Source organism: Desmodus rotundus, chromosome 6 (genome assembly GCF_022682495.2).
Source record: "Desmodus rotundus isolate HL8 chromosome 6, HLdesRot8A.1, whole genome shotgun sequence".
Classification (NCBI taxonomy): Eukaryota; Metazoa; Chordata; class Mammalia; order Chiroptera; family Phyllostomidae; genus Desmodus; species Desmodus rotundus.
In genome coordinates, this window is record NC_071392.1 from 12154093 (window position 1) to 12271371 (window position 117279).

The 117279-nt window shown below is 53.2% G+C and overlaps 8 protein-coding genes, 3 long non-coding RNA genes and 1 pseudogene across 16 annotated transcripts; 7 read left to right on the plus strand and 5 right to left on the minus strand.

The window, feature by feature from the left end:
• Positions 1 to 2029: 2029 nt before the first annotated feature.
• On the minus strand, positions 2030 to 4081 carry LOC112306882 (large ribosomal subunit protein uL1 pseudogene; annotated as a pseudogene).
• A 1959-nt stretch (positions 4082 to 6040) lies between these two features.
• On the minus strand, positions 6041 to 9972 carry EVX1 (even-skipped homeobox 1). Of its 2 annotated transcripts, none has more exons than XM_053927133.2 (3): positions 9211 to 9870; positions 7438 to 7682; positions 6041 to 6871 (listed from the first exon to the last, which is right to left on the minus strand). In XM_053927133.2, the coding sequence occupies exons 1-3, from the start codon at positions 9635 to 9637 to the stop codon at positions 6332 to 6334; spliced, it is 1212 nt and encodes a 403-aa protein (XP_053783108.1). In that variant the 5' UTR covers positions 9638 to 9870; the 3' UTR covers positions 6041 to 6331. The 2 variants fall into 2 exon arrangements, with proteins under 2 accessions (XP_053783108.1, XP_071077936.1); XM_071221835.1 differs by having other exon boundaries at positions 6332 to 6871; positions 9266 to 9972.
• A 38972-nt stretch (positions 9973 to 48944) lies between these two features.
• On the plus strand, positions 48945 to 52096 carry HOXA13 (homeobox A13). The gene is made up of 2 exons (XM_024563148.3): positions 48945 to 49879; positions 50590 to 52096. Exons 1-2 carry the CDS (start codon positions 48967 to 48969, stop codon positions 50832 to 50834), a joined length of 1158 nt encoding a protein of 385 aa, XP_024418916.3. The 5' UTR covers positions 48945 to 48966; the 3' UTR covers positions 50835 to 52096.
• A 7621-nt stretch (positions 52097 to 59717) lies between these two features.
• Positions 59718 to 64050, minus strand: LOC123480012 (uncharacterized). Its single transcript, XR_006655866.2, has 5 exons — positions 63915 to 64050; positions 62778 to 63796; positions 62183 to 62377; positions 60156 to 60480; positions 59718 to 60063 (listed from the first exon to the last, which is right to left on the minus strand). It is a non-coding gene; the product is annotated as an uncharacterized lncRNA (long non-coding RNA).
• On the plus strand, positions 63691 to 67500 carry HOXA11 (homeobox A11). 2 transcript variants are annotated; one of them, XM_071221836.1, is made up of 3 exons: positions 63691 to 63843; positions 64014 to 64560; positions 65988 to 67500. In XM_071221836.1, the coding sequence occupies exons 1-3, from the start codon at positions 63703 to 63705 to the stop codon at positions 66218 to 66220; spliced, it is 921 nt and encodes a 306-aa protein (XP_071077937.1). In that variant the 5' UTR covers positions 63691 to 63702; the 3' UTR covers positions 66221 to 67500. The 2 variants fall into 2 exon arrangements, with proteins under 2 accessions (XP_071077937.1, XP_024418905.2); XM_024563137.3 differs by having other exon boundaries at positions 63724 to 64560.
• Positions 67501 to 71737: 4237 nt separating this feature from the next.
• Positions 71738 to 77170, plus strand: HOXA10 (homeobox A10). Its single transcript, XM_053927089.2, has 2 exons — positions 71738 to 75687; positions 76891 to 77170. The coding sequence occupies exons 1-2, from the start codon at positions 74715 to 74717 to the stop codon at positions 77163 to 77165; spliced, it is 1248 nt and encodes a 415-aa protein (XP_053783064.1). The 5' UTR covers positions 71738 to 74714; the 3' UTR covers positions 77166 to 77170.
• LOC139440971 (uncharacterized) lies at positions 77151 to 79778 on the minus strand. Its single transcript, XR_011651305.1, has 2 exons — positions 79321 to 79778; positions 77151 to 78252 (listed from the first exon to the last, which is right to left on the minus strand). It is a non-coding gene; the product is annotated as an uncharacterized lncRNA (long non-coding RNA).
• A 1791-nt stretch (positions 79779 to 81569) lies between these two features.
• On the plus strand, positions 81570 to 86652 carry HOXA9 (homeobox A9). The gene is made up of 2 exons (XM_024563045.4): positions 81570 to 84349; positions 85367 to 86652. Exons 1-2 carry the CDS (start codon positions 83770 to 83772, stop codon positions 85603 to 85605), a joined length of 819 nt encoding a protein of 272 aa, XP_024418813.1. The 5' UTR covers positions 81570 to 83769; the 3' UTR covers positions 85606 to 86652.
• Positions 86653 to 92129: 5477 nt separating this feature from the next.
• HOXA7 (homeobox A7) lies at positions 92130 to 95470 on the plus strand. The gene is made up of 3 exons (XM_024562995.3): positions 92130 to 92229; positions 92418 to 93005; positions 93960 to 95470. The coding sequence occupies exons 2-3, from the start codon at positions 92627 to 92629 to the stop codon at positions 94277 to 94279; spliced, it is 699 nt and encodes a 232-aa protein (XP_024418763.2). The 5' UTR covers positions 92130 to 92229; positions 92418 to 92626; the 3' UTR covers positions 94280 to 95470.
• A 927-nt stretch (positions 95471 to 96397) lies between these two features.
• Positions 96398 to 98998, minus strand: LOC128781201 (uncharacterized). Its single transcript, XR_008427103.1, has 3 exons — positions 98160 to 98998; positions 97614 to 97720; positions 96398 to 96959 (listed from the first exon to the last, which is right to left on the minus strand). It is a non-coding gene; the product is annotated as an uncharacterized lncRNA (long non-coding RNA).
• A 19-nt stretch (positions 98999 to 99017) lies between these two features.
• HOXA6 (homeobox A6) lies at positions 99018 to 107418 on the plus strand. Of its 3 annotated transcripts, none has more exons than XM_045197356.2 (3): positions 99018 to 100781; positions 101750 to 102011; positions 103440 to 105481. In XM_045197356.2, the coding sequence occupies exons 1-3, from the start codon at positions 100695 to 100697 to the stop codon at positions 103697 to 103699; spliced, it is 609 nt and encodes a 202-aa protein (XP_045053291.1). In that variant the 5' UTR covers positions 99018 to 100694; the 3' UTR covers positions 103700 to 105481. The 3 variants fall into 3 exon arrangements, with proteins under 3 accessions (XP_045053291.1, XP_053782607.1, XP_024418765.1); XM_053926632.1 differs by lacking the exon at positions 99018 to 100781 and adding an exon at positions 107288 to 107418 and having other exon boundaries at positions 100794 to 102011; positions 103440 to 103718; XM_024562997.3 differs by lacking the exon at positions 99018 to 100781 and having other exon boundaries at positions 100794 to 102011.
• On the plus strand, positions 105624 to 109254 carry HOXA5 (homeobox A5). Of its 2 annotated transcripts, XR_011651306.1 has the most exons (3): positions 105624 to 106303; positions 107288 to 107599; positions 109186 to 109254. XR_011651306.1 is itself a non-coding variant. In XM_071221646.1 (2 exons), exons 1-2 carry the CDS (start codon positions 105742 to 105744, stop codon positions 107536 to 107538), a joined length of 813 nt encoding a protein of 270 aa, XP_071077747.1. In that variant the 5' UTR covers positions 105624 to 105741; the 3' UTR covers positions 107539 to 107825. The 2 variants fall into 2 exon arrangements, 1 of the variants encoding a protein (XP_071077747.1); XM_071221646.1 differs by lacking the exon at positions 109186 to 109254 and having other exon boundaries at positions 107288 to 107825.
• The last annotated feature ends 8025 nt before the right edge of the window (positions 109255 to 117279 follow it).

Genomic DNA, 117279 nt, shown 5'->3' on the forward strand with positions numbered 1-117279 from the left:
CGTGCAGCGACCCCAGGCACGCTTTCTGCCCCGGGGTGGCGAGGGGGAGAGGCATTAAGAAAATGCGGGCCCTTCCCCGCCATCACCTTAGAAGGCGGCCAAGTTTAAGAGGAGGCTGAGCTTTCGGAGTCCAAAAGCCTCGAAGTGACCCCGTCCGTGTGCGCGGGGAGGCCTTCCAACCTGGGCGGCGGTGGCCCGACAGCGTCCAGCCGGGGTCTGTGCCCCGAACCAACTGCAACGCCCTGGGGTGGCTTGCGCAGGGCGCTGCTCCCCGGGAGATGCGGTGGGGCCACACCCGCAGCTGAGGGCCTGACCAGGGTTTCCCGCCGGACCTGGGGCACTGGAGGTCGAGGCTAGTGGCTGGGGGGCTGGGGGCGTCGGCCGCCACTGCAGCCAGGGCGCAGGCTGGCGCGTCCCGCAGACCCCGCCTCACCTGGGCCGCTGGGACGCCAGAGGCCGGGTCGGAGTGCCCCTTGTCCTGCGGGGGCCGTGCCAGCTCCCTTCCCTCGGGGAGCCAGATTGGAATGGCTGCTTTTGATCCCATTTGTTTCTTAGCCCGGCATTTGTTTTCCATTTTATAAACGCTCCCCTTTAAGTAATTGTCCCTGTTAACAGCGTATACCTTTCAGCAGCCCTCACTGCGCTATAAATAATCTCGATGAAGATGCAAGGATATGACTTTCACAAGATTGGACAATTGATTCAATCTGTGACCCGCAATCGCGAATAATATTGGAAGGCTATTTAAACAGATGAAGGCCTAAATTGTCTTGCTTGTATCTGAATTAATTTCTCATTCATCATCATTATGAAGTGATTGGTCTATTCAAGCTCTTCAGCCTGCTGGAACAGAGCGGGATTTAAATGAGATTGTAACACAATTTAAATGCTTGCTGACTTTAACGAGGCCAATTGAGCAGCTGCAATAAATACAAATATTTTTCTAAACAGCCTTGTTTTAAATAATTACTTAATGCTTTCATGTTATTTTTAAGTAGCAATCTTTCTCTCTCCTGCTCCAGCTCAGAATGTTACATACTTATTTGCTGAGAAGGCGATTTTGGAAACGACTTTGTGTTTCTGTTTGCTTTGTAGATGGTTGGCTTTCCCAACCCACCAGGGTCAACATTTCCAGGTCCCGCACGCTGACACAAATGGTGAGCTGGGCCTTGGTTTCGCCCTAATGCAGCCGAATGTGCCGGGCCCCCACAGAGCCAGGGAGGACCTGAGCGATGGAAGAGATTTGCCATTTGGATCAAGTCGCTTTTCCAGACGCATCCTAGCTGGGTCTGGCAAACGAGTCCATGCAATTGCACTCACAAATGACGCCCAGAAGAGTAGCACCGTTTCTGACTGGTTCTGACGACCTTCATCATCTTGAACAAATCAGAATGTTGGTGTATCCCAAAGGTGCCCCTTAGGAAGTTCAATCTGCCAGCAGTTTGGCTCCCCTACAAGTCGACTGGAGTGGGTGGAGGCCGGCTGAGGATTTCTCCGTTAGGGAACAGGCACGGAAAGAGAACCTGGCCACAACAATTGGCTGAGGGTGGAGCAAATAAAAGAAATCCCAATTTTGTGCCCCAGTCTCCTTTCCCTGCCCACCACTCATTAACCCCCCAACCTTGCTGTCTCGCTCCAGGATGCTGTGCGTGGGGAGGATGCTAAGAAGGGGAAGCTCTTCCCACTTCAAGAATGCCATCCTGTCTGTCTGGCCATCCTCCACAACTGTCCGCTGTGACATCCACGCTCTTGGGCAGACATATGGTGCCTGTGGGGGATGGGGGGTTCCTCAGTTGAGGAATAATGGAAGCAACCAAGCGGGAGAACCCTTGGAAACAAAAGAATCTTTTAAACTTTCAGAGAAAGGTCTGGGGGGGGGGGCTCAGGATTTGCTGTGGGGCTCTGAGCTCACATTTGCTGTGACCGCCTCGGGCCACGCTCCCCAGGGACACCTAGGGTGAAAGGGTACATTCTTTTCGTGTTCATTTTTTGTTTTTATTGGTAGCAGGATAGTTTGTTAAGCTGTGCCCTAGTACAGGCTGTGGGGCTCGCCCACGGTGCTCTTGATGGACAAAGCCCAGACCTTCTGCCAGTTCTTTCTGAGCAGTGACAGCAGGAAATTGACAGCTGAGTGGATGTTGGACACCAGCTCATCCTGTGTCATCTTCAGGTGACCAAGAGCCACTGCCACCAGACACAGCACCTCTTTCTTCACCTTGGGTCACCATGTCCTCATTGTGGGTCCACAAGGAAAGGAAGATGCCAGCCTTATTCGGGCCTGGGCCCAGGATTCATGGCATCTGCTTGATCAGAGACTCTGAAGCCAAAAAGGCATCGTACTTCTTGGCCAGTTTCTTGACCAGTTTTTCTTACTCTTGCTGAGTTTCTTGAGCACCTTGATGTCCATGTGGGGGATGTCCGTGGTCTTGAGCTCATCACAGTGCTGCTGGTCCCCCAGAACACATAGGGAGAACTTGGGGCAGGGATTGGATTTAAGCCTGATGGTACCCTAGATGCATTTGTCCTTCTGAGGGTCACAGTTCCTCAAGCTGATCTGCAGCTCTGCCATTGCCAAAAGCTTCTGGTGCTTGTGCTGGTTTCTGTGCACGACTTTCCACACCGCCTCATCCAGGGGACTTTGCTGCTCATGATTTCTCACACCGCTGGGGGGGAAAAAAAAACAGAAAAGAGGAGAGGGGGAATTCTGAATCACTCTTCCCCCTGCCCAGGATGGGGGCAAAGGGGCTGAATGTCTGGGGGTTGTGGGTGCAGTGTTCTTGGCTGGGAGGACAGAGTCCACATAGTCACTAGAGAAGCCGTGCGTGGGGCAGACCACATTGGAGGATTCAATAGAACTGCAGGCCAGGAAAAAAATGGGGACAAGGATGGAGGAACCAAGTGATTTGCTATGTAACTGGGCAATTTAATGCCAGAGTTAGAGAGCTTCTGGCCAGAATCATTCCGTCTTCGAGGCTCTGCCGAGCTCATCCTCTTTATCCTGTTGTTTAAAATGAGCATTATCCCAAACATATGCAATGCAATCAGTTTGGTCACACTTACAAGAACACGCTTTAATAAGGCAATCAATCACTGGCTAACAAGCGGGCGATGGCCCGCGCTGAGCGCGCACAGGGGCTGCAAGGCAGCAGGTCTTGCGGGACCCGGCGGACCGCGGTGGAGCTCTGGCCTGCGCAAACAGAACCCCGCCCGCCCTGCCCTTCTGGATTGAGGAGCCCAAGGAAAGTGTGAGTCCGACTTCGCGAGGGATTACCGCGAAGGCCGTTGGGCCCCAAAAAGGCTCAGGGCAAAGGAGAGGAAGCCGGAGCCTGAAGCTCAGACCTGCCTGGGCCACTACTAGCTGTGTGAGATCCGGAGCCTCCGTTTTCCCACCTGCAAAATGGGACCGAAATGGGGCAAAAGGCACTCAGGAAGTTGAAAAATTACAACGATAAACCATGTCAGCCCTGTTGCTTAGTCTAGCCTTCTCATTTTACAGATGAAGAGACTGAGGCTGTGAAGGGGCAGTGTCTTATTCGTGGTCTTTCCTCCCCCCCCCCCCACCGCGCTAATGGAGGTTGCAGGTCACTTGTGGCTGCAGGGTGCAGGCGGACAAACCTGTTTTTAGGTGCTCAGGTGGGGGAGGGAGCGTAAGTAGTAGTGTCTAGTGCCAAACCGCAAACCTTGGCAAAAGGGAAATTTCATTATGAAGTAATGAGTAATTCCTCCTGGCAAGATGTATTGTTATATCTTCCACTTCAATTTGGAGGAAGAGAAGCTCAATTACCCAGAAAATACAGTCAATTAAAGGCTGCTGATTGGACACGAGGCCGGATCATCGATCTTGTACTTTCCAATATCGCTGCAGACACCTCATTTTCCCTCCCTATTAACTGAAAATACGCCTGGCATTACGGCAACCCTCAGCCCATTTACCTGTCGCAAGCAATCTTGGCCCGATGCAAAGTAACCGAGAAATTTGCCGGGATTTGGCACAAGGAGCTTCCCAGCTGCAGAGGGAGCTATGCAGGGATGGGGGTGGCAATGTGGCAGGGAGGATGCAGGAAACCTCAGCACAGGTCATGCTTGGGAAGGCAGGCATCTCTGTGTGCAGAAGTGTTTGCTCTGGAGCTCAAAGAAGGATGGAGGCCAATTGAGAAGCCCACACCTGCTGAGGATATACCCACGGATAACCCTTGGAGTCCATGCATTCTGAACTCCCAGCCTGCTGAGGACACCCATCTCTCCCCTTACTCCAGCATGACTTCTGAGGCAGCCACAGTGGCTCTTCTATGGGGATGGAAGATGAGAGTGAGGTGGCTGCTGAGGACTGTCTGTCCCCTAGCCCTGACAAGCCCAGAAATCCACCCTTGTAAATGACTTTCAGTTTGAGAATGATTCAGACAGTTCCATCCCAACCAAGGACTCTTCCTCCCTCATTTCCTGAATCCCAATTTCCAGACCCAGGTTGACCAGCAAACCCGACTCTCTGCAGTGCTCAAGCTCCACCCCCACAGCCTCATTTGTTTCTACTTGGGTTGGAGTAGGATCCATGAAAACTATAGTCCAGAGTCACCTTTCCTTAAAGGGTTGGAGCAAGTGGAGAAGAAAGCATTGTAGGGGTGAGCCCCAAGTGGGGTCAGTGCTCTGCCAGTTTAGCCCTGGAAGGCTCCCAGCATGCAAAGAACTAAGGAAACGTGAACCTCAGGGCAGCATGGAGCCTGCCTTCTCCACCTCTGTGCAATGTGGGTTTGGAGCCCACCCATGCCCAACAAAAATTTGGGAGCCTCCCTTTCTGTGGGTCCATCTTTTGGTTCCTTCCCTGCTGAACTAGCAATTCAAAGAGTCAACCTACTGCCTGCTGCCAAAAATAATAATAATAATAATAAAATGCTAAAGTGAGAATCATGTCCAGCTTTTATTGCAATATGGTCAACAAATTGTAACAGCAAATTCTTTGGGCTTCAAAGGAAAACCAAAGCAACTTCATTACCTACAGGAAGAACCACTCCCTCCCAGCCAGGGTGAAGCTTGCACTGGGGGTTACAGGTTCTCCTATCCCTCAAAACTGGCTGCAAGAATGCGTGTGGGAGTGAGAGTTAGGGAGTGGCTCCCAAACAAACCCTGGTGGAGGGGAAAGACAAGGTCCCCAAAAGGGGCAGACGGCAGCTCTCACAAGTATGTAAAAGTCTGGCTCCAGTGGCAGCTTGGGAGGAAAATGAGAGGAAGAATGATGTAAAATGCCCAGTGCAAAGGGAAGGGCCAGAAAGCTCCTGGCGAAGGCAGAGGCTGGAAATAACCTCTAATTTGCCTCCAGATACTGAGGGAGGGAGATGAGGCCCTGCTCCCTAAGCTCTTCCCTGGGCGCCTTGTTAACAGCGCAGCTCTGGCCTCTGTGGCTGGCTGCTGGCTGCATAGTGATCATTATTATACATTCAACATTCAAACCCTTCTCACACACATCACTTACTAATCAGGGTGTGAGTTAGGCCCAGGGAGAAGAGGCTTGGTAAAAGACAAAATGGGACCTTGTGGTGGAGGGGGGTCGGTTCTGTGGCCTCCCTGCCAAAGTTTTAAAAAAAGTGCGGGTAGGGTGGATGGGGGGGGGGGCGGTTGGAGATGAAGTCGCAAGTTGAGAGATATCAAGAAGCTAGGCGAGAGGAAAGAGATCAGGTGCTGGTAGATGGCAGAACCAGAAGATGTTGTGGAAGTGAGGCTTCAGGTAGGCAAGAGAGCGCCCAGGTTCCATGGGAGGGCCAGGGTTCTCCGTGGTAGTAAATCATCTCTCTCACTGTCTCCCCTAGGTGGCTGGTGCATTGCCATCCACAAGCCCCTTGCCATGCCTTGGAAGAGCTGGCGAAGATTAATCTCCACCCGCTCTGCATACACAGCATTTTGTTTAGAGAGACAGCAATTTCCCTTTCCAGTGCTTCGGCTTGGCCCTGGGGGGCGGGGGTGGGGTATCCGGGGAGGAAGGGGTGTGAAGTGGGGGGCTGAGCGGCTGGATATTGGTTGCTTTTGCTGCTAAGTTTGTTTAGCTTTGGAGCCACGGCTTCAACCCGGGGACGGGGCAGTGGGTCCAGTGAAGAATAGCAAAGGGGGGTCGTCCCAGAGGAAGGTCCCCCAGTCTCTGCCTCCCCATTCCCGATCCTGCTACCCAAACGCGCCAGCCTAGGCTGCTTCCTGGGCATCCACATCCTCCAGGCCTAGTCCCGCTGGTCCTTTGCGGCCCTCTTCTCTCCCCTCGGTGCCCTGGGGGCGGGGAGGGGCTCTGGCTGAGTCTGGGGGGCGGCCCCCACGGGCGTCTTGGAGCCGGCAGCCCGCGGGCGGCCCCTTATCTGGTGAGAGGCACCTCCTCTCTCTGATCCAGCGCGACGGAGGAGGCCTTGCTGAGCACCGAGGGCGCGAAGGTGAGGAAGGAGTCCGAGCGGGAGGTGGAGGCACAGGTGAAGTCCGAGGCGGTGGCGGCGCGGGGCGCCAGCCCGTTGGCCGGGCCGCTGTGGCAGGCGAGGCAGGAGCAGGGGCCGCCCGCAGAGGCTCCAAGTCCGTGCGCGGGGCCAGGGTAGAGAGGCGGGTGGCGGAAGGCGCACAGCAGTTCGGGCCGCGGGTAGGGCTGCGACAGCACGCGGAAGGTGTCGAGCGGGCGCAGCGGGCCGCTGAAGGGCGAGGCGGCGGCCGAGGCGGCGGACGCGGCGCCCAGGCCCACGGGCGAGTAGTAGGGCAGCGGCAGGTGCGACGGGAAGGGGTAGGGCAGGCCGCCCGCGGCCGCCGCGTGGCTCATCATGTACGTGTAGAAGGCGGGGTCGGCCGGGTGCGGCCAGGTCATGGCCAGCCGCTGCCGCTTGTCCTTCATGCGCCGGTTCTGAAACCACACCTGGAGGGAAGAGAGGCACGGGCTGGGGAGCCGAAGTCCTGCCCCACTGCAGGGGTGATGCCCGCAGCGCGCAGCTCGCAACTCCGAGCCTTTGGGCAGGGGCTGATCCCACCACCACCACCTGGAGCGGGAATCCCTCCAGGAGAGGTTCAGAGAGTGACTCCAGTGTCTGTCCTTCTTCCCTTCTGCCCCCGCAGCCAGAACTCCCTGGACTGCCAGAACCACGCGTCAGTGCGCTAGTAGTGGGGGACACAGGTCTGAAGCAGCAGACAGCGCTTCCCCAGAAACACATCCCCTTCCAGCCGCTCTCCCTTGGGACGCTTCCTCGTCACGGGCACAGCCACCCTATCCCTGCTGTTTATTTGGCTAGGGACAGAGTCAACCTTGTGGAGGGTAAATCTGCCACACCTGGCGCCTGCCCCAGGCCTGGGCACCCCCAGCTGCCACGTGGGCAGGGAGACCACAGACCCGGATTCGTGGCTCAGGCCCGGTTTAGGAACTGCGCAGTGCTGTTTACTTCCTCCTGAGTGGGCGCACCCCCTCTCCCTGGTCCCCGGACCACATACCTTGATGGTGGTTTCCGGCAGGTTTAGGGCGGCAGCCAGCTCACATCTCCTCGGCCTGGATACGTAGTTCTCCCTGTAGAATTCCTTCTCCAGCCGTGCAATCTGCTCCCGGGTGAAGGCGGTGCGGTATCGGCGCATCTGGTCGCTGGCACTGCAGGTCAGGGTGCCCTGCGAGCCACCGCCGTTGCTCTTGGGGGCCTCGCTGCCGCTGTTGGGACTGCTGGCCAGCGCCTCGGAGCCTGGCCCTGCACAGGGAGCCCAGAGCACACACGCACACACACCACACAACAGACACACAACACGACAGACACAAAAACGCTGCTGATGGGGTCTGTAGGCCCAGGGTGGAAAGAGACACCCCCTCCCCTCTCAATAGGCTCAATCACTGCTTCTGCTGGGGTGCTGAGGACTTCAAGAACCCAGGAAGGAAGGACAGGGGCTCACCGTTCAGATGAGCACACAGCAGCCATTAGGCCTGGTTTGGCTGCTGTTTGGGAGGCCAGTGAGCCCTGCTGGGCACGGAAGCCCCTCCTGCCCTGGGGCTCAGGTGAAATGCAGTCCCTCTGAGCCTTCTGCCCACTCTTGCCAGGAGTGGGCAAGGCTGTGGGTATTTGACAGGCGAGTGAATTGACATGCACCATTGTGCTGGAGTATTGTGAACTCTGGGTCTTAGTGCACTGAGGGATGCTGGGCACGAACTGCTTTCCTTGGTTTTGTGTGGAGGCATGAGTTGCAGGCATGGCAGAGGAGTGTGTGTATGCGCACCCTATCACCTTAGAACATGTGCGTAGAGTGTGAGTTCTCCGAAGAGCATGCTAGGGTTAGGGAGTCAGGGGCGAGGTGGTAGTTTGTGAATGTGAATGCTTGACAAGGAGTTGGCTGCTAGGGGCAGGGGATGGTTTTTCTTCCATAGTAGGCTCTTCCCACCCACCCCATCAGCTTTGTGGAGGAGTGCCTGCTGGTGGGTTCTCTAGCTTTCCACCCCCTCAGGGAGACTCCCTTCCTGGGCATTAACCACCACCCCACACTAGCCCCTGGTCAGGGAGGGGATCTCCAGCTCAAGCAGTGACAGCCACCCCCCCCTTCCTCCTTTGGGCCGAACCCAAGGAAGGGTGGGGCTCCCGCCCCCTGCAGCTCCTTTTCCTTAGGGTGGAGAAGTGGGACTGGGAAGGACAGGGGAAAAGGGGGAGGGCCAGAGCTTTGCCTTTTCAAATGCAACCGGAGACCAAAGGCAATTAGATCATTGGGACCATTTCCGACCTGGCGCCACCGAGCCCGGGAAGTGACAAGGTAATTTGGACCTCTGACCGACGTGCAAACTGGTCGAAGGGCCTCAGCACCCAGGCGGCCCGGGTCAGCGGCGGTTTTACGGTTTTTTTTATGGACTCCGCGCTTCCGCGCCTGGATGCGCCTTACACCCCGCCAGCCACAAACTGCCGGAACGCGCGTTTGATCTCACCCACGCCCGGGGAAGGTATCTTCCAGACGCAGTTGAAGCAGTACCACAAAACTCTGGGAGGATGGGGTGCACTTTGATTCCCCCTCAAACCCAGGGCTTTCGTCTCCCTCCTCCCCCCAAAGCACAGCTGTCACCCTCAGTCCCGCCAATGCCAGAGCACAGAAGGAGACCCCCACCAGGGCGCAGATAGCAGGGAAGAGTTGCTCCAGTGGGTCCCCCCGGCCACCCTGAGGGAAAGGAGGGTCTTCCTCCCGTCCAAACTGAAGTGGAAGGTGGGCGCGGTGGGAGGCCCGGGAAGGGGGCGCGGTGGCTACCTTTGCTGTGCTGGTACTCGGCGTTCCCCGTGGCGCAGTCCGGGGTGCAGCTCACCTCGATTTCTTCATAGAAATCCGACTCAGTGTCCGAGCTGCTGGGTTGCCCCTGGCCCGAGAGGCTGTCGGCCGAGGCAGCCGGAGGTCCGGGGCCGAGCACGGCTGCCCCGGCAGCGCGCGGCTCCGTGCCCGGCCCCGCAGCGCTTCCCGCTAGTCCGTCGACCGGCTCCTCCTCCAGACCTCCCCCACCGCGCTCCCGGGAAGCTGGAGGACCCGCCCGCGGGCTCAGGCAGCCGCGGGGCACCATCTTCTCGGGAGGCTCCGACAGCGGGCTGCCCGCGGCTTCCGACAAATTGGAGACCCTCTTGCCAACCAGAGTGCCAAGCTGTCCCCCATCTAAAAACATAACCATGTCCTTTCGGCTCTCCATCCCGGGGCTCTCAGGAGCAAGGAGGGGGGAAGCCCCAAGTGAGTTCCTAGCCCCCGGCTCCCTGGGTCCCCAGAGGTCCGATAGATCTTAGCTGCGGGAGGGAGAAAAGGAAGCCAGGCGACTGGATAGGCGCAGAGCGGCCGGAGCGCAATGTCGACGGTGACGGCGGTGGCAGCGGTGGGGAGCTGGGGTCACCTTGTGCTGCGAGCGCTCCTCTGCGCCGCACCGCCTCTGGGAGGAAGCCCCATTGCCCTCTTCTTTCTAAGCTGTCATCCTCCTGCTGCAATCGTCATTACAGTACCGCTGGTGACGCCACTCGGCGAGCTCAAGTGGATAAATAGAAACGTCTGCCACAGCGAAGATGAAAGGAGACCCGCAGCTAATGGCTCGGCAGTGATGCGCCAGGTGTGGGCCTTGCTCGAATGGGGAGGAGAGTGTGAAAACAGAGAGACACACACACTGAGAGAGGGAGACACCCAGGCAGAGGGGATGCAAATGGAATTCCGCAGAAAGAAAACAGAGCTTAACGCGCACAGCGAGTTCCGCAGGGGCCGCGCGGGACTCGGTAATTGAATATGATTTTGATTTTTTTTTTTATTCTTGCTTCGGCTTTGGTTTCTTAACTTGGTGCCTTGAGCTAATACTGGTAAGAGAATCCGTAATTGTATTTTAGGAGTGTGAAGGCCGAGTCACAAGACTCGCTTCTCCCGGCATTATTACAACCGCCTGTCCCTGCCCAGCTAACCTCAAATGGGCTCCAGAGCCTTTTTACAAGCTATCCAAAAACATATTCTCCCCACCCCCCACCCCTAAGTAGTCTGGAGAGCTTGAGCCTGGGGTATCCTTTCCCCCTTTTTTCCTCCCATCTCCTACCCCCAGCTATCTCCCCGTTCATGGGAATCAAAAGAGAACTTTGCTCTTCCCCCCTCCCCCCAGGGCAAGAGATAAATGTCTTAAATTTTTTCTTTAAAGACCCGCCTTGGCTGCTGACTCAAAATGTTCACAGATTTTCTTTTATCTCCCCTCTTCCCTTCTAGGTGGCCTCAAGCTTTGGACAGCCCGGCTGGACCTCCTGGTGTATTTGTAGAAGAAAGTGCCTTCCCGTGGTTTCGGGGGGTCGCCTGCACTTCAGGTATGTATGGCGGGGAGAGGTCCTAGGCCTTTCCTTCTTTTCTTGCCCATCCTCGGAGTGAATGAATTCACCCCCCCAAAACGGGGTTTTTGAGGGAAAAGGTGCCCATTAATATGGCCCCTACAGCAGCAGCGCCAGAGGCCCCTCGCTGAGAGAAGGCACTGTTCTTCCCAGAGATTTGGGGCAGGGGTTCTGAGTGCTTCAGCCACAGCATTGGGGTTCGCAGAGATTCGCCTCACAGGGTTCTCCCTGGGGCCTTCGATCCCAAGAGAGACATCACCAAAAAATGCCCAGAAAAAGCAAGTGACTGGGACTCTCATGAATCTTTGAGGACAGAAGGAGAACCTTGGTGGCAGAGCTGGTGAAGGAGGGGGGACATTTGTTGTACTTGATGTCTTTGAGAGCAGCAGCCCATGGGTTCCCTCTCAGGTCTTCTTCCAGGGAAGACAATCTAGAAGCCATTAGGAAACCCTGAGCAAGCAATCAGGGCCAGGCTGGTAGGCTGGGTCTCTCCCCACTTTGCTGAGGGTGGGAGGCAGGCCCCTTCTCTGCACTGCCACCTACAACTCTCCTTTCTCCACCCCCTGAGACCTGCCAGCTTTAAACCACCAAGGGCTGCCCCTGCACCCCCCTCCTTCTCCAGTGTCCCAAGACAAAGCCCAGTTTCTGAGATTCGAAAGGAAAGTCCTTATATCACTATCTTTTTTTTTCCTATCTCCTACTTTTCTCTCCTTCTCTTCCTTTTTCTTTTTCTCCACTCTTCTCCCTGCCTCAGTCTTCCTATCTGTGGGCTAATGGAGGAGGTGGAGGAAGCAAGGGGTTCAAGGAGACAGTTCTCTTCTCATTCCTGCTTCCGACTTATCTCCCTTATTCAATAAGATTCTCATTAACCTGGGGAAGAGATTCAAATGCTAATGTCCACATAGACATCTCCACTCCAGGGACTCCCAAAGCCACCATCTGCTGAGCATTGCTAGCCCCCAAATCCTGGGGGATATTTAAAAGGTGAGAGGAGTGGTTCCGACCGGAGGGGATCAAATCCCAGAGCCTTTTGCTGCGGTGCAGAGTTTTCTGAGGATTTTGTCACACCCTGCTCTTCCCAGCCAGCAGCCAGAGCCTGGGGGACCATCTGGCTCCTCTCTCTCCTTCCTGTCAAAGTGAAGCCCCCAGCATCTGTGTCAGAGCTGCCTGGGTCGCTCACCCTCGGTTGCGCCCTCCCAAGGCTGGGTCTGGGGCGCGCCCACCCTCTCCTTCCTCGGGAGCCCTCCGCCTTCTCAAAGAGCCCCCCTCCTCCCCGCTGCGCGCACCTCCGTGGGGCCTGGTCCTCCGAGGGACTCCCGGCTCCCCTGCCCCGCCCCCCGTTTTGCATTCAATTGGGAGTGCTCTGCGTTTGATCCTCTTCTCTGGGTTTTCCCTGCTAGATGAAAGCGGGGCAGGATTGAGAGATCGAGAGGTGCCACTGGCGTTTTCTTCCTGGGCCCTCCCCGGGAGGAAGGAGGCTCCAGCTAGGACACAGCCCCTCCAGGGGGTTGGCTGCCTCCTCTGGGCTTCGGATCTGAAGCTCGAGGGGCGACCCCGCCCCAGCCCCAGCCCCACTGCCGCCCCATTCCGCTCCCGACTGCTGCCTGCACCCTTTCAAAGCAGCCTCAATTTCCCCTTTCGTTCGGAGCCTATGACACCCCCGGACACGGGGGGAACATTTTTTAAACCAAATGTCACTTCCAAAAGCATCCTTTCGTCAACATCAGATGAAGAGAGGTCGGATTTTTGACACGAGAAGGAAGAAAACAGGAGGGGACTGGATGAAAACACTTTCTGCCGTTCGGGTTCGGAGGGTATTTTGATAGTGTGGTTATCACTGTGTCCTGAAGGTTCTTCCCGACACGGCTGGAGAAGGAAGAAATACGTAGAGGGAATGTCGTCGGCAGCCGGCAGGTCTGGGCGAGCCCTCCAAGTCCGAGCGGAGGTGATACAGCGGCCTAAGTAGGGCCCGGCCCAGCCCCCACAGCTTCTCACCTCCCTCGGCCTGCTGTCCCCTCCCCGCTGGGTGACAGGCTTAGGTCCCGGCGGCTCCTCTGGGATTGAAATTCTCGGGACTTCAAAAGCTCGCGGCTCCGCTTCCTCCCGGGCTGGGCCGGGCCGGGCCGCGGGAGGCGGGCGGGAAACCCCGGGAGGCGACGCCGAGATAAGGCGTGCCCGATGTGTTAACTGGAATCGGAAGCCGGGTCTGGGCCACCAGAAGCGCTGATCCTGCGGAGCCACTTCGCTTCCCGAGAAAACCCGCCTCGGGAGAGCGGCGCCGAGGGCGGGGAGTGCCTCAGTGGTCTGCGGGGCCCCTCGGGTGCGGCGGTCTGCGGCCTGAGTACCTGCTCCAGCCAGATGCGGGGCCTCCCGGAGGCGATCGAGCGTCCCCGCCGAAAGGAAAGGGCGAGGAGACCCGCAACAGGGACGCAGGGCTCCGAGAGCTGGTTTGCTGCTTCGGTGCCAGCAAAAAATTGATCAGGAAACGATTGGTTTTGCTTTCCACTTTGGTAAAACCTAAGAACAAAGGGAGCTTCCCTTCAAACAATAAGCGTTGCCCGGCTCTTGCGGATCTTGATCTTGGGCCTTTGGTCATCTTTCCAGGCGCGGTGCAGGCGGTTGACCCTCGGAGTTCGGAGCCGCTCGGTCTCTGAGGCAGGGATCTGAGCGGTGAGGGGGCTCCTGTGGGTGGGTCCTGTCTGGTCCCTGGCAGCTGCGAGGCCCATCTGGGAACTCAGAGCTCGGAGGCACTGTGGGATGGACCCTCCAGAGGTCCTGCTGCCCCAGGCAGATCACTCCTAGATTACTTCCCCCATCCCCTTGCCCACCCTGCCGTGGTAGTTGCTGGCTTCCAGAGCCTCTGCTGGGGAACACAGAACAGTTTCTTCTTCAGGCAGGCAGAACCTGCGGCTTCTGGAACTCTGGTTTGGACAAGTGCTCCCTTGTCTCCACGCCTCCTGAAGCAAAGGGCCAGGCTTCTGGGACAGGAAACTGGATGCTTTCCGGACCCAGCTGCCTCCTCCTCCTCAGGTCCTTGGAGCCAGTAGCTATGCAGCTTCTCCAGCCTGAGCTGTGCACAGAGGCCTGGCCAGCCCACATCCTTACATCCACCAGCTGCCCATGCCAGAGCTGGAGGTCCTGGGGCAGGACTGGAGCCCTGAGCGCCTCCCCAAGCTCAAGGCTTGACCCTGCCTCAAGTCAGCAACGTGGAAGGGCCCATGTTCTGTTCAAGGAGCAATTCCCCCAACACCCAAGACCCCAAAGACCCAGGCATCCCCCTTTCCCACCCTGGCAGAGATGATACAGGTTTTTTTCCTTCACTGTTACTCTCCTGAAATTTGCCTTCTTTACGAAGTGCATTCACACCCATTTCTCGTTTAATCTACACAACATTCCTTTAAAAGGCCTTAACAAGTTGAAGTGCCTTTTCTCCTACAATGATAGAGTGACTGGTGGTCTTGACTCAAATGGCCAGGTCCCAGCTGAGTGTCAGATCCTGGACCAACCAGTGCTGCTTCTTAGGCCTTGTCCCTCCTTGGCCTGCAGGGATGTCTCAACACCCAACAGTGGCTTAACCCTCCATAAAGCAACCTCCACACGCCCCAGCCCTCTCTGGGACGTAGGTTGGCCCAGGTGCCTCTCAGAAAGGGTACGCAGCTGCCCTCAGAAGAGAAAGCTCAGGGCCTACACTGCCCCACCTGTGATTTCCCAGGAGGACAAAGAGAAACTCCTTCTGAAAGTCTGGGAAACCTACATGATAACAGCAGTCACTGTTCTAAGCATTTCCCCTGTCCTAGCTCTTTCCATCCTCACAAGAGGCCTGACAAAGATACTAAGAATCATCTCTATTTTGCAGCTGAGTAATCTGAAGCCCAGAGAGGAGGCTCATATACAAGTGACAGAGTCAGACTTAACCCCTATCCCTCTAGCTTCAATCGTAACTATTAGAAAATACCAGGCATTGCACTGTGAGCCTTTCCTTCCCAAAACTCCTCTTGCGGTTTTTGCCAAAGCCCTCCCTCCTCCTCCTCATTCCCAGATGGAGTCATAGAAGTTGGGAGAAGTGTGTGTGGTGGTGTGGTGGGGGGGGGGGGGGGGATGGGGGTGTGGGCAACTAACCTCTGGTCACTTGCTTTGGGCATAAAAGAGAGTAAAGGAAAAAAATGGCCCCCCAAACATTTGGAAACTTCCCAGAGAAGACCCCCAAGCCTTGCCCCCCTTTAAAACAGAGCTCAGAAGCTGGGTGGAGATTGTGCAGGGACCTGCAGGGAGGCAGAAGCCACCTTAGGGATGTGGAGGGGGAGGGACTAACTGCTCTGCCCAAGCAGGTGGGAAGAGTCTTTCAGGCCTGAGTTCCAAAGTATCAGAATTGTCACTGCAGCAGCTGATTCTGGAGACCCTGAGAGACAAAGTCTAGACCCCCTTTGACCATCACTGTCTACTGTGGCCCCAAGCACCTATCTGGGAAGGCGCAAAACTGCCCAGGGTCACCCAGCCAGTTTTAACCTTTCCAGAGTCATGGCCCTTTCACATATCTGGCAAACCTCAATGCACAGAGGCATTGAGGTTAGCCCTCAGTCTCCTGGATTCCCCTAACACTTACAGCCCCCAGAGCCACCAAACCCCAGGCACAGTTGCCTGATCCCTTTGCTAGGGTGTGTGACTTTACCAGGACATTTCTCTTACAAGGGACAGCTGCTTCTCCAGGATTGATTGCCCGAAGTCCCAAAACCTAGGGGACCGGCCAGGACTCTCCACACTGAGTCCAGGACTGAGCACATCCTTCTGGCTCTGCACATGCCTCATCCAAAACCTAGACCCTGGAGGTGCATCTGGGGCAGAGAACGCTGGGTCTTGGGGCTTTTCCTATAAAGCAGGGCTAACCTTCCTTTGGGATAAAGGAGGATCCCAAGGGAACTGGCAGTTGTCATGGAGTCCCCTTACACCAAGAATTCCTTTTCTGCAAGGGAGGAGGGGCAAACGGCCAGTCGGTTTTGTTTTTTATAGATTTCATTTGGGTACAAACCCTTTCCAAGTGCCAGAAGAGCCCGATAGCCCTACCCAATGGAGCGCCCCACACCCGCAGCCTAGTTCTGGAAGGGAGAACCCGCCTACTGCTACACCAGCCAGGGTGGTCCAACCAGGCGACCCGTATCTCGGTGGAGTCGTTACAGGGTGGGATCTCTTTTCCGCGACTTTACTAGCCCTCCCTAAGTGTTCCCTCCCGGGTGCCGGTCTCTCTGTGAGTCTGTTTCTGCGTGTTCACTGACCGTATGTCTGTCTCTCCCGGGTCCTTGTCCAAGGAGGAGGCCAAAGCCCCTTTCTCTTTCCCCACTCGGGGCCAGGAGACGCGGTGGCGCCAGACTGCGAACGGAGGACTCACGACTGAGGGTTAGATGGACCGCCCTCGAGCGGGGCAGTCGAACCGGTCGGGCAGGCTAAGCAGCTCCCTCTGCGAAACGGAAAAACCCTCGTGTGAGGAGTTCAGGGGACTGATTTTGATAGAGCCCCTTTCCTCCCATTGCACTTCGCAGTGGGCCCGGATAGGGTAGAGTTTCTCCCATTGTGCAGGGGAAACCTGGCTCTCAGAGAGGTTAAGGAACTTGCCCCGGGGCACGCAGTTGGGAATTGGCGGAGCTGGGGTTTTAACCCAAATCATCCAGCTTTTCTGGAAGCCACACTCTCTCTCTGACGTGAGCGTTGTGTCCCCAGGGCCGGAGGACAACGTCCCCTAACACCGCAGACAGACGAGCGCGGTGCCCTGGGCACGCTTGAAGGACACGGACAGGGGCCACCCTTCTCCGGTGGTTTTGGTAGACGCGGCAGCCGGTGATTGACCGACGGGCAGGGCTGATGTTGGGCTGTCACCGTAAGTCTCAGGCACAACGGGAAGGGTGGCTGAGGACAGGAAGGGCCAGAGGGCGCCGCGACGTGGAAGGACTGCGCGTTCCTGTCCCCGGGGCTTAAGTGAGTGAGGTGCGCACGCGCCTGCGGCAAAGGGTTTCAGAGGGTGGGGTACCGGCTCTGAGGGGCTCGTTGTAATGGAGGGAGAGCGGGGTGGGGGTTGTCGGTCCAGAGGACGCGGTGTCACCCTCCGGCCCGGACTGGAGTGCGCACACAGACCTGGCTGGGACCTGGAATCTCAGTCCCTTCCTGTCCCACACGGGGCCGAGCCAATTGCAGTGTGTAGCCCACCGAGACCCCTTTTCCGACCTGGGATCCGGCCGACCGCCCCGTCCTAGCCCGTGGCTCTTTCTGCGCCCTCCTCCCCTCCCGCCCCTAGCCGCGGCGGTGACAAAGCGCAGCTCCCGAACTGCTGTCTTGGTGCGCCCCCCACTGCCGACCGCCAGAGGCGGAAATCGTGGCGAGTCCCAGCGTCCTACTTGGCTCCAATCCCGCCACTCCGTCAAAGCGGCAGCCCACCCCAGGCTCCCCGGAGGTGGCCGAACTTTGATCGGTAGAGAGCTTCACCCCGTCTTAACCGCCCACCATCTAAACTGGACCCCAGGGAAGGACGGCAGGCAGATGCCCCACCTCCTTTCCTTAGGCCAGGCTTCTAGGGACGGGTAACTAACCGTGACCAGGAGAAGGGCTGGAGGAAAGGGGTAACTCCTTTGGAAGGGGGCTCGGAATCCCCCCACCCCTAGGCACACACTTGTCGAGGCTGGCTACAATACGGGAGGGTGACATGGGTGGGGGTGCCCTTATATAGATTCCCCTGGCCAGCCAATCTGATCAGTCATTCCTCCAACGCACTTGCTGACCCTATTTGTTGTGGAAGCTCAGGCACTGGGGATCCCCGGGACACCCCTATCCCTGCAGACCTCCAGTGATTCTTTTTCTTGAGCCTTATTTAGTCCTGAGGCCCATTTACAAACAATGTGCTCTTCTCAGATTCTCTTTGACCATGTTTCTTGAAGTGTGGCCCCTGCATCATCTGGCAACTTGTTGGCATTGTAAATTTCAGACTTACTGAAACTCTTGGGGGGGGGGTGGCCAAGCAATCTGTTTTAACAAGCCCTCCGAGTGATTTTGGTGCGCACTCTGGCTTTAGAATCGCTACCCTATGGATTCATTTCATTACCCTGGTTTCTACATTCCCATGGTTCTCCACTGCGCCTGGAATGCCTTTTTTTTTTTTTTAATATACCCTATTTTTTTGGTACCCTGATACAGAATTTGATGCCTCTGCTACCCATGTTTACTCACTCCTGTTGTTTCTCCATGGATCTCTTGGTGCACTAACCTATTACTTATGGTGTCATATCTCATTCAGCTCCTCACTCTTCTTCTCACTCATCCACTAAGGACACGCCTCACTCGCTGGCAGATTAAAAGCTGCTCTGGAATTGAAGCATCTGGAGCAGAATGGAAACCCTACCCTACTCAGAGATTTCTCTCACAAAAGGGCATCCGGGTCCTTGGCGTGTGATGGACTTGCTGTCTCCAGAGTGGAGAAAAGCAGATCCGCCATGTCTGGGTACCCCTCTTCTGCCAGAGAACAGATAGGATGGAAAGAAGGGCCTAGGACAAGGAAATATGAGGCATGGAAACAGGTGTTCTATGGGCTCCCCAAGGACTATGGGCAGGGACACAAAGGGGCTCTGCCAGAGCCTCCCCCTTGCAGATGGTGGTGTAGGCATCTGCTGTGGCTGGTTAAAAGCAAGCCGGTTTAATAGGAACCAACAAGGCCTGAGCCATGTGTCTATACATATAAATACTTTATCACTCAGTCAGATTTTTCTAGTATCAGACATACTCCAGGGTGCTATTTAGTAAGTTAACTTTATAGCTAATGTTATAAATTAGGCAGTGTGGGGGCCAAGGTGCCACCAAGAATACCCACAAATGAAGACAGCTGTTATCTTCTGTGACCTGGGCACTGTTCTAAATGCTTTGCGCCTAGCATATCACTAATCCTCACAGTTCCATTGTGAGGTGGGGTGGAGAGACCAAGTCAAGGAGGGTTGAAAGCTTACTCAAGTTCACACAGCCTGCTAGTGGCAGGGATGAGATCTGAACCCCAGCAGCGTGATGGCCAAGGCCAGGCCCCTACTCACTGGACTCAGCCTGCGGAAGCAAGAGGCCGTGCCCTGTGACCTCACAGGGTAGATTTCGTTCCCAAAGGTGGCTACACTAGTCAGAGCCCTGAGAAGACTGCAACGTCATTGGGCAATTCTACCACCATTGTCAATAGTCGTTAACAGTTGGATGGTCTTTTCTTACTCCGGGAACATTTTCACACTCTCCCATTTGATACCATAATCATGTGTAATAGGAAGAGCTATTAATATAATCCCCATTTCATAGATGAAAAAAACTGAGGCCCAAAGAGGTCACTCGCCCTCCCCCCAAAATCATTCAGCTACTGACGTCAGGCAAAGCAAGGAACACTGTTATTCCTTTGGACGTATTTGTCTTTGTTTTTTATTATTATTCTCACTTGAGACACATATTCATTCATTATCATCTTAATCGTTGACATCTCTCCATTACTTTAGGTTGCAAAGGCTTCTCTATTTAACACATTCTTTGCTTCTCCCAGGTCCCTAAGGAGGTAGAAAAGGCCACAGCTTTTCTTTCCAGTTTCCAGCTGAGCAAGTCAAGCTTCCAAGAGTTCAGGGGACCTGACCAAGGTGGCAGAGCCACAACAAGGATCCACGTCTCAGACTCTTCACAGGCAAGAGTGTGAATTTTGTAGAGAATTCTGCAGACTGAATGAGCTATTCTTAATTGCTACCCCATCCTCAAAGGCCACCAATACTGACAGAGGCACAAAGGAAAGGCAGACAGTTGTGAAATGCTGCCGACAATTTAAAAGTATACATAACATAATGTGCTGTTAATGCAAGTTGTTATTATTATAATGGGCTTAAAGTTGTTTCATAACTTCCATTATTGGCAATATGTCAACTTGGGAATGTTTTTCTAATCATTCTAGAGTCAGCCTTACTGTTCTCGGAAAGAGTTGGAAGAGGAAAGAAAGGTCCCTGATTTAAAAACAGGCATCGAAAGGGCCGAAGGAGCCCGCATCCAGGCTGTAACTCTGCCCCGGTCGCAGGCCCTCAGGAACTGCCCGCGCTTTCATAGGCGGCCACAGTCAGGCCATGATTTTAATCCGAAATACGGCCCATTGACAACGGAAGAGCCCAATTCCCCCAGACAACGGATTAATTTTCCTTTTATCAGAACCTTCCCTCCATCACGGTCTTCATTTTTTCTCAGCCCAGACGATGGATAAAGAAATCCCTGCATCCTCAGGCTCCGAGCTGAGAGCTTGATGTGCCCACTTGCACCTAAGCCTCACCCCTCAGGGAGAAGGACGGGCCTCCCATTTTACTGATGAGGAAACTGAGGCATAAAGAGGTTGAGCAACTGGCCTGAGGTCACGCGGATAGTAGACGGGAGAGCCAGGAGAAAATCCAGGCTTGTGAACATCAAATTTGCCTTCCAAAAACTATGACTCCATTTTCTCTATGGATATAGACTCTGAGGTTTTCTCTCCCCCCCACCTTTGTTACTGTTTTTTATTTATTTTATTTATTTAAATTTTATTTTTTGGTTATCGTTCACATTCAATATTTTTTTGTATTAGTTTCAGGTGTACAGGGTAGTGGTTGGACAATCATAACCTTTACAGAGCGGGCCCCTCAATTTTTCAAGTACTCACCTGGCACCATAGTTATATTATTATTGACTGTATTCCCTCTGCTGTACTTTACATCCCCCTGACTATTTTGTGCTTCTTAATCCTCCCAGCTCCCCAACCCTCCTCCCCTCTGGCAACCAGCAGTCTGTTCTCTGCGTCTATGTGAACTCTGAGGTTTTCTGATCCAGCAGGAGCAGAGCAGTAAGGAGCTGATGGGAAGCGCAGCGAGGCCTGGAGGGAGAGAGCCAGAGCCCAGGGACCGTTGGGAAGGTAGAAGATGATCTGTCACTGCTGTGAGAACAGGATTGGTGGTGGAGGAGTGCTCCCAAGCTTGTCCAGCCAGCATTTCTGGTGCTTCAAAAACGGTTGATGACAAGGTAAGAGCATGCACTTAGAAACCAGACAGACTTGAGCTCGAACCCCAGCTCTGGCACTTACTAGCCTATGGCCTTGAGCAGACCAAAGCTGCAGGATGTCAGACCTAAGGAGCACCTGTCGGGAGCTAATACTAGGCCTGCCATTCAGGGCTATTCTAAAGAGTTCATGAAATGCTAAACAGAAAGGGCCTAGCACAGTGTTCAGCCTGCAGCGAGTCCTCAATAAATGCAAATGCCCTCTTGTGCCCTATCAGTGTCCCTACTTCACCCTTCTGTGTCTGTGATTCTCCTTTCTCAACATTACACTCCTGGTGAGTGAGAACCAGCAGTGAGTCTGAAGTAAAGAAGAATGGTACCAGGGAACCAATAATATGTGTGCACCCCCGCTCTCCCTACCTGGTGGTAACATTTCCCAGATATAAATAAGCATGTAGCAAAATGAGGGTGCGTTCCTGCATCTGTTGGGATTCAGCCAATCTGGAGATGGTAAATGCGTAGCTGAAATAAAGAATTATCTGGCTGGCATCTTTGCAGTGCTATCATAGATGGCATCCATGATCCTGTATCCTCTCTGTAACTTCATTCACTGGGATCTGGGATAGTGAGAAGATAACGGGGATATACCTAGTGTGATCATGAAGTGGCCCCTTTATGGTGGAGTAAAGAAAGGCAGAGGCAGGTGATCCAGAGGTAATAATAAGCTACCGTTACTGCCCTCTTAACTGCAGCGGCAATTTAGCACAATAGTTAAGTGCACAGACTCAAGCTAGACGCTTGGGTTCTCATTTCAGCTCTGCCACTCACTCTACTAGCTGAGTGATGTTGGGCTGCCAGCAGCAATGTAACATGACAACGTCCAGGTTCCTTCTTTAAAGGACAGAAATGTACAGGAGTGAGCAAAGGTTTACAGTTGTTCATGTGGTAAATAATGGAATAATTAATAAATAATAACACATCTTATTAATACAAATAATAAGAACAAACTGTTTGGTGTACTCACAACTGTAAACCTACTGTGCCCACCCCTACATGAGCATCGTGCACAGGGTTTCTCTACTGTTCCTCCGTCCTATCGCCTGGGGCTTGTCTACTGACATCCTGGACTTACATGGGACTGAGGAACAAAGTGGAGGAAGCCTGGGGCTCTGACATCGTGGAGCAGCACACCAGAAGGACCAAAGGCCAACAAGAGAGTGGGAAATTAAGGGGTCATGTTTTCCAAATTAAAAGCAGAGGGCTAGGAAGAGGAGGGAGGAAAAGAGAGAAAAAAATGCTGTAAGAAAATGTATATTTCCCAACTTTTTCTGGGTGGTGATAAAAGGGTGTGTGTGTGTGTGTGTGTGATATTTTCCACTGTCAAATTGTATAGTATCTTCATAGAACTTCAGGGTACACTAAATCTTTTTCCAGGCAGACAGCCGCACCAAAAAAAAAAAACATTGCTAAAACACGACCAGTGACCTAATTATTTTTACAGGTACAATATGCCACCTTTAAAAAATGCAATCACTTTACCTGACAGTGATATCACCTAAGAGAGCTATTGCAGAGGGCTTGTGAAGGGGCAACTGCAAAGTGTTTCTGGAGATAAAAAGTAAGTGAACTAGCTTTTCTCAGGAAAGAGCCAACTCTTCTGTTTCTATTTCTGTTCTCAATTTGCCGAGAGACCTTAAGTGAGCTATTAAACATCTTGGACCTTATTAAAATGGGGTGGTAATTTCATATAGAGTGGGTATTGTTAAGCCTTCTTGATTGCAAATCCAAATTGAGCCTTCCTCACAAAAGTGTAGCTTTTGTAAGCTGTCCGCTCGCTGCTGGGAGGTAAGAGGGAATGTCTGAGGAGCCAATGCCGTTACAGATAGATATGCCATATGCCAGCCTAACAGAAATGCCTCCAACTCTGATTTCCTTGATGGAGAGACACCAGCGTCTCTGGCCTCTTTTACATGCTTTAGTCTTGGGTGGGAAGTGCCTCGAAGTAAAATAAGAAACCGCCGTTTCAGCCGTATGTCTTCTTTCCCACACCAGTTATTATCTCTAACGACTCATTTTCCATCCACCATGGTTCCCTGTACTGGTTTTATGATAGGGAGTCTCCACCACTGCAGGCCCTCTGCTAGTCTAGCCAATTCTTTCTGTCTCCGCAGTGAAAAATGGGGGCAGAACTCAGAATTATGACAGGGCTGGCACTGTGGTGTGGCTGTTACTTTTCTGGTCTCCATCCACCCTATAGTTGGCAAGTCGGAAGGTTTGGGAAAATTCCCCTGATGGCTAGATGTGTGAATTTCCAACGGGATCAGATTCGCACATTCAAGACTTCACAGGAGGAGGATGAGAGACAGGATGGTGAACAGCTGCTCACCTGCTCACCGTTCCAAGCAGTTCCTAAAAGGAAGGCACGTGCCACCCTGTTAGGGCTTCTCCCCAGCCCGGGTCACAGTCCTGTGCTCCATCTTTGGCCACTGGCTGCTTTTATTGAGGTCCCTTGGACAGCCAGGAGAATGGGCCAGTGGTCAGGAAAGCGGGCTCTAGTCTTGCCCCTGCCATTACCTGACTGGGTGACCTTGGACAAGTCATTTTACTCCTCTGGGCCTTTGTCAGGGATTGGAGTACCAATCCCAACTCTGCTGCGCCCTGGCCGACTGTGGCCAGTTCACAGCATCAAGTACCAGAGGAAATAAAGGGGTTTGTTTTTCAGGGTGCCCCCACCACGGCATTCTGTGACTGCAGCAGGGGACAAACCCCAGCGCCCACGGGAGTGCCCTGGGAGTAGCAACGAGAAAGACGGCCTTGGTCACAGTAGAAATGGAGCAGGCTGGGATGGCAGATTCTCAGCTCCAGCTGATAGTGTTGCCAGATATTTCATTTTCAATGTTTTTACATGTTGGCAACTAATCTGAATTGTTATAAAATTCTGTATTGGCCAATGACTCCAGGCCAGAAGTAGCCTACTAGGGCCGGTGGGGTCTTCTGCAGTCTACCGACCCAAGGAAGAGAGGGACTCGCTGGGGACCTGGGGCCCCGGGTGGATGCAGCTGTCCTGGCCAAGGCTTCACAACCTTGCTGCTCCTACCCCAGCCTCAGTTTCCCCAGCACACCTGAGTGCTATTATAGGTCAGCCTGGGCCTACTTTCCTCTACCCACAGGTGGGCCTGCCTGTCGGGGGAGGAGAAAGGAGGCTGTGGCAGGCAGGAACGAACCCTCAGGGTGCTCAAGGGTCGGCTGTGGGTCCCCAGCCTCCTGGGTCCAGCCACACCTGAAACACAACGCCTGAGTCCAGCCACACCTGAGACGCGGGGGGCTGCAAGCTGCAAACAGCACCGCCTGCAGGTGCGGAGTGACGCGGCCGCAGGGGGCGGGTGTGTGTTGTGGGGGGGGGGGGCGGTGTCTGGGAGACCGCACAGCCGCACCTGCTCAGAAACCGCAGGACGCGCGACTTCCTGCCCTCGGGCGAGGCGGGGGCGGCCGGGGGCCTGCGCTGCAGTCAGGGAATTCCCTAAAACGAGTAACACGCCTTCGTTGGGAGGAAATTTGACCCTTGGGGAACCGTGGAAGCCATTCTTGCTTTAGTTTAAAAATGGATTCTCCATCTGCTGAGAAAGCGCTGGGCTCCAGGCGGCGGTGTGCGGCCCCCGTGAGTTGTGGGGAGCCCTGCAGACACCCCGACCCCCAGGAGCCCTCGCTCCTTCCGTCGCGCACACAGCAGGGCTCCCTGACGTCGTGTTCCTTTCGCGAACCGCTCACCTCTCCCCATCCTGCCCTCCATGCTGGCGAAGCTCTGTCAACTTCCAGTAAAGAAGCCTATTTTCTATACAATTCAGATTGTGCGAAAGGACTTTTGAAGACTGACGATGGCATATAAGGACACTGTCACACTCACACTATTGGTGATTCGTAAAAAAAATTAAACCTCTTTGGAGGTAATTTTGACATTTATGAATTTACAATTATTACTCCATACGTCCCCACAATCTTCAAATTTTCCTTATACGATGCATTAAAAATATTTACTACAACTTTACTACATTTACTACAATTTTAGTGATAATGAAAAAGTGGAAATGACTCTCCATTGACATATAAATAAAATGGTTAAATAAATAATGGGTATACACATTGAGAAATACTCCATTTAAAAGGACATCTTTTATCAGGCAAACAGGTTTAAGCTTACATTAAATTTTTTTCAAGCAGGTTATAAAAACAGTATATCTGGTATGATTCCACATTTGTTAAAATGCAGAAAGAAGTTGTAAGTAAATGTCTACGACTCACTCAGATGTGATTAGTGACCTTTTATGTCGTAGATGGAAATTTTTATATAGGAAATACATGTATATTTTATGTACACATTTTTATATAGGAAAATATTCCTATTTTATATGCACACACATCTGGAGGAATATACACTGAAATGTTACATTGTTTACCTTTGAGGTGACGATGAGAGGGGAGTATGGGGAACATTAACGCCACACGATATATTTTTTTCAAAGTTTGCTTTCTTTTTAAATAAGCATGCATTAGTTTTGCATTTCCCACCCACAATAAAAACAATAAGGATTTTAAAAAATCATACCCTTTCCTCATTTCAAGACCACCAGATAGTTATCACTCGTCCCCTTCTCTCTGATCTTTTTATTATTATGTTAATTTGCCCTTCAACCTCTTCTCCCTGAACTGAATCCAAGAAACTTGCATTCTTTTCAACTTACAAATTGCCTGGTTTATATGTGCAAACAACTTTTAAAGCCTTTCAACCAAAAGAACGAAAGCAGTGAGAATATTACTTCCCCTCAATCTATCATATAATTCAAGTGAAAAGATTAGGTATAGTATTTCTTGGCCCTTAAAGGCTTTGCAGTTTTTAATCCATCATTTCTCAAATTCTGTGTAGATGTGGCCTGTTTTGTCCTCTAGCTGCACAAGTTCTCTCTCAATGCAGCAAACCATGAAAGCAGATATTTAAAACATGGTGTTTGTCTGTATTTAATCCAGAAAGGCTTCATGTTGGCTGGAGAAGGGACACTGTGGAAGAGGCTGGGAGGGGACTGTGATTTGGGACATAGGCTGTAATTCTAGGGTTGTTTAAATAAGTCTGAATGTTCTTCCAGAAACATGAGCTCAGTTCGTAGCAGGAGAAATGAGCCTGGCCACACTTTAAAACTGGCAGAAATGAAGGTTTGTCTGGCGTTTTACAATATTCATATAGAAAAATGGCACCAGCAGCAATAAACAGAGAATCCACCCCCACCAAGGCATCTGGTATGGTTTTTATTTACATATGAAACATCATATTTTCTTAGGCAAAATCTCAGAATCTTCCAGGCTCACACACTCACACACATAACTCAAGATTTTTGCTCAGCCCCCTGACATCCCTCTCATCCTTTCACAGGCATTCATAGCATCAGTAAAACGCTGGTGCCCCGGCACAGACTACCTGGGTTGCAACCTGACTCTCCCACATGTTAGCTGACAACCTCAGTCCAATTGTTCAACTCCTCTGTGACTCAAGTTTGTCACTTCAAAAATGGAGATCATAGCACTACTCATTTTCAATATGTTGTGCGGTGTAAATGAGGTGATCTGCATGAAGCTTTCAGAACACTAAGCTTTTTAGAATACTAAGAATATAGCTTAGAATAGAAAGTTTTTTAGAGTACTAAGAATTTAATAAAAGCCACAATTATTATTTAGTCTTTTATACCCCCCCCCCAAAAAAGCTTATTCTTTCCCCATTCTCCCTTCTTAGACACCGGGATCTCCACATTCTCCAGCTTGTTTTGGTTCCATCCTTATTTGATGGGGATTCTAACAGTAGCCCCTCCCTGGGGTTTGCCTTCTCTCTCCCACCCAATATAGCAGACAAATGACTGCATCATAGTCTAAAAAATACCTGAGTGGAAACCTGGATTCTGTTCTCCCTCTTCTGTGATACTTTCTGAGTTTACATATATTTTATATATCATAAAACTCTCCCATTTCAGGTGTACAATTCAATGATTCTTAGTAACTTTACAAATATCACAATAAACCAGTGTTAGAACATTTTTACCCCCAGTTAGATCCCTCATGCCCTTCTATAGTTTAATTTCCCTTTTCACCTCCAGCTTGAGGCAACCACTAATCTACCTCCTGTATCCAAAGGTGTACCTTTCCTGGACACTTCAGGTAGATGGAATCATACAATAGGTGGTCTCTTGTGTCTCACTTCTCTCCCTTAGCACACATTTTTAGGTTCACCCGTGATGTGGCATATGTTAGTAGTTTGATACTTTCTGTTTCATCACTGTAAGTCAGAATGATTTCTGACACCCTATAAGAATATTACATAACAATATTAATAATAAGTAATCAAAGCTAACTATTATTATACCTCTAGACACTGGGTTAAGTGCTTTATTTGCCTCATAGATGGTCTTATGGGCTATCTAGGTGATACTGTAGCCATTGTTGAGTTAAAAAACAACAACAAACTTAATTTTAGAAATGTGAACAGACTTGTCCAAAGGTGGCAAAGCAAGTAGGTGTCAGAATGGGGACTCAAATCTAAGTCTATGTGACTCCAAAGCTAAAGCCAGAGTCATCTGAGTCACCTTGCACTACAAAATTTACAAGGGTCTTTGTGTTCTGGACCCTTCCATCATCACAAAAACAAAGCCCAGGGAAGTATTCATAGTAACCTCACCAAACATGGAGAAAAATGGCCAGAGCTTTATCAGTTGTAGCTCTCCATTCCTACGTAAGGAAGGGTTACTCTACCATTTTCCCCATACCTGAGGCTGCCCCTGTGTGGAGGACGTCTAGGTCCCTTGGGGGAAAGCTGGTGGCATAAAGGACTCAGTTCTGCTGGATTAGGATTTCCGGTCTCTGAAGAGGTTGCCCCTGGCACAGGTTAGACAGCCTAGGAAGGGAGGCTGGACTTTACCCTTCACCCTAACAGGGAATGAAAATGTTAGAGAAGACACCCCTTGGGGTTCCCCCAACATTTTTTAGGTTGGATCATTGTAACAATGAGGATGGACTTCCCAACCTACCACCCAATGGTACATAAGGGGACTGACCCTTCAGCAGGAAGATTCTGCTTGCTCAGGCAGAAACACTCTCCTCTAAAGATTTGGAAAGAAATCTCCAGTTGTTATTTAAGGTGGTAGAACCTCTTCGAGTTTTATGGTGAACCCCAGTCCTCACATTTATTTTTCTTAATAAGGAGGTCTGTTTTATTTTATTTTATGTATTTATTTTCAGAGAGAGGGAAAGGGAGGGAGAAAGAGAGGGAGAGAAACATTGATCAGTTGCCTGTTGCTTCTTGCACGCCCCCAACAGGGGGCCTGCCCGAAACCAGGCATGTGCCCTGACTGGTAATTCTACTGGTGACCTTTTGGTTCACAGGCCCAGCACTCAATCTACTGAGCCACACCCGCCAGGGCATCAGTCCCCACACTTACAATGAGCCTCAAGCAGGAGACACTCACCTGCAAACATCTATTACTGGCATGAATGTATTAATATTTGCTTTAGTAATTATAAATACTGCAACAAGTCACACCCCAAATCTGTCTCATTATTTCTGAGATATACCCAAGCCACTCTCATCAGCCACAGAAGCAAGGGTCTGCAGAGTGAAAGCCAGCCCCACATTCCATGGGGGAGGCCAGCGATCACAGGAGATGCCTCAGAGGTCTGATAGCAAGCAGTGCTGGTAAGAGCCCAGGCCTCTCACCCCCTGAAAAGATCGGGGAGAAGCACGTACTTGGAGAAATCCCTCCCACCCAGGCTCTGAGCAGCTAACTTGGGTAACCCTCGTTCCTAGCGCTTTGTGGTCTGCGTGTAATAACCTTTTACAGCATCATTTATTTGTTTAATGAAAATAACTATTTGCTGGTGTTACGTGTGGGGATAGTGGCTGGGTTGGAGGGAGGTGCCGGATATGTTCTGATCCTTGATCTGTGGCTGGTCACACAGGTGTGTTCATTTTGTTGATCTTATGAGGGATGCACTTTTTTGTGCACAGTATTTCAATTAAATTTTTCCAAAAGGGAACAAATAAAAAATAAGTATATTAGAAATATATTTATTAGAAAAGAGCCTGGGACAGTGCCTGTCGTGTAGCAGGTGGACACCACACACGGTCACGGACTAAGTGACTTCATCCGATCCCCCCATGCAGGGGAAGCAAACGCGAACAATACTGGTGCTGTTGTCGTCATTCAGCTTCCTTCACAGAGTAGGAGTTACTGTGCCCCGACGCGCAGTTGGTTAAGCCACAGAGCCGGAGTTTCGTCCCTCTCCCCCAGCTGGAAGAGGGAGGATCACGGTCCCATTTCTCTTTTGCTGCTGTGCCGGTGCCCTGACTCAACTCGGGGAGTCAGGCGGAGGAAGCCCCGGCCGGGGGCGGGTCTGCCAGCCCGCAGCCCTCAGACAGCTCCCGGGAAGCTGCCTCAGGTCGGAGGCGGTGTCACCATGCCTCGGCCCAGCCCGCGGAGTCCCCACCGGCTCTGCCCCGGCTCTCCCTTGGGCTTCTGGTTCTCGCTGTCGCTTGCCAGGCGGCTGGTCCTCCCGGCTGCATCTGTCTGTGGGTCTGTGCGTGTGTGGTCCGCCCGAGCCCTCCCAGCTTCCTCACCGGCCTCCACGCCCCGAGCGATGGGGCCCAGGGACCCACCGCGGAAAAGGAGACCCAACTTCTCATTATTATTGGATGTGATGGTGGCAGGGGAAATACAGAAATGTAAGAACAGTGCAGCTCTTTCTTATTCCAACCACAAACAAAAGCCTTCCACTGGGGCTCCCCTTTGCCTGGATTTACCTGCACAAGTCCACCTGCACATCTGGTGCAGAGTGGCAGAGAGAGAGAGTGAGGGGACTCCGGAGTCACTGCAATGCCTCTGCCACCCAGCTGTAGGACCTTGCACAAGTCACTGATCCACTGCCTCAGTTTCCTCATCTGTAAAATTGGAATAATAATAGTGCCCAATTCGTCAGAGTTGTGAGGGTTGGATAAGATGATCCCTACAAAGCAGAGCATCTGGGACTCAGGGTTGTGGACAATTCTTCCCTACCTCCCCCAGCCAAATGGCTTGTGTTCATTTCCAACATGCCCTGTGCATCTCCACCAGAGAGAACCCCTGGACCCCCTAGGTCCAGGACAAGCACCCTGCCTCCTTGCCACCTGCCCCAACCAGACCCCACACCTGCATACACTTTTTTTTAAATCTTTTATTTATTGATTTGAGAGAGAAATGTTTGTTGTTCCACTCATTTATTCACTGGTTGATCCTTATAGGTACCCTGACTGGGGATCGAACCCACAACCTTGGCGTATTGGGATGATGCTCCAACCAAATGAGCTGCACACGAGTGACACCTGCACACTCTTATCACATTGTTCATCACTCCTCCGTCCCTGGGTTCTTGTCTCCACCTTCAGGGCAATCACTGATGTAGTCACCCCATCTTTCTCTAACACACAAACCCCCACATGCACGCACTTACAGAGTCAAGGCTCCTTGAGGGTAAGCACACTCTTCTCATGTTAAATGCCAAGCAGTACCTGGCATGGAGCCTTGCTGGCTCAATGAATGTCCGTTCCAGGGCTATATAGATAGGGAAGGCCTGCTCCACCTCCAGCCTCCCCCTCTCAGTCCCCACTCCACAGCCCCTTCCCCCTTCCGTGCAGCTGGTGGTGCTAAATACTAAGCTTCCACCCCCTCCCCCCAACTCAGAAGCCATATTCACCCTAGCAGTGGTGACAGGTTGATGACTCCTATAACAGGCCCCTTTCCTCCTCTGGGGGGTTCCTGCCTGCAAGGAGCCTGGTGGAGGGGCCACCAGCAGGGCCGGAAACCTGGGGAGAACGTCTCTGGCTGCCACTGACTTCTGTTTCTAGAATTGGTGTTTTTCTACAGTTACAACCTTCCCTCCTTCATTACATCTCCTGTGTTCCTGAGGTAGTAAATACCAGGGCTACGCATTACATTTCCCATAACTTATTCTCAATGATCAGAAAAGCATCTATTAGTAGATCCACTGTTGACAGGGACTCTGGCTCTGGAGCTCAGAGTGAGGCTTCTAGAGCAGTGGCTACTTGCTGAGTACAAAGATACCCACCTCCCCAACTTCCGTCCTCTGGGCCAGTGTCTCTGCCCAGTGCATTAACAGGAAGCAGCCGGGAATACCAGTTGAAAACATGGCCCTACCCCCCATGCCTGGGTTCACACCTGGCATTACCCCTTGGTAGCTGGATGACCTTGAGCAAATTGATGAACCTGGCTGTACCTCTGTTTCCCCATCTGTGAGATGGGGATAATGATAATAATAGTTCCTAGAGTTGTTTGGCAGATTAAATGAGTTAATATTTGTAAAATAATTAGCACTCTGTAAGCACTCAATGAGTGATTTTTGTCAAATACCTGAAGCTTAATAAACTGGATCATTCATATATATGTGAATATATATATATATATATATATATCATATATATATATATGATCCAGTTTAACCCTGTTCTTATTGGTGCTCAAGCCTGATAGACCTGTCCTTGTAAATTAACCAAGGACATTTCTCTCAATCTTAACTTTCCTCATTTGTATTTCATGTGCACACATTAAGGAAGGAAAACTCAAAAGGAAGAGAGGAAGGAAGGAAGGAAGGGGGAGGGAGGGACAAAGAGGAAGGATCTGGTTGAGATGATAGGACTGTGGTAAAATTCTTATTTTAAAAATTATTTTCCATCAGCATTATAATAATAATGCTAAATGTTCAATAAATTATGCCACATTCATACTGTCCTGGACCTTAGAGTTTTCCTGAACACCTAGGGAGAAGAGGTTGCTCAGAGAGTGAGGCTGGCTGGTCTCGGAACTGCAGGAGGGAGAGGAGCTATGAGACCCCGTACTGGATAGAATCTGTCTGACAGCATTGCAGAGACCAAGTCTCACCTCCTCATCTGCGATAGGCTCTCCATTCCCTGACTCACCCAACAGCACAGATGGCACAAAGCTCAGCCATTTCCCACTTCGAGGCCAGACATGCCAAGAAAAGGGGCTTTCTGTTACTCAAGGCTGCAGGAAAAGGTGAGATGAGGCCTGGATCCCCTCCCCAAGCACCTATCTTACACACACACACACACACACACACACACACACACACATTCATCCTAGTTAGTGTGTCTGAAGGTTTGGATTCTATGCCCTTCAAGCTACATGCTCATTCAAAATCTTCACGAAGGTGTTGCAGTGGAGGTTCAAGACAGCCCTGAGAAGGTGTCCACGGTCCAGCTGTCCAGAGAGGCTACACGAAGAGGGAGCCCTCTGTCCTGCTCCCCAGGCTCTCTGAAACCCTACAAAGGTCATGTGTTTGGAGCAAAGCACTCCACTATTTTCCCAGAAAGGCCTGCCTCACAGGGGCCTAAACTGGTTCTTCTCAACTGGGAGCAATCCTGGCCTGCAGGGCACAGTTGGCAGTGTCTGGAGACACTTGATTGTCACACCTGGAGTAGGGCCTGGAGTCCAGAGATGCTGCTTAACATTCTACAGCGTACAGGACATGCTGCACAGCCAAGAAGTATCTGGCCCCAAGTATCAATAGTGTCTTGGTTGAGAGATCCTGACGGAGACCTAAGTCCTGCTGCCTGGGAGGAAGTAGTCCCTCGGAGCTCCCCCAGCTTCTTAAGTGGACAGCAAACCCGAGCATTGGGAAGGGAGCCGGAGAGGGTCCTTTCTCAGACCCTTTCTCAGCCCACTCTTTCCTCCTTCTGCTTTGCCTCCCAGAACGAAAACCCCTGGCATCTGAAAAGATTAAATAAAACCCATGATTCCCAGCCCCTCAGGCTGCGTAACCCTGCCCCTCATATCCTATTTCCCTCCTGCACCCCCAACCCCCACTCCTGGAGCACAGTTGGAAATTGGAATTGCAATCTTTACTGTCCGGCCCTCAAAGGCTGGGCCTGCTTCCTCTCCCAGGGACAAAGTCTCCTCAACGTCCTGCCTCCCTTTGAGATGAGCCCCCAACCCTGCCTCATTCACCAACTGTAAGTTTTTCTTCCCCACCTCCCTCTACCCCTCGCCTTCTCTTTCTAATTAAACCACATCCAGGGTGTTGGGAGGGAAGGGGAAAGGATTCTGAAGACTTCCGTGCTGCAGGTTCTGGGGGCCTACAGCCTCCTGTTTTTTTGTGAGGTGCCAACCACGCTGTGATCATTAAACTCCACAGTGGTGGGGTGGGGGGGGGGGTTCTCATTGCTGTTAACCTGGGAGCCAGCTACATCTTGTTTATCAGACTTGTTTTAATTCAGCTTGGTCAGGTTCCAAGTGTTGAGGTGGAGATTAAAGGCAACTGAAGAATCCAATTAGCCGCCCAGTCTTCTTTAAGCCAAAAAATCAGGTCACAAACTAGATCAAAGTGAAATTATTTCTCGACAGCACTGTTCATTAAGGGGAGGGTGGAGCTCACACTGTTAAGCGGGGCTCATTACGGGGACTGGCATTTTAAATACAGTATCTCCCCCCAAATTACATGTTTCAGAGGTCGGAGGGAGAAACCAAGATTATCTTACGTGAAGTCTCTGTTTGGCTAATAGAAAACAGAAAGCTAAAGAATGAGCATATAACTTCTAGGAAAAGATTTAAACAAGGCCCCAATTTTCCTGGGCCAGAAGACCAAATCTGGAAACTGGAATTGGCAGCAATCACTCCCAGGCAGAGAATTCCTCCTCCAGGGAATCTAGACAGCTGAGAAATCTAGGTTTTCCAGGTGGCCCTGTTCACCCATTTTCCCTGGAGCCCACCCCTTTCCCTGGCTGGGTGCAGCTTCAAGGGGGGCCCCTGGCAGCCCAGTCCACTCTAGCCCAGCCCAGCCTTCCCCCAGCCCCAGGACCCAGGCAGAGACACCACTCACCACCATTGCTGGATTCTGGGTCCCAGGCAGAGTCATTTCCAGAGGCAAGAGTTCCCCCCAGGCCCTTTCTGTGTTTCTGTGGGCTCTTTTGAGGGGCTGAAGAAACAGAAGCAAAGGAAGACAAGGAAGGGCCTAATCACATTCGCTTCCCAGAGGGAGGATCAAATATTGTATTGCTTTGTGGGCATTTAGAAACCCTTGATTCTAAGAAAAATTACATTCAAAAGAGCGGTAACAAGACTCACGCCCTTCTTCTGTGAGCACTAATTTTACACTGAACCAGGAAATCTACAGAAACACTGGCTTTGCCCACCCCCTCTCCCCTCTGCTTACAAAATTCTGCTTAGCCTCAGGGGCGACCAGGAACCGCTGGGTTAGAAGAGGGCCTTACTAATAAGGCCCTGTAGGCCACAAACCTGTGGGACACTGAGTGTGGTTCAAGTTTCTTTTTTGGAGCTTTGGGTTGTGGTCACTTCTGGGGTCTCTGAAATTTGAATCACCTGTGAAACCCTTCCTCAAACTTCCCAGTCTCTCCAGCCTATTCAACTAGGGCCTGGAAGCAAAGCCACTGGTACCTGGAGGTCTGACCTCCCTTGAGTGGGGAAAAGATGGGAGAGAGAAAGGGAGACACAAGAGGAGGGAGGAAGAGCAATGGGAGAAAGTCTCAAAGCTTTAATCTGCACCTCTTGCCAGAGTCTTGTTGTCCCCAAATTTCTAGCTGCTGCAAAACTAACCAACTCCCTTCTCTAGGTCTGGGAGCTTTGACAACTTGCCTTATGCCAGGCATCCAAGGCATGGAATTTTTGGGGGGTTGCAGCCACCCAGGACCCCCTCTAGGTTTTTCCTCTCCCTTTCATCTCCTGTAGCCAGAGCCTGCACCCTCAAGGAGGAGGTTGGGAGCTCACATCTTAGAAACTTCCCCCACCACTGGTGGGTGTGAGAACCCCAGACCCCAGAACCCAACGAACTCTAGTCCAAGGGGATTCTCCTTGGACGATGCATTTGGAGCAGGAACAATCACATGTCTGGTGGTTTCCGTCCCCCCCCACCCCCACCCCCGCCCGTGTGAATGTTTCCGTTGCTGATGTTAGGTCACCCTCCCAGATCCTTCCACACCCGCCTGTGCTCTGTGCCCTGTGGCTAGCAGCAGAGCTGCCAGGCCTCTGACTCCCACGCAGATTTTCTTACGTGCCCTGCAGCACGAAACAAGCGCCAAATGTTCTTGTTTTGTTTTGTTTTAAATCAGCGGCCTAAAATGAGTTTCAAAATCTGGTCGTTTCCTAAGGAGAAGTGAGAGGACACAGGCCCGAGGCGGAATGTTGCACCAGCGGGAACCCAGCCCCGCCGTTCCCGGGCCGGGTCTGCAGACCTCCAGCAGAGAAGCCCTCGGGGGCAGACACCTCAGCAGCCCCGACCTCCTGCCAGGGTCGGGGATCGCCCAACCAGAGGCGCACCAGCCTGGCAAGGGGGAGCGCCGTCGCTCACCACACCGCGGCCTTGTTGCTTTTGGCCTAAAAGCCTGAGCTGAAATGGAAGTTTGGGAAGATGAGGGCTGCTGCTGGCTGGCGAATGTACGCCTTTGTCCCTCAGGGGCCTGGCACCGTCCCGGACTGCTGTCCTCGCACTGGTCGCTCTCACTGGGAGGGCTGAGCCGCTGTCCGAATATGGGGACCGAGGTGTACGTGTCGCGGGGTGGGAGGTGCCAGCAAGAGACCTTACAAGGTTCGGGAGAGGCCAGGTGGGGGTAGGCTGTCCCTGGAGGAGGACGTGCCGGCTCGGGGGTAGAGGCAGGGACACCCATCCTGGCTGTTCTCTTGGCCCCTGAAGCACCCAGGACCCAAAATAGCACGTTCGCCCTGAGTCAACCCTGTAAGAGCAGACCCCGCACCGCACCGCACCTCAGCAAGGCCTGCGCCTTTTCGAGAACCGTTCTGGGGCTCAGGACCTCAGCCCGGAGGTCGCGTTTCAACCTGGAGCAGCCTGGCAGTGGGGTCTGCGAATGTGCAGAAGCGGCCTGATGAGGGGTTGGGGAGGGGCCCCAGGAGACCTGAACAGCCCAGAAAAGGGGGAGTACTCAGGGCTGCCCACGGCCGGGGCTGCCCGCGGCCGCGAGGGCTCCGGGCCACCAGCCCCAGCCCCCTCGGGGGCCAGGCCATGCGCCAGGCCGGGCCTCCGTGGACCAGCGCGGGCCGCTCGGCTCCTCTCCTCTGCCGCCGCCTTCTCTCCAGCGCGCCCCTGAACTTGGCACAGAAGCCGCCCAATAGACACTTCGAACAATACGGGAGAGAAGTAAACCGTTTGTCCGTGTAGACCGTACGACTCACTCTCAAAGTTTTTCCTGGCTTCTCGTAAAGGTGGCCGGGGCCGTTTACAGTAAGAGCGGAATAATGTTTGCGACTGTAAGACATAATTCTCTCCAGACTTGCCTCTCCCCCGCTCCCGGCTAGGGTTTTCACGAGCGCAATCGGCTAATGCATTTGCACACATTAAACATCTTGAACGCATAATTACAGGCTGCAGACAGGCTGGACGATAAAATATCTCGGCTCGATATTCTTGGAAGCCTTTTGCGACCGTGCCTGGAATAAATAACAACCGCTTTCTACGTCCTCCGCCATCTAACTGCGGCCACCTTTATTTCAGAACACCCCCACTCCACCCCACCCCCCACCCCCCCACCCCCCGCCCCGAGCCTTTGGGAAACGAGGTGAGGGGCCGGACCCCAGGGAGAGGGCGGCTGCCTGGACGGATCTCCCCGGCCGCGGGCTCTGCTGTGGGGTGCTCCTCTGCCGGGGTGACTGGAATAAGGAGAAGAGAATATGTTCCCCGCCCCAGAGGCCGTCTTCCTCTTCAGAGGGACACAAACGGGCCCCTCCAGGCTCCACACGGCCTCTGGGCACAGCGGCCTCGCCATCCTCTCCCCACTCAAAGGCTACAGAATTTGAAGAAAGCTGCAGGTCATCCTGTTCTCGCTTGGCAACCACCCGGAGAGGAGCATCTCCAGACGGAGCTGGTTCCCGCTACCTGAGAAAACTGCTAGAAAAGGAAGTGCTCCCCACGGAAGCAGCAAGACTGGGAGGAAGAAGCGGGGAGCGACTCATTTCTTCCCCAGAGGCCTGGGACAGTCCAGCTGCCCTGGAGTCTTAGTTGCCTTGTCGGTGAAATGGAGATGATTGTAACAACCTCGGGACCTACTTCGCAGGTCGTTATGAGGGAGCACTTTAAAATTTTTTTATTGCCATATAACTTACATATAGCAAAGCATAAAAATCTTAAGCACCCAGCCCGCTGAATTTTTATATGTGTGTACACTTGTGTAACTACTACCCAGATCCTGATAGAGAACGTTACCAGCCCCCGAGAGGCTCCACGAAGAAGCACTTTTTAAAACTAACTTTAATCGGTGATAATATTATTGTATCTGACTCAAGTAGTCCAACATCTCAGTTGAGCATGTGGAGCTTGTTGAAACTCGGGGGCAAGAATGACACACCAGATATACACATATACACAGTAAGGGTATTTACTGTTTACACCATGGCTAGAGGCTCTGGGAATCTCTAATATGAAGGAGCAGGTAGGGGCCTTGTCTATAAACCCTCAGGAACTCAGGGGTTGGGGGAAAATTGATCAGGCTTGAATTCCTTTTGAGGCAATGGAGTTCTCCTGTTGCTGGGGATGGCTCGGGTTTTCCTACTGTGGGCTGGTGTGTTCGTTTCCAGGTTAGGGCCAACCCAGCGGAGAAAGGCCTGAGAACCCTTCCCGGGAGATGGAAATCTGCGTGGATAGCTCAGGTCTAAGCTTTGGTGCCTTATTTCAGTGTCTGGTTTGGTGTGCAAAGGGATTCCCCCGTTGTTATGTATGTTTGGCCACGAGATAAACAGGGCACCCACCCTATTTTCTGAAAAGTATTGTCTCAGTGGCTAATACGTGAAACTGATGCACATACAAACAATGCAAAAGAATTTATAGCAAAAAGTGAATTCTCCACCGGACTCTCGAACTTCAGTTCTCCCCGGAGGAAGACGGTCTGTCCGGCCTTCCAGCTCTATGTACACATCCCCTTTTTAAGAGCCTCCACTATACATGCTGCCCCGACCTTGGATTTTTTCCTAAGTAGCTGCACAAGACAATTCTCCACGATGAGTATATTGGTTCAGAAAATTGCGTTCAGCTCTAGTGACTCAGCCCAGCTGGAATTCAGGCTAACCTTGTATGGTCTGGCGTGGGGACGGGTCGTGATAGCCTGGGTTCTAGATCCTGACCTACCTCAACAGGGCTTGGCAACCTTCAGAACAGCCAGCTAACTTGGCCTGCACCATCATTACCAGCAATTCCCCCACCCCTCCGTGGGCAATCTGGGGGGAAATAATCAAGGCACTGACCATGACTTTGGATCCACAACCGTTCTCTGGAGTCAGGGGAAATTGCCAAGTGCCTCTTGGAATTTTTAACTATGCTGTCTAGTAGCTATAAAACCTGTGCTCAGGTCGTTAGCCCACCCTGGGTGTCTGCCTCCGATCCTGTTTCCTCGGTCCTCGTTGGAGCTGGATGGGATGGCCCTCGCCCTGGCCCCCACCCCGACTTAGGCAGGGGCGGGAGGGCACAGTGGGGGCTACAGCCCCAGACTTCGGACCCCGCAGTGTCTGCCAGGAGACATCGGAGGAAATGCGTTTACCACCTGGGCGACCTTGACTGCTGCCGATTAAAGTTTAATCCGAGGTGTGTACTCAGCCTTGCTATGTTATTTAAACACATCAAAGGTCATAAAAAGATTCCAATGGCGAGAGCGGTCCGACGCAGGCCCGCAGGGAGCCAGCATTTGATTCTGGTGTATTTCCAGAGTCAGGATTTGGCGTGAGGGGCGGGGTGGCGGGGTGGGGGCAGAAGAAAGAAAGAAAGAAAATGGTTTGCTTTCCCAGAGGAACCCCACACTTCCGAAAGCGGCGGGGGAAACCGAGTCTCAGGCGCCCGGAGCAGGCAGCGCCCTGCAATTCTGATTAACTGGGAAGACATCTAGTGGGAAGAGGACGGAACTGCAGCAGAGCCTCGTGCGCATCCTCTGCCTGCCGCCACGGCGAAGTGGCTGCTGCGGGATTGGGTGGGGGCGGGAAGGCGAAGACAGAGACCCTCTCTTCCCACCGCCCCTTTGAAGCGCGCGACCGTCTTGAAGGTCTTAGGGCCAGGCGCGACTCCCACCTCGGAGGGGAAAGGCCCAGCTCTCAGTGGCTTTCCCCTCTCCAGGCTGAAGTCCTGGTAGGCCAGCTGGGGGCAAGATGGGCCCGGGATTTTCGGATTCCTCGTTCAGCTCATCCTGGGGTTTCTGAACCCAGAGCGGGCGGGCCCTGGAGCGACCACATGTGGGTTCTCCTCGAGGGTCCTGAGTGACTCTGGGGACCAAGAGGTCGTCGCAGAAATCCATGTGAGGCCAGAGGCCCGAAGGCCATCCCACCCCTGCGGACAACTGGCTGGCGTGGGTCAGGCGCACTGTGGAGCTGCAGGAGCCCCCGCTTCCCAGAAATCGTAGGCGGTACTTTCCACCACCCCGCCCCCCATTTTCATCGTGGGGCCGTCGGACCCTGCCCTGTCCACTCCCTCTGGCCCAGAATACCTAATTTCTATGGAAGACTGCACGTCTCTCAGAACCTTGGGGAATACACCCCACGAGTGTAATGCTGTCTCTTACCTCAGCTCTCTCTGCGTCCCCAGAGCCTCTTTCTAACCTGAAAGCAGTGGGAAAGACACTCGGACTCCCTGCTGGCCTTCCCCTCTTCCTCAGAGTTGCCAGTCGCAGCATCTCTATTGGTGGGTTTCACCTGTACCCAGCAGGGTCGTCCTCCTCAGACCCCCCTGGATGACCACTTAGGCTAGGTCAAAGTTCTTCATCTTGTTCCATTTATTGTGGCATCACATTATCCTGGAATTGGCAGGGAGGAAGAGCAGCACCAGGAAGCCTTCTGAGGACCCAGAGGCCAAGGGGTACATATAGGTCGCGTTTCAATGTGGGAATCCCAGGAACCACCACTGGGCCCCCAGCAGTGGGCTTGCAGCTCTCCTGGTAGACTTTCCCAGCCCTCTGGGGTGCAGACTGCTGGGGACAGAGATGACTGCTGGGAGTTGCCTTCTGTGGGAACCCCCCCTAGCCTTAAGTTCAGTCTAGGGCTGTCACAGTGGCCTCATCCCCTCCTCCTTCTGCTCATCAAGCTGCTTTCTCTACGCCTACCCATATTCTAGGGCTTGGTCCCTCCCTGATTCTCAAAAGAGGGCTCGGGAGACCCTCTTTTTTTTTTTTTTTTTTTTTTTTTGCTTTCTGTTATTTTCCCACCCCCCCCCTCCAAATAAAAACACTGAAAGTAACTGGCAACAGTGGATGAGAGCAAATGCCTGAAGCCCAAGATGTTAAGCCAGGCCTGGCACATATTGAAATGCATCCCTAAAGGGATATGAGGGTTCTGGCCCCTTCTGGCCCCCTCTTCCCACTCCTCTTCATCACCTGTCTGCTGGGTGAATCTTGTCCCACAGGTAGACACGCTCCTTTCAGTTTTCTTGAATCTGAAAGACCTCTGGAGCAGTGGTGTGTGGGAGGAAGGATTGCAGACGCACTAACCAGCTTTAACTTAAAGGAATGAAAAGCTGAGATTTGGATACTGTAGCAAATGAACCTGAGATCAAAGGGCCTGGACCAGACTGGGTCCCACAGGAGCTCAATAGGCTGATGTGCATGCTCAGAGCAGAGCTGGCCCCTTACTTCCCTATGCTGACACATGCCACCACAAAAGCCCCCTCCCAGCCCACCTAGCTAAGCCAGAATGGGACCCGTGGCTGGATTTCACAGTCCCAGCCAGCTCTGCTCTGCTCCCATCTCAGACTGGTGGGGAAGTCTATTCCTCAGGGTGACAAATGAGTCTGCTTGCTCTCAATGACATCAAATTACTTTGCACCAGCCAAGGGTCCCATGACCTGACATAACCCCACATTAGGTCCTAGAAATATAAAGAAATATAGCCTTTTTAAAAGTGGCTGAGAGCACATAATTGCTAGCAGGTTCAATTGGTTGTCCCACGTCTGGCTAAAGACCTGTGCCACACAGCTGATTCCAGCCAGAATTCCTTGCTTGGGTTCTCTATGGGCAGAAGTTCAAGGCCACATTTAATTCTGGACTCCAATCAGTTTCTTGAAAACACAGATTATTGTTGTGCAGTTAAAGAAGTCACAGGCAGGCTTGCAGCCTAAGCATCCGCTCCTCAGCAGCGGGGGCCCCCAGCCAGGCTTCTTCAGCGAACAGGCTTCCGCAGAGAATGAGTTTCTGCAGAGCTTTAAAAACACAGGCCTGCCTTGGGCTGCCTTGGCTTGACTTTTTGTTGGGAATTATGCTTCCCTTGCTTCTTATTTGTTTTGCCCTCCCATCCCTCCCTTCCCCTGTCTCCCAGCTTTTCTCTGATGGCATCTCTTTTCCTCTGAATCTTCTCACTTCTGCAGTCCCCAACCTGGCCCTGACTGGAGCACTAACCCCTGCGATGAACTCCATCCTAGAGTCAGGGGACTAGAGATGTTGGAAGGAGCTGCTGTGCCCAAAGCCCCAGTAGGGATCAATCTTGCTGATGATCCACAGGCAGCAGGGCAGGGACTCAGGAGCAGGCAGGGGCTTCAGGGGCTTCTGCTGGGTGTAGCTGGAGTTGCTTGAGAGGCATATAAAATCTGTGCACACAATTCTCTTGTTTAATTAAACATTCCTTATGAGTTTAGCCAAAAAGCTATTTTCTAATGCAATGAGTGGTTATATTAGCATATGTTAGCATAACAGCACTCAGAGTAAAAGCATCCCAGATATTTAACAACCCCTCAAAAAAAAAAAAGTGATTAAGGAACCATAAACTATCCAAAGGCAAAATAACCCAACACTTAGCTACAGAAAGGATGACGACTATCCACTCAGACAAGTAAACTTATGAAGTAGCTAGCTGGTGCAGGACTGGTCAAGGTCAATGGTTTTCTATTTTTCGTTTTTGCCTTTTTGCTTTCTGAACTTACCAAGACTTTTAGTTAAATCACACTTCAGAGCTTCAGACTTTGCTGGGGAGGATCATGCTCATTGTCAGTTAGATCACTGAATTAAAGCAAAATAAACCACAATGCTTTTAATCATTCTTTTTTTTTTTTAAACCTTTTACTGCTGAGCAGATTTCTAAAAAAAAAAATACACTGAGTAGCATTTCTTTTGGAAAACTCTGGTTGCTGTGATGGGTTACCAATCTTGTACAAACGTCCCCTTCCTGGCTTAATCATTAGAAACCTCTTTTTGGTTTCTATCAGGGGAGGTGTGCAGAACCGCCAAATGGTCATCTGTCCAATAAGAAGGGGATGTATGTCAACTTAGGACATAGAAAGGACTGAGCCATGGTTTTCCTCTTGCCCCCAGTCACGATGCAGCAGGAGTAACCTTCCCCTAAAGGGTGGCACACTCCCAGGAAAGGGTAGTAGAAGTCTCCCCCATATGCATATGTGAAAAAGAAGAGAGATAAAATTTCAAGCAAGACGCCCCAAGCCCTAAATTCCTTTTTTGTCCAGATTTCTTTTGGGTGGACCCTTAATTCTTTCTAGATTATGATTACAACAATTCAAGTTTAAACGCCCCGACCCCTTGAAATTTATCTCCAAAACCCTATGTTGGTAGTGGAATAATGTGATGTCTAGAATTTTCTTTCAAATACTCAAAAAAGCAGACATGGATGATGAAACATGAAAAGACAAAATGATAAAAAGTGGGAGTTGGGTATATAGGGGTTCATTAGACTTGTGGGTGTGTTTGGAAAATTCCATAATAAAAAGATATTTTAAATGTTGTAAGCAAGGGTGGAAAAATTACCCCTGCCAGGGGGCTCAAATAAAAACACAGCCCAGTTGGGTAGCACCTGGAGGCACCCATTTAACCTTCGTTTGCCAAGGACGGAAAACGACCTTGCTCCCTTTTCATTTCTCCAGAATCAGCCGCCATCCCCGAGCCTTCTTTCCGGCAATCTCCTTTTCCCAACCCATAAACTGAACATCCTAACCCGAGGTTGGGGGGCTGATTAATGGAGCTTCCGCACTCAGCTCCCCTGACCAGAGTGTAAATACCCATAAAAACTAATATCAAAAGTTTTTATTGAGCTTCTTCGTTCCCCTGAGCGCTGGCGGAGCAGGGCTGGAGCAGTGGGACAAAGGAGCGGCGACTGCTCCCTCGTCGGCTCGGAGAGGGGCGCCAGAGCCAGCCACGGTTTCTGGGGAGAACACCCAAACCAGGTAAATGCCCGTCGGGGGCTCGCCTTCCACTGGGGACAGGTGTATTTACCCAGCCGCGGGGGAAGGAATGGTGAGTGGTCGGGAAGAGCCAGAATGTGGGGAGAGAGAGACGCCAGCCACCCTGAAGCATGTCACCAGGCTGGTCCGACAGGGTGAGATATTTTTCCTCCGTACTGATGCCTGTGTTCCACCCACGTGACGCTGGGTGTCTTTCCCACTGTGTGTGGGCGCATTTGATGTGTGAATCTGCACGTTCATATCAGGGCACACACGTCGTTATGATACAGCACAGAACGCGCTGGTAAAAGTCCGATCACACCTCTGTGCTCCCTGACTTCTCCTTTCCCCACGGCTGCGCCGGTGAGTTTTCCTCCTCCGGTTGCTCTCAGCATTAAGAATTCGCAACCCGGGACAGGGACGTGGCAGCCTTTAGGGTTGGAGAAGAAATGGGCTCGGGCGGGTCCAGGCCGCCTGGCCGCCTGCACCGGTTCCTGCGCGAGACAGCCGGGACTCAGCCCGGCCAGGCTTAAGTTCAACCCCCACCCCCACCCCCCGTTTCTTCAAACGCTCGAATGTCTTCAGGATACTTGTTGACTTAATGGATCCCAAGCCCAGAGCTGGTTTCCTGTTTTGTTGCGGCCGGGAGCATCGAGCTAGGACCGGCGTGGAGGCGGGCGGGTGGGACGGCTTTCGGGCAGTGGCGGGGACAGATAACGTCCACACAGAAGCCTCTCGGCTTTTTCCTGTCTCAGCCGTCAGGGTTCCTCGGGCCGTCCTGCGCTCTGCCAGTGCCCTGGCCGAGTGACGGGGAGCTCACTCCCTGGGTGGGTGAGCACGGAGTCCGGCGGGCCGGTACGCCCCTGGCCAGCTGAGACATTCGAGAAAGCGATTCCCCCTTCCAGCGGAGCGCTTCCCCGAGTTGCCCATGCGTCGGCCGAGCATGCAGGTCCACTGAAGAGCGAGCAACGGTGGCGCCGTCGGGGCAGGCAGCACTCCCCTCACCATCCCCACTGCCACTGGCGGAATCGCCCAGGCCTCCGTGAGCCCGACGGCGGCTAGTCTCAGAGGTGGGAACGTGTCCCCATTCCAATTTGCGCCAACCCTGGGGAGTCTGGGCGCCGCTGGCCGGCTGTGCAGAGACGACTGCTCCGCAAAGGAACCTAGGTCGTGGGGCTGGTTGCCCTAGACAATGTGTGAGGGCGCCCCTCTTTCTGCTCAGGGTCTTTCCAGCGGACAACTGAGGTCCTCCCTGGGCGCCTGCCGCCGCCTTTCTGAGGCGCTCTACCCTGGTGGCTTTGAAGGCCTGGTACTGAAGGAACCCACCAGGCAGCTGGAGATCTGCTCCTCCCCAAACTCGCTGTCCTCAGAATCCACGGGATGAGAGGATCTTGCTGCGTGGGATCTGCGTGGGTCTTCCTGGATCTTGCACTTCCATTTCACTGTGTTGGCAGTGGGTCACCACAGTGCCAAGTGACTTCCCAGGGTCCAAACCTGTTCCTGCAGCCTTGGGCCTTTTGCTGCTTCATGAATGCTTCAAATGCACAAAAATCTAGAACCAAAACTTGAGCAAGTAACTCAGGATGGGCCATTGTGCTGCCTACTGACCAGCTTCAGTCCAGGCTTCTTCAGAACCTACCCTTTCTCCTTAAGAAAATGAACACAGCTTCCACCCTGATTGGAATAAGGGTGAGGAGACTCACAAAGCCCTCCATGAACAGAACAGACCCCCACTCCTCTCCTCCCCAAATGGGCTGGCAGCTGCAGTCCTAGGTGTTATCCTGTTTAGTTGTCCCTCCCCCACCCATCCCTCCCTCTCTTTCTTTTTCCCTCTACCCTAGCCTCAGCTCCTCTGCCCTTTCCCCCTCAGTATCTTTCTTCCATTGCCATTATCTCTGCGCCCCCAACCCCTGTGGGAGAGAGAGGGTTAAGATGTTCTGCAAATGCTGCTCGTAAAGTTGCTTGGATACATTAGAAACACATGAATATCCTGAAATACAAAGTGTCTTTAAAACCAACTGAGGAATGTTTATCCTAATGCTGGATGGATGCAGGGAAATGTTGCCAGGGAGCAGTGCTGACAGCCTTCTCCCAGTTAAAGTGAGAGCAGGTAAATTTCATTTGCTAGTGAAAATCAAACTCCATTAAAACATAGCTTCCCTTTGTCCTTTTCTCTTCTAACTGAGAGCCCAGGGCCCCATGGCCCACACTGGTAAAGAGTCCCCAACCCTTCACCCCCACCTCCCAAAAAACAGCCGAGGTCTCTTTCTTCAGTGGGAGGCTTCACGACAACTAAGCCCCACGGGGCACCCCAGCTTGCCCTAAAAGGTAGGAAGCCATATCTGCAGGGTCTGGAACAAAGGCCAAGCCACTGGACTGCTGCCACCCTCCATCTTGCCCTTGCTGCCCGTTCAGGGCCCCTTGGGGTAGATCAGGGAGCACCAGACAGAACACACCTGCACCCGGCCACCCTCTTCCTCGAGGGCCACTGCCTTCGGCAGATCCATTCTAGCTCACAAAGGGATACAGTTGTCATTGCCAGGATTCAAGATGATGGCACCTCTCTGCAATCCCATAGGGATTCCTGAGCCTGGTAAACAAACAAACAAAAAAAACCAAAACAAAACAAAACAAAAAAACCCAACAACCCACAAACCGGAGAGAGAGGGTCAGGGCCAACTAGCTGAGCAGGCAAGTGAGTCTCGACCTTGCTGTTGGGAAAAAGAAGAAATGCGCTGGGAGTCCTGTGCTTGCTTCCCACAGCACACCCCAGTTCTTTGCTGCCCTGCAACCCTTCTTTTCCCATAGCAAGACAGTGTGGTGGCTGCCTGGAGGGCTCAGAGGCTAAGAAACAGTATTGGGAACCATTAACAAATCTCTTATGTCCCTTGACAAATGACATGGACAGAAGAGAAAGAGCTTTTCTTGCTTCCAAGGGAGTAGAAATCCTAGAAATTGAGATGAAAAATTATTCACGGAGCTCTTTCGAATTTTACAAACCATCCCCACTGGTTGGTGGCTACAGCTCCATGTCTAACGGAACTTGCAGACTTTTAAAAACAGGGACAGCACGCCAGGACGCCTTTGACTCGCCTGATAGAAAAGTTACTTCATATATATCGAGATCCAAGACATGAAGGGAATGAGCAGGCTGCCTCCCTCTAAGTAACCATGTCTCGAGAGTTTTTGAAAGTTGATAGGGAACTAAGAAAAGATTCGAATAACTTGATCACTAACGATCCACCACAAAGCTCAATAAATAATTCAGGCCTGAAGTCCTTCCCTGGAGGGGGGCTGCCAAGTTTAAGAAGCAAAGACTAATTTGAAATGCAACCCAAAGCCTTCCCCCAGCACCGTCCCTCTCAGACAAACCTGCTCCAGGGCTCCTCAGCGGACAAGATGAAATCTTGTCTCACCATTTTTGGTGAGAAGGGACCCAGTCGACTTTGGCAGTCTGTGGAGCTGGGGCCCTTCCTCTGCGTGCAGGGCTTCCTCTCCAGTGAAGTGGGGAGAGGGACGGGGGAATGTAGAGCTGGCCTTGGCCGCTGTGTGCACCGGCAGCTGCGCCATGACCAGAGGTGAGCTGGCACAGGCGCCAGCTGGTGGGGGCTCCCCGAGCTGTGTTTTCGTTTTTCCGGGTCTGGCTAGCAAACAGAAGAGGTTTGAAGCTCGGGCCAAGAGCAGGGTGGAGGCAGAGAAGAAGAGTCTGTAAACACTGCCCCAAAAACTCCACAAAGGCAGCAAAAATTGCTGGATAACCAAACAGAGCCAGAAACAAGAATTCCAACGGAGAAAGGAGTCAAGAATGAAGGGAGATGGGCGGTGGGCCTTTCGCAGCTGCCTGGGTCTCCAGGCTTGTGTGGCAGTTCTCATGCTGGCTTGACTGCAACTTTCAACTTGACCTTGGCCTCCAGCCGCGTCTGACCCGTATGTAAAACAGCCCTGAAGTCCTCAGGAACTGGGGCCTTGAACCCTACCCTGCCTCTTTGTCGCCATGAGTTTTACAATGCCACTTGGAGGAAGGAAAAGGGGGCAAACAGGCCCGGAAAGTAACACAAAAATCAGGTCCCTACAGAGGCCAGTTCTTTAGCCTGCAAATGGACAGTCAGGGAGGAGGTAAACTGGGGGCAAATCAATATTTACCCGGAGCTACTAAAAACGCAGGAGGAAAAGGACACACTGGTTATGTGTATGGTGAATGCCGGGGGCAGGGGTGCAGGGGGTGAGTTGTAGAAGGTTTTATTGGGCAATGCTTACATTGGTCCTGGCAAACCTGGGGGTCAGAATCGATAAAAGCTCGAGCCCAGTCTCCTCGGTCAGACCCTGCAGGAAGACCGGGAGCCTTAGAGATCCGATGTGGAGGGGCGGGAGTGGGGTTGCAGGGGCTAGGGATATTGGAAGCGCCCTGAGCTGAGGGCTGAGTCTGCAAGCTGGGACGAGCGGGCAGGTCCAAACCTGGCTGCTCAGCAGTCCACCTGGGCTGGAAGGGACTGTATGGAGCGCTCTCCCCAACCCTGCCATCCCGGTGCAATGCGCCAACTTTCACTTTGAATGCAGGTTCCCCTTCTGGGCATGCGACCAGATCACAGCCTCCACGATTGGAAACAGAAGTATTTCCCGAGTGACAGGACCCTCAGAACTCCTCACCAAATCATGGTCACTGCTTGGCTTTTCCAGCACCGACATCCCACCGTGCTCTCAGAAAAGGGTCGCGTTTTCCAGACACACAGGAAAGGCTTCTCAGGATGGTTCTTGGGTGAAGGAGGACCAGGCACCCTCTGCAGGATGGAAACTGTGTTCTCCCCAGTCCCACTGGGGAGGAAGGTGTGAAGTGGCCCCAAAGAACCCCTTTCTCCTGTCGCAGAACAGAGAGAAACAGGGAGTGCCCAGGTACCTGGAAAGTCAGCTCCTGCTCAGGCTCTATGAAGCTTCATTAGGCCCCAGAAGGGGGGTTCTTTTGAGTCCCAGCCAGCACCCCACCAGCCTGTTCCTCTTAAAATCCTTCCAGGACTGGCTAGCCCCGCTGGAGGTGGGGAAGCACTGGAGGACGGTGCACACAAATTTCGCTCTCCATCTCACAGTCTCGGGGGGGAAGAGTTGTTACTGGTGCAGAGTGAGGAGCAAGCTGTATATAGAAGTGTGAATGTGTGATCAGGGTACACTTAAATGTGTGTCGGTGTGGATGTCATGGGTCGTTCTAAGCCTTTCGGCCTCAGTGCCGGTGTATGAAATTGCCCACCAACACTCAGGACTAGGAAGTAGAGGGAGCTCCTAAATGCAGTCCAAGCATTCCGATGGAATGTCCTGGGCCCCACGAGCCAGGCGCATCCGAAACCGCCCAGCCACTGTTCCCCTGCAAAGAGAGCCAAATCGGGACGCTATAGAAGAGGAAAGCAATAGTGTCCGGGGTGGCGCTTCGCTGCAGAAAGACGCGTGGATAGATACCTGAAAAGAAGACAGCGCTGGAGGCCCCAAGAAACCCCCTGCTGCCTCGCTACTACATCATCCCCGGTTGCCCGCAGAGTTACCTGACCTGTCCCCATCGCCTCAGGTAGCAACCCCACAGCGCGTTTCTGTCCCCTCCCAGCCTGACGCTGCTCTGAGCCCCACTGGGATCAGGGAAAGGACGGGGAGCGGTGAGGAAGCCGTCCTGCCCTCCCTGCCGCACCGCCCTCTCGGGCCCCTGCCTCTCCCTTGGGTGGAGGGTGTGCGCCGCGCGGCGGGCGCTGGCGCGGGGGACCTCGCGGGCGGCGGCGGACGGCGGGTGCCCAGCACAGAGCCGGGGCTGGAGCCGCCCGCTTTGCATACGCCGTGGGCGGAGCGGGGGGCCGGGCCAATGGGCGCCCGCCTGGCGCGACCCCGCGGGGCGCGATCCGCCCCCCTCGCTCGGGCCCCGGCCCCGCGCGGCGCGCTCTTCACTTCTTGGGGGCTTTTTAAAACAGCGCCACTGGGGTCTCTCCATGCGGCTCGGGCTATGACAGCCTCCGTGCTCCTTCACCCCCGCTGGATCGAGCCCACCGTCATGTTCCTCTACGACAACGGCGGCCTCGTGGCCGACGAGCTCAACAAGAACATGGAAGGGGCGGCGGCGGCGGCGGCAGCGGCGGCGGCGGCGGCGGCCGGGGCTGGGGGCGGGGGCTTCCCCCACCCGGCGGCCGCGGCCGCGGGGGGCAACTTCTCGGTTGCTGCGGCGGCCGCGGCGGCAGCGGCGGCGGCGGCCAACCAGTGCCGCAACTTGATGGCGCACCCGGCGCCCCTGGCGCCCGGCGCCGCGGCCGCGTACAGCAGCGCGCCCGGGGAGGCGCCCCCGTCGGCCGCCGCCGCCGCCGCGGCCGCCGCCGCCGCTGCTGCAGCGGCCGCCGCGGCGTCGTCCTCGGGAGGGCCCGGCCCGGCGGGCCCGGCGGGAGCCGAGGCGGCCAAGCAGTGCAGCCCCTGCTCGGCGGCGGCGCAGAGCTCGTCGGGGCCCGCGGCGCTTCCCTACGGCTATTTCGGCAGCGGCTACTACCCGTGCGCCCGCATGGGCCCGCACCCCAACGCCATCAAGTCGTGCGCGCAGCCCGCCTCGGCCGCCGCCGCCGCCTTCGCGGACAAGTATATGGAGACCGCCGGCCCGGCGGCCGAGGAGTTCAGCTCCCGCGCTAAGGAGTTCGCCTTCTACCACCAGGGCTACGCGCCCGGGCCTTACCACCACCATCAGCCCGTGCCTGGCTACCTGGATATGCCGGTGGTGCCTGGCCTCGGGGGCCCCGGCGAGTCGCGCCACGAGCCCCTGGGTCTTCCCATGGAAAGCTACCAGCCCTGGGCGCTGCCCAACGGCTGGAACGGCCAAATGTACTGCCCCAAAGAACAGGCGCAGCCTCCCCACCTCTGGAAGTCCACTCTGCCCGGTAAATGGCGCCCCCCTTCTCAGCTGCGGTCCTCCGGCTCTGCTCCAGCTTCTCCTCCGCTTGCTCCCGGGCCACCCTGGTACCCCTTCGCTGTCTCTTCCTGACCTGCCCTAGCGGCGGTATTCCCCCAGGGACCCCGACCCTGCTGACTGGCGCTGCCCGTACCGCCCTTGAGTTGGGCTGGCTCCTGACTCTCCTTGGGTGAGGGATGGCTGGGAATAAGCTTGTTGGGACCCTGGTTGGCTTCCTTCTCCATCTGTGCCCCGCCCTCCCTAGCCCTTGACATCGATTGAAGGTTGGGAAATTGACCTGGAAACTGTTTACTAAACTGCCCGTATTCATTCTCTCAGAAATGGTTTCAGTGTGGAAGCATCAAGTGTTCGGGGTTGGGGAATACAGAGAGGAGCTAGGCACCGAACTGTTGTTGTCCTCTGAGCCCGGTGCTGAGGTGTGGGCCGCTAGGCCAGACGATCAAGGGATCCCAGGCGGCCGGGCCGAGATGGTCACGGGAGCCCTAGGCAATTCCATTTCAGTGCAAAACTAACCACTCTCCCCCACTGACCCTCCAGATCTGGGCAAAAGGCTGGATTTTGCGGAGCGTGGCGAAGGGTAGCTGGGCGCTGTAAAGCGGCCAGCTCAGACCAAGCTGCCGCCTGTGTCCTGGCCTGGGTCTGCTCCCTGTGTAACTTGCCTTCTTCCCTATCTTCCAGACGTGGTCTCGCATCCTTCAGATGCCAGCTCCTACAGGCGGGGGAGAAAGAAGCGCGTCCCTTACACCAAGGTGCAATTAAAAGAACTTGAACGGGAATATGCTACAAACAAATTCATTACCAAGGACAAACGGAGGCGTATATCAGCCACCACCAATCTCTCCGAGCGGCAAGTTACAATCTGGTTCCAGAACAGGAGGGTCAAAGAGAAAAAAGTCATCAACAAACTGAAGACCACTAGTTAATGGATTAAAAGTGGAGAAAGAGGGCAACTTGAAGAAATGCTTCAGAACTCATTGCTTTACCCAGATAACGATTCTAACGCTTAATAATAATTGAAGAATGGGAAGGAGACAGAGAGAGAGACACTGGCATTTTGCTTTCCTAAGGGGGATCTCTTTCTCCTTGGTGGAATCCACTATTTTAAAACTTTAAGAAATGGTAAAGACCGCCAGTTCTTCTGCCAACCCCACCAGACCGTTAAATGACAAACTCTAGAGTCAGATGTCAACCCCCAAACACGCAATTTCAGATAAGTTACACATTTACTGAAATCTTGTAAGTATTTATGTGACCGTTATACTTTAGGACATTATGTTATATGGTAATAACCCAAAAGCTGGTTACAAAAGCAAGAGGCTGTTGTGAACATCTGCTTGTCCTTCGCCATCGCCATGCCCTTTGCATGTGTTACGTGACTGCTCAGGTAAATCTTAGCGAAAACCCTGCCGTTGTTGTGTATTCTGCAAAACATGTCATGTATAGCTTTAGAGGGGGAAAGAGAAGGTACTGAAGTAATGCTTTGGGACGGTGTTCTATGAAGGGAGATAGGGAGAGAAAGCTCTTCCAAGGATCAGTTGTCTGGGTAGTAAATACAACTGGCCGAGCCTTTCAGGCTACAAGGGAACCCCAGGCTGGGAAATGTCCTTCTGATAATAATTTTTATGTGCTTATAGCAAGCATATTTTGTGGCATTTGGACTGTATTTTCTGCCCTGATATCATTTACTTTCCAAAGTATTTGATATATATATATTTTTAAGTATTCAAAGCATCAGGCTTCACAGAATTCATTTTCTGTCAAATCTCCAGAGAAGTACCACCCCAATATGGTGGACTTTGGTTTAAATACAATTAATTTTTCATTTAAATTGCTATTTTCCAATATTTACTAAACATATTGCTGGAGAAATAGTCTTTCTTTCTTTCTTTCTTTCTTTTTCTTTTTTAGAAAACTCAGAATGGAAATCCATTCCCCTGAAATATTTAGATGTTTACATTCTATATTTTGATCTATTAAGGGAATTCGTATTTTTCCATGTTTATCGTGTTCCAAGACCACATTAGAAAGTTTAGGAATTCATCTTCACAGCGCATTTTTAATCAAGCAGTTATTTCAGCCAGCACATTCATTTTGTTCATATTCACTATAAAATGCTATCTTGTAAATAAAGACATTAAGCACACTGTGAAAATGTATTTGTGCACCTGCTTTCCAAATATCCCTAAAAATAATAATTAAAACGCCTTAGACCTGTAGATAGTGCTATAGTGGTGTTAATTATGTTAATAAAATAATCACTGCCATTAAAAGCTGAAAGAAATAGTCATTACTTTCCTGTGCTAGATGCGCACTACACAGAAAGAAAAGAAGCAGGTTTGTTCTACATCAACCAAGGACCGTTCTTTTCTCTTATTATTTAGTTGGGCTTTTTTTTTTTTTTTTTTTTTTTTTTTTTTTGGTGCTACACATTTTTTAAGCAAAGGGAGAAAGAAATCCCTCATAACCAAAATCCTGAAAATTTATAAAAGTGCTTCAAGAAAGTTAAAATGTCAGGTATTCTGAAAATGAGAAAAAAAGAAAGGAGGAAGAGATAGTGTAAGTCCTCAGGCTCCCTGTAGAAAATGAAAACCAGTTGTTTAGTATCAGCGATGCCCAGGCTGTCGTGTTTTAAAATCTGCTGTTGGATCTGCATGCGTCTGACAGGGCAGGTTTTGATATTTGTTGAAATGACAGGACTAAGGAAAGGCCTTAAACCTTGACCTTGAGAAAAAAAGACAATTTGTGACCTTGACTTTTGACAGCTCATGAATTGGCCTGGGCTGGATTAGTAGATCAAGGGCGCCACCTCGTGTTGACAAGCTTCCTTGTAATTCTTCAGCTTCAGGGGAATCAAAAGGTCTTACCTTCTTGACTCCTTAGAGATTTAGTACTCATTTCTGTGGCTCCAGATGGAGCAAATTTCAATATTTGTAAGTTATACATGTGCCTGTACATATGTGAATATATATCATATATGTGTATACATATATGCATATCAGTGCTTGTGTGTGCTTGTGTGTGTGTGTGTATATATATATATATATATTTGTAGAATCTGTACAGATATAGTATCATTAATTACTGATGACCTAAGATGTTGTAATTTAAGGTGATTTCTAGAGTTGAGGTACAAAATGTACTTTACATGATGAAGTTTTGCTTCTTTTCTTTAATGGCCAAGTTCAGTTTGTTTTCATAGTGACTCGTTCTGCATCAGATTTCTGCAGAGCTGCTTTAAAGCTGTACCTTTTTGTCACAATTTAAGAGGTGTTCTTAAATAACCAGTCTTTTGTGGCCCTCACCCTCCAAGTGGGTCTACCATCCTAATTAGAGCTATGGGCGAGTCTATACGGCAAATAAAAAGCTTCAGATGCCTCACTAACTCTAGAGTTCTAGAGTTACATTTCAGAAATTCAAAGAAACCCACCTCTTAAGAGGTCAGTACGGAGAGCTTAAAGATCTCATATCTACAAAATGACCATAATATAGGTGCAGAAGGAGCATTATCCCGGACAGCTCAGAGCTGAGTGCCGCTCCTGGGTGGTATACAATCTTGCACTGATATTTGCAAAGCTGCCATTTGACTTACGGAAGAAATATGTACATTTAATATTAATAACCACCATCAAAACTATGATAATTATTGTTTCTACTATTCCGTGACCCCTAACAACACATCAGGTGCTGTGTTTAGAGTCATAAATAATACATACGTATGTTTATATATTTAATATACACAGAGGGTAATGCTTTTGTGGGACCCATGCTATGCACATATGTATTGCAATGTTGGTGGAACCAGGAGCCTTATGATGCAGAATTTTGAAATGAGGTTAATTTTATCTTTATGTTAGAGGAAAGTCATTGTGGCTGGAAGAACCGTATTCATCATTTTATGGAAAATAATATTGGTTGGTTTCAAACCTGACGGAAACCTCTCCAACCCGAAGACATAAAGCTTGTTTCTAGATGGAGAATTATAGAAGGCATCTCTAAAGCTGTCTCAAAAACAGCACGGTCTTGAACTATACATATGGAATGGCCTTGCGACGTGCAATCAAATTTTGCTGCCCTGAGGACCGTACTCCACTGTGGAAACAGAATGAAAACGATGCTTCGGATCAACCTCCCCAAGTGTTGTGCCACAACACTCCATTTCTGAATGAGCTGCCATCATTCCAAAGTAACAGCTTTCACCCCAAATGTTTAAAGTGGAAAATCCCCTCAAAACTGGATCGAACTGTATGTTTACGAACGGCTCCAAAGGGGACTCTTCTGTTGGTGGAGATATTTTTCTTTAGATGTAAGAAATGTTCTGAGCCTCAGGCCTAGGAAGGAGGCCAGCAGCAGCTCTGCAGAGGAATACCGCCCCTTTCACAAGCCATCCCCATTGCAGGAACTCTGGGTAAAGTAGTCGTTTTTCCTCCCCTCCTCTGTCTCTACAGTTTTTGAAAGTAATGACAGAAGATATTTAAGAGGTTTTTAAAATGACTCCCTTCTTGTTCCAAAATGGCTGTTAATAATGTTGATTTTACGTAACTCCTCTCTTATTTAAAATTCCCCTGGATCTACCAGACCCCCTGCAGTAACCATGGATTATGTTGGCTCCCGAATGCCCCCAAATCATCTAATCTAAACCCTTAGAAAAAAAAGGAAATCCAGGAGGACACCAGCCACCGTATAGGAAAAATGACACCAGATACTGGCATAGTGTTGCTGCATAGCTGATTTGAGTATATTTTTTTTCTAGAAGGGAAACTTTTTGAATAAGATGTTGTAAATATGCAAACAACTAGACACCATTTTCATTTATTAGACTAGCAAAGATTTTAAATCCTGTAATGACCTGTCATGTTACCATTAAAAAATTGTAAATATGGAATTTAGGAGGGAAAAAAAAACCCTATTTTTTTTCCATCTGCTCTTAATACTGTCAAATTTATTAAGCTATTTTAAGTGGATGATTGTAAAATGTCATTACTATTTATGCCTGATGCAGAGCTGAAGTCATGCATTTAAATTGTGTGGTTTTTTTTAAACCAAAAAAAAAATTTAAGGAAGAAAGGGGGAAAACAAAATTACTTTTAAAAAATTTAAACCTAATTGAAATATTTTCTTAAAATTCACGGGCAGCGCATTTCAGCTGAGGGTGATATAGTACGTGTGCAGGTGGTGACAGATTTCACCGTGTAATATATGTGCCGCTCACACCTTGCTGAGTGTGCTTGGTGAAGATGCGGCCTCTCAGGCACTCCCGGCGAATTCTCGAGGCTCGAGCGAGACGAAGGCTGCCCCGGGACTGCTCAGCTTTAGACCCGGTGGGTTCAGAGGCGCCTCTCCGGATTTGCGGACCTCTACGGAGGAGACGCTGGGGGCAAGCTGATTTATGCGCATTCCTTTAAAGTTGATAGAATGCGTGTCAGCTGCCCAGGACCTGGAGAACCAGAGAAACGTGCAGCGTAGTTGCCCACATCCCATTTTTCATAAGCAAAAAATGTAGCGTTATCCACGAGGCCTGCGGAGATTTTTGCCTGGGTTTTCGGAGAGGCACACAATAATTACGTTTTCATCCGCTAGGCCGCCGGGCAAATAACAGGTGATTGCATTCTTTATGAAAACACCCACTTTCTGATCGGCTGCTTCAACCGTCGCGCATTTGCCAGCGTCCGCCAAGGCCTAAACGCTGTTCGCTATTTTTAATGGGATTCTAAAGAGGAGAAAATAGACGCTGGCACTGCAAACCGTCTCGGTTAGCACAGCCGAGGCTGTTCATTTCATTTCTGCACCGCCCCGTCGCGCCGCTGCGGAGCCGGATCCACAGGGCACGGGTCCTGCCCGCGGGTGGCCGTGGGGCGGCGGGCGCGGGGCCTCCCCCGGTGCGGGGGCGCGGACCCGCGGGAGAAGCGCCGCTGCGGACTCGGAGCCTCCGGATGCCGCGCCCGTGGGGGGCAGAAGCGAGGCTCAAAACCCTCCACGCTTGTTCGTGAGCCCTCTACTCAAAATGGAGGCTCCAACCCTACGGAGCCCGCCTCGCTCGGGGCTCGCCGGCGGGCCGCGGCGCGCAGCCCGCACTCCAGGCCTTGGACCCCGGGGCTGCGCCCGGCGGACTCGGAGGCACCGGGCGCCCGCCCTGGGGAGACTCCCCGCAGCTGCAAACTGACGTCACGGCCGCCCGAGCGGGCCTCCGCGGGCGTTATTTGAGGAGGACAAGCCGATTGAAATGAAGGTTTTGTGCGGGTGTCCCCTCTGCGCCCCGCCCTCCCCCAAAGAAGAACTGGGTATTTAATCTCTCCCGGTTTTAATTCTTGGCAGCGTGGAAGGTGGTTTGCAACGGGAAATAAAACTTGACAGGAGCATTTTCTCTAAAAGGGGTTCTGAGATGGGCTGAAAAGAAATCGTGTTCTTTTCTACCAAATACTTCCGTTTTCCGAGCCCCAGGCCAAGGGGTGGGGTGAGATCCTAGGGAGCGGAGCGGAGAGCGAGCTGGCAAGCGCGGCCAAGTCGTGGGCCCGAGCGGCCAAGTGCGGTTGCCCGGGCAGCCACGGGTCTCCGCCCGGGCCGGGAGGCAGCCTCGGCCCCGCCGCGCCCGCGCCTCTGGCGCACTCGGCCCGGCGCTGTCCGCCGCCCCAGCCCGGGACCCCGCGAGCGCGCGAGGGTGTCACGGCCAGGGGCCGGGTTGGCACGCACAGTGCTACCTGGTGCTGGCTGAGGGCGCCGGGGTCAAGCGAGAGAAGAGGACCCCGGGGTGGGCCTTAGACTGCTTGGCTCTACCTCTGAGCCTTGTGGCCTAGGGGAGTTGAAGACAAGAGCTCGAGAGGGAGGTGGCGAGAGCACTGCAGGGTGCTTTGTTCGGGCTGAGGGTCTGCGGACCCTGCACAAAGTGGACGGGGATGGGGGTGAACGGTGCAGCAGGAGAGGATTATCCGGGCCGCTATTGGGTGGGAGAGCCTGGAGACAGTAGAATCCCCCTCCCTCCAGCTGAGAGAGCGACAAAGGTCAAGTCCTCCACTCCATGGCCGTCTCCGCGGTCAGGGCCGGTGCGCTGCGTGGCCCCAGGAAGGCAGAGGACACACAACTGGCCGGCGGCAAGCAGGTTCTGATAGCTTGGGCTCGAGGACTTGGGGCAGGGGTTCTTTCTCGGTTTCCAGCTCCATGGCCCCCAGCCCTGTTGACGTTCCGGCAGCCACCGATGCAGCCAGTGGTGGCTCAGGCCGTGCCACCATGGAGTCCTGGAAGAGCAGGGTGCAGGAGACTTGAGTAGGTGAGGCCTATCCCCTGTGAGAGGCGCCTGGAAGGTGGAGAGGCGGAAGATGGAGATGGCTGGATCTGAGTTCTGAGTCCTTAACTCCCATAGAAACAAGGGACCAGGTAGGGACCAGGTAGGACCAGCAGGCCAGGAATAGGTTGAGGGAGCAGGTACCCTGATGGGAGCCTCTCCTGAAGTGCCTGAATCCGTGATCCCCAAGAGTGCCCGAAGTGTGTTCTGGAGGGGTGGTAGCCCCTTATCTCTGACGGTAGCAGGTCACCACACCAGGCCCAGCAGTCAACAAATAGTTAAGCGTGGTTTGCTGCTGAGCTTATGGCTCCAGGTAAATCAAAGATTCTCTCTCTCTCTCTCTCTCTCTCTCTCTCTCTCTCACACACACACACACACACACACACACACACACACACACACACACAACAGAAAAGCTGGGCCTTATCCCCAGGGCTGCCTGGTGGAGCAGGGCCTAGAGGGAGGAACACTAGTGGGTGAAGAGAGTGCCTGTGGATGGGTACCATGGCAGATCAGCCTTGCAGGTCATAGGGCAGGGTTGGAACGTACAGGGGCTCATCCTTCTCAGGTCTGGAATGTGAGTCATGAGTTGTGGCTGAATAGAAAGAGAGGAGTCTGGGGAACTGTCCCCGAGGGCTTGGGGGTTTCCTGTGAGCTATAGCTGAGGGGACCCAGGCCCCAGGGCCAGAGCTCCCCTTCTGGTTGGGCTGCCCTCATTCGTCCCCTTTATTGTAGACATAACCAGCTAGGAAAACCCGTTTGGGCCGAAGTTGCAGGGAGAATAGAAGGCAGTCGCTGAAAACCAGGGATTTGACCTTCGAAGTTCCTCCCACCCCATTTGTTCCCATTCTGTGGTAGTGAGGGGAAGTCTCTAATGAGTACACAACAATAAAAATAATAGTTCTTCTGAAAGAAGGTAACCCTTTTTCTCCCACCAGTTTGGAGCCACTAAACTAAATAATAACCAGGTGGTTTGGGTGTCTAAGACCTTCAGGTGGGCCCTATGCCACACCCCTCAGAGGCCAGGGGAAGAATGTGGACTTCTTCAGATATTGAGGAATCTCTGATGAGTGAACCTGTGAGTCAGAACCAACCAAAAGTTCAAGTTCAAGACATTATCTGTTCCCATGCTTTCCAGGAGGGGAGAGGAGCTTGTGGACAGGTGGGTGTCTTGCCAACCCAACAGGATAAATTATCCCCTGCCTCTACCTAGCAGTGACAGAGAGGAGTCTCCTGATAATATCCTCTCAGCCCCAAAGCTGCCTCTGAGCAGCGCTGATCTGCGGATAGACCATTTCCTAGTTTCCTGAGAACAAATGCTCGATGCCCTGGGCCTTTCCAGACAATCCCTATTCGAGGCTCACCATGGAAGACAGATGTACCTCCAGAACACCTCCCACTAGAAGGAGAGAGCCCTCAGTGGGGGCCCGGCCTCTGAGCAGGGGCCAGGGAATTGTACGGCCATGTTCACCCTGGGTCCTCCAGCTGGCTCTTGCACCTGTGTGCAGTGTGGTCACACAGTTTTCTGTGTAGCTTTATAGAAACAGGTGTGACATTTAAGGACAAAGAAAGGTAGAGGCTCAGACCAAGGAGAGGCAAAAAAAAAAAAAAAAATTGGTGCCTTAAGTGATCCATAGGTACATGACCATAGATCTTTGGGAGGGAGTTTATCCAGTGAGCCTGACTCCTTCCTGGCCAGCTGCCACCCAGGATTTCTGGGCCTAGAAAAGCAGAAGCTGGTTCCCTAGAAGAGAAGGTGGAAGTGCTGGAAAGAGAGGGAGGGGGAGAAAAAGGACACGTAGGGCCTCGGAATGGAGTATTCAGACGGTGATAAATCCATTTCAGATCCCTGGTGGAAGCCTGAACTGAGGAAGAGTCAGGAACCTAACAGGCCCTCTTCTCTATGCTTGACTACTGGGTGCCCTCCAGTGGCACCTCAGTTCTTGCTCAGCCTATGAGAGGCATCAGGAGAGGCAGGAGGCTGAAGAAGGGGAGACTCCGTTGGAAAGACGCAGGGCAGGAGACAGGCAGGGAGCAGCTGCAGGGAGACAGGACTGGCTGGGGAGGAAATGGGGTGAGCAGGCAGTCTGGTATTGGAACCACACCATGGACTATACGCTGAGCACTCAAAGGGTTGCAAGTGCAGGCAATGGGGGCACAAGGAGCCACTACCAGAGCCCAAGCCAGGCCCAAGGAAAGAGGAGCACAGCCTCGCCCCAGGGCCTGTTGGGGTTGGGAACATCAGAGTCTGGAGGTGTTCCCTGCCCCCAGCTCTATCCTCCCTTGCTGCTGAGCAGGTGTTAAGCCGCCTATCAAGTGACAGTTCTTTCGGGCTCAGGCTCACGTCCCTCGAATGACTGTGCTGGAAACATCCCCAAGCACAACAGTCCCAGGGAAAGGCCTCACATTGCCCCGGTGCGCACTGACCAGCCAAGGCTACCCAACCCCAGGCACCGCCAACAACCGCCCTCGGGCTGCTGCCCAGACCCCGTCGGCTGCAAGAAGAAGCGGAGGCAGCAGTGCTGGGCAGAAGCACCTGGACACACTTTATTCCGATAGCCTACCTAGGAAGGCGCTTGGAGCGCGGGGTCGCACGAACCAGCTGAGTGCGTCCATGCCCGGGAGCACTCAGCCCGTGGGAGGAGGGTCCGGAGGTGCTGCAGAATTCCCCTAAACCCCCGCACCCCCCAACATTAGGGCCTAATCAAATGAAGCCTTGGAAAGGCGAGGTGTGCTTTGCTGAGCAAATCTCCTCGTTAGCCATTTCCGCCTGAAGAGGGTGGCGCGGGCGGGCGCCAGCCTTCTCCTCTCCGGGTGGCCATCTCCAAATGCTGCGCGGGGAGCGATGGGGCCGGCCCTGTGAGGGCTGCCTAGACCTTGAAGTTTGGAAAAACAAGAAGAGAAGTTTGGAAAAACAACATAAAGAGATTGAAACGGCTCCCTCCCTTCTCCGCAGACACGCACGCACCGTCAGTCCGCCGCCACTTCCTGCCTTTGTTTTTCTTCCTCCAAAACATTTTTGGCCTCTTGCATTCGCTGCTGTGGGGCTCCGGGTTGACGATAGAAGGAAATACATGCCGAGGATTGTTTTCTGGAGATGGCCCCGCGCTATGGAAATCTTGAGAAAGAACAGCTCATGAGAAACCAGTCTCCAGGGCCAATGTCACTGTCTTGCCCGGCTCAGCCGCTTCAAGAAATGCAACTCGGACTTGGACTTCCAGGGCGGCCTTAGTCCCCGTCGGGTCTTCCCCTGAGCCCTGAGCAGGGTGGGCTCAGCTCCGCTGTTGGGCCTCCTGCAAAGCGGAAGAGTCAATTAGGCTCAGAGTAAAGTCAAAAACCAAGGACCCCGTAGCTCTGCCTCCCCTGCTTCCCCAAGATTTGGTCTGATCCTCAGAGCTGCGCCCACCCTCAAACTCCCTCCCCCAAACATTCACACAGCCAGTAAGTATATTCTGGGCAAGAAGGGCAGGAATGGGCAAAGCTGGGAACAGTGCCGCAGCCTTGGGGATCTGAGAGCCCACTCTTGTCCCTCCCTGCTGGGGAGCTAAAGCATTCACTACCATAGGTGTTTCCCCTTCTCCTGGCATCAAAAGCCTTTGCCCTCATGCATCTTCCCAGCTGTGCCCTCACACACCCCCTTCCAGGCTACAAGACCCGCCTGGCACCCCACTTCTGTGCAGCCTTTTGAATTCTTCTGCCAGCCGTTCCCGAGCGCCTTCCTCTGCTCCAGCCTTTCCTCCGGAATTTGCCTTTGTCTCCTGCAGACACCCATGGGATCCAGACCTGCCGGCACCCTCTCGGCTTGGTTCTCAAGGACACGGAAGACTTTGGTTATACAGAGCAGAGCACATCCCCATACCAACCTTTCTGTGGGGACCTCTTCTCCCTGGCACCAAGGGGTAACCGATCTAATTAGGAGAGGGGCTGCAAGCAGCTGGGGGAGGCAGCCTGGCGTCCCCCGCTGGCAGGCCACCACAGCCTGTCTGCTCAGGCACAAGCTGAAGTTGACTGCCAAAAGTGCTATAAAACCCCAGGTCTGTCTAGAACTGTTTTCGGTTCCCCTAGACGCCCCCGGGTTCAATTATATCCTTAAAAGCCCTAATACAAGTGCAAGAATTTGTTTGCCTTCACCTAGGGGCGGGGCAAGCCCCGCAGTGGTGGCGCCTTTGTTGCAGCAGAGTCACTGAAGCCCCTCATGCATTCCTTTTGTTTGAGGGTGGGGGTGGTGGGGACTGGGTGGGCTCTTGGGAGAGAGTTTGGGAGAACCAAAATCAAGCCAGGGAATGGCTCAAATACTGCTAATTGAAAACCTCTTCTTCCTCCTTTTTATTCTGTCTCCAAGAAAGAGATACTGTGGAGAAATAAATATTTTGCCTTGTTGGTCGCTGTTGGAAATCGAAGTTTGTTTGTTTGTTTTCTTTCCGCTGCAAGGCAATCCCATAATCATGGTTCACAGCTTTAGGTGGTCTCAAGCTACGCTTCCCCGACAATCTTTCTTCCCACTAGACCCTTTCCTTCACACTGCTACCACCCTCTGCACAAGCGAACAGTGGACAAATATGTCACGTTTAAAGATGCACAAATAATTTTGAGTTCAGCTCTGAGGGATTACAGGGCATGAAAGTTCTTGCAGCAAAACCTGGATAAAGAGTTCATTAAACCAGTGTGTTGGAGTAGTATGATTTGTGATAAGCTACCCTCTGAAGGGGGGAGTAGGAGCCACATAAACATTAATGCTAATAAATTAGTTTACTCCACTGCAGAGTAATTATTCGATATTATTGACATTTACAGAGGGCATTCAAATGCAACGGTGAGCCATCACTTGGAGAAAATACATAATGAGAATATTCCTTTTCCAGTGCAATACATGATGAGATTTGTTATTGAGTCAGTTACAGTCAGCTCAGCAATAAATAAATAAATCGATGTTGACACTTAAATACCAAAGATGTTAGCGTTTATACTCTAAATCTCCCAAAGATATATAAATACCTTCAGCTATTTCCTGGATGGGGAAAGGGAAAAGGTTATTCTTTTTCATTTTCGACTTTGCTTCAGAGACATTCAGCTCCTTCCAAGAAGATAGGTGAGGGGAGGCCTCAGAGCTGGGCCCCTCCCTGCCCCTGGCTCTGTCTGGCTGCTCCAAGTCTTCTTCTTTCGATTCTCCCAGACGTTGTTCATTCAATCCTGCAGGATGGTGAGCATGTTTCACCATCATATTTTTTTCTTTCCTCTTCCCAAGAAAACTAGACCCACACTAGCCGGCATGGCCTCGGTCTCTATATTTATCTCAAACCTAGCCTTTTAAAGGCGGCCTTAACACCCCAGGTGACGGGAGTTTGGGAAACACACCTCTCTCCTTTGGCATTGTGTTTCTTCTGTGGGAAGGGCAGCAGGAAGGGCGCCGAACCTTCTGAGTTTCTGCCCTGCACATCTCTGGCTCTCATGTTTTGCAAGGAAGGGAGGAGGCATGCTACCCTTTTCTCAGCCACGCTCCCTGGCCCTCACCCCCTTCTCACTGCCCCCACTATCCACACAGCTCTGGAGTTCTCCAGAAGCCTGGTGGGGCCCTGAAGGTGCAGCATACCCAGGAGAAGACTCCTCGAATGTCACCGCCTCTAAAGCAGCCCAGGCTCGCCTCTACTGCATGCTTTCGCGAGTCCTCAGCTTCGGAAGACCAGGCGGGCAGGCGGACCAGTGCGCGGCTGCGCAGCCCCCGCGCCTCCGGCTCTGCGGAGTGACTCCGAACCCCCGCAGGCCGCGGGGAGTAGAGGGTGGGGAGAGGACGCCGGCCAGGAGGATGAAGGGGAGGTGGATCCCGGGTAGGACGAAGGCCCTCGGGGACCTGCGGATCCCTGACAAACCGCGGGGGAAGCCGCCTGGTTGTTGGCGGTTTAGGGACGGAAGGCACTAAAGCGGTTCGGAAGTGACCATGAATGCGAGCGTGTAATCAAGTCACCGTGCAAATCGGCAAGCCTCGAGGCAGGCACATCCACGGTTGCGAACCCTGGCCCCGAAGAGGGTCCAGCCAGGGTCGGAGGCAGAGGTGGCTCCCAGAGCAAACCTGTGGGAGGGAGACAGCGAAGAAGGAGGCGCGAACGCGATCCTCCAAGTGAATTGATTCCACGACCACGCACGGGCCACGCAGCGAGGAGCTCCCACCCGGGCACCCCCAGCCTGGGCCATCCCTCGCCCCGGGAGTGGTGAGTGGCAGGAGCTGAGCTCTCTCACCGCCCGCTGCGCACTGGAGGGCCAGGACCGTGCCGCTGAGCGCAAGCCAGGCTCACCCCAGCCTCACCGCGCGCCGGGAGGCCCCCCAGCCAACATGAGTTACACCGGCGATTACGTGCTTTCGGTGAGAACACCGAGTGACGATCTGTTGCTTCCCCTGAGGTAGCTACAAAGAAAGAAATCCGGGAGGGAGGGGAAGGGAAAAAAAAAAAAAAAAAAAGGAAAGGGGGAAAAAAAGGCCCGGACCAGCTCGCAGCTTGTCAATTTCAACATCGGGTCACATGACCAGCACCTCCCTGCTAAGGATGGGGATAGATTTCCACGTCAGCTTACGTCTCCAAATTTCTACTTCACGGATCCGCTTCAAAGAGGCAGCTGCAGTGGAGAATCATGTTAAGCTCGGCTACTGCGGAGAGCCCAAGGTAGCCCAATGATGGATTTTGATGAGCGTGGTCCCTGCTCCTCTAACATGTATTTGCCAAGTTGTACTTACTACGTCTCGGGTCCAGATTTCTCCAGCCTCCCTTCTTTTCTGCCCCAGACCCCGTCTTCGCGCCCAATGACATACTCCTACTCTTCCAACCTGCCCCAGGTCCAACCCGTGCGCGAGGTGACCTTCAGGGAGTACGCCATCGAGCCCGCCACTAAGTGGCACCCCCGCGGCAATCTGGCCCACTGCTACGCCGCGGAGGAGCTCGTGCACAGAGACTGCCTGCAGGCGCCCAGCGCGGCCGGCGTGCCCGGCGACGTGCTGGCCAAGAGCTCGGCCAACGTCTACCACCACCCCACCCCCGCCGTCTCGTCCAATTTCTATAGCACCGTGGGCAGGAACGGCGTCCTGCCTCAGGCTTTCGACCAGTTTTTCGAGACGGCCTACGGCACCACGGACAACCTCGCCTCCTCCGACTACCCGGGGGACAAGAGCGCCGAGAAGGGGCCCCCGGCGGCCGCGGCGACCTCCGCGGCGGCGGCCACGGGCACGCCGGCAACTTCAAGTTCGGACGGCGGCGCCGGCGGCTGCCGGGAGGCGGCGGCGGCGGCGGCGGCGGCCGAGGAGAAGGAGCGGCGGCGGCGCCCCGAGAGCAGCAGCAGCCCCGAGTCGTCTTCCGGCCACACTGAGGACAAGGCCGGCGGCTCCAGTACGTATAAAGGCAGGGCCCAGCGCTTTATGAAAGGGGAGTTGGAAATCTAGCGCAGCACCGCTGTTAAATTTTTATATGCTGTTTTATAAGCATATAAGGTTTATGAAGGGCCTTTAGGTTTCCCCCAACAAAACTTTGTTATAAAAGGCGGGATCACGTGGCGAGTGCTGAAATTGGCCGTGAAATACCCACCGGCCAAGGCATGCCTGCAAAAAAAAAAAAAAAAAAAAAAAACACCAAAAAAAAAAAAACCCTTCCCTTTTTCCCCTTCTCAGCTCCCAAGCCCGGCAGCTCGACCCCTCTCAGGGCCAGCTCGGGGCCGGGGAGCCGGAGGTGGGCGCCTGTAAATTCCCCCTGCAAGGGCTCCGGGAGCCTTTGATAGCGAGGTAATCCGGAGATTTTTATAAAAACCATGTGTTGCGCCGAGTCTCCAGTCCCGGCCGGGATTCAAAGGCATCGCTGTTTAACGATGGCGCTAGAAGCGTGTTTAGCAGATAAAATAGCCCGCTTAGCTCGAGCAATATATTAAGAGAAACAAATTAACCCAAAGTTGGCTTTTTTTTTTTTTTTTGGTCCAAATGAAGTCATTCTCCTCCTGCGCTGTGGCAATTACTTGCCGCCTTCTGTCCATCCGCATGTTACTCACAATTGTTATTCAATCTGTCCAAAGCGGGGTTTTTTTTTTTCCCTTTATGTCTTGTGGGGTTTTATCCAAAGGGGGAGCGAGTGCAGCCTGCCCGCAGCTTTGGGAAACCCCTCTTCCCTCCACCCTACCTAAAAAAGCAGCCTTGCCCTAGGGGGGCCGGGACAGCTGTGTGGCCCGGTGCTCAGAGAAGGCCCAGGGTAGGGGCTTCTGCTGACATCTCCTGACCTCGCAGAAGCCAGGAGGCTGGCCAGAGAGGCAAGAGCTGGTGGCCAGGACTCAGGCTGACAAAAGAACCGGCAGCTGCCCCACATGTTAAGGAGGAGAAAGACTGGGGCAGGGGGCGGGGGGCTGGGGCTGCCTTTACTGCCTCAGGAACCGGCCGCCCAGGTGCTGGAAGGTGAAATGTCCCCGGGCGACTGTTTGTTTAGTCTGGCCAGGCTGGAGGCAGCCAGCAACCCCCACTCGGCTGCTTAGGAAGCGGGCCTCCCCTGCATAAACTCTTCCCTTGCTGTGAGGAGTCCTCCTTTCTGCTCTGGAGGCAGCAGGAGCAGCCTCCCTGGGGGCCTATCTAGGGAGCTGACTTTTATCTGGGACTGAGCCTCCGCCTGCAGCCTGTCCCCAACCCACAGTAGAAGCCTGAAGGTAGGGGCCTGGAGAGACCCTCAGGGGGCTTGGGTAGAGCTTTCAGTTCCTGGAACAAGCCCCTTTCCTCCACTCAGGGCTCTAGGATGAATTGCAGCCCCCACACCTGACTTACTCCCTGCTTCTTCCTCTGCAGGTGGCCAGCGCACCCGCAAAAAGCGCTGCCCCTACACCAAGTACCAGATCCGGGAGCTGGAGCGGGAGTTCTTCTTCAGCGTGTACATCAACAAAGAGAAGCGTCTGCAGCTGTCTCGCATGCTCAACCTCACCGACCGTCAAGTCAAAATCTGGTTTCAGAACAGAAGAATGAAGGAAAAAAAAATTAACAGAGACCGGTTACAATATTACTCAGCCAACCCACTTCTCTAAAGCTCCAGCCAGTTGGATTGGGTGGGGGGCTTCATACACGTGAGATTACATGCAGATTTTGCCCTTGACAAGGTCAAGGCACACAGTGACTTTGAAGAAAGGAGGTTGTGCAAGAGAGGGGCTGCTGCAGGGAGATAGCCCCAAAGAAGGCGGCCTGGCACTCGCTGGGGCATCTGTGGTTGAGATTCCTAATAATAATTGGTTTCAGAGAGGTGTGCATCAACTGGGAAGAATGGTTTGGGACCCCTGGTGGTTCAGTCTTGGAGACTGTGGAGCTTTGGGCTGGGTGTGGTCTCCATGAGGGACTGGGCCCCCTGCCAGGCCCCCTGGAGATAGACCTCCCAGGACCCTCCACTTGGAGCCTACCCTCCCTGCCCCAGGACCCCTGCATCAAGAAGCTTTTCAACCTCCAAACCCAGTTCAATTTGGGGACAGGAACGGGAGGAAAGGGGAGGATTCCTAGGTGTCCGGAATGGGGTTGTTTTCCAAAGCCAATGTGAAAGACACCTGGACTAAGAGGTGGATATGAAGTGGGAGAGGGCTGCTGATCCTTGAGGAAAAGCAAAACAAAAAAGAAATCTACTATTCCTGGTGGCATTAGTGGCTCTCCACCCCTCGTAGCCACTCACCGCACTGTCTCAGGCCTGAGCTGCTTAGCAGTTGCCTCTTGCAGCCCACCTGGTTTATCCTATCATTGAGGGTCTTCGTCCTGGTCTGCCACTCAGGCAAGCCTAGAGCCTGGTTGCAGAGCAGACTCTTCCCCAAGGTGGAAGACATCAAAAAGCAAAGAGGCTGCGCCCAGGCCGCTGGCCCCTCGATCTCTGCAGGAAATGCCTGTGGAGTGCGGCAGCTTGGCAAAGCCTCTGCCACACTTAATTGAAGCTTGGATTTGCTCAGGGGAGGAGCAGGCCTGGCCAGCGGTCCCCCAGCTATGAGGGGCACAAGTTCTCCAAAACACCTGGTTCTGGTGCCACACTCTGCCCTCCAATGCCCCAGAACTGAGTTTGGAAGCTTCCTGCGACCTTCTAAGAGATCAAGAGTGATTTGGAATTATTTTAAAAGATAAATATTATATTATATATATATATATATTTCCCTGCAGAACCAAAGCAAATTTCAAAAGATACAATGTAGAGGGGGAAAAGATGATGAAGAAAATATTTAAAGGCTCTATCTGTTTACAGTGTTCCACGGTTAAACTCACTCACTGCTAAGAATATTTGAATGTACACTTCATACAGGGATGGTGTTCGAAAGACTTGTAAATAAAGGAACCATAACCTATGTTGTTTGATTTTTTTTTTTTTTTTGCCATTTGTTGATTTCCTTTGGGATACTATGGAGGGGCAGGAAGGGTGTTTGGAATGGCCTTTTTAATTTCTTGTGATATTTTGAAAGCATTGGGGGTTTTCTCTGAGGTAGTTCTGCCCAACAGTGTCAGGGGACCTCAGCTGAGAAAGCCAGGCCTCCTCTCCTGGAATCTTCTCTGCTTCCCCATGTTAAGAAGCATCTGGTGGCTCTGTCTGTAACAGGAGTGTTGGCCTGTCTTCTGTTCTCACCCACCATGGATGTCCGATGTCGCAGCATGTATACAGGCGATATGGCACAAGGACAATAAAGACTGTGGAAACTTGAGTATCGGGTCCTGGTGTGACATTTCTCTCCTTGCTCCCCTTCTACTGCCAAATGTCTAACCACACCAACCCCCGCTCCCCCCACAACACACACACCAGGAAAGGGGCAAGTTACCAGGCCCCTGAGAGGGTGGGGAGGTGACTTAGGGTTTAATTCCCCTAGAAGCCAGATTTAGGGAGCCAAGGTGACTGGCCAGGTCCTTAGGGGAAAGGGGGCTCCAGGAATGGGGTGTCTCAGGTCTTGGAATATGGGTTTCATTCTCTGACCCACCCAGCCTTGGGCGAAAACTTTAAGGCTCGAGGTAGCCAATGAACCTGATCCCAGACTGGGCTCCCTCACCTCAGGACTAGCAGGACTGAAGGGGAACGGCTCTAGAGTGCTCTGGGGAACCCTTCAGCAAGAGGGAGACCCACCTGGGTACAAAGACAGAGCAGACTCTCAGGAGACTCTAAGGGTGCTTTCTCCCCAGCTCCCAGCTGACACTGCCTTTTCCCTTTGGGGAAAGAAAGATGCCTGTTTCCTCTTTGTTTCCTGCCTTTGAACTTCTGCCTTAAATTTGGACATCACCCATAACCTTGAGGGGCAGGGCGGAAAGGCCAGAGCTTTTTGTTGCCACCCCACCCCCACCCCACCCCCATCCCACCCCACCCTTTCCCTAGCCACCCAGGCAGAGCCAGAGCAGCACAGAAGATCAAATTTGGAGAAGGGCCCCAGGCCCCAGACCCCGCTTTGTTTATTTGTTTGTGTGTTTGTCTAACTGGCGCGACTGGGAAAATCGAGCTCAAAGAGGAGCGGGACAGACCCTGGAGATGAATGTCTAGGTTGATAGACGGACACCGAGGTGAACAAGGACTCTCCTGAGAGGCAGGGAAGGGGGTGGGCAGGGAAGCCCAAGGTTTAAGGAAAGACTCCCTTTGGGATGGTTAAAGATTAACCAAAGTCTCGCACGTTGTTAGAGAGAGTCTAGCCAGCAGGACTGTTCCCGAGCGGGCGGCGAGCGGGCGCGGGTTTGATTTCTGAGCCCTATAAAAGCCCATCCTCCGATGGCTGTGACAATGTGGTCGTAAACCCGTCCGGGGCCGGCCAATTTGCATATTTGGAATGCGCCGCTATAAACCCGGCTGGGGTTTTGCAGCAATTTCTTAGATGTAAAAGTGAGATCTCTTTAGCAGCGGGCTGGGCACATTCTCTCCTGTCTCTGCCTGGAGCCGGTTTCCGTCTCCCGGCTCGGGTCGGAGCTCGGGCCGGGTCTAGGCACTCAGCCGCCACGAGATGGCGCACTTCCGATCAATGTCAAAGCCGCCGGAGAGCCCGGAACCCCAGCGAGATTCTTGGCCTTTGTTCGCTTCTGATACTAAGAGCAGCGCGTTACATTATTTCACTTGTCCCGCTCCCTTTCATATCAAAAAAAGGGGGGCTCACCTTCAAGAAGTGGTTGGCGTTGTAATAGCAAAGCGCCTTCTCTAGGCCTCGCAGGCGCCGCGGCATGGAGAAGCCAACTGTTCCTGGGCGGTGATGTCGGAAATGTGTCAAGGTAAGAGGCTACAAGTTTAGTCATTTCAACCTGGCTCGGATGGGAATGAGGAGGTGGCCGATGTCTGAGCAGGGCTGGGGAAAGCGGCTGGGTTTGTGTGCTGCTGGGTGACGCTGTAGGTGGTCAGCCCATCCACCCGCCCCCCCTCCCATCGCTCCCTAAGGTTGGAAAGGGAAGGCCTAAGTGGAAAAGTAGACGATTTTAGCTCCTTGGGACACCTAAAAATCCAAGACAATCTTTCGATTTTGTTAAAGTATTCAGAATTGGATGAGCCAGGGATGGGGTGCATCCAAGAGAAAGGGTCCCGGCTGTGCTGGGATAGAGGATTGTGGTGGGGGCATAAAAAGGAGATGGCCGGACCGGGGAAAAATCAGTTTCTACTCCAAACAATGAGGTGGACAGCAACCGTGGTCGTTGGGGTGGTCTTATTCCCTGGGGCAGACTTCGGAGTGGTCGCTGGTTTCCAACTAGGTGCGGTCTGTAGGTCTGCCTAGCAGCCTGGGAGAAACCTTTGTTCTGAGAAAAGCCAGTTCAGAAAAGTCGCGTTTGATTTCCCAGGCTTCCAGAGAAGTCTCTATTGCTTATTGGGAATGTACCGCTATAAACCCGCCTGGGATTTTGCAGCAATGTCTTAGATGTAAAAATGGGATACTCTGAATATTTTGTAAACAGGCAAAAATTGCATTGGTAAATATCTATATATTTTTAAAAACTGGTACAGAGCATAAACTGTGATCGACCATTCCCTCCATTAGGGTTGTCAAAAACAATTTTTAATTAATCATTTCACTTATATTTTGGAGGGCAAATTCAAATTCCCTCTTTTCCAATATTTAAATCTTTATTCCAATATGTTTTCATTGGTTTCTCAAAATGTTTTTTTTTTTCACAAATGTACAGTGCATAGGTGAGTGGGGGAATCGCAAAGAAAGTCGGCGCTGCCTGTGCATGGGCACACACATACATACGTGTAAGTTTTGCCCATCAAAGTCACTGGTCTTTGTTGAGCACAGACTCCCAAGCTCTGCCAGAATGAGGCACCCAAGGAGTGGGCACCCACATGGCGCTCGCTGCAGCCTGAGCTGTCCCTAAAACCCCAGAGCCACCTCGAGTTGCGTTTCAAAGCCAGAGGCAGTTTATTATGGACAAAACTAAGAATATCACCACTTAGGGTGTGTGTGAAAAAGCTCCAACACGTCCCCCATCAAAAGAAAGGACCAGGTCAGTGGTTGGATTTAGAAAAAAAATTAAAGTGGGTTGTTTAGGGATAGATTGCACCTGATTTGTTCAAAGCAAACACATCAGATATCCCTGGAAATATTACTGTTCTTAAAGATGATAGGGCAAAGAATGTCATTTACAAAAAAAATTCTAGCTCTACAGGAAATGCAGTAATAGGAGCAGTCCAGATTTTTTTGTGACAGTGGATATGTGGAAGTAGCGGGCCGAAGCCCAACTCGGTCGGTAGCCATTCGGAGCCCCGAAAACACTGAGAGAGACCTTCAGATACTGTTTGCTGCTCATTTCAAACTCAGTGACTAGTATTTTTTTAAAGAGTTTTTTGTAATAACAGTTTGTTTTTCGTTGAATGCAAGGACCATCTCAGGAGGAGGAATCTGCTGTCTGGGGAACTGCATCGTAATCCTTCCCAAAGGGTTTATTCCACCCGCCTGGTGTTTACTTCTGCTCAACAGCCATGGGGGAGGAAGTATTATTACTCAGGTAGAAATAGAAAATATTTACTCTTAAATAAAATGTGGGCCCTGTCGGGATTCACGTAAACCTGCACAGGCCCGGTTAGAGCAAGCAGTAACTGAGAGTTTTAGGTCAAAGGCATTCAGAACTCAAGAGAGAGTTTCAGCAGCTGGGAGGGAGGTCGAAAGGGAGAGAGGTTGAGAAGGCAAATAGGCAAGAGGGAGAGAGTGTGTCTAGAAGCCGACTCTTGCTGCAATTGAATTGCTTTTTGTAATCTCTGGAGGGGGTGGGGGGGACCTTGGGAAAGCCGAGGCGTTCGATAAATGGAATATTCTATTGACTAAGCTAACACCTCACCTCCGTGTTACAGACTGGGGAGTGTGGAGCCTTGGGGGAGGTCGGGGATGCTGAGAGCTCCCAGACCGACTGAGAGGGTTTCACTTAAGCTTCTGCTACGTTGATACCTTCTCGTTCCAACCAGGGGCAGCAGGCCAGTGTGCGTCCCAGGCATACCCGCAGCCTCTCCATTTGCGCTCTCAGCGCAGCAAGCCCAGGTGGGGGGTTGGGCGGCAGTCCTGGGACAGAGAGGGCTCCCACACAGGTTTACACATGTCCTTTTTTAAAAAAAAGTACAAAACAGCATAAATGCAACATCTCAATTGGTTTATTACAAGGAGGGGGTGGAGGGGACGATGCTAGAGAAAAATATCCAGCTCTCCCCAAAGGTCTGTGAAGCCCCAAGTGCCAATGCCCTGATGTTCTGGGAGCTGGCAGCCGGGAGCCTTCTTGTAGCAGATGCAGTACCAAGCTGACTTCTGTAACTTAGTTTGGCGCGTGCATGCTCTTGGATCCCATCCAACCTAGAAGCCCATTTGGCCACCCTACAGGGCCCTGATCAGACCCGGCCTGAGCTGCCTAGAGTGGGGCACCCGGCTTGTCTTACCAAACTGATGGGGCGCTGAATTCCAGGAGAGTCCTGAAACATTCTGGAGGGCGGGCTTTCTGGGCTTTGAGGAGTCTGTGAACTTCTTGAAAATGATAGGTCAAAGTGTGGGAATGCACAGATGTGCATTTTTCACAGGTCAAGAGGCAGAACTTGGCCTTAGATTTTGCAAAAGGGCCTTAACTTCCAAAGAAGTTAAGAAAGACAAGTTTAGATCATAATCTTTCACTTTATTTTCTTTGCCTCCACCACCTCAAGCATGCTGTCCTATGGTCCCTGGCCCTTCCCAACCTGTGGCCTGGGTAGTTGCTTTCGGCATTTAGTCTGGAGAGACACCAAGTCCTGGCCCACTGGCCTGATGGGGCTCATGTTCTCCTCAAGAAAACTTCTCTTGTTCTTGTGACCTACTTCCCACTTGGCAGAGCTTTTCTGAGCGGTATGAGCAGTGCTGAGGGGCAAAGCCTCCTTCTCAGGTAGTCCTCAGCACTGTGGCATTTCTCGGTAGTGCTGGAGACCACAGTAGTCCCAGTGAGTTCCACCCTCCTGGCAATGCAAGCCGGGTAAGGACCAGGCCCATCCAGGGAGGGGTCCTGGGCTGAAGCGCTCTGAAACTTTTCTGTGCTTAAGTTCAAGCCGGATAGGAATTTGTCTTGGCCTTGTGCATAAGAGCGGCATGGAGAGGGAAGGGCCGTTTCTAATCCCTTGCACAGACTCCTGACTTGATTCGGCTGCCCCAATCCTGCAGCCTCATGACCCTGTCGGATGGCAAAGAACTGGCTTTCTCTCGCGCTTTCCTCTTCTCTCACCGTCTCGCTTTCCTCTCCCTCTGTTCTTCTCTCCTCCTCTCCCTGTCTTTTATTATTCCCCTGCTCCCCACCCCAGATGCCCGCCCGGTCCGCAGCTAGTAACCTCGCTCGGGTAGCAGAAGTGGAAGTGGCTGGGGTGCAGCGCAAGCCTTGGCTCGGCCTCCCCGGCTCCTCGCTTTGAGCGGCTGTGGCCGGCAGAGACCGCAACGGCTTGCGTCTCAGGAGCCAGCGCTCGGCTTCTGTCGCCTGCTCTCCCGTGCACTCTCCCTGAGTTCTCTCAGGCTTTGCTTCCTCCTCGGACTTGGTTCGGTTCATACTGGGAGGAACAAGGCGGAATTATGGCAAATCTCTCGGGATTCAAGGGTCTTTCTCCTCCGAGAAGCCTGAGCGGTTGGCGGCCTAGGATCCCCGCGTGCAGCAGCCCCAGTCAAGGCCTCTGCAGGGGCTAGAGCTGGTGGGGCGGGCAGGCCCGGGGCATCCTGGAGCGCTGTAGCCCGCAGGCCAGGGGCAAGGCCGCGACCTCCTGGGCTCCACTGAATCCGGCCGGAAAAGGTCGAATTTCCTGAGACGCATATGAGGCCCACACTTGGGGGCTAGCGCCTTAGGCCGGCCATTTCCAGCAGTCTTAGAACGCGTCTCAATCGCCGCGGACGGTGGACGTCCTGGCCTCTGAAGGTTCCCATAACTGGGCCAGGAGCCCAGCCCGGCCTCGCAGGGAACGGATTTCCTCACGGCGGGCCTCGTTAAAATGCGCAAACCGCGGGAGTGAGGGCTGCCCCAGCGCCGCGTTAGGAGGGGAGGAGGGAAGAGGGGTGGGGATGGAGAGGCAGGAGTGTGGTGACACTGGTTCTTGTCGTGGCCTCCAGGAGCTGTGCAAATGCCCCGGCTAGAGGGAGAACTCAAGCAGACTGTGTCAGAGGTGTTTGTTGGGCACCCCTCCTCCAAGTGTCTCCCTTCAGATCTTCTTCACCTTAGGGCAAGCCAACGACCCTGAAGACCAAGGTTCCTTTCAGTTCCCTGAAAGGGCTTGGAGCGTGGAGCCGGTCAGGAGGATGGGCTGCGGGTCGCCTGGACCTGGCGCTGGCCTCAGAGTAGGGGTGGGGGAGTCTTTCAGGTTGCCAGTTGCTTCCATAACCCCCATTCACACCAGCCCACCAACGTCCTCCAACACGCAAGCCCACCTGGTCAGCCCACCAGATGCCAAGGTCCTAACTAGATCGGACAGACTGGCAGGTGAAAGTATAGGGGGCGACAGGACGGGATGGGACAGGGCATTGCATTGGGGGGGGATGCGAAAAAGAGGTGGCAATTGTCAGCTTCCAGTTCACTCCGGATTTCTGAGGGCCCTGGCGGCTGGAGGACCAGGTCTGCCCCTTTTGGGAGGCAGCTCCAGAGCTGAATGGGAAGAGCTTGAGGCCCTGAGAGGATCCCTTAGTGTTTAGAGTGTACGGAGGGCTAGTGGCAGATTCCAAACCAAGGAAGGGAGCACCCAAGGCGGCCCAGGGTGCACACCATAAACACCCCACTTGTTAATAGCACGGGGCCCAAAGGGCCCTTCAGACAGACCCAGAAAGACGGTTCACGTCCGGGCAGGGACTAAGTGAGCCCGCGGGCCAGGCCGCCGATCTCCAGCCACAGTGGGGTAGCCCCCACAGCTCCTGGCCTTCGGGCTGATTATCGGGTGTGCGTCTCGAGGGCCATCAATACAGATTACTTATTTATATCAATCGCGGGCTCGGAGGGCGCCCTCCGAGAGCTGCCCCACGCCTACGAAATCAAACTGGGAGTGGTCGCGCAGAAACTCTGCCTCAGGATTGGCTGCAGGCGCCCGCCGCGGTGCGGGGGGATTGCTAATCGTATTCAGCATGTTTTGCACAAGAAATGTCAGCCAGAAAGGGCTATCTGCTCCCTTCGCCAAATTATCCCACAACAATGTCATGCTCGGAGAGCCCCGCCGCGAACTCTTTTTTGGTCGACTCGCTCATCAGCTCCGGCAGAGTCGAGGCTGGCGGTGGTGGCGGCGGCGCGGGGGGCGGCAGCGGCTACTTCGCCCACGGCGGGGTATACCTGCCGCCGGCCGCCGACCTGCCCTACGGGCTGCAGAGCTGCGGGCTCTTCCCGGCTCTGGGAGGCAAGCGTAATGAGGCGGCGTCTCCAGGCGGCAGCGGCGGCGGCGGCAGCGGGGCCCTGGGTCCGGGGGCGCACAACTACGCACCCGCGCCTATAGACCTATGGCTGGATGCGCCCCGGTCCTGCCGGATGGAGCCGCCCGAGGGGCCGCCGCCACCGCAGCCACCCCAGCAACAGCCGCCACCGCCCCCGCCGCAGCCACCCCAACCCCCGCCGCAGGCCACTTCGTGCTCGTTCGCGCAGAACATCAAAGAGGAGAGCTCCTACTGCCTCTACGACTCGGCGGACAAATGCCCCAAAGGCTCGGCCGCCGCTGCCGACCTGACCCCCTTCCCGAGGGGCCCGCCACCCGACGGTTGCGCCCTGGGCACCTCCAGCGGGGTGCCAGTGCCCGGCTACTTCCGCCTCTCTCAGGCCTACGGCACGGCCAAGGGCTACGGCGGCGGCGGCGGCGGCGGGGCTCAGCATCTCGGCGCCAGCCCGTTCCCCTCTCAGCCCCCTGGGCGCGGCTTCGACCCGCCACCCGTGCTCGCCTCCGGCTCGGCGGATGCAGCCCGGAAGGAGCGAGCCCTCGATTCGCCGCCGCCCCCCACGCTGACTTGCGGTGGCGGCGGCGGGGGCTCGCAGGGCGACGAGGAGGCGCACGCGTCGTCCTCGGCCGCCGAGGAGCTCTCCCCGGCCCCTTCCGAGAGCAGCAAAGCCTCGCCCGAGAAGGACTCCCGGGGTAAGCAGGGTGCGCTCAAGGGCCGCAGTCAGGCGGGCAGACAGGCAGGCCGGCCCAGAAAAGGGAAAGAGCAGAGAACCAGGAGTCCGCGCAGCAGCCGGCCGGCCTTGGCCCAAGCCTCATGCAGGCTGACCTTGTGAACTTGCTTTTTAATATTTGGGCGTGGGGACGTAGTAAAAATTCATGTCCAGTTTAGCGCCCCACACCAAGACGTCCTCCGCACTGGCCTCAGCTCACCCCGACCGGGGGCGAGGACACCGGTGAGCAGCCCCCCTCTTGTGCATGTTCTTCTCCGTGGGCCGGAGCACGCTCAGCCGTGGTCTGGGCCCAGTCTGCGAGGCGCGGCCCACGCGGGGGGAGGGGAGGGGAGGGAAAGTGGCTCGCCCGCAGATAGCGCGGATGTTTGTAAGGCATCCAAAATAAGCAGCCGCCAGCACCAATAAATAAGCCCATTAACCGGCGAAGTTCGAGTTTACGATCCCCCATGCTTTTTTTCAAAGTTGCCGGAGGGGCGGGAATCCTCGTTGCGGGCAGAAGAAAAGGCATATCCGGCTCGGACTCCGGGGCCCTGAGCTGAGATCGGAGAGCGACCTTTTTGCTTCCTCTGGAACCCAGAATCGCCGGGACTGCACGTCTCTGGCTCACGAGGAGACCTGACAGCGTCAGGCCCTTGACCCCGAATCAGTCTTTTTGTGCCTTCCCCATGTCCCAACTGTGTCCTTCTCCCTTTCCTCATGCGGCCTTGGGCAATGAGGGGGCTGGAGTGAGACACGGCCGTGCTGCCCACTCCCCGTCCAAGGAAGCATGGCGGCCCCAGCCTGGGGGTGCTGCAGGAAATGCGTGTCTGCCTTGGGGTAGAGAAGCAAAGAAAAAGCAAGGCGTTAAGTTCAAGGTATAGAGTCCGGCCTTCCCGGGCCTTTCATTCTGCAAGCACCTGGCAGCTTTGTGCTAAGACAGGTGTTTGGGAAAAACCAGAGGAAAATGTAAATTGGGAGGGTTGGTGTAGATTGAAAGTCCACTGGATTTTGCACAAGCCTTTTGGAGGAACCTGCTTCCTGGGCAAGCAGGATAAGGGGAGGGGTGCATAACTCTGTGGATGACTTAGGGCATCCCTCTTATGGCAGAGGCGGCCCAAATTCACCTCTGTAGTCGGCCCACACAGCCTGAAATTAACTTTCCCCTCTTTATTCCTTTAAATGCTAGGCAATACCAAAGGCGAAAACGCAGCCAACTGGCTCACAGCAAAGAGCGGCCGGAAGAAGCGTTGCCCCTACACGAAGCACCAGACGCTGGAGCTGGAGAAGGAGTTTCTGTTCAACATGTACCTTACTCGAGAGCGGCGCCTAGAGATCAGCCGCAGCGTCCACCTCACGGACAGACAAGTTAAAATCTGGTTTCAGAACCGCAGGATGAAACTGAAGAAAATGAACCGAGAAAACCGGATCCGGGAGCTCACAGCCAACTTTAATTTTTCCTGATGAAGCTCCAGGCAACGCCGGTTTTTGTTTTTGTTTTTGTTTGTTTTTTCCGCTTCCAGAGAGCCGTCCTCCTCCCTCTGTCTTAGGCCTCTGCCCAGGAACTCGCACCTGTGCGGGAGCCCCATTCCTCCCTCCCACACTCGCCATCTCGCTGGCCACGTCTGTGCAGGGCTGGTTTGTTCTGACTTTTTGTTTCTTTGTCTGTTTGCTAGGTGCTGGTTTATTTGTTGTTTTCTGGGGGAAAAAGCCATATCGCTCTAAAATTCTATATAGATGAATATTGTCCTAAGTGTCAAGAAGTGAACTGGGATGGTTTGCTGTCTCAGTATTCCACTGCTCAAATTGGCCCCTGTCCTCCTGGTGGAGCTGGTTTCCTGTAGGGGGTTTGGGGGCCCCCCCGGAAACCTAGCCGGAAGGCCCAGGTCCCCTTGTAGGCGCTGAGGTGTCTGGCCTGGGGTCAGTGGTGCAAGGAGCCGCCCGCAGGGCTGGCCAGCCTGGAGTGTTGGGCTATGTTTAATCAGGGGGTTCAGGCCCCTAGGTTTCTTTTTTTCTTTCTTTCTTCCTTGGCAAAGAGAAGGGCCTATGGGCATACAGGTTGGCAGAAGGGCTTGACTTTGGCTGATTGGAAAATTGAGAGGGTCAGAAAGATAAATTTTTTTCCTTCCTCTGTAAGATATCCCAGCTTTAAAAGAAAAAGAAAAAAAGAGAAGAGAATGACCATGACAGGCAAACCCCTCTTCCAGTTTGTGTAAGGTCTTGCATTGTGGGCATAACTTATTTCCCTTCTCTCTGAATTTCCATATCCTCTGGAAAATAGTAGGTAAATACTCTGATGTAGTTTAGTTTATACATGTGGATTTAGTAGATTTTTGTCATAAAATAATTGTTGCCACTGGTAACACGACAAGCACACCACAATTCTCCCTATCTTGAGGAGGTCCGCCCCTCCCTTTTTTCTTCTTCTTTTTTTTTCTTTCCAAAATTCGTGGAAGCCGAGGAGGGCTGGAGCAAGCGGAATAGATTAGAGAAGGGAGACATTGTTTGGTTCCCTTTATACTGTGAAGTTACATGCATAAAAGGGTCAAACCTGTAGGTGCAGAAAAAGAAAAAAAAACTATAAATGCAAATCTGTATAAATGTCTATTATTATGAAAAAATTGCCAATCTTGTTTTATGCAAATGCATTCTATCATTATTATAAATGTTAGTTCTAGCTCTATTCTAATCTTAAATCAGAATAAATTAATATTGTAATGCTGCTGTGCGTGGAAAAAAAGACGATGTTTATGTTCTTATAGAAGAATAAAAGCTGTGGAATGAAGCTTTTTAATTTTACCTCCTTTTTTTTTTTGACTTCTTATCTTCACCTTCCACTCTATCCCGTCCACCACTTTTACAACAGGACGACTAGCCCGCGCCCCCTGCAATTACTCTAGGCATCTATTTAAATATTACCTAGACAGTCGTAATTCGTCTGGGCCCTATAGCCCTGGTGCCGTAAGGTTTGTCCGCTTTTGTTCAGTTTTATGACTTGCTAGTGTATCTGGATTGTGGCTGTCTTGGACCGGTGGTTTCAGTTGAGAGAGGAGCTTCATAGAGGAAGTCAAACAGGGTTTCTTTCGGGAGCCCCAGGGAAACTGGTTATTTTGTGGGTCCCCTGGTCCTAGATGACCCCCAATCCAGGAATCCAGGGAGCAGGCTGAGGCCCACAGCGCCTCACTAGCGCCCGCGGCCGCGGTTGGGTAGATAGCGACCCCGCTGCCTGGACGCCCCCCTCCCCCAGCACAGCCTCCCCCACCTGGTCGCCCTCCGCGGGGCCACGCGTTTCCTGCTCGCGGGAGGTTGGGGGGGGGCGACGGTAGGGGGGAGGGGGCGCGGGAGCGCGCGCCCCGGCGGGCTGCCTGGCGGGGAGGGGGAGAGGGGGAGAGCGAGCGGCGGGGAGCGAGCGCGGGAGGCCGAGACCAGACTGGGAGCCGGTGTCGGGGCTGGCCCGGCGCTCGGGAGTCGCCCGCGGCTGCGGCCGCTCGGCGTCCGCTCGCGGAGCTGTACGATTTGGGAAACCGGCAGGAACACTGCTCGTTCTCCATTCTCGCTTTCTCCCCTTCTTTCTTCCTCTCTCTCCTTTACCTTCCCTCCCTCCCTCTCCCAGGTTTACCTTACAGGGCCCGGTGGCTTCCCCGTCCGTACTGGCCCGGCGGCAGCGCGGGCCGCTCGCGGGCAGCGCGGGCGCAGGCTGGCGAGGGGCCGGGCCGGGCACGGTCTCGGGGTTCTCCTCTGGCGGCGGCGGCGGCGGCGGCGGCAGTGACGGCGGCGGCGGCGGGCAAGGCAGCCCCGTGCGGGCAGCACCAGAACTGGTCGGTGATTTAGGTAGTTTCCTGTTGTTGGGATCCACCTTTCTCTCGACAGCACGATACTGCCTTCATTACTTCAGTTGAAATCGTCTCCAGGTACCTGTGTGCGCGGGGGCCGGGCCGGGCGGGGCATCCAGGCTCCGGTCGTGCCAGACCTGCGGTGGCAACCTCGGCCTTTCCTGCGTAGAAGCCTCGTCCCTACCTCCTTCTCAGCGCTCTGCCAGGCTGAGGGCCTCACCCTCTTCCCCACCTGGCCCCAAGCAGGTACAGTCAGGTTAGCTGCGCCTCAGCGGACGCCGGGGGGCGTGGTAGGAATTCTGGGCCCCGGGCCATTCAAGGTCAGGGGCGCACACTTCCATTCTGGGCCTCCCCTGCTCCTGGCCTGTGCCTAGCCAGGGCCCCCACGCCATTCTCCTGCAAAGCTAGGACAGCATCAGCCCCAGTCCAGGGTAGGACATAAGGAAAGACCCCTTTGCCAGTGGAGTCTCGGGCCAAACCAGAGCAGACAGGGCAGACCGGCTGGAATCCTGGCCTTGTCGCTTCGCTTACCCTTCTCTCTTGCAAGCTGCTTTCTGCTCTCAGGAGTTGCCTCCGACTCTTCTCTTCTTTACTTCCTTACCCCCCCTTTTTTCTCTACCTTCTTTTATTTACTTCTTCCTTCTTTCTTTCCTTCCCTTTTCTTTATTTTTCTTTTATCTTCGGGCTCTCCGTGTCTTTTTTTTTTTTTCTATCTCCACCTCCTCTCCTCCCCAGCTCTTCCTTCTGGAGGGACCCCAGGGCCGGCCCAGGGAGCGCGGGGTGGGGGGTGTCTTATTTTTCTCTGTGTGTTCAAGTAGAAGTGTATTCTGCCGAGGAAGGGCTCGCGTGGGGCGTCTGTCGAGGGCTGTGGGTCTGGGCCTGGTGTGCCTCCGTGCAGACAAGGCCTCGGTTACGATCACGACCGGATGGCGGCGGCCTTGCGTTCCCGTCAGCAACAGCAGCCTAGGAGATCAGATTAGGGGTTACTCGCAGCGTTTTTGGGTGCCCACAGTGAGGGCAAGGAGGCCTTCGCCAGCCTCACTGGGGGCCTGAGGCTGGGAACTGGGCTGAGGCTCAGCCAGGCTCAGTGGAGTCTGGCCACAGCCAGGAGGGGACTCTGGGAAAGCTTCCCTGGCTCTGCAGACCCTGCGGGTCTCAGCTCGGGCTTTAACCGCGATAAGGTAGCCCCGCTAGGGCAAAGATTGGCTGCTTGGTTGTCAGCGGCTTCTATCAGGTTCAGAGTATGTTGGACATGGCACCTTGTGCGGACAACTGCTGGAGAAAGGGACCCTTCCAACGCCAGGCTTTCAAATAATAGAAAAAAGTAATTCTAAATTCCAAAACCATTGGGATACAGACTTGAGTGAGTTCTTGTTCCAAGTTGTAGTCCACCACTGGAAGCCAGTCGGACTGCTCTGGTTATCACTGGGAACTGAAAACTACCTCCCTAGACCCCAACACACCCGTGCACACGGGGCTTTCAGGCGGTTTCCACCTAGCTGTGCTGCCTTTCCCGGCCCCGCTCTGGGCCCAAGAAATGTTTTCACTGCTCAGTCCCTGGCTCGGTCATCTGAAAGGCTCACGCCGAGTTACCCTCAACTCCTCTCTACCGTTTTTAGGACCTGAGTGTTGGATTTGTTTTTGGAGGCCATGGTTTTAGAACTCTGAGGTGAAGAAAAGCAGTTTGCAGTCATACCCACTTGTTATTTCTTTATGCACACACGATCCCTGTTACTTCCAGAATAGAACACACACTCGGCCAGGCTCAGTGGAGTCTGAACAATCCCCTCACAAACCTCTGGGCTGTGGGGGGATGATTTTGGTTTTGTGACCCCCCCGCCCCCACATACACACACTTGTAGACCCCAGTAGAGGCTACTTAACACTCAAACCCTGCTAAATACTTAGTGGTACCTATACTATTTGGGGAGGCTAAAGGTATTTACAGAAGGCCTTTTTATTTTTTAAAAAAATACTATAGGTAATTTGTGTCTTATCTAGGTACAAAAAAAAAAGAAAGAAAGGAGGGAAGGAAGGAAGGAAGAAAGGAAGGAAGGAAGAAAGGAAGGAAGAAAGGAAGGAAGAAAGGAAAGGAAAAGGCAGCCAGGCGTGTCCAGCCGCTCACAGACAATTACAATTAGGAGTGAAGATTTCCTCCCCGATTAATTTTTCTTAATGATAATCTCAGAGGCTCAGCAAACTGCCCGAAGTTTGGGGTACCTTGGGCTGAGGATGAGGTGGGGATAACTCGAAGGAATGTACAGGGAAAGGAAAAATATTAGCGGGGGAGGCGACTGAGGTGGCCAGGGCCGGCCACGTCGGAGTTCATTGTGTCGGCCACTTCCCTCTTCCAGCGCCGGCCGAGAAAGGGGCACCCGGTGGTTCTGGGCTGGCTTCTTAGCCTCGCTGGGAGAGCCTGGTATTTCAGGGTCACCACGCGGGATAGGGATGTGTTAGGGTTTGGGGGTGGGGAGCGTTACTGGGATTGGGAGGAGGATGAAGGCAGAAAAGGAGATGGAAGCGCCGGAGGCCGCCCGCCCTCGCCGCCAGGGAAGTGGGCTAATGAAAAACACACTCTTGCAGGCACAGTGTTCACACGTGAATTTAATTACCCCGTTTTTAGGAGTCGCTGCTTTCCGTTTGTATTTGGGGTGGATTTTTTCTCCCAATTAACAGAGAGGCCTAGACCTTTTAATTTATCCTTGAAAAACTCTAAGGGATGAGAAACACCCTCCTCAATTTGGCCAAGCTGAGGGATGGGATTAAAGTCAATGCCCCTTGCCCCTCCCAGTTTCAATTTCTGGCCCTGGACTTGAGCTGCGGCCCCCTCAGTGGGGCCTTGTGACAGCTGAACGGCCTGGCTGCGTGGGTAACCGAGGCGGACCCTCCGGGGGCAGTGGCCAGGAAGGAAGGAGACCTGACAGATTCATACTGGGCCCAGAAACCAGCCGCTCGGGGCGGGCCTCCCAGCTACTGAGCGGAGGAGTCTTTTAGGTCGAATTCTCCTTTTATTGATGCTGCCTCGTGTTTTTTGTTTTGGTTTTGTTTGTTTGTTTGTTTGTTTTTGCAACTGATTCTGGGAGTGCGACACGGCTAGCAGAGCTCAGAATTTGGGCCTCGGCGGTCTGGGCACAGGGCTAGGGTGCCTGCCGTGTCCACTGGGGGGATTGCGATTCCCGCTGACGCTGAGCAGGGCGCGCTGAGCGCGCGTGTGCGAGGTCGGGGCGGAAGGCGCGGCACAGCCGGGCCGCTAAACCCTTCGCTCTGGGCTGGCCGGCCGCTCCTCGGTGGGGCGCTCGCTGGAGGCACAGCGGTAAATGTGGGACCTGTCCCAGCACCCTGCGATCCGATCCAGGGGGGCAGAGTCCAGGGACCCGCAGTAGGCTGTGTCCTCTCGGCGGCCTGTCCTTCCCCAGCGCGCTCGGGCAGGGGCGGTGGTGGCTCAGGTTGGGACGGCTGCTGCGTTGAATTTGACTTTTCGTGGCCAGCATGGGGTAAACTCGTATCTCCGGGGACTGCGGGGATTATTTACAGGGAGCCCGCCAACCAAACACAACCGTCTAATTTAACCTTTCCAAGTCCTCGTAAATTTTTACAGCTGGGAGCCACCGCGAGGTAAACGAATCTGTTGGTCGTTCCCAACTTCCCACCAGCCTGTGTGGCTTCTGAAACAATAACTCCGTATGAAATATAAATATAGATTTAAATACAGCAGAGCGAGAATGCGACTTGGCTGCTTTTTTTATGGCTTCAATTATTGTCTAATTTTATGTGAGGGGCTCCGCTGGCCGCACTCGCACGCGGGACCCGCGCCTTGCTGATGGCGTGATTAATTGTGATATAAAATAGTCCGCCTCAGAAGTGTGTGTCTGGTGGTGGTGGTGGGAGGGGAGGGAGTCCAGAGGCAAGGCCAGATTTGATCTTTTAATCTTCGTTGGCCACAATTAAAACAAACCCGATCGTTGAGCGCCGCGATCCCTTTGCATAAAAACATATGGCTTTTGCTATAAAAATTATGACTGCAAAACACCGGGCCATTAATAGTGTGCGGAGTGATTTACGCGTTATTGTTCTGCTGGGCGGACACGTGATGCGCGCGGCCAATAGGGGCGCGGGCGCCGGCAACTTATTAGGTGACTGTACTTCCCTCCCCGGTGCCACCAAGTTGTTACATGAAATCTGCAGTTTCATAATTTCCGCGGGTCGGGCCTGCCGGCCGGGCGCAGGGCACAGCGATGGCCACCACCGGGGCCCTGGGCAACTACTATGTGGACTCATTCCTGCTGAGCGCCGAGGCCTCGGATGAGCTCGGCGCGAGCCGCTATGCTGCAGGAGCTCTGGGTCAGCCCCCCAGGCAGGCGGCGGCACTGGCCGAGCACCCAGACTTCAGCCCGTGCAGCTTCCAGTCCAAGGCCGCGGTGTTCGGAGCCTCGTGGAACCCGGTGCACGCGGCCGGCGCCAGCGCGGTGCCCGCAGCGGTGTATCACCACCACCACCACCACCCCTATGTGCACCCCCAGGCGCCCGTGGCGGCGGCAGCTCCGGACGGCAGGTACATGCGCTCCTGGCTGGAGCCCACGCCGGGCGCGCTCTCCTTCACGGGCTTGCCCTCCAGCCGGCCTTACGGCATTAAACCTGAACCGCTGTCGGCCAGAAGGGGTGACTGTCCCACGCTTGACACTCACACTTTGTCCCTGACTGACTATGCTTGTGGTTCTCCTCCAGTTGATAGAGAAAAACAGCCCAGCGAAGGCGCCTTCTCCGAAAACAATGCTGAGAATGAGAGCAGCGGAGACAAGCCCCCCATCGATCCCAGTAAGTGTCTCCTTCCTCCAAACCAGCCGCCACCTCCACGCTGGCCACCCGGATCTGCCTGCGCTCCAGCTTTCTCCCGAGGCTGCCTTCGGCCTGCTCTGGGAGCCACCTGAAAAGAGGCCGAGAGCCAGAAGTTGCTGTTGGGGACTCCTCAGATGGGGTCCCAAGTCCACAGAGCTACGAAGAGCGGCCCACCGGGCTCATGGGGAGGGGAGACCGCAGCAGCTACCGAGAGAGGGGGCGGGGCGGGCACTGCAGGCCGAGCCAAGACCAGCCGCCCCCTCTCCTTGGCTGCTGGGGACCTGGACAGAGATACTTTGGGCCGTTCTTAGAAAGCAGCGTCTCAGAGAGTCTTTTGTGAGACTAGATTGTCCAAGAGCGGGAGCAGCGACTGCAACTGGGGCGCTGGGAAAGACGGCCGATTCCCTCCACTTCTTGCCTTCAGCCAGTGGCGGTGTAAATTCTGCCCAATATGAGGTTGCAAGGGACCAGGCCACTCGGGTCCTCATGCCAGATTTTTCTAACAAATTGGAGAAGTGAACAAGGGCCTGCCCCGCTCCCACAGCCTCCCAGGCACGTCAGGCAGTGAGGAAAGAAGGAAAGGTGGGGAAGGGAAGACACAGAGAGGGAGTTATTGAGAGGGAGAAAGGAATATTAATCTTGCTACTCGAACACGGGGCTGCGTGGTTTCCCCCTCCCTGGCAAGAAGGAGACCTGTTTTCAAATTTCACTCATCACATAAAGTGGGGAGAGTGGGAGGGGAGAGAAAAGCACCGGAGAACAGAGGAGGAGAGAGGAGGGCCTTGGAGAGGAGGGGGAGCGAGGTTTTACTGCAATTGTAAGTGACCGTCCCAGCGTCTGTCTGCCAGGGGTCCATTGTGTGCAAGGCTCTGCCGCCCTCCCTAACCAATTCAGCAGCGTCCGGCACTTTGGCCGAAGACCCCAGGAGGCTCCCCAGCTCCCAGTGGAGAGGGGGGTGCTTCTCCTTCTAAATCCCCTTTTTCTCCACCCCCCCAGGCAACCCGGCTGCCAACTGGCTCCATGCGCGTTCCACTCGGAAGAAGCGCTGCCCCTATACTAAACATCAAACGCTGGAACTGGAGAAAGAGTTTCTGTTCAACATGTACCTCACCAGGGACCGCAGGTACGAGGTGGCCCGACTGCTCAACCTCACGGAAAGGCAGGTTAAGATCTGGTTCCAGAACCGCAGGATGAAAATGAAGAAAATCAATAAGGACCGAGCAAAGGACGAGTGATGCCACTTGCATTCATTTAGAAAACAGACGGAGCTAGAGAGAAAGAGAAAGGACTGCCCTTACCCTTCTCCCACGCCCGCACCACCCAAGCCTCCAGCACTCTGCACAAAGCCGCGCTAAACTCCAGGCCTCATCGCCGCCTGGCAAACCCTTCTCAGGCTGGCTCCTTGGCCTGCCGCTTTCCTGGAGGAGGTATTGTAAGCTTTCCATTTTCTCTTAAGACAAAACAGAAGAAGAAGAAGAAGAAGAAGAAGAAGAAGAAGAAGAAGAAGAAGGAGAAGAAGAAGAAGAAGAAGAAGAAGAAGAAGAGGGTATTAGCGTTGATGGCAGTGTATGCTCTCTTGTGTATATTTTGTAAAATCTACCTGTTCCTGACTTAAAAACAAACAAAAACTACCTTTTTAAAATAATGCACAACTGTCGACTGTGGGCTGTATAGTTTTTAGTCTGTGTAGTTAATTTAATGTTCTCTGTGCGGCAGAGCGATCTGCCCAGACACTTACTTGAACACTGTCTTATTGTGGTAATTATGTTTTGTGACTCAAACTTCTGTGCTGGGTGACGCACCCATTGTGATTGTGAAAGCTAGAATTCAATTTGAACTCAGGTTGTTTCTGGGGTGGGGGGAACGGTTGCATAGAGTATAGCTCTGTAGTGGAATATGTCTTCTGTATGACTAGGCTGTTAACCTTTGATTGTAAATTAGCTGTATGGATTTCCCAGTGAAATAAAATATTTTTAAAAAAGAAAGAATGAGGTCTCCGGGATACACAGATTCATGGTTCTCTCCACTTTGGAAATTTGGGCATTTTTTTCCTCTACATACTCTATAGACCTGTCTTGTACATAGTACATATAATCCGTATATTTTTAAAAGCAATCAGACCAGCTTGGAGATTGTTTTTGCACCAAACAGGGAGGAAATTCGGAGCTATACGTATGTGCGGACGGTTACTACCTATGGTTTACGTTTAATTTTAACTGGGGGAAAATGATATTGTAATGGAGTTAATTTTATTGATAATAAATTATACACTATGAAACCACCGTTGGGCTACTGTAGATTTCTATTCTTGATGAATCTGGGGTTTGATTGGGCTAAACATACACTGTATATTTTGCAATAGTTGCTTACCTCAAGGCCTACTGACCAAATTGTTGTGTTGAGATATTTAACTTTTTGCCAAATAAAAATATATTGATTCTCTTCTATTTTATTTTATTTTATTTTATTTTATTTTTTGCGGGTCACCTCTTTTCACCTTCTCTTGGGGCCGGGGAACCTTGATAGCCTCTAGGTGGAGCCAGGTCGGGATGGAAGAGGACAGAACCTCGAATTTGCTCTGCGGGGCTGCGGGGAGCTGGAACCTACGGCAGGCAGCCTCGGGCTGGCTTCAGGGCTCCGCACCGGGCCGGCTGCCTGGAGGCACCAGCAACAGAGGAAGGCTGGGGGACACAGGGCGGCGAGGCCGGGCCCATCTCTTTGTCCGTTTGCCAGAGGGCCGTGGAGACCTCTGAGGAGCTGCGCTGGCGTCCCGGGTATCGCGGGCCTGTAGCAACGAAAGGCCACTCTTTCATCTTGGCGCCCCAAGAAATTGCCCAAACCCGTGTCCTCGGGGATTGCTGGGCCTTCCCTGGCAGTGGGGGGTGGGGGCATGGGGGGCAGAGGGACCTTGAGCTGAGGGCCGGCCTCCTAGACAGTCTATGGGGAGGGAAACAGGAGCCGGATCGCCCCAACGTGGCTGTGGGGACAGACTTTTGGGAACTCTCAGGGGACCGAAGGCCTGCGCCCCCCCCCCCGCCGCACCCCCACCTCCTGCCAGGCTGGCTCTGGGGGATTCTGGGCCTTGCTCCGAGCGCCCCTCCCCGAGCGCAAGTCCTGGCAGAGGCAGAAAGCCCGGGCAACCGACGAGGCCCAGCGCCATAAAAGAAAATGAGGGCTGTTACCGTTTATGGGGTGTAAAGGGCTGCGGGGGAGGGGAGGGGGGAGGCCACAACCTCGGAGGCCCGAGCGCCTTCTAGATGTGGCGGGAGGGTTCAGCCTTATCGCCCCCTTTCCTTTTCCTCTCCGGCTCCCCTGTCCCCCGAGACCTCTGCAAAGATCTCTGTCCTGGAACGCGTAAAAGGGGAACCAGGGCGCCAGGAATGGGGCGTCTCCGCACACCCCCACCCCCAACCTGCCGCCAGGTTGGGACGCCCTCTGTTGTTGCAGACAGAAGGAACTTCAAAGAATGGGCACTGAGGCTGTGCCATAAAGGCCGGGTCTGCGAACTGTCTGGAATTCGGCCCTTAATGAGTTTACAACTGTCCAGCCCCAATTAAGATTTTCCACCAAAGCCCTTTCATTTGTCTGTTCTGGCTGCAGCCGATAAAGCGCTGCGGAAACAGCTCTCTTTTATGGGTACTGCCCTCTCAGCAGCGTAGATTCCGGATTCCACGCAGACCCCCCGGGGACCCGGCCCCCGCCGGCCGCGGACAGTGGCGCCGGGCCCGCGGCGGCCGCGGACGAAGTTCAGGCCCGGCCGCTGGGCTGCAGTACCAACGTCCCGCCAGCAGATGGCAGTGTGGCTCCACGCAAGAGGCCCCCGCGCCGCCATCTCCCGCCGCCGCGACCCTGGGAAGTTCCTAAGATGTCGACTTGACGCGAGCCTTTCTGGAGTGGGAGCCCCAGATTTTGGTGAACGGCGGTGGTGTGTTTTCCACGCTGCTCACGCCGGGACGGCAGCCTCACCAGGAGACAAGCAAGCGGTGGGGGTTCGCCTGACCTGCACCCTCCACCCCCGGGGCCCGGCGCAGCGGCCCTGCAGCCGGGCGTGGGGACGGCTCCGGGGTCACTGTCCCCAGCGCGCGACAAGCCTCGGGCCATCGAGACGCGCGGAGAAATCGGCTGAGCGACGCACGGACGCGAGGACCAAGGCCCGGGCCCGGTGACCGCCCCCCTAAGAGCGCGTGCAGAGGGCGCATCCGTGGCCAAAGGCCCGGGGGCGCGGGAGCCCCTCACGGGCTGCGCCCGCTGCAGGGCCCCGAGGACGCAGCGCCCCGGGTGAGCCGGGACTGCGGGGCTCGGCCGCCTGGAGTCCGTGACAATGAAACCAGGCGGCTGAAAATCGGGCGTAAAGACATTCTTGGTGACTGACTGTCTAATGTAGGTCTGGCGGCTGCGTTGCTTAGGAATGGGAGTCCTTGGGGACAGGCCGGGAGCTGCTTTGGTGATTCTGAAATAAATGTGATGTTTAAAGTAACATCCTGGCTCCAGGATAGGTGCTCACGTCGTGAAAGCCAGCCCTGCTTTCTCGTGCGGCGGAATTTCCTCCGCAGTGCAGAGGCTGAGGCTGCTCCCGCGTCCTCTGCACCGGAGGCCGGGAGGGCGGACGGGGCGCCGGTCAAGGCCCAGCCCGCCCCGGATTCTGAGTGCAGAACCTGCCCGGAGACTCCCAGGAGGCGCCTGGAGGGCCGCGGTGCAAGGGGCAGCCCCCGCTGCAGAGTGGTTTCCCAGGGAAAACGCAAAAGCAAACAGAGGACCCTTCGGAAGCACCCCGGAGCCCTGTGAACGCGGCACGCGGTGCATTTATTTGGGTTGTAATAGTCTCTGCCAAGCCCACAAAATGTTTACAACCTGCATCTCCGCCCGTACACGCTATAAAACTGGGGACTGGGTTTTAGCTGACATCTCTCCCGGGTGCTTCTCGCTTTCCTCCCCCCTCCTCTCTTTCCTTTTTTCTCTGTTTATATACACACGTTGGTACTACAGACAGACACACTGCCTTTATTATGTTTCCTTACACAATACACAATATTTCACAGAATCTGATTGTGAGAAGGGTTTTATAACTTCTCGAGCGCTGTCCGTGGCCGTGTATCCAAGCATCAGACAGAAAGCTTGGTTTATGTAGCTACCAATAAACGGCAGAGGAGACCGGTGGCCACTGCTTTGCTCCCCAGGTCACGGAGGCCCCAGGGAGGTGCCGGCTGGCGGGGATCTCAGAGGCCTCATGGATGGCCAGGAGGGGCCTCGCTTGCCCTTGGCCTGCCGCCGGCTGGGAGACGGTTGCCCCTGCTCCGCTGCCTCGGACCGGCTTCCCTGTAAACCACCCAGGCGAGACCCTGCGCCAGCGTGAGCTCCTTTGCACTTGTCGGGATGGATCTGTCCCTGCGCCGCGACCGGAGACTGCTCCCTGGATGGAGGACCGATGCGCAGGTCGCGCGGGGGGCGCGGGCAGAAACGTTTAGAGAAGCAAATCGCCAGCCGCCCTGTTCCCGCAGGCTCCAACGGCTGCCCTGGAGCGGGGTTTATATTCTTAGCTGGATAGAAATGTTGAGGACTATTTGGTACCGAGAAGCAGGGGAAACACATTCTTCTTGGTATATAGGAACCCAGCCCCAGGAGAGCGGAGGACTAGCTTTTTGTAAAGACAGCGGGACAGAGGAGAACCCCGCCTACAAGCGCCCGCTCCAGGCCAAGCGTCAACGAGTATTTCTGTGAATATTATCACATATAACTCAGGACATTTGTGTCTTTTTAGCCAAATATTTAGGAAACTAATGGCTCAAGAACACGCAGTTAAAGAGGCCCTATTGAAAGTCCGATTCTGTCTAGCCTTTTCGTTGTAAAACGCTGCCACAGAAGGCAGGAGGAGAGAGAGAAGACAGAAACGAAAGGGAGGTTTCAGCACCGTGGGACTCGGCCCAGTGGGCTGACTTGGGCCCACAGAGGCCTTGCGGGCCGCATCAAGATCGTCCTTGGCCCACGCGGAGGGCAGTGTGTCCTGCCACGACCGCTTGGACTTGCGTGGGACAAAACCCGGCAGAGATAAGCCTGTGGCGGGGACTCTAGCGCTCTTGGCAAGGAGTGCGCTCCTTCCCATGCTCCTCGAAACCGCTCCCCGCTGTGTGGGTCGGACCAGCTCACTCTGGACAGGGGACAGGTTCTACTTGAAAGGCCATCGCTGCCGGCTGCTTCAGCCCCCGGAGTCTAGACAGACGGCGGTCGGCGGGCAGGGTCTTTCCCTTTGCCTCTCGCTCCGTGTCACTGGAGGAACAATTTATTGGTCTAAAGCTGTCTAAATCCTCCTCTTTGATCTCCTAGCCCGCTTCTTATTTGTTTCGTGTTCCTTTAACTTTCTTAGGCTTTTATTTCCTTCCAGAAATTGATGCTATTTGGAATATTTGGTTTTTTTCTTCCCTTCCTGACTTCCCCCTCAATTCCCCAACCAAGACAGCTATCATTCTGTTCTGCCATAAAGGGCATCCCGGATATTGCCCCCCATGGCCCTGTACCTCCAGGGGACACCACCCTGGCCCCACCTGTCCCTACAGCCCCCACCTTCCCATCCACTCCCTGGGCCATCCACTAGGCCAGAGCTGGGGCTCCGTTGCAACCGGGTCTGAACCCTCCTGCCACCTTTTGTGCTCCTAGGACCCCCTGAGAGGGTGCGGTGAACGGGGGGCGGGCTGGAGCCTCTGAAAGTGAGGGGAAGCGCTTTGTACATGAAGAACCAAACTCTATAATTTAGAAGAGAATTTCCGGGGCAATTCCATTGTGAGGTCGGGTTTATGGTGTGCAATAGAGCTGAGCAGTAAAAGGCGTACTGACATGTCGGCCAGGCTTCCAACTCGGCCTGGGCAGTTTATGAGGCATTTAGGGGAAGTCTTCACCCCAGCACCCTCCAAGGAGTGGTGAGCAGCAGGCAGGGGCTTTGGCTGTTCCAACCCTGCCCAGGGGTTGGAGGCTTGGGAAGGTAAGCTCCACCAGCTGGGGTTCTGGATGGGAGGGAGCGAGACTACTGTGCACTCCACTCTCTGCGAGCTGGTCTTTGAAAAGGTGAAGCCTTTTGGGAGTGATATCTCTATTTGCCTTTGGGGTATCCAAAAGAAATGGAGACCCAGAGTAGGCTGCAGTCCCCAGGCGCCTGGGCCCCTCTCTCCTCTCCAAACTGGCTCTAAAGCATGTATTGCTTCCGGGCACTCAGGCCCAGGAGGAGTTGTAGAGGCCCAGGGGTAGCCTCAGGAAGGCTACCAGAAACCTCAGGGTACTAGTGGTACCTGGAAAGGTGCAGGGCCTGAGGTTCCTGCAATCTGGAGGACACTTGATTCTCTTTCAGCCAGGGAGAACCCAAGGTTGCTGGGAAGGGCACAAGAGTGTCCAGCTATTTCTTGGGCTGCCAGTCAGGTGCCCAGGAGCAAAAGCACAGAGCATGAGGGGCCCGCAGTGTCCAAAAGGAGAGAAGGGAATCCCACGTTAGTAAATCTGTTGGCAAATGAGGCTCATTAACAGATAAATATTTCACTGCTTCCTTTAGGGCGGATAAACAGTGCGCCCCTGATTAAGGAAAGGAAGCTGGGAGACCTTGACTTTATTCGAACCACATGGTTCCAGTTTGCTGTGGCATTCTCGCTGCAGCTGCAAGCGACGCCGCGCCGGCCCCATCTGAATCGGAGTCTAAGCCGGCCTATCGCCCGCTGGACCTGGGTGGGAGGAGACATGGGCTAGAGTCATTTACCCAGAACAGAGATTTGCCCATCAGGCCACCGTGGGGCGCACGGGTGCTCGGGGTGCAAAGACCCTTCCTGGGCTGGGTCAATGGGCAGAAGAGGGGCAGAGAGGACCCGCAGGCTTGGCCTAAGGTTTGGTAATAGGCAAGAACGGGTAGCACCCTCCCGGCCCCACGCTGCCTCCGCAGGCGTCCAGGTTGGCGCTGGGCTGAGCGCTCCCGCGGAGGCTGGGGTCATTTTCCCCGCAGGTCCCTCCAGGCCGGCCGGGCGCGGGCAGATTTGTTCGCCACATATTTGAGCCCGTTCCCCTTCCATTCTAGGTCGCTGCGGGCCCCGCAGAGCGAGACCACCTGTGAGGGCTGCTGAGATTGGCGGAGGCGATCATGTGGGCGGTCACGTGCTGCGGCGAGCTCCGTCCAAAAGAAAATGGGGTTTGGTGTAAATCTGGGGGTGTAATGTTATCATATATCACGCTACCTCGTAAAACCGACACTGAAAGCTGCCGGACAACAAATCACAGGTCAAAATTATGAGTTCTTCGTATTATGTGAACGCTCTTTTTAGCAAATATACGGCGGGGGCTTCTCTGTTCCAAAATGCAGAGCCTACTTCTTGCTCCTTTGCGCCCAACTCGCAGAGAAGCGGCTACGGGGCGGGCGCGGGCGCCTTCGCTTCGACCGTGCCGGGCTTGTACAATGTCAACAGCCCCCTGTATCAGAGCCCTTTCGCGTCCGGCTACGGCCTGGGCGCCGACGCCTACGGCAACCTGCCTTGTGCCTCCTACGACCAAAACATCCCCGGACTCTGCAGTGACCTCGCCAAAGGCGCCTGCGACAAGGCGGACGAAGGCACGCTGCACGGTCCGGCCGAGGCCAATTTCCGCATCTATCCCTGGATGCGGTCTTCAGGTAGGCGCAGCCGCCAGGCGGGCCGGAGGGGCGGGCGGACTGGGAGCCCGGAGCGCGGGGCTGGGGAGCGCGAAGCTGGGAGCCAGGCGGCTGCGAGCCGGCGGCCCCGTGACTCCTGGCGGCGCTGCCTTTCTGGTTTTAATTAGAGTCGAGGCGCCATAGCGTGGAGAACCCGTAGCATTGTATGTAAATGAGGCTCATAAAACTTTTTATGGCCCAATTAATGGATTCAATCCTCGTAAATTTATTTAACTCCATTTGCCTTGGAATTTTAACATTAAGTTTATTTGTTCGCTATTTCTCTCTTTCTCACTCCCTTTCTCCTCTGTCCTTCCCACCTCCTTTTCCTTTCAGCCCGGCTTTTCTTTCTTAAAAGCAGGAATAGCCCAGCCCGTCAGGGCCCCTCGCACGCCCTTGTGCCAGGGGCCATTTAAAGGATGAGGTGGGGGTGGGATCGGGGACAGAGGGCCGGAATGCCCTAGGAAGGTCTGGGGATGGGGGCGCGTACTACTGGGGAGGAAAGGGGCCTCTGGAGTGAGGACCACCGAAGGTTGCCCACTTGCCTAGCCAGGCGGGAAGCGTCCCGTCTCGTCTTTGAATGACAAAAGTGCAGCGTCTCCCACTTGCCCACACTCTATATTTACAATTTCCCTTTGTCAGGGGGAGGCAAGACATTGTGGAAGCCTAGCCGGCTGGAAAGGGAGGTTGTAAAGTTGGGATTCTGCGCCTTCCCTCTTCAGGGAGCTGCCTGTGTGTCTGGCACCGCAACTGGGGTCTTCCCCATCCCTCCCGCTCCTCCCCCAGCTCAGTTCGGGGCAGAGGGGGACGCGCCCGGGTCAGGGCTGGAAGGAAGGTATGAACTCTGGGGCGGTGGCCTGGCTAATGCAATGTCCTCTCTGTGTCCCTGTTGGCATGTCTGTCCGTGTGTCCGTATACCCACACGTCTGCTTGCAGGGCCTGACAGGAAGCGGGGTCGCCAGACGTACACGCGCTACCAGACGCTGGAGCTGGAGAAGGAGTTCCACTTCAACCGCTACCTGACCCGGCGCCGCCGCATCGAGATCGCCCATGCGCTCTGCCTCACGGAGCGCCAGATCAAGATCTGGTTCCAGAACCGCCGCATGAAGTGGAAGAAAGAGCATAAGGACGAGGGTCCAGCCGCAGCTGCAGCCCCCGAGGGTCCCGTGCCCGCCGCAGCAGCCACTACCACTGCGGCGGACAAAGCTGATGATGAGGACGACGATGAAGACGACGAGGAGGAGGAGGAGGAATGAGGGGCCCAGCCTGGCCCTTGGCTGCACCAGACAGTCAGGAAAGCGTCTTTAGAGACTCACCGATTTTATTTACAAAAGTGGAAAAATAAAAAAGAAATGTAAAAAAAAAAGAAAGAAAGAAAGAAATAGTCCCCAACCTGTACCCCAGCTACCCCATTACCCACTCCAGCTTCCAACTTTTCTGGACAGCAGTCGCCTGGACTGGGTCCCCCTGGGGATCCTCTTTGCCTCCGAGGACCCCCAGCAGACACCCCCCTCGTCATAAGGCCCGCTGGCTCTGAGCTGGCATGGCTGAAATACTACCTAGCACAGGCCTCGGAGAGAGGCACCCCCAAACTACCTATGGGCCCAGCCTCAGCGGGCCTCCACTCCCAGGAAGCCCAGAGTGCCCCAACACTGGCAGACACCCAGCACCTCCCCCATACCGTTAAGGACCTGATTCTCTCAGTACTACCTACTTGTCCCAAACTACCTATTTTGTGCTCCCTGGCTTGCCTGCTACCTAGTGCCGGCCCCTCCCCGGCCAGGCCCCTGCTGCTTGCAGCTGGCAGCCTTTAGGGTCCCTGAGGCTGCACTGAGAAGGTGCTGGGGTCTGGGGACCAGGGCATTGGCTTCTATTTAAATTGAAAAATAATATATTTATTCCAAAGCATTCTAAGTGCTGCAACCTAGAACCCCTCTTCTCTGGCCTGGGTATTCCAAGTTCAGGCCCATAACCCCCCACTCCTGGAGGGGAGCATTCCCAAGCTACCTGCAGATTTCTGGGTTAGCTTCTGCTTAGTAGGACTGCAGAGATGCTCCCAGCCTCCCTGCCCCTCCCTGCCCCTGTGTCCTACTGCCCAGCCATGTTGAATATGTACACCCTGACTTTTCCTACAGTAGCAAATATTGTATATTTGAACAAGATTTTTTTGTCACTTATATAGTCTTGGAGCTCATTTGTAAGGCAATGTCTTGACTTGGGAAGGATGTGTTACTGGGGTGACTTTGTAGCATGGTGTGTTGTCTTGAGCTAATTCTATAGCAGGTGGGGAGAGCCAATGCCCTCCCCAGTGCCCTTCATCTCCTGTGTTGTCCAGCGTCCCCCTCTTGTCCCCCTCAGCTCTAGCCTGGGGTTCCAGGAACAGGAAGGTACACTTCCCGTCTTGCCCAGCTAACGATGTTTTATGTAACAAAAAAATAAAGATGCTTGGTGACAAAGGAACATGGACTGCTTTATCTGGGGGTGGGAGTGCTGGGAAAGAGGGTGACCATGGCTGAAAAGCAAGCCCTGGCTCTGTGTGTGTGTGTGCGTGTGTGTGTAATGGGGCTGCAGGGAGGCAAAAGTGGAAGGACAGATAGGGTCCAAGTGCTGGATGTGCGTGCATCGGTGTGCATGCGTGCCAGATTCTTTTTTGTGTGAATTTCTAAAGTGTGGGTTTATATGTGTATGTGTGTGCCTCCTTTGTACATGTGTTTCTATGTACGTCTGTGTGCAGTTTTACGTGAGTCCGTAATTGTATGTATTTCCGTGTCTGTAACGGAATGAAAGTGTTTCTGTGTGTAAACAATTGCATGTATTTCTGTGTCCAAAATTCAGTGTATGCGTTTCTGTGTGGCCATAGTTGTATGTGTGCATTTCTCTGGGTGGAGGTTTTGTCTGGTGTGGGTGTGTGTACGCACACACAGCTTCCAGGTACTTTGGAAACGAAATCTTCGATTGATACATTATATTCTATGAACCTCCCTAAAAGCCTCCATAAATCCCAAGAGCAAATGCAAAATCCGCTCTTTCCTCTAACGGTGTGCTTGCAAAGGGGTATCACCCTGCCACCCATCTGGAATTTGCCACGAGCCCTGAACCTAACGCTAGGCTGGGAGGTGGGATTCAGGGCCTCTGACGCAGGCCGCCCCCACCCCGCATTCAGGCTAAGTGAGGGTCCGGCACCGCAGCGCAGAACCCTGAGAAGGGGCAAGGGCCGCAGACCCCCGCTGGAAGGCTGGGCAGGGGCGTCTGGGTGCGGGGAACGAAGAGGGGCTGGGGAAGGGGCGAGGGGCAGTGAGGATGGCGCACACCGGTGTGAACTAGGCAGGCGAGGACCAGGACTCGAGTCTCCTGCCTGGGCTGGGCCCGCTTCTTACTGCTTTTTTATAAAACCCGGCCCAACTGGGTCTGCAAAACCTGCGGCCCCAAGTCGGGGCGGCCTCCGTGGTAAGATGGCGCCGGTGTAAGAGCTGCCTCCTCTTAGAGATGGGGAAAGGGTCATAAATCCGTTGTTGTTTATGAAAATTTACAACTTTGCAATACAACTTTATGAGTTGTTCGGCCCTTCCATTGGCCGCTGTCGGTCATGTGGATGGGAACCGTGAACATGAACTTTTTTATAATTTCCCTTGCGAGAATAGAGCCGCATTCTTTTGCTCCGCTCCGTCCTGCCTGCTTCGGAGCTCTGCCTTACAGCCCGGCTCCACTGCGCTTTGTCCGGCGATGGAGAGCGAGACGAGGCCCCGGGCCGGCCGGGCCTGGCTGCTCCAGCTGGAGGTGGGGCGCGCCCAGTCCCCGGCGCCGCGGCGGCCGCTTTGCAACTCGCAACCTGGCTAATTTCCTGCGTCCTCTGGCACCAGGAAGGAGGACAATTCGTCTCCCCGGGCTGCCCAAGCGACAGCTGTCAGAGGGGCAGGAGCTTCTGGGAGCCGCCATCTGAAGGTGAGACATGTGGGGAGACAGGAGCAAAGGTGGTGAGATGGCAGCCGCGCCGGCGGGGCTGGGAGAGGGCACCGGGGTGGCTTTGAAGGGGGCATATTACCGGTCACTCACACTCACCCGTTCACGTTCGCCCTCTCATCACACGACACGACAGTCCCCCCACCTCAGACACACACGCACGCGCGCGCACACACACACACACACACACACACTCTCTCTCTCTCTCTCTCTCTCTCCCCCTTTCTCCTCTCTCTGGCTCTCAGTGGCAGCGAATGCCCGCCTTCCTTCCGGTGGCACAGCGCCCTGGCACCCGGGCAGGAGCGCTGAGGTCTCTCTCCCCTTGCCCAGCGACCTGGCCGAGCCCCAAAGGAAATGACCCTGCACCCTGCGTTCCCTGCCAGCCTTTCGGATTTGGATTTTTTTTTTTTTCCTTTTTCATTAATGACCCAACTGGTTCGATTGAATTCCCCAACGACTGGGGCTAGATCCCGACCTGGTAAGGCGGGAAGAGAGGAAGGCAAAGTGAATTTATCGACAGGCGTTTTATAGCATCAACACAGTACTTTCTATTCCCTGAGAATTGGTTTCTGGAAAGAGTGTAGAATTGGGGGTAGGAGGGGAAAGGGAGGGAAACAAACAAAAACTTACTAATTCAGCCAGAGACCTCTGCCGATTGCCTGCTTCCTTCCACGCGGTTTTCGGAGGAGAGCGATGTCAGAAGCGCGGGGAGAGGGAAGAGGCGCGCGAGTGGAATTCTGTGTTGAAGGAGAGGATGGGGTTAATTGGCTGGGTGTCGCTTGGCGGGAAGTTTCGGTGCAGAGGGCTGAGTGGTGTTCTTACGAAGGGCAGGCGCCTGCTGCTAAGGTTGAAAGGAGGACGCCAACCGAGTCTGGGCGACGGGGGGAACCCCCACCCACCCACCTCGGCGCAGCGGGCCGCAGACCGCTTCCCACCTTCGGCGAGGGGTGGAGAGGACTGTGGAGCGTTCGGGGCGGAGGCGGCAGAGGGGACCGCGGGGTTAGCTTTGCGTCGCGCGGTGGCACACAACGCGGTTTGGTCTGGGTACCTCTCGGCGGGATTTGCCCCCGGAGCTCCCTGAGACGGCGACCAGAAACCACCCGGAGGTTTTGGGCTCGAGTTCTTTATGTTTGTTTTTTTGGTTTACGTTGTTGTTTCCCCACCTTAAGATACTACCTTGGTGTGCATGAGATAATGAAGAGGTGGCAGCGGAGGTTCGAAACGCCCGCGGGCGCTGTGGGTGCGCTCGGGGCAGATAAAGCGGCGCATTTGCATTGCAGGGCCGCGGGCGGCCTGACTGCGGCTGCCGCGGGCCCATTATTTATTGCGGCCGAGCCCGGGCGGCTCGCTGCTGCCACGCTGTGGCCATCTCCGGGACCGACGCCAGCCGCAGCCCCGCGTCGTGCAGCCTGGCGCGACTGCTGCTCGGGCCCCTCTCAGATTCCCAAGCAGGCCGAGCAGAGGGGGGCGAGGGAGGACCTGAGGGGCGGTCTCCCAGGGCTGTACTGGCCGGGAACCTCCCCCGCCCTGGCCACCTGACAGGAGCTGGACGCCCGACTACACTCGGGTCCCCCCTCCCCCCCTGCACCATGGAGACTGGTTGCACAGGCCGCCTGGCACGTCATGGCTGCTTCAGTCCAAACTGCGCGTCCCAAGGCGCCCTGGGGGCGCAGGCTGGTTCGGGGAGCGCAGCGCTTTGGGATTTTGAAATCACAGAGACCACTGGTAGCCCTGAGGCCTGCAGGCCTGGCTGGCCCTGAGGACTGGCTATGGCAAGGAAGGAGGGCTTTGGCTCCAGGCGAGAGCCGGTGACAGGCACAGGCCGCACCTGTGTGCTGTGGGCTCTGGTCTGGGCTAGAGATCAGGGCGGAGGAGATGGCCTTCAAGGTCCCCCCAACACCGGCAGGTCGCCCTTCAGGCTGGCAGAGGTCGAGCAGCTCAGTGGGCAGCCCAGGGAAAGGGCGGATTGTGGGGGCCTGCTCCCCATCCTGTCCCCTTTGAAGAGAAGCTGAAAGGTAAGTGGACTTTCTGTGTGGCTTTGACCGAGGAGAGCCCTGGTGACCGTTCTCACCATCCCAGGAAAGGACCCCTCCACTGTCTGTGGCTCATATTCTTGCCTGAGTATTCTGTGTGTGTATATATATATATATTCGCTGGTTGGAGAAATAAATTTGGGTGGCTGCCAACATGATATTTACCAGCCTTGGCTAACATGTATGGATTTCAATTTAATATATTTTCCATCTTAGTGCCTATAGAAACTAGAAACATAATGTTTTTTGGCTCTCAGCTGAGAAATCAAATTATCTTGTTGGCTGGGAATATTAGTAGATTGAGAATCCAGGTCAAAATATCACAAATAATAATAACAGCAGTAAACTGCCAGCAACCCCAACACCGTGTGTGACCTGGGGGAGTGGAGAAGAAATTATAAATGTAACCATTTGTTAACATCTCCAAACGGTGTTTTTCCGTCTTATGTGATAACTTGCTTGAAATCACTGTCATCTCATGGTCTTGTTTAACAAATAACTCAACATGATTTTCTTGGAACATAGCTTTTAAAAAATAATTCCCTTGAAATGTATTGACTCTTGAGTTTTTATTTTCATCTATCAGATCCTTTCCCTGAAGAAATGCCAGGGAAATATAAAATTCTACCCTTTCCTGCCAGGCCCATTTTCATATATGCAAAGGAGAAACTTTCCCAGCTGGGCTGACTGGGGCGCAACCAGAAGGCTTCTAGGCACAGCCTCCAGGGGTGGGAACAGCCGCTTTCAAGGGTGTACCGGACGCTCTGTGCACCTAACTGGCCTCAGCCCAGTTCTTTTCCATTTTTGTTCCTTTTGAGGGGAGGTGAGGGCGGGGGTGGGGGATCGAAAAGCAAGGAAGAGATTAAGGAAACCATTTCCAGATTCCTCGGGGTCCATGGCCACCCCCACAAGTCCTGAACCCCATTTTCTGCATTTGCCAGAGTTTTACAGAGCTTATAAACACCCTCCGGAAATTCAACCAAATTATATAAATAGTCTTTCTTCAGTCTTCACAGAATTGAGGATTTTAAAGCTAATTCAAGGGGTTTTACAAGCCCCCAAAATACAGTCGTAAAGATGCCCTTGGAAAGATACCACATTTTACAGAACGAGATTGATCCCTGCGCTGTGCAAGTCAACTCTCTCCAAGGCACACCTCTCAGGCAAGAGAGAGCCCCCCAGGACAGGCTTTTCGGGTCCTGTTTGGGGAAGGCCAGGCCCAGGACTGCGGTAAAAGCAATTCAGACGATTCCTGGAGCTGCTGAGACCACTGGGCCCCGTTCTGGAGCGACTCTCCGGGGCAGGCCACTGACCAGTCCCAGGCGAGGCAGGAAAGAGGACATAGCCCAAGACGGTGCCCGGCGTGGGGCTCCCCAGACACTAAGCACATCAATTACCCGCAGACTTGGGCCCAGGCGAACTGCCCTCTATGACCGGTTGGGCCAGAGACCCTGAGGCGTCCGCACCTCTGGAACGAAGACAGATTCTCTATCTCGATCTGTCTCAGTTCTGGGAGGTCCAGGGGTTGGAGGGCGATTCCCCGGGCTCTGCACGATGGGAGCAGGTCCCGCAGCTGGGTTCAGAGCTCAGTCTCAAGGCCATTCCTCTGTAGGTCCCTCTCCTGTAGAAACCAGCGGTTTCTGGCCTATCGGTTCCTGGTTTCAAAGGCGGAACGGGGATGCACAGCTTGTGGAGGTGGAGGTGCTTTGAGGCCAGGCGGTCGCTGGCCATTGGAGCGGAGGGAGTCGGGACTCAAAGATCTGTTGTACGTGGGAGGAGGGGCTGGCGGAGTACGAGAGTACCTTTGGCCGCGTCCTGGTCGGCTCCAGGTGAGCCTTCCGCCTTCGGCGGCTGGCAGGCCTAGGCACTCGATGGGAGTGGGGAAGGAGAAAAGGAGGGGGGTGCACCCGTTCCTAAGGCGCAGGAGTGCGGAGCAAGGAGCTGGGGCCTGGTTTCTCGGAGCCCTTCTCCGGCTCCGGAACCGCACCCACGGGCAGAGGAGTGCAGGGGGAGGGGCAAACTCAGGCCCTGCCAGGAGGGCAGGACACTGAGCGCAAAGCCATCCCCGTCACCGCCCCTCTGGGCGCGGGGCTGTCAGGTTTCCTGTTTGGAGAGAAAACCCAGCAAAATCCAAGAAGGCAGAAAGGGGAGGAGGAAAGAGCGGGCCTGGTGGGGCCTGGCGGCGGCCCGGGAGCACTGCCCCAACCCCAGCCCGATCCCCACACTCCCGTCCGGGCAGTGCCCGCCGCTGGCGTTCGGAAAGGGAGACGGGCCGGCCGGCTGTGCGCGCCCATTAATCTGCCGGGCGGGCGGCGGGCGGCGGGCGGACGGGCTGGGGGCTGTTTGTAACTTTGCTGCCTCGGTCGCCGCGGTCCCCGGGGAGCGGGCTCCGGCGCTCGCTCCCATTGGCCGCCGCCGCGTCAGCTGGTGCGATTTGCTGCTGTCGCTTTTGGCGTTCGGCCATCCAGAAACAAACCAGTTCGATGACTACTAATAGTTATAGCCAGATGTACTAATACACAACAAATCACAGTCCTGCAGAGGGGCGCGCAAATGAGTTCTTATTTTGTGAATCCCACTTTCCCCGGGAGCCTGCCCAGCGGCCAGGACTCCTTCTTGGGCCAGCTGCCCCTCTACCCGGCCGGCTATGACGCGCTGAGGCCCTTCCCGGCTTCGTACGGGGCGTCGAGCCTCCCGGACAAGACGTACACCTCACCTTGTTTCTACCAACAGTCCAACTCGGTCCTGGCCTGCAACCGGGCGTCCTACGAGTACGGGGCCTCGTGCTTCTATTCTGATAAGGACCTCAGTGGCGCCTCGCCCTCGGGCAGTGGCAAGCAGAGGGGCCCCGGGGACTACCTGCACTTTCCTCCCGAAGCACAGTACAAACCCGACAGCAGCAGCGTGCCGGGCAAAACCCTCCATGACGAAGGCACCGACCGGAAGTACACGAGTCCTGTTTACCCCTGGATGCAGCGGATGAACTCCTGCGCTGGTAAGGCATTTCCCGGCAGCAGCAAGCACCCCCCCCCCCAAGAGAGTGGAGGGAGAGGGGGAAGGAGGCAAGGAAAGAGGAAGGAAGAGACATAGAAAGTCGACAGAGGAAATAGAAAGAAAGAATGAACAAAGTTTCTTTGGCTTAAAAAAAAAAAGATATTAAAAAACCCCATCCCATTCCCAATGGTGCAATCAAACCGTGGCAGAGTGAAGGCAGGACACTAGTGTCTGTGTAAGGTGACACCTTAGGGGATCATGTGTGCGTGTGCGTGTGTGTGTGTGGGGGGGTCATTGTCATGCTATGTGAGACTGGGAACAAGGGCAACCTGAAGAGAGAGCCCGGCTGGGTGGGAGGGAGTTCCTGCTCACACTGCACCCTGATGACACCCTGCTCAGATTCCCAAGCCCGATGGCCTTCTGCACCCATCACTGATAACCCCCCCTCACCTCCCATCCCCCTCTCCGTTCTGCCTTTCAGAAATTCCCATAGCTAGAGGCCCTTATTTGGCCTCTTCCAGGGTCACCCCAAAGCCTTGGAGGGCCACATCCCCAACCTCAGTATTTCTTCCCTCTCCTCCCTCCCCTCCTCCCCCTTCATTTAACTGCTCACTTGCAGCCAACTTCTGCCTCCTTCTGAGGCCCTGCTTGGGTCTCAGACGCCCAGCTTGGGGGGAACCCCAACCTATGGGCCCCTTTGGCACCAGAACAGGTAGCTCATCGTAGTCCTACGTTTCCAGGAACCACAGATGGCCCATAGCTCCATCTCTTTGCCCCGAGTTTCCAAACACTCCACAGGGAATGCTTGGAGCAGGACAGTGCCTAATGCAGATTTTAAAATTTACAGTGTTTTTGCTTTAAAACCCACTAGTTTCTAGTTTTTTTCTTTTTTTTTTTTCAAGGAAGCTCTGTGTTTCTCAGAAGGGCCATACAATTTGGGGGAATTTGCAAAGACTTAAGAAGATTTACCATTTTTAATCTCCCCAAAAGCGCTTTGAGTCCTGAGATGTCTGGCCACAGTAACATCTTCACAAAAATCCCTTTGTGGGTTTAGAGCGTCTACCCTACTCATAGGGTTCCACACCCCCATCCCCAGACATACATACACCACACTCACAAGAAACAAGACCTAGGTATCCAGAATTAAGAATGCTCATTATAGTGCTTTGCTTGTAATGGTATTCTTACAGACAAGATTTTTCAAAAACAATAACTTCCAACCCCAAGTAGTTTTAGGTGGCAAACATCTCGGTGTGAAATAATCTTCTCCCATCCAGCCGGCTTTTGGCCCAAGACGTATGGGAGAGGCTGGGGTGGAGGCGGGTGGTTTCCAGCCCAGAGGCCAGGGGAGCGGGGTGCGGGGTACGGGGTCGACTGGCTCGGCTGCCTGGATTCTGGCTCACCAGCGTCTGGCCATTTCTGCCTGCAGGTGCTGTGTACGGGAGTCACGGGCGCCGAGGCCGCCAGACCTACACGCGCTACCAGACGCTGGAGCTGGAGAAGGAGTTCCACTTCAACCGCTACCTGACCCGGCGCCGCCGCATCGAGATCGCCAACGCGCTCTGCCTCACGGAGCGCCAGATCAAGATCTGGTTCCAGAACCGCCGCATGAAGTGGAAAAAGGAAAATAAACTCATCAATTCCACACAGCCCAGCGGGGAGGAAGCTGAGGCAAAGGCGGGCGAGTAGACGCCTGGGCAGGGACCAGGCCAGTACCGCAACCTCCCTCGGCTTTGCTCCCTTGCCTTCGCCTGCTCCCCAACTTTTCTCCCCGCCTGCTACCATTCGGGGGGCTTACGCAGCTTCAGGGGAGCCCGGAGCTTTGCAAACGCCTGAGCACTTATTTCTTACGAAAGAAAACACATACACACACACAGTCAATCCCAGCGGTGGAGTGGGGCGCGCTGCACGCACAGCCCTGCTCTCCAAGGCTGCCCAAGCCCTCTCCGGATCCCGGGGTGAGCCCCAAATTCGCCCCCGGCTCTTGTGCTAGAGCCTCTGCGCGCCCCTGAGCTCGGGACGCAGGGTTGCTGGAGAGGGAAGAACCCCAGGACCGAGCCGCTTTTGGTGTCTGGGCGTTTTGACCTCGGTTTCTCGCCACCAAGTCCCGAAGGGCACCATCAAATCAACTCCGGCCACTGCAAAGAGGGGGCCTAGAGCTTGGGGCCCTGGAGCTGCGGTCGCCTCCCAGGCCGCCTCCCAGGCCGCCTCCAGCCAGGAAGAAGCTTGAGGAACAAAGGGGGCCCCGAGAGAGCCTAGTCTCTCGGCCCCGCGTGCAACCGTCCGTGGAAGAGAAGCAAGCAGCCTCAGCCGAGCCCAGTCAACCTGGGCACGGGCGGAACTTTACAGCCTAGGAGCGCCTGGGCTCCCGTAGGCTCTGGGCTCTGGATTCCGGCTCCCCGCCTCCGACAGTGCTGGCGCTGCCACCGTAGCAGCTTTCAGGACCTAAGAAGGGGGTGCGGGGTCATGGGAGCGGCAAGTATCACGGTTTCCAAGCGTGCCAGGGGCGCCTGCTACGCCGGGCCTCCAGCGGGGAAACCCTCCCATGCCTTTCGGCTATATTTGTGATTTACTTTCATCTTTCAGACCCCAGGAAAATAACTACGGAGATACTAGGCACTGCCACGAAATGCTTCCATTAACGCCGGTATTTTACTCCTGGAGGTCTAAGCAAGACCCTGATAACTCGGTCCACGATCCCCAGCCCCCAAGAAGATTCTGTGGCTGCGGGGAGCCTGGGCCCACTCGCTGGGTTCACCGAGAACCCTCCGACTTGGGGCCCGGCTGGCTCCAGGAAAAGGACCCAGTGCCGAAGATTCTCCAGGCTGGATATTTACAGCAAATCAAATAGGAAACTAATGACACGAAAACTGTATTTACTCAAAAGAAAAATCGAATCTGGTTATAAAAGTGTATGGAATTTGACCTCGCCTCGGAGAAACACTACACAAAAGATATCCTTAATAGACGCCTGTCATTTAAGAGCGGCAGGGACACCGTCCCTCATGCGCTCGCAAAAACAGAGCCGTAATTGTAGCTGCTGCTGTGGGCAGGATTTATTTCTCCAATTGGTTAAATGGCCTCCCCTCCTTCCCCGAAGGTGATATCTGTATTTTCAAATTTCAGAACTGCCGGCACGACGGGCAGAACCGGCCCCAACCTCCACACAAAAATAAGAGGGGCTGCACAGCGGGGAAATAAAGTTGTTGTAGATAAAATCCAAGTCACCATCTCCCCCCCAGTCCTCTGCATCCTCGCCGGGCACGCGATCGGCAGCTGACGGCCTCACAATTGGTACATCCTAATGGAACTGCGAGGGAAATGCAATAATTTTGCTATAATGGGCTGTAACCTCAATTCGACCCCGGCCCTTGCAGCCCCGGGTCGGAAGCGGAGCGATACATCCTGCTTCCAGCGGGTGGCGCTCGAGTCCGACTGAACGGCGGCGGCGGGCGGCGGGCACGCGCCTGGGGCGCGCGCGCCACCCCTCTCGCCTCCACCCAACTCCCCCATTAGTGCACGAGTTTACCTCTAGAGGTCATCAGGCAGGATTTACGACTGGACAACAAAAGCACGTGATTCGAAGTCGTACCCCATATTTGGGTGCCTACGTAGGAGGGAACCAAGTACATGTCCCAGTCATTTCCATAATTCATCATAAATTGTGCAAGGGTGCTATAGACGCACAAACGACCGCGAGCCACAAATCAAGCACACATATCAAAAAACAAATGAGCTCTTATTTTGTAAACTCATTTTGCGGTCGCTATCCAAATGGCCCGGACTACCAGTTGCATAATTATGGAGATCATAGTTCCGTGAGCGAGCAATTCAGGGACTCGGCGAGCATGCACTCCGGCAGGTACGGCTACGGCTACAATGGCATGGATCTCAGCGTCGGCCGCTCGGGCTCCGGCCACTTTGGCTCCGGGGAGCGCGCCCGCAGCTACGCGGCCGGCGCCAGCGCGGCGCCTGCCGAGCCCAGGTACAGCCAGCCGGCCACGTCCACGCACTCGCCTCCGCCCGACCCGCTGCCCTGCTCCGCCGTGGCCCCCTCGCCCGGCAGCGACAGCCACCACGGCGGGAAAAACTCCCTGGGCAACTCCAGCAGCGCCTCGGCCAACGCCGGCAGCACCCACATCAGCAACAGAGAGGGGGTTGGCACGGCGTCCGGAGCCGAGGAGGACGCCCCCGCCAGCAGCGAGCAGGCGAGCGCGCAGAGCGAGCCGAGCCCGGCGCCGCCTGCCCAACCCCAGATCTACCCTTGGATGCGCAAGCTACACATAAGTCATGGTAAAGCCAGCCTTTTTCTAAACCCACGCGGCAGCGGCGGCGCGGCTCTCGGTCCTCTTCTCTCCTTTAACGCCCTCTCCCCGTCTCCCTCCTGGTCTCGCCTCTCCCAGCCCTGTGGAGCCTCTCTCCGCTGGTTTCCTTCCCTGCCTTCCTCCACCCTCCTTCCGTTCTTTGCAGAGCCCTGGCTTGCAAGTGTGTGGGGGAAAGGGCCAATGGGTAGGCAAGTTTAGACGGTGAAAGGGGGAAAAGGATAAAACCCTTGTCGAACCCCAGCGCCTCGGAACGCGCTCCTGGGTCAGACCAGCCAAGCAGGGCGCAGAGAGGTAGAGGATGGCAGTAGGGGCTGTGAATCGGGCTTGTCAGGACGGATAATTTATGAGGAGGGCTACGCTGGGGAAACAGCGTTACTAATTAGAGTCCCCGAAAAAGGGCTTGGGGGGTGGGGGTGGAATAATCCAGGCGAGAGCCGGCGGGATTCTGGAGTTTGGGGGCAGGAGGAAGAGCAGGAAAGGAAAGGGAAGAAAAAGAAAGCAGGCGCCCCAAGCGTGCAGGCTGGAACAGGCGACGGCTCTTGGGGCTGGAACTTTAAGGGAGGGTAACCTGGAGGCCGCTTGGGCGCTCAGAAAAGGGCCTTGCTTTCGTGGCTTTCTGAGTGGTGGGCAGCCTGGAAGGGCTGTGCCCCCGCCTCGGGGCGCCAGGGGCAGGTCCAGAGGGCTGGAGAGGGCCGGGGGAAAGCTGGGCGATCCTCCGGGTCGCGTCTCCAGCCTCGGATGGGCCGATTGTTCCCAGAGTCCAAATTGTATTGTTTTCTCTGTAGAAAGGAAGAGGGAAGGAAATTCGGGAGGGCTGGGCGGTCGAGGAGGAAAGACTTGTTGAGCTTTTCTCCCCAGTACCTTGCTCAGGACCCTGACTCGTCCAGCTGGCCGACTTTGGTGGCCAGGAGCTCAGGAGTTGGTGGCTAAACCGCTGACTTTTCTGTTGCAGACAACATAGGCGGCCCGGAAGGCAAAAGGGCCCGGACGGCCTACACGCGCTACCAGACCTTGGAGCTGGAGAAGGAGTTCCACTTCAACCGCTACCTGACCCGCCGAAGAAGGATTGAAATAGCACATGCTCTTTGCCTCTCCGAGAGACAAATTAAAATCTGGTTCCAAAACCGGAGAATGAAGTGGAAAAAAGATAATAAGCTGAAAAGCATGAGCATGGCGGCGGCGGGAGGGGCCTTCCGCCCCTGAGTATTTGAGCGTTTAAAGTACTGAGCAGTATTAGCGGATCCTGCGTAGTGTCAGTACTAAGGTGACTTTCTGAAACTCCCTTGTGTTCCTTCTGTGAAGAAGCCCTGTTCTCGTTGCCCTGATTCATCTTTTAATCATGAGCCTGTTTATTGCCATTATAGCGCCTGTATAAGTAGATCTGCTTTCTGTTCATCTCTTTGTCCTGAATGGCTTTGTCTTGAAAAAAAAAATAGATGTTTTAACTTATTTATATGAAGCAAGCTGTGTTACTTGAAGTAACTATAACAGAAAAGAAAAGATAAAAAAACACACAAAAAAGTCCCCCTTCGACCCCGTTTAGTGCCAATGTTGTGTGTTGCACTCCAGTTGTTTAACTGTGCATGTGAGTGGAAGTGTTCCTGTCTCAATAGCTCCAAGCTGTTAAAGATATTTTTATTCAAACTACCTATATTCCTTGTGTAATTAATGCTGTTGTAGAGGTGACTTGATGAGACACAACTTAACTTGTTTGACGTGTAGTGACTAGTGACTCTGTGACGAAAACTGTGACTCTGAGCGGTGTGTCCCTGCGTGCCTTTGTAGGACCCTTTGCACGAACTCTGGAAGTGGCTCTTATAAGCGCAGCTTCAGTGATGTATGTTTTTGTGAACAAAGTTACAAATATTGTCCAAGTCTGGCTGTTTAAGCAAACTGTGATCAGCTTTTTTTTTTTTTTTTTTGTATTTGTTTTTAAGGAAAAATACTGACTGGAAACAAAAAAAATAAACTTTCTATTGTAAGTTCTCTTGGTCTGGTTTGTGCCAAATAGTGAGCGGCTCTTTTTGCTCTTCCTTATGTCTGTCCAGTCCTGGAAGCGGTGAGTCTGAGACTACCTGAGCAGCCTGACTACGCAAGGACACCTCAGACCCACGCCCTGACCCGCAGTCTCCCTAACTCTGACCTTTCAGAAAGTTCAGGGCAGAAGGCGGAAAGGCTGTAGGTGCTTCCAAAGCTTGAATCCAACCTGCCCATCTCTGAGGAAACCAAGTTGAACTTGCTGGGTGAAAAGAGGAAGAGAGAGAAGGGAAGGAAAATCCCAGGGCTTTGTTAGCAGCCCACAGGGCCCACACAGAGGCTGCCTGCTTGCTAAGGCCATCCTGGGCCTCCACTCTCTCTGTCAAGAGGCTGCTATGTCCAGCTGTGGCCCCCAAACCCTCTGCCCTTAACCCACCCAGGCACCCCTTCCCAGTCCTCACCCTGAACCCAGTTGGCTTCTTTTGCTACGATTAATTTGCTACAAATGGAAGGTACTTACCCCATCCTAGCTCGATTGAGAAACTCCTCAGAGCAGCTAAAGCGCAACTAGAGATTTGCACATTTACCGACTGCTTACACTGATGCCGTCTTTCCTTTTAAAAGTTATAAAACAGTAAACTTTATAAGCCCCAGTTCCGGCTATATGACATTTGGGTGCCAAATGAATAGGGTTTTGTCTATGAATTAGATCGTAAAATCATCCATAGCACAGACAGATCGGCTCACTGGCTATAAAACGTCACGTGGGGCCATTAAAGTAAGTTTTATGGTTTTGGGGAGTTGACATCCAACATTATATACCACATAACATATAATCTCACTGACGCTGGACTCCATTTGACTCTTTTGCAGGCTACGTGTGCCGCTTGGCCATTCAAATTGTCAATTTTAGGTGCAGAAGTGTCCAAACCACAAGTTCTCAAAACTCTCTGAAAAATGGCTCCCTCCGAGTTAAGGTAAGCTCGCCCCCTGAGCGCTTTCCAGTTTATTTGGACTCTAAAAACTTTCTGCCCGGGTCTTTCTCTCTCTCTTTCTCTGTCTGGTTCAGTAACTCTGAGGTTGCCTCTAAATTCAAAAGCGGGGCGCAGACTCTCCCTCTGCCCCCCCGGGAGCGCCAGGGGCCTGCCCTGCGGAGTCGCCGCTGCGCCCAGCGCCCGCGGCCGCGCCGCGTCCCCAGGCCCAACTTTAATTGCTGCACCACCGCGGCTGTTAATGACTTCCGCTGCTTTCGCCGGCGTGCAAAAAAGATGATTTTTGTGTGCGAATGGGCCTGCGTGGGGCGGCTTGGCAGGGCTGCCCCCCATTCCGGGCTGGCGGGCCTCGGCTCTTCGGGGGTCTCGGAGCCCTGGGGTGGGGGCTGGGAGACAGTGGGGCGCGGGCTGCGGGCGCGGAGGGCCGCGCGGAGCTTGGGAGTGTGAAAGAGAGGCCCGGGCTGGGCCGCGGCGGGCTCTGGCGGGATTCCTTGTGGGGCGGTGGCAATATGTCTTCGCAGGCCTGGCTCATTTGGCAGCACTGAATTGAGGCAGCTGCCTTCGGGGCCGGGTTTCAGGCTGGCTCGCGAGAGCCGGAGGGTGGCAGAGGTCGGCGAGGCGCGGGCCGCACCTCCAGGCTGGGCCCCTGGGTTGCCAGGCCGAGCCCCAGACTCCGGGAGCCGCGGGAACCCCACCTGCGGGGAGGGCTGTCCGCCCCCTCCCTTGCGCCCGGGACCAGGCCCTGAACCTTGCTGGCCTGCACGTTCTTTTTAGTTCGGTGGGACTGTTCTCACCCGCCTGTGAGTCTGAAGCAATAAACTTTATGGCCGGATTTAACTTTAGTCTTTGAATCCCCAGGCTAAATGAAAGGAGTTAAAGCGCCTTCTTTTCTTCCGCCTTGCCTTTCTTCTCACTCTCTTCTTTCCTTTTCCTCTCCTCTTTTGTAGAGTTAGAGCATCTATGCACAGGACCCTCAAAAGGCAACTTAGGCGTCCCCCAAGGTAACACTAAAGATTAGAGAAATTTACTCCCCCTCAACATACAGGAGGAATTCCTCCAAACTGTGCCCTAAAGTTTGGGGGGAAATCGAGGTGTCTTCAATACCCAACTTAAAAGTCCCCAGAGCCATTAGATTGTTTTCCCTGACACGTCATAAAGGGTAGTTGAGGGAAGAAATTGGTCGTTTGTCAGTAGGAGATTTCCGCCTTTCTTTTGTTAGCTGCTCCTTCTGTTTGATCCCAGGAAATTTACATAATCTATGATTTCCAAAACAGTCCTCAATATTGCACCAACGGGTGAAGTAAGGTAAAATAAATTTTTCCTGGGTACAATTCCAGCTTGGCCTCAGCCACCCCCTCTGGCCCCAACCCCCACATTCTTCTATGGCAAAGGGGTGACTGGGAACCCTGTGGCCTATCCTGGGTTATTTCTCTGGATGCGTACCCACAAGGGACCTAGCAGATTTCCCCCTATCCTGTCTGAGGAATTAACCCAAACTCTCCAACTTAGAAATGAAACAAACAAACAAAAAATGGGGTCTTCTGTTTCCAAAAGCCTTTCTGCTTAGGAACTGGGTAGTGTTCTGCAAGTGTGAATTGGTAAAGATAAATACTAAGTGCTTACAGTGAAAAAATTTAAAGTAGAGATTTGGAATTTCAACATACTTTATTGTACAGAGGCCACTTACACTCAACATTAGTCCAACAGATGTCCCCAAAGTCAGAGGTCCAAAAAGCAAAAGCCGGGAAGTTGTCTAAAAATTGAAACCCTCCCACAATTCCCACTTTGCTTGAATCGTGAGTGGCAAGGCAAGTCCCTGAAGTCATTTTTTGTAACCTGTTAAAGTGAGCATTGCTATTTCAGCACTCAGGAAAATGTGTCTGCCTCCGGGTGGAAACCAAAATAGAACCTCTCTTTGGGTTCTCTTTGATTATTTTAAGTGTCTGTAAGAATTCTGGAGTCTTCGTTTTGCTGCTCTGAGTTTGGGGTTCTCTATTGGAAAATCCTGGGTGAAGATTTTATTGCAGTGGCTCATTTGGTGATCTTGCTTGAGTAATTTCTTGGTGACTAAAATTAGTAGCAGAAAGAAGAGTTACAGAGCTGCTGGCAGGTTCACTTGAGTAACTTTGCCTGGAGGAATCGGCCACTATCACCTCTGTGGCCACATCCCACCCTGGGTGTGGGAATGGGCAGGAAGGCTGTTGGACCCATATCCAGCATCCCACAATATAGGGAAACTTTCCCATGATTTAAAAGAATTAGAGGCTATAAATACTGTCAGCTTGCTTATTTCTGTCTGTTGTAGTCTTCATAAAACTTTAGAGTTTAAGGAGAAGGCCAACTCACATGGAGTTAAATGACTTTTTAAAAAATACAGCATCCAGTCAGACCTGTGTGAGCATTCCTGGAGGAATTTTGTAATTTCTTCCTATTTTCATAGGAAATATAGTAAAGAGGATGGCTGGTTATCTGCTCGTTTTGTAGTGAAGTTTTTTTCTTCTTATGCATTCTTTTAGGTTGTTGCTGCAGAGAAACTTACTTAAAAAGAAAATACCTTTTTCTTTTAGGTATTTGAGGGCTTTAGGAAGACATCCAGCCTCAGCCGGTGGCAGAAGTGTGTCTGGGTTTCTTGTCTTGTAAAAGGAGGAAGGTGTCCGCAATGGGCAGGGCCCTGTTTGTTTCCACAAGCCAGAGAGACAATATTTCCTGAACTATAAATATAATAGGAAGCTTCTGGTCACACTCACTTAGGGGTTTGTTAGGGTTTCCATGGTCTAATTTCACAACATTATGCCAAGATTCCTTTTCTTCTGCTCTTTCCTCTGCTTCATTGTTGGCAGCTCTGGGAGAGCAAGACAGAATTTTCTACCAGAAACGGAGTCATGTTCTTGTGTTGAAATGTGAAGAGTATTATATCCAAACAATTAGTGAGGGGAGAGCAAATTACATCCTGAAAGATGGGCTCTTAAAGAGGGAAACAATCCTTTTAGCTTAAAAGATGCCCTTCGAAGCCTCTACCCCGCCTTAACTTGGGGTCTGTCAGAGGCTGACCCATCATGGAGGAGAGTGCAGAATAGTGTGGCTCCATCCCTTTGGCTTCTAGGGCAGAAATTGTTTTCCAGTCAATGATAAAACTGTAAATGGGGCTTCCAGACAGGGCTAAGGGGGTCAACCTGGGCTTCAGCACACAGAGGAGTGAGGCACCTCAGTCCTAGCCATTCAAAGCCCCAGAACTAGAATATCTGCCTAGGTTTGTTTTGTTTGAGGCTTTTTCACAAAGAAAGCTTCCTTCTTGCACCGTGTCCCCTCCTCACAAACCAGTCTTTTCAATAATAATATTTGTTATGAAGGTTATTGGGTAATTATTGCGATTTTGTGAAGCAGCCCTTGCTAGAGGTGGAGTCTGTCATCACCTAACAAATGACGCCCGCGCAGTTCACTGCCGGGTTAAGTAAATGCAGAGAAGATAAATCTGCACACCCTAGGAATCGCCAGCAGAGCACGCTTTAGTACAAGTTCACAGTCAACTTGCCTGCCTGGGCCAGCTCGCCCAACAATTAGGGCTGCGTCTTTATTTTTAAATAAAGGAGGGGGGGAAAGTCTCCAACTTCCATTACCTGCTTTCCCCACCTTTTTTCTTTCGCTCTTTGTGAGGTTCCCCTACCCCTACTCCCAATTTTCCTTGTAAATGTAAAGATGAGTGATTTCAAAAATAATCTCATTCCTATTTTAAGTGCTGACAAAAAAAAAAGGGGGGTAGGAGGCTGATTTGACAGAAAATGCAGTCACAAATACACAAAAATATCCAGGGCACCCTCTTATTCTAAAAGGCAGAAATAGGGCTTCCCTGAGACCTTGGGGCGGGGGTCTTCTCCCTGAAAGAAAAGGCACAGCTTTGTATATCTTTGTGGTTAGTGCGTTGCAACTGCAGGTCAAAAAGTTGAGGGTCAAAAGTTTACGTTGTGCAGCACTCTTAGTCATCTGCCCAGACAGAGTTTGATGTCAATGTTAGAGCTGCGATCTTGACTATCAGCACAAAAGATAAAATGGCTTGGAGTGACGCGTGTATCACGGTATGGACTCCAGGTGAACCCTAGTGGTTGAATGACCTCAATTACGGAGAAAAGGATAGAAAATTCCTCTTTTCAAGAGTAATACATGCTGTATTTCATCTTGAATTATTGCTCCTATTCTGAGGGAATAGCAGCAGGTAAATAGGCTTAGATTACTGGCACACCAACACCTCACATGCTGGAGAACCGGGAGGCTGTGGGTGGGGACAAAATGTAAAAAGCTCAAAACTCATCAGTGGACATTTAAGAAATGACATAGCAAGTTTCCAATGCTCTGTTGTACCTCGAAAGGCAAGAAAACTGGCAGGAAACTTCCTTTATTTGAAAACAGTGACTTTGATTTGCCTGGGTTTTTTTTTCCTTTTTAGCACCCATAATGATCCCTAACATGTGTGAGAACAAGGGCAACCACAGGCACTTCTTGCAAAGTGTATTCTTTGCAGTTTACAAACACGGAATGCTTTTTCTGAAACTGTCATCCACTAAATGCAAAGCGTTCTTAGAGCTGGGAAGGGGAGGAAGGAAATGGAAACCCTCCCCAAAGGGACAGGATTCCTCTACCCCTCCACCAGCGAGAAAATGCTTATTGGGGTCATGAAATTGTCTCTGTTGTCGGGAAATTTTCATTACATTTATCGTTAAGTCTACACTGAGAAATGCTACAATCTGTAAGTGAATAGCTAAACTGTAGAGAATATGCCATTTGGGCAGGAAGGTGGAATCCACAAATGCCAGAGCAACTTCTATTCTCCAGAAAATACTGTTTAAAAGTACATTTGGAATAAAAGCTAAGGAAAGGGGAAGCCAGCTGAGGGTGGGAGAGTGGAAAAGAAAGGGGACAGTGTGTTAAGGAAGGCAACTGGAACCGTGCCTCATGTGTGAGTTGCAATTGGAGAGCTAAATAATATTTTATTGTTTATGCGCTTATATGAGCTGTGTCAGTGCCATTAGCATCTATGTTCTGGGGGGCCTATTTTCCTTTTCCATGTATTGATCTTTAAGTGATCATTGTAGGGAAGTGGAGGACAGAAAGATGAAAAAAAAATTCTACGTTTTTCTTGTGAATTATAGAGATACGCCAATTCAACTACTCAGAATGTAAACTCTAGCAGGGCTGTTTAAGATCCTCCCAATACAGTTGGTGGGGTTTGCTGGTGTCAGGTCCATTCAGTGGTAAATATTTCCCAAACACTGCCTTTGTGGAAGTAATCAGATTGCTGCCACTGTTCAGTGTGTAAAGTTTTCACTCTGGACAAGAGCTTGAAGCCAAATGGGGGTGTGCCAGATGAAAACAAGGAAGGGAACAACTGTGGAGATTGCTGTTACAGCAATGAACACTTCACCACATCTGGGCTAGTAAAATGAAGAAACCTGAAACCGCCACTATTACTCACCAAGACAATTATGTGTCTGTTTGAGAAAAGCTTGTTACTATACTATTGGTTAAAAATGTTCCACGCCTTAAAAAAAAATGTCAGCTTCAATAATCATAGACACCTCTTAGCTAGTTTTTAAAGTAAAAGAAAAAGGTAGCTGCAGAAGTTATAGCTTTTAGAGTGCTTGCTTTTTTTTATTTGGAAAATTGTGATTTTTAGGCCTTTTCTCACAATCCTGGTGTAAATTCATACATAATCCGAGTATAAATTTCAATTTTTATGCCTGGGTTGTGCTCATTACTATAAATGACTGCAAGGAAATTACCCCCCAACAATTAATTGGTCAAATAGCTGATAAAGTATTGCTTCTTTAAAATCATCTGCCTAGTGTAGGTGGGGGAAAACTTGCAAATGCCACCCCCAGGCATTCAGAAATCCAGCCATTCCCATGTGTGCTCCAGAGCTGTGCTTCAGATAGAGAACAGTCAGTCCAGGAGACTCTCGCTCTGTAGAACAAAGGACAAATACAGTCAATACATTCCATAACGTTTACATTTCCTTTGCTCCCCCCACCCTTGGTTTTCCCTGAGAAGGAGTGACCTGGGCAAAGACCCTGCTCTCTAAAAGACACTGTATAGACCTTTTAGAAGCGCAAAGTCCAAGGCCGAGGTGAACTTCAGGTCAGCGCGTCTAACAAATATGAAAATGTCGGCTGGTGAAGGGCGCGCCTTGTGATTTAACAAAGACTGTCAATGTGTAAGATTAATAAGAAACAAAATGCGCACGGTGTCACTGTTCGGTCACTTTGAAACTTGGGACAGGGTTGCATTCAAGAGGGAAGGCTATTCCAAATATATTCAACATGATTCAAATCAGATTCAAACTAGGCTGCAAATGCTGCCTTCCTCTCGCCCTCCCTTCTCCCTTAGACTCCCTTCACTCTCCTTATCCATCTGGGATCCGAGGACATGATGAAAAGTTATTTCACTTAATGAGACTTTAAGAAAGCTTTTGTTGGGAATGTATGTTATCCCTGCACGTGGAAATGAGCAAATGTGCTTACCAGTTTCCCAAGAAAAGGATAACGCTTTCCCCCTGCTTGGGACTGGAGCCAGTTGGTGTGCGAAGATTAGCATGCTCCTTCTCTGCTCCTTTTCAGATCATCCCATCTTTTTCTCGGGTGAGATGCTGTTGGTAAACTTCAGTTTATTTATCGAGTTAGCTTCTTCTGGCTTTACTTTGGTGTTCTGGATCTTATGTAAAAGGCAAGCGCTTTTAAAATGCTTTTCAAAAGATTATTTGATTCAATGGAATGATGCTGTGGCTTGCACAGATTGTGGAAGGACCAGAAAAGGTACTGAGATTGTTTATTACAGCCATAAATCTTGCAGTAAAATGTCAAAATGTCGGTGTGTGAGATAACACTTGGTGGTCCTGGCTCCGTTTGTGTTTATGATACGAACCACAAAGACAAGTTACAGGCCTTGGGGGATTCTGTGTAAGCCCATCTTCCTAAAGTAATAGCACCACATGAAACACAGGCGAAGTTAACTCGTTTAAGCTAACCATATACAAAACAGTGTCCATGCCTTGTTAATACTTTAAAATAGGAACCCAGGAGAAGGTTCTGAGCTAAACAACATGGATTTTATGTTAATGTCTGTAAGTAATATTAAACAAATGTGGTTAAGACCCTAGTGCTCAAAGCTGATGAGATGAGGGTGACGGCAAAATTTCCTTGTCATTTTTTTAGTCCCCTGAACCTGAAGCTCAAAGAGCCTGGTTTTGCAAATTACATTATTTATATAATTCAGATTACATACATTCTATGTAGATTATTTTTTTCTTACTGTAGAAAGGTATTGGTTTAGGCTGTACTACAGATTAGACTTTTCCCTGAATCTAGGGAGCATGTGGAAAGATTACACTCAGCGTTGGTTTCTGTCTGTGGCTCAGATTTCATTAAATATATATATATATATATTCAGGGTGCACCACCTCGATGGACAGCACTCTTCACAGACACACGGCCAATGTGGAAAACCTCTTTGTACCACTTCAGGGTGATTCCAGTTAAAAAGCTAACATGATCCCTTTTTAAAACCTCTTTTCGTAAATTAGTTTAAAGATTAGTCCCATATAATAGGCTTTATGTGGCTCAGCATTAAATGACTATCCATCAAATGGATATTCCAGCATTTAGTAACTCATATGAGTAACTGATATAAATGAAGATAGAATTGACATTCCTTTTGAAGTGTCTCCAGGCTTAGGCTATAACTTTCCCTGTCTGCCTTCCAGATTCAGTTGTGAGAAGGCTGTTTATACTGCTCTTTGAAAAATCCAGTAAGGTGCACCCGCTGAAAAATCCTTGCTCTGCATGCCAACATGAAAGTATTTTTAGAATGGTGACTATTCTAGTTTGTACTGCTTTAATCTAGGTTGAAAGGTAGAGGATCTAGGTGTGTCTGTTACTCAGAAAAGTAAAGGGAAAGTACACAATACAAGTAAAGCATCAGTATTTAC

Coding starts and splice junctions, on each gene's coding strand:
- HOXA13 (XM_024563148.3), top strand. CDS start 48,967: ATGACAGCCTCCGTGCTCCTTCACCCCCGCTGGATCGAGCCCACCGTC. Junction 49,880..50,589: donor CTGGAAGTCCACTCTGCCCG/GTAAATGGCGCC, acceptor CCTATCTTCCAG/ACGTGGTCTCGCATCCTTCA.
- HOXA7 (XM_024562995.3), top strand. CDS start 92,627: ATGAGTTCTTCGTATTATGTGAACGCTCTTTTTAGCAAATATACGGCG. Junction 93,006..93,959: donor TCCCTGGATGCGGTCTTCAG/GTAGGCGCAGCC, acceptor GTCTGCTTGCAG/GGCCTGACAGGAAGCGGGGT.
- EVX1 (XM_053927133.2), bottom strand. CDS start 9,637: ATGGAGAGCCGAAAGGACATGGTTATGTTTTTAGATGGGGGACAGCTT. Junction 7,683..9,210: donor CGAGTACCAGCACAGCAAAG/GTAGCCACCGCG, acceptor CTCCCTGTGCAG/GGCCAGGCTCCGAGGCGCTG. Junction 6,872..7,437: donor TGCCGGAAACCACCATCAAG/GTATGTGGTCCG, acceptor TCTTCCCTCCAG/GTGTGGTTTCAGAACCGGCG.
- HOXA11 (XM_024563137.3), top strand. CDS start 63,852: ATGATGGATTTTGATGAGCGTGGTCCCTGCTCCTCTAACATGTATTTG. Junction 64,561..65,987: donor GGACAAGGCCGGCGGCTCCA/GTACGTATAAAG, acceptor CTTCCTCTGCAG/GTGGCCAGCGCACCCGCAAA.
- HOXA9 (XM_024563045.4), top strand. CDS start 83,770: ATGGCCACCACCGGGGCCCTGGGCAACTACTATGTGGACTCATTCCTG. Junction 84,350..85,366: donor CAAGCCCCCCATCGATCCCA/GTAAGTGTCTCC, acceptor CCACCCCCCCAG/GCAACCCGGCTGCCAACTGG.
- HOXA6 (XM_053926632.1), top strand. CDS start 101,570: ATGAGTTCTTATTTTGTGAATCCCACTTTCCCCGGGAGCCTGCCCAGC. Junction 102,012..103,439: donor GCGGATGAACTCCTGCGCTG/GTAAGGCATTTC, acceptor TTCTGCCTGCAG/GTGCTGTGTACGGGAGTCAC.
- HOXA10 (XM_053927089.2), top strand. CDS start 74,715: ATGTCAGCCAGAAAGGGCTATCTGCTCCCTTCGCCAAATTATCCCACA. Junction 75,688..76,890: donor GCCCGAGAAGGACTCCCGGG/GTAAGCAGGGTG, acceptor TTTAAATGCTAG/GCAATACCAAAGGCGAAAAC.
- HOXA5 (XM_071221646.1), top strand. CDS start 105,742: ATGAGCTCTTATTTTGTAAACTCATTTTGCGGTCGCTATCCAAATGGC. Junction 106,304..107,287: donor CAAGCTACACATAAGTCATG/GTAAAGCCAGCC, acceptor TTTCTGTTGCAG/ACAACATAGGCGGCCCGGAA.